The sequence below is a fragment of the Caloenas nicobarica genome, chromosome Z, assembly GCF_036013445.1.
Source record: "Caloenas nicobarica isolate bCalNic1 chromosome Z, bCalNic1.hap1, whole genome shotgun sequence".
In the NCBI taxonomy this organism is placed as follows: domain Eukaryota; kingdom Metazoa; phylum Chordata; class Aves; order Columbiformes; family Columbidae; genus Caloenas; species Caloenas nicobarica.
The window spans coordinates 60,811,696-60,917,837 of NC_088284.1; the positions used below are offsets into that span (position 1 = coordinate 60,811,696).

Consider the following 106,142-nt stretch of genomic DNA (forward strand, 5'->3'; position numbering starts at 1 on the left):
GAACTGGCAAGCTAAAGCTTGAGGCTGATGATCTTTAGCAACTCTTTACTCTGCAACTCTCCAACCTGAGGCAACACCCTTTCAAATGACTGTGGTGCTACAGTTGAATGGAACTGACATACACATTCATGGCTGAATAAAAAAGTAATTTTTATATAGATCAATTACTATAAAGCAGTGAAGTGCTTAGAGTTCAAAAAGCTTTACATGATCCCACACATTTTTCAGTAGTGTCAGTATTAAATACATCACTGGCCATTTCGAAAGCTCACAAGGAAGTTAACATTGACTTAGTAGAAACACTGATTTATTTCCAGGATTATGTAAAGCCAAATTGCTGGAACTGCTCAGCAGCTAGAGCTGGAACTATTGAAATTTGACACTAATTTATAGATACTTAAAGGAGAGATAAGCTGTCTTGGAAACCTATCCTTAGTTTTCAGAAAGTCCTCAAATTTTTCCTTCCTATTAAAGCAGTATTCTTTTTTTATAGACACAGACAGTGAGCTCAGATTTTAATTGGTGCACAAAAATAAAAGGAAGAAATAGAGGTTCATAGAGTACTATATTACAGAGGTAAAGCTTCATCATTAATGCTAGACACCTTCACAAATTCAGTTTTTCAAATCTGACTCTATAGCCAACAAGAGTACACTGGGGAGGCTGGCTGCTGATCCATTAAAAACTGCCAGGACAGGTCAGAACTTGAAAGCAAGACACCTGTAATCGCTAAACTTGCATGCTGCAAGAACTGGCTACGTTATCTACTTTTTGTATCACACTGAATCACACTGTGCTTGACCCAAGACAAGCTAACACCCTCTGGGATGACCGTCCCCTTAAAAAGAGAAATGCATAGAAACTTCACAATTACCACACCTGGAGGACGTCGTATAGAGTTTTCAGATTTCCAGGAAAGGCATTCATATTAGTCAGTCATATAGCCCAGAGTAAAAAATGGTCATAAAAATTTAGATTTATAATTTCTTTGTTATGGTCATGTACAAGGAGGGTGTAAAAGTCAAAGACCTCCTGCTCCTCTTTTTTTACCCTCTTTGCAATCAGATGCCTTGTACTGCAATTCTCAACAAATATGGCCTTTGCACTCTTACTTTCTCCTACCAAATGAGCAAATGAAGAAACTCATGGACAATCTGAGTTCTTCCCCAAGGATGCTGATGAAAAGAGGTGGCTGGTCATAGCTGGAGGATGAAGCTCTGCTTGCTACTGGTCTGCATTAAATTGCCTCCACCAGAGAAGGAGACACACCCTTATTAAAGCTTACAGGTACAAGAGGATCTCAGCTACATCTCTGTAGCTACGCATGCAATCCTTATCTAGATACAATTAACAACTTGAAAACCAGGCATTTCATTAACATAGTGTGGTTTGGTCAGATTGGTAAATTATAATGGTAGTAGCAGTTGCACTGTCTGTGTTTGGATTCCTGATATGATCCTGCTGGATCATCTACTTCCTAAGGAGGTTACAAGCCTCAGTGTAGCGTGAAAGCATTCCAGAATATCAGTCAGCCATCCCAGCCATTGCACAACGGTAAAATGCAGCAGGTCCTGACAAGTGCAATCTTCCTGGCATGCTCAACCATGAACCAAAACACCGGGCCAAAAGCCATAGGGTATATACTATATACATCAGAGAGCTATGACAAAAGACCAAGGACTTTCCACAGGAAGCACTTGGTTTCTTAAGAGTCTCACCAGTCCAGTAAAACAGGACTAGCACATGGAGCTAGTTGCCAGGACAAGCTGGTTCTGCTCACCTCAGCAATCTGTGTTGGCTTAATACCTGTAGCTGGGGACATAGATTATCTTAGCCTGAAGAACTCTATTAGCATTAACCATGTTGCTTGTAATTTTTCAGTTAAATAAAACATTGCCAGGATATTTCGATTCATGTTTATGTCTAATATTGGTAAAATTTCCATTATTTTGTTGGTATATGTCTGTATATTTATGTGACATAAGAGAACTCTTTCTTGCCTTTAAAAGCAAACTTGTTTTCACTTCTTATGTAAAGGATAAAGAGTATCTCTGTTCTTTGGAGAAGTAGCATTTATTCATTTGTACTTTTCTGTTGACTGCACATTAAACTATGCAACAAAACTGAACAACTGTCGTGTGTTCATGCCGTTTCATATTTGTTGCCCATTAGATCTGAGAAGTGCTTCAAAGCTTCCAGCGTTGTCTTTTGGCCACACATCTGCACTGAACTTTACATACAGTAATAAATGTTAGCTAGCAGCAGTACAAAGTTTAAAAAGCTATCTACAGCCAATGCCTACAAATCCTGTATGCACTGATGCCTGAAAACCAGCCCGTGTATACTTTTTGGAACTGACCCTTTGTATTCTGCACCCTGACACAATCCTCCAATTCTCGTTTTACTTCGTTTTTGCAGAAAATCCTTGGCTCAAAGGCAGCTTGGTTTCTAATAAATAGAAAAAGCTATTACTTCACTTGCTGCAAAGGTCTAGCTCTTCAAGACCTTTTGTCCACGTAGGTTCTACTCTTGGGCCAATGCAAAAGACCACATTTTGTGGGTGGCAGTGTTCCCAGATGCCTTTCGCTCACGAGAATATAAAGGACAGACCCTCAACTATCTCATCCTCTTCCATCCTGAACCATCTCTCAAATTTACTCGTCAAAAGAGAACCAGAGACTACTGGGACCTATTTTACCAGGAAAAAAAGGGCAGATTGTTGAATCCACCGTGACAACACTATTGACACCTAAGCCACTAGACACAGCTATTGCCTTCTCTAGTTCCCCCAGAAAGCTCTTGCCGTGTGCTAGTGGTGAACTCTACTCTTGCTGGACTCACGTGGGCCAAAACCTAAACAGTGCTTGAGCAGCGCACGTGCCTTCACTCTTCCAAACCATTTTAGTAGAGCCCAAATTGCATGTTCGGACCACATACTTTATTTGCTCCTTCCCTGAGAGGTACACTACATGAGTCAAGTATAAATCAGTATGAGACCAAGAGTGAGGGCCTAGTACAAATACTTCAGTCTTCCGATACTAATTTTCTAAGGTGTTTTCAACTCCACTGGCTTCCATTTCTGGGAAGAAACAGACTGCCCTGCTGCACATGCACTATGTACTCACTATTGTTGAAGAGTATTTTCTAAGGTAAAGGTCTAATCTTTCAACTTCTAGTAGTTTGTCATTTTCTCTTTACCCTGGAAGCAGTAACTGATTTCTGTTTCTGCATACCATCACTCATACTCCAAGTAACTGACTCTCAGGAGCAAAACAGCTGCCCCTTCCAGACACTGTTCAGCACTAGATTTGCTGTCTGCTGTTGTTTGCAGTAGGAACTTTAGGCTTGTTGTCTGGTAACCATATTCAGAAAAATCTAGGAACCGCTTCAGAATTTGCAGTGAAACCACAAAATCATACGGTATGTGTGAATATTCCCTTAACACTAATCTCCTATAGTAGCATCCTTGCAAGAATTAAAAGGTATCAGATGCCTACCTTGTCATAAATTATTCCTATTTCTGTATCTGCAGCCATCTCTTCCTGAACATTTTTGATGTCAACAGAGATTAAAGAAGCCTGTCTTTCTTACAGTTTTTATCCCCAGGATATGCAGTTCACATGCTCGACACCTCTTGGTTTTTGGCCTTGCCAACAGGAAAAGCAACGATATTTCACAGTCAGTTCCTTGTTCAAAACTTCTGCTTTTTAGCAGGTTTCCTACCACTTCTTAAACTGGAGAAGGAAATTTGTGCTTTTATGTCCATTGTTTTTTCTGCTCCGCTTCTCAGAATTACTGCTCGCTTTTTTCCTGTACCTGACTCTCTGGCTGCAAAATCTGTTTGTTCATGTCACAGACAAGTCCAGGCTGAGTTCACATAATTCTCCTGGAGCTACTGTTGAAGGCTGTGTATACATACCAAGAAAAACTAATTCGTACTTTATCTATTTCTTGTTATTTCCACTAAGCATTCTCTACTGGCCACTACAGTGAGATAAATGCACAGTCCAAGGTGTAGCTCACACCAGGACTGGACTGCTGTACCAGCTGTATCACTTGCATTCCATGTGCCAAAGTAAGAAACTCACTTTCGAACACGGACTGTTTTTTAACAAGAGGTTATGTTTTTGCATCAATTCCTTAGGCCATGGAAGGAAGGAAAACACTTTAGGACAGGACTCACCCAATATTTGTGTTTGTCTATGAAAGGTTCTTCCAAGATCACCTTGTAGAAAAGCACCCTACAGTCAAGAACAATATTTTGAAGGCATAACATATAGCTGAACTGTAGAATACTGGCCAGAAAAGCCTCAAACAAATAATTGTAATCTTAGTATTGGCATGTTACTAATATGAATTGACATGCTTTTTTATAAAAAGATGTAAGCAATTCCTCCTCCCCAGTAATTAAAATTGAATATAGTGCTAAAAATACCTGCTTTTTATTTGTGTAAAATGATTCCATTATAATTGCACTTTATTAAAATCAAGACACTGTGTGACCACATAGTAATATCCAATCACTAATCCCTCTTTGATATTCTATTTTACTGCTGCATGTGATTAAAAAAAAGGGAGTGAGAAATGATTCTACAAATAGCAGTATTTTATGTGGACAGGATCTCAATGTATATGCTGGAACTAGGTGAGCATGACCTACAGATAGCCAAAATAGTCTGTTGTTACACTTGTACATTTACTAGAAGGAATCAATATCAACAACTAGTTAAAGAAGCATATTGTCTTCTTTTTATGACATCACTATTGACAGTGGATACTAGAAGAGCATTCGGGCCTGTTACTACGCTCTTTTGGGCTGCTGATGTTGACTGCTCCAAGAGACATGATGCTAGGACAGACAGACCTTTAGTCTGATACTGCACTACTAATCTTATTTTCAGTCAGTAAACTCACTTCTGGTGCAGCTTGCAGAGAACAGGCTATATGATTTAAGCCTTTGTGAACACCTCCTGCTGTTCTTTTTAAAGGAAACAGCCTCATCATAACAAACGTTCACGCTTAAATAAAAATTAAAATCTATTTGGGCTACTAAAATTCTGCACTACCGCAAAAGACAAGCAAAACCAACTATTAAACACTCTGTGGGGAGGCTATGGACTCCCTTCAAATATCAGCTTTTAGTAATTTATGGACCTGCTTACATGAGACAAATAAGTTTCTCTTCACTTACATATCAGGATAATTTCTGCTTCACTTTTCACATTGTATTCTTTGCTATGTCACACAGTGAACTCAGAGTGGGTTTGGATGACTTGACAGTAACACGCTTGGCTTGAATAGGTACTTCTACGACTCCTAATACTTGCGAAGTTTAATTGCTTCTAGTATAGTAGAGGCAGAATCCCTAGAACAAAATGGCAGCACACAGACACACACGTTTGAACAGTGAGGCAAAATGAATATCACTTTCTACTCAAAGCAGAACAGAATTATTGTGCAGAATATGTCATTTTAGGTAGATATCAAAGATACCATCCAAAATATTTTAAATTATTAATAAAGTTTTGTGTATAAGATATTGTCTGAATATCTATATAGAATATCTGAAGGGGTCTAAAGGCTTTTTACCAGCTCTGAAAAGTTGAATTTGCTTTCTTCAAAGATTGATTTTTATATGTGTATGTTTATATGTGTAATTACATGTCTTTTTAAGTTCAGGTAAAGACGCAGGTACTTCTGCTTTTTCATGTGTCTATAGGTAGCGCTGTATATTGGGTACAGAGAATGAAAGATATGTAGCAAATTGTTGATGGCTATTTACCTTCATTTGAAAAAAAAGTCTTACTCTGACCAACATTTATATTATCAGAGAAGAGTGATAGGAAGAGGAATTTACCCATAAAAATTACTAACATTTGTTTTTACAAAATAATGAATCATGCAAACCCACTACATGGCAGTCTCAAGCCTTTTTCCAATAGGATTTGGAATCTGAACAAGTGTCCAGTAGAGAATAAGTCTGTGAAAATTCTAATCAAACTGAGTCAAACTTTGCATGTTGCAAAGTTTACACCTGCCAAATTATAAAATATTTTTTTGAAACAATTATAAAATACTATCATACTAATTCATAAAATTTCTAAGAAATCATTCCGGTAAAGAAATTGAGTTCTGAGTTCCCCAATTAAGCTTTTCTAACTTTGGTCTTTATTCGAATTAATTATAGCATAAGTCTTTCTATTACATTACCACACAGAAAAATGTCATGCAAAGATTTTCTTCTCCATCCAGGCTGCCTGCAATAGTAGAACCTAGTCTTAAGTTTTCCAAACAATGTAGATACTCACATTACAACAAACATAAATAAAAATTAAAAAGGAAAACCAGCCATTATAAAAGAAGAGAAAAATCCAAGGAAGTCCATCCCAAGGTTCCACCAGTGAAATGGAAATGAAGTGTGTTGCTGGTATATATGGTTTTAGAGTATGTAAACTGTCCGCGAATAAACTGTCATTATCCGCCATCTTCCTCTGTTGGAAAAGCCTCCTGCAGCATTCAACTGCAAAATGCAGTCAGATTTAAAAAGCCTTAATATTGTAAACTCTGGCAGGCAGACACCATATACTACTAGGTATTTTCAAAACTCATTACATAACACTTTTAATGAGAAGTAAGAAAAGTGCACCAGGTAGCTTTTTCTAAAACAAAACCAAACCTTCTCTCACCCCAAGACTCCGGCTTCCATCTTTCCCAGTCCTGAGTTAAGGTGGAGATTGCTGATCCAGAAAGAGGCCATTTCCCGTTTGAAATTTTAATTAGTGCAGAAAGGGAAGGCACCTGCGGAAGGCACAAGTCTTTCCTCCCCAACTTTCCCAGAGCCCTAGTTAAGAAGTTACGATTACTTTTCAAAACATGAAAGGCAGCCAACACAGACAGAGTAAGCTGCGGTTTTATTCTTCGACCCAAGATCCAAACTGCCAAACTGTGCGTAGCAAATGGGGAGGGGAAAGAGAAAACTTGACAAGATGAGGAGCAAAAGTTTAAGTCTCGTCTTAATGAAAATCAGTCCTAGAATGCTGCTAAATACAGATCTGCAAGCTTTTATCCCCCTTTGAAGTCATGGCTATTAAAAAGGCAACTAACATTCATGGGTTATTCTGAAATCTTCCCTTCTAGTGTCTATAAAAAACCCAAAACCAACCAAAAAAAAACAAACCAGAAAAATCACAAAAAACCCTGAAACAACTAAAAAATCCCACACGTACAAAGATGTTCAACCTAAGATTGAATCTTCTAAGCACGTAACAGAGACTATGACTTCAGATTTTAAAATAGCACTTCTAAAATATCATCTTCCATAAAATAAGAGCTGCTAGACAGGCATTCTTTCTGCACATGCTAAGTCTCAAAAGATAGCAAAACACTTCTCCATTTCTATGAACACTGCAGCAGGCACCCGTAAACTCAGGTGATCTGCAGAAAACAATTCAAGCATTTCATCATATCAAAAGCTGAAGCTAAGCCAACAAACAGTGAATATACTGCATAAAAAGGGAAGGTTTATGAAATATGTGCATTATTCCCACTCAAAGCATTCTTAAGGCCTCCTTTAGTACTGTGTGATGTTTTAGCACTATCCTTTCAGACAGATCACTGAAAGCTAAAGAAAAAAATACAGATCTAGAAAACATCACTGGTGAAAAAAACGGGTAGCTTGTTATGGCTAGACAGAAGCTTAAAGAGTGACCAAATACGTGGAAATTCACAGAAGGCTACAAAAAGAGAATAACGAACTGTTCAGCAGATCTATGAGCTTTATGACAAAACATGGTAGTCCTGAACAGCAACCAGTGTGACTTAGACTGGTGTCTGGAAAACCATTTTTAGCCTTACCACACCACTGGAGATTTTAGGCAATATAAGCAAACATTATTAAGAATGGATGAAGTATGGGTTATCTCACCATGAATTAGAAGACGAAGAAGATGGCCTTCCTTTCAACTCCTATCAAATCACATGAAACTTAAACCACAAGAAGAGATGAAATAATTTCATTCTACTATATTGCAAAAGCTGAGATGCATCTGCATTAAGTAGGAAGATGTATAGATATGTATTCTGCCATGGTGTAACAGATACACACATTTTTAAACTATTGCCGAGACAAAGCCGTACAGCAACTTGATTTATTATATGCAGATTCTTCTGCATTGTTGCTAAACAGTACACTGGTCCAAAGTTACTAAAATACTTAAAAAACTATACATTATGTAAACAAAACATAAATAAGACAGCATTGTTCTTTGTACATATAGTTTAGTACAGATTGTTAGGAAGTCATGAATATGTACAATTCCATACTGTAGCCTGCATTTTTACAATGCATTTTTTTTTTTACAGAAACAAATAAAAAATAAATTCGACAAAAAGGAGATATATACTGCCATAACCACACTGGCAAACAGTCCGTACTGTAAGATGGAACATGTGCAAAAGGCTAGATTTCTCCAAACTAAAACGTTTAATGAACTCATTGGTAATTTCTGACCTTTTTACTGAAGAATTCTCTGAATACATCACTCTGTCAAACTAAATATATTTTTCTTCTTTATAATCCCCATAGGTGAACCGGAAAGAACGGCAATCTTAAGTCATTTTGAGTAAAACAACTGTTTCAAACAACGTGAGAAATTATTCAACAGTTACAGAAGAATGTCAGAAGAAGTCAGAAGAATGCCCCAAAACTCCAAAGTTGCTCATTCACAGTAAATTCAAGATGCAGCTTCGTCAGGTTTATCAAGGCAAGCTGACTGAGATGCAGGGAAGACAGTGGTAGGATTTCTGCTTGTGGACACAACAACGGGAGGCAGTGATGAAGACAGGGAAGAAACCTTTGAGACTGGAGTGTTTATAGCATTCAAAATGGCTCCCTCTGGACTGACCAACAGTTTTTTGATAGAAGTGTCTAAGTGTGTCACTGAAGTGTTGTTTGGTAAATGAGAGTTCAGAGGATGAACAGCAGAAACAACAGAAGATGTAGCTACAACATTAACTGGAGATTTTATCACTGAAGACACAGATGGTGTCGCTGCACACAGTGGAGTAGATGAGCTAGCTGGAGTACTAAATGTCTGGGGTGTTGCATGTACGATGGGTAAACCATCTCCAGACCCAAAAGAGTTCACAATTTTTGTTGAGCTTTTCAAAGGATGTTTTGATATTTGCCAACTTAATGAATTACTTGGTGCTAGCATGATTTTTGAAGTTGTTGGATTAGGAATTGGTACACTTTGAGCCTCTTGACTACGGTTAATAGTTAAAGGAGGAGTTTGTTTTGTATTACAAGAGAGAAGAAGAACATGGCTGCCAGCTCCAAGGCCTTGTGGTGGAACAACAAAACGAGTACCATTAATCATTATCTGAGTTCCAGGTGCCAAGGGCACACAGGTGTTAATGACTATTTTCTGTTGAATGCAAGGTTCATTCAACTGACCTCCCGCCTTACTTGTTACAGTTGGTGAAGCTGCAGACATCTGAACAGTAGAAGCGCAAGTGTAAGTGTGACTCTTTTTGTCTGTACTGGGAGCCACCTGCTGGCATTGTAGGGAAGAAAAACCATGAAAATTGATGACTTTACCTGTATTTTGTGATGGAGGGGGCAACACACTCTGAGTTTTATGAATACCTGCATTACTTGGCATTGCAGCTGAACCTCCCGATGACTGAAACTGAAGTAGTGTCGGCAATTGGCTTTTTGGTACTGGAGGAGGAGCTGGAACTGCTGTCAACTGAGGAACTGTATGCAGCACTTGGTGGGAGGTGGCTACAGATCCATGCAAGCTAATGACTGGAAATTGCAAAGCAGAGGCCAAGTTTTGAGGAGATACTGTTGGCTGTGTTGTTGAAATCAGCACAGATGAAGCAAGATGCCCCGTTTTCACAGTTGATATGCCCACAGTACTTCCAATATTTGATGTACACAGTCGATTACCCAGAACTGGCCTTATTCTTGAGGGATCATTTCCACCAATCAAAACACTGGGGCGTGTCCCAGAAGAAGTCCCACTTGATGTTACTGAAACAGATTCTACACACGCATTTGCTGTTGTTACTGTAAAGGCGTTTTCAGCTTTTGCTGCAAGACATACAGATTCATTAACTGACACAACACTTTGACTCGCAAAACTTGGAACAGGAACCAAAGGACTAGAACTTGCCAAAGACAGCACCAAGCCAATGGTCTTCTTGTCTTCTCCCTTAGAAATGGCAGAGTGCAGCATATTAACTGGAGGAGCCTGTTGTGCACTGCCTTTAGTATTTACAATGGTTTGACCTATATTTAGTCCAATTTTCACATCTTTTACTTGAGCAATAGTTGATGATGAATTTATTCTTATTGGTGTTCCTACTGTAGATGGGATCAGAACCAACTGTGGCTGTTCTGTGGCACTAACAAAGGTTTTGTTTAGGGAAGAAGGAAGGTTATGTTGCAATGACTCTGCAACTAGATTGGTGGTTGATGGGCCATTGGCAATTTGTGTGTTAATGAAAACCAGCTTCTGAGCATTAACACCAGTCGATGCTGGAGGGGGTATAATACTGACTCCTGATGACCCACAGGGTGATAAAATAGGTGGATTCGTGACTAATGTAAATTTCTGAACTGGAGTACCACTGATAAAATCCCCATTTGTTGCTGAATTAGACTCAGATTGTATAATAAGATTTGGTTTAGTTTTAGTATCACCTTGTTGCTGCACCAAAGAAGTTTGAGTTACAACAGTATTTTGTCCAGTCCTAGTCACACTGACAGGATTGTTTGGAGTTGCTGACACCAAGTTGCTAGCTAATGAAATGGAGGATAAAGAAGGAGAGGACACATGGCAGGAATTCTCTATTACTTGACCCAAAGTGCCTCCAACAGCAGGCTGCTGTAATGCGAATTTTATATTTTTCTCCATTGCCTGGGTAAAATTAGCTGGGAAAGCTGGAATGTTAACAGAAGAAGCTGTTGAGGAGGCAAATCCAGAAAGAGACAATTGCCCAATATGTGGGAGACCAGATATGGCTGTTGCTACAGATGGAAGAGCAGAGCATGATAATGCTGTGGTTTTTGGCACAAGAAAGGCCTGAAGTTGAGGTGCATATGTGAAAACTGAGCTAGAAGATAAACTAGTAGGTGAAATCTGGTCTGCGTTTGTTTGCACTTTAACGATTCCTGTGTTTCCACCTCGTGTTGTGACCAGAATAGATTTTGATTCTCTTATACAGACTGTCTTCAGTTCTTGCCTGGTTTCAAAGGAGTCAGTTTTGTGCTGTGATGCCAGACCACGACAGGCAGAGGCAGTGTTCGTAGACCCACTTAATGCTGCTGCTGATACCAAAGACTGGCTAGCTGTGGAAGGAGTAGGTGAAGTCAAAGGCACAGGGAAGGTGGGAGTTGAAACTGTAGTCTTGATTTTTTCACTTTCAGCCTGGCTTGCCTTAACTGTTGAAGCTAGTAAGCTACCTGCTGAAGTTACAGCAGGCAATGGTTGTGTAGTGTTCATGGGACCAATTGCTTGTGAAAAGTTCTTGTTAAAAATTGTACTAGGTGACTGAGTAGTAGCATTTGCAGGGCCTGTTGCCAGAACAGGTGTTAAAGAAACACTGACATTTGATATTTCTGGTAAAGTTGTACAGTGCAGTTCAGATGATTTTTGCTGTAGTGACTGAATATCCTTGGACACAATTTTTCCTTCCTTCTGCTGAACAAGAAAATTCTTAGGTAAAATAAGAACTTGTTGCATGAATTTTTCTCCAGTTTTGGGGTCAATCACAGGTTGTGTTTGAATTTTCACAGAGCTGTTGTGAAGGTCTATTGGTATGCAGTGGCCATTTGTCATTTTGTATATCATCTGTAAAGGAGTCTTTGAATTGGTCTGGCAGGGCAATGTTGTTTTTACCAGTGATGATTCCAAAGGCGATAAAACTGGCTTTTCAGAAGTAGATACATTTATGCTTGAGGGAGATGACAGTTGATTTGTTAAGGTCACTTTGTTCCCAGCATTCTTGGCAAGCAAGGCCTGGATGGGTTTGGTCCCTTTCAGAAAGTTTGATACTGATGCTGCAGGATCTGTCACGGAAAATGATTCTAGAGTTGCCCCTTCAAATTGTTTCGGCTCAGTCAAACAACTTTCTGGTTGCAGGCTACTTTCTGAACTCTGTACAACAACCTCATTAGTGCTCAGCTTAGCTTTCTTCCTTGGTGAAAGCTCATTAGTGCTTTGATCCAGGCAACTATTTTGCTTGGACTGTCGTTTAATACATTTGGACAGTGTCTTCTGTGTGTCTTTAGAAGTTGATTCTTTTTTCAGAATTCTGTTTTTTCCTGCAGGTAAATTCATCTCTAATAGTTGTGCTTCATCTGCAAGAATATTAAAACAGAAACTGTGTTTTAGGAGTTTGCAACCAATACCTCTATATAACAATTTTGCAGTGTCTAGCTAAAGGCAAAACGATAGTTTGCAAGTGTAAGGATATGTGAAAGGAGAATGTCTGCCTCTTTCAGGACATCTGGTCAAGGACCTTTTCAATGCAAAAAGGAGACAAGGAAAGGAAGAAGTCATAAACAAGAATATACAGGGGCACAAACCTGACCAGCACGGGAGACAGTGAGGAAAACCAGACCTGGTGATTCACACTAATTGATGAGGACATGTAAGACTCTGAGAAAGTTTATTCCAGCAACGTTATCTCATCAAGAACCTGCTTAATTGGGAAACTGAGGGAAAAAGGGAGAAGCCAGGAAAAAAATATACAGACACAAATCTGACAAAACAAACACGGAGATAGTTACAAGAAACAACCTCACCAATCACATCAATTGATGTGCTATCAAGAAACTGCAGGTGCCTCTTCCAGGAAGATCAACTTGGCCTTTGCAACTAATATGATTATAAACCAGGGGAGGTCCTGGACACTGGGCTGGGAGGGGTGAGGGAAATCACTAAAGTTATATAAGTCCATGAAGGGATGTGCAGGGCAAGGGGGAGCTGCAAGGACAGAGCACGAGCTTGTAGTCTGTGTGCCTGGAGCTAGCTGCTGGGGGGTGAATGTCTATGTCTTCCCCAAACCCAATGAGCATGAGGGCAGTGCATTTGTATTCACTGCAAACTTCAAGACTAGTTGGTGACCAGGGGGGCCTGTGCTGATGTATCAGGCAGGCAGAGGGTCCATGCTGGTATCCAGGGTGACTTGTGAGTGTGGTGTGCCTATGGGATGAGGGTATGAGTGCCATATGTTTCACAGTGAGCATTAAGCTGGACTTGCCAGCAAGCAGTGGACACACGAAGTGGATAAGGAGGCCCAGGATACAGGCAGGGACGCCAGGTGGACAAAGCGGCATTGAGGTTCTGGCATCACAGGGCTGGAGGGGGCCCTCTGTGAGGAGACACTAGGAGCTGTCCTGTGCCAGACACAGATGGCTCCAAAAGAGACCCATTACAGGACAAGGCTGAGTCTGTCAGCCAAGCTGGTGATGCCTTATGGGAAATGGTGCTCCAAAGAGTTTGACAGAGAGGAGTAAGGAAAAAATGTAGGAGAAACACCCCTGTAGACACCAACGTCAGTGAAGAAGTAGGGGAAGGAGGTGCTCCAGGCACTGGAATGGATTTCCCTGCAATCTGTAAGGGGTCCATGACCATGGTGAAGCAGACTGACCCTGTCCCATGGAGGGCCATGCTGCAGCAGGTGTCTACACTGCAGCCTGAAGACCCCACGCCACAGCAGGTGAATATGCCCTGAAGGAAGCTGCAGCCATGGAGAGCCCACACTGGAGCAGGCTCCCGACAGGAACTGTGGCTTATGTAGGACCACTACGGGAGCAGTCTTATCCTGAAGGACTCGAGCCTGTGGAGAGGACTCATGCTGTAGCAGTTTGTGAAGGACTGTATCCCACGGGAAGGACCCCACACTGGAGCAGGGCAAAAGTGTGAGGAAGGAGCTGCAGAGAAGTCTTATGAACTGACCCAAGTCCCCAGTTCCTATCCCCCCTGTGCCACTTGACAAGGGAGGAGGTAGGAGAATTCGAAATGAAGTTGAGCCTGGGAAGAAGGTGGAGATGGAGGAGAACGTGTTTCAGTTTTTGTCTTTGTTTCTCACCATCCCACTCTATTTTTAATTGGCAATAAATCAAATTAGTTTTCCTCAAGTGAGTTTACTTTGCCTGTGACGGTAACCAGTAGTGGTCTCCCTGTCTGTATCTCTACCCATAAGCTTTCCCATCTTATTTTCTCTCCCTGTCCTGTTAAGGAAAGGGAATGACAGAGCGCCTGGGTGGGCATCCAGTAGCCAGCAAAGGTGAGCCCACCATAAACATAAATTCCGAGAAGGCCTACTATCTTAACACAGAAATAGTTAAGCATAAAAATGGTAAAAACTTGCATTAGTTAGAATTTTCATCTTGGTCATGTCTGGCCAATTCTAGACCACATCTATCAGGCATGCGTCAAAAGCTACTTCAGTTATCACAGTAGTATTAAGGTAAAAAATAGGACACAAGCTCACATGGAAAAATTCAGCTCCTGAATCAACTTGATTCAGCTGCTGAATTAAATTCACGCTATCAAATTCCACTAAATGCTTACCGTTGTCTGGGTGAACCTTTTTGGGAACTTCCACATGTTCTGCAGACTCCGAAGATTTACCACGAACTACTGCAAAAGAATCTTTGCCAGAATCAACTTCACTTTCATCATTACTCCACAACTCCCTGGTAAATTTATCATGGTCTGGATGTCTTTTAAAGTCATCATAGTCCTTCTTCAACCTAGACCTTGAAAAATAACAAAGCTAACTTTACTGAAGATTCACACTGTTTTTAACATTTTTAAAATTTGTATTTGATGCCACACAAAAAGTTGGTTTAGAATTAACTGCCTGTGCCCTTCAAAAAATTTCAGGGTAGCTCTGCAAGTCTCCAAAGCCCAGAAAGTCTGATGTCCCTTACCTCATCAAAACTGATTTCTAAGCCACTAAATCCTCTAACAACAGGCAAAAAGATGAGTCAAATATGCCCATCACTATTTTACTGCACCCATCTTCTGTTTCTTCCTTTGTCTTGCATTGTGACGAATGTACCTGTATGGACTTAAGTATTAACTGTAACAAGTCTACTCTTTCCTCTCAAGGTAAACCCAACTAGATAATTAAGTAAATCTTGTTTTTCTTAAATGCATCATGCTTTTGGCCCAGCTATGGACCATAATGTTAACTTTCTCCTTTAAGAAAACTTTCTAATCTCTGGGCCACTAAAACAGCTGCCACCATCATTTCTATAGATTCACACTCTACTAAAAAATGTGCATATGATGGAATGTATTTAAGCTGCCTTACTCATCTGAACATCCTTCAGAAACACATCCACTTTACAGCAGACTTATGATGATAGTCCTTAATTGCTACATGTTTCCATTGTCCCTTCTTCTACACCATTATTTAGATGAGATCTAGGGGGTATTTTAGTGTTCAAATACAGGGAACTACAGGATTCAGCTGGTGGTAGTCAACACAATATCCAGGAAGATTATTTATGAATGGGTAAGTAGATCATAGCAATCAACACCTGTGTGGAATAGAATCTAGGCTCTAGTCTGGATCTAACCCTTATGACAGTAAGAAAAAGACCTTAAATATACCTGTTCTTGTGCATTAAAATAACAGTTCTTTGCACTGAGTGCAGAAATGGCCAGCTGCTCCCTAGGATAGAAAGGCAGGAGACACGATGACACAGCTGGCAGGGCATGGGTCTCACCAGCCAGGACCTCATCCCCTCACCCTGAATGAAGGAGCAGGCCAGGCCTAGGGCTAGTAGCTAGGTTCAACCAAGAGCCCAGATCAACATGCAAACTCCTGAAGCTGAGGTAGGTCTGAGGTCAACCTGGGAAGTCAATTCACAGCTTCAGATCAGGATCAGGTCCAGTGATGGCTGCCAGGGTCAGAACCCAGTTAAGTGATTTCTGGGCAGGTCCACAGTGAGGATGTAGGTCCAAAGTCAGTCTGAGGGTCAGTCCAGAACAGCAGGACCCATGGCCAGGCAGGGTAACTGCTGTAGTTGAGCTGCAAATTGGTTATTTCTACAGCAGAGACTTAAAGCTGCAGAATGACCTGAAATGGGGAACCTGGGCCCATGGGAAGGTGATGTGGACGGAGATCCAGGTGAAGCTGATCTGGTTCAGTACAACAAAATAGTTTAATCACAACTTTGACACTCTCAGTGAGAGAAGACAAGCTTGTAGTCTGTATGATAATATGTGGATGACACTTCAACTCTGTCATTCAGCTTTTGAGCTTGACGTCTAGGTGTGGAAGAACTATAAAAAGGAGCTATGGAACCATAGAAGGACACTAGAGAACCACTACTTTACTAAAGCTTCTGGATGGGAATTTCTGTTTCTCTTTTGACGAACTTCTGCTGTGGGGTCAGTGAACAAATGTGATTACTAGGCGCAAGTAACCTTACCTTTTAAACCTTGCTGCTATTCAAACATCATTCAAAATTATACTCTGCCATAATTTTGAAAAGACTACAGGGGAGAAAAAAAGGGATTTTGATTATAACGAGTGCTCCCACTAATTAATGACAATAAAAAATGAAGGAAAACTCCAGACTCTTATTCCATACTGAGGTCTTGCACAGAAAGAAGGGGCTCTGCCCCATCCCTTGACAACCTGGAAGGCCAACACTGTCATGCAATTTGTAAACGTCAGTAGCTGGCTGAGATACACCATAGATGCTGCAACTGCAGCTAGACTTGTGATGGTGCTGCTGTTTACACCAGCACAAGCCATCTTTACTTAGTTGCTTTTTCCCTTTCACATGACACCTTTCTTCACCACTGTCATTGGTGCTTTACAGCTGCCTAGCTGCTGCATAACGAAACAGACCAATACAGTGATCTAGCTCACTCCTCTCCACGATTTGTACAGGTTGTTTTTCAGCTGGACCTGTTCCCCAGTTTACTATCAGTCTGTTCAAACAGTTATGTCATGAAAATAGCTAGGCTGGCATAGGTGAATAAACTAGGGTTTCAGCCTAAAACATACATCCTGAGAAATATGAGTTAAGTTAGTCTCAGAAATTATCCTCCACTCTAAGCGCATGCTTCAGTAGCTACTGGCATGTGTACATGCAAGACCTCAGCCACTTAATTCCAGGCTAAAATTTACTCATATTAGGCACCCCATATACTGGAAACTGAAAACCCTTCTGCCACATTTTCAAAAGGAGTCTGAATTGCTACAGATGGGAAGAAATGAACAGCTAAGGAAAATAAACAGAAACTTGACTAGAAAGGAAAAGAAAAAAAAAAAGCGAAACTTGTACTCTGGATCATTATTTAAAGCAAAATGTTCAACAACATCCTACACTTCAAAATAAGGATTTTAATTCATTTATGATATCCATAAAATGAGCTATTAGGTTGGTGCAAAAGTAATTGCAGTTTTGGATGGTGAATTTTACATCATTATAAACTAGGCTCCAACACATCTTTATTAATCAAAATAGGAACTACTACAATCAACATATTTTTGCCAACGAGAAATAAGTTTGTTTAGTCCTGTAGCATAAAAATCTGTGGTTTGGGATTCAGTGCTGGTTGTGGAAGCATCTTCCCTGCAAAAAGTTGTTGAGATGCTTGAAGAAGTGGTAGTCGGTTGGCAAGAGGTCAGGTGAATATGGCAGATGAGGCAAAACTCTATAGCCCTTTTGAAGTACTGGTTGCGCAACATGCAGTCAGGTGTTGTCATAGAGAACTGGGCCCTTTCTGTTGACCGATGCCCGCTGCAGGCATTGCAGATTTCAGTGCATCTCATGGATTTGCTGAGGATGCTTCTCAGATGGAATGGTTGTGCTGTGATTCAGAAAGCTGTAGTGGATCAGTCCAGCAGCAGCAGACCACCAAACAGGGACCATGACCTTTTTGGGGTGCAAGTTTGGCTTTGGGAAGTGCTTTGGAGATTCTTCTTGGTCCAGCCACTGAGCTGGTCATCGCCAATTGTCATACAAAATCCAGTTTTCATTGCATGTCACAATCCGATTGAGAAATGTTTCATTGTTGTTGCACAGAATAAGAGAAGATGACGCTTCAAAACAATGATTTTTTGGATTTTCGGTCAGCTCATGAGGCACCCACTTATTGAGCTTTTTCACCTTTCCAATTTGCTTCAAGTGCTGAACGACCATAGAATGGTTGACGTTGAGTTCTTTGGCAACTTCTTGTGTAGTTGTCAGAGGATCAGCTTTGATGATTGCTCTCAGTTGGTCATTGTCAACTTCTGGTGGCTGGCCACTACGCTTCTCTTCTTCAAGGCTCTCGTCTCCTTTGTGAAACTTCTTGAACCACCACCCCTCTGTACACTCATTAGCAGTTCCTGGGCCAAATGCATTGCTGATGTTAGAAGTTGTCTCTGTTGCTTTACAACCCATTTTGTACTCGAATGAGAAAATCACTCAAATTTGCTTTTTGTCTAACATCATTTCCATAGTCTAAAATAAATATAAAATAAACAGCAAGTAATAAGTCGGTAGCAAAAAACCCATGAAGCGAGAAAAGTGCATTAAAACGATGTATAATACAACCACATTTATGTAAGAATGTATTTCAATATCAAACAGCAAATTTCAACAATGCAAAACCCACAATTCTTTTTGCACCAACCTAATACTGGGGAACCAGCTCTTAGTAATTCTACCTGTGTACTGTCTTTGGCGCTATGGTGATTTTTTTTAAACATAATACATTTTGCACTTTTCAGAATTAGTTCTGCACTACATAACTGTGTAAGTTGCTTCCTTCACACTCAGCATTAAAACAGCTGCCTTTTTCTATCATTTGACAGAGAGTTCAAGCTTCTAATCATTACTTGCTTTTTAAATGTCTATGTGGCAAAACTAAGGTATGATTATAGCAACAGCTATATGGCTAACACAACAACGGCAAGCTTCAAGACACGATGATGATATCAAGTCAATATCCAGTCTCTCCAGGATTTATAGTCTGGGTACCATCTTCACTGATGCTAATGCTTGCTTTTACCAGATTTAAATCAGTCACAGCTTCACTGCTATTTCTCTGACACATTTAATTTCAGATGCATTTCAAATTTACAGGGTTACAAAGACCTCAAAACAATGTTTTAAGAATTGCTTTGTGGAGAATTCATGAACAACCAGTTTAGGTAACTTTATACAGTAAGTAGTCTGACAAAGTGTTCTAAGAAGCCCTGGTCTAGTTTTCTAGATAGAGGTTTTCAGCACTGTTTAACCAAATAAACATCAATACAAATCCCAGCTGGATTGTGATACAACTGTTGATAGGCATGCTTAAAGATTCTTGAGCATTTTAGAGGAAAAAAAACATTAGGGGATAAACTCAACTTTATTTAGATACAGTAAGTCTGGAACATAAAATAATTCTTTGAAATAAAGCACTTCCAGCACCTCACTTGTCTCTTCCAGGTATTCTCATTTCATTTATTTGAGAAGCCGATTTATTCATTTGTTATTAAAAGGTGAATTTTGTTGTGTCTTCCATACCTGTTTCTTTGAAATGCTTTCATTAGCTTTGGTTCCCATGGTAACAGTTCATTAAGCAGTCGTACCAACGTACCATGCAATTCCTTTACTGCTTGCTTCCGGTGGTACAATCTTCCCTGCAAACATAAATACTATTCATTTATCATTGCATTAGACCTGAATCCTGTTATACTGTATTAATACTACAATAATCCTGGTACACTAATACAGCACAGGAGGAAAATAACTGGAAGAAAATATTAGTAAGTTTCACAGTTATATATACCCTTACGCTACGTAAGACATTAGTATTTCTATTATTGTTTTATAATACAGAGAGATAATGTCCTAGTTAAAAAAGCAATACTACAAGGATGTTAACTTTTCCAGTCAAACTTAAAATTGAAGCAGAATCCTACAAACACGCCATGTATTTAAAATTACTTACATGGGTAACATAGGTAGTAATCCATTTGGGTCAGGGAAACCAAACATGTTTGTACACTTTTAATTGTTAGAGATAAAAATTCAACAGAAAATCTTACCATCATCTTAGTTTAATATAAGTGACATAATTTATATTATTTGCAAAAACAATTTCCTAAAATTTTCAGGGATAAACCCTACAGTTTTTGTATTACATTTTTGTATTTTATTCAAAGTTCTAGATAAAGTTTTTTTAAAATAAAAGTTTTGCAAATTAGTAATTTATGAAGTAATAAGACTATGCAGCAGAGAGCAGTTTTCCAACATAAAAGCTTTACGCTTTTAACTGAAACGTATAATTAAAAATAGTTTTCTTTTCCAAACTGATACATGTAATTAGATGAAATTCCATGAAGAATTCCTGGTTTAATAAATCTAGAAAGGCTAAATGAGGGTAAAAGATATTTGGAACATAAAATTAGCATGTATACATATATATAGAGCAAATTTTTTTTGTTACTCATTTAAAAAGGCAGCATGCAATACTGAAAAAAAACCCATGGTGGCCATAATGCTACAGAACATGTCTCTTAACACTCTTAGATACCCCGTATTTCTTCCCAAAACTTTATTCTCCAGTTTGTTACATAGAAGACTGAACAATGCATATATATGTAAACAGCTACAAAAAGAGGTGAGGTATACTCTAGTATTTCTGCTACTCTACTATTTCTGTGTGTTTTACATGAGGATTTTATGTCTCAACTTGTCAGAGAGGATGTAAGACAGTAAAGAGAATATTATTCTGCAAGAAAAATAAGCAAGACTTGGGTACTTATTTATTTCAGACACATCTTTAGCTTTTGATAGAGCTCATATCCTTCACAGTTTCCTGTGGTCTGGCGCACCTAGAAATGCAGGGCACGAAAAGCTGGATAAAGCTTGACAGAGATGCTTTTCAGCAGTCTAGAAAAATGGACTTTGGAATAATTCCTTTCTACACATTTCAGCAGATCTCTCCAATGTACAGCAAGATCAAACAAGCATTCAGCCTGACTGAAGATCAAGTATCTATTTTTTTATGGATAATCATTTACATGTTGTATAACGAAATGAATACCTACTCCTTCATTCTTCAACTAAAATTATGAAATTGAAGATTTTAAGTAGGATATTATGCCATGTTACTACATACTGGTTAGAGTTGAGCACACAGACAAGCTGTATTCTGATTTCATCCATTTGTGACCAGTCATATTTGCACATGTAATGCACCTCAGCATAAAATCTGCCCCGAGCACTGCAACAGAAAACAGTCCTTGGGTATACTGTAGTCTACCAAGGTATATTGTATAATCTTCTAATGTTAGCAGTCAACAGAATTAATTGCTAACATATGCAATAGTATTATGTGCACAGATTTATCTTGCCTGTAAGATATACAAAACATTTCACAGACAGTTTTAAAAGGATAAATTTATACACTACGTGGTATTAGTGGATTGTATCAAAATAAAAATCAAAATGGCAAAAATAAACAATGCCACTACTATCAGGATATAGAAATGCTGTACATGCATTTGAAATAGCTAAGTATGGGATGTGTAAAATAGCAGACACAAGTAGAAGAATTAGTCAAGAGCAGATTTCAAGACATCGCTGCCTTCATTAACACTTCAAAGGACAAATACAAGTCACTTTTCTCCTTGCTTACAAAAATGAACAAAAACCACAACCAACCCTGTCCTCCCTCAAATTCTAGAGCTGGTTTTTAACAAAAATAGTGTCCTCTGGATGTAATATCTGGAAAACTCCATGTTTGCTTCCAAATAATTTAAATGCAAATATTACAGAAACATAATTTTAAAAATTGTAATGTAATTATTTCCCTGTATCCAAAATACTAATTTTTCTTACTGGGCTTTATGAGTTGACAATAAACCTGCTAGTGGCAACAAACACAAATTTAAGCCATAAGAAGAATTTTCCTTCCTCAGAAACAATCAGGACACAGAGCAAATATGGGCCAAAAAAGACCAGAAAAAAAAAAATCCTTGTTTTAAATTATTGTGGTTAAGTTAGTTTGCTATGCAAACACATAAGGTTTCTGCAAAGCAGAATGTGACACAAATCATCTGTTATTATTCTTCAAATATTATAATATGAAAAAGGAAGAGATGTAAGAAAACCGTCTATAACCTTAAGACACATCACTACAAAATCTAGTATCACCTTTCCTATGCAATTTCATTCTCTAACATAGTCTTGTCTTTTTTCCAGGAAAACAAAAAAGCACAAAGCTGTAATTGATAAAGCTATGACTTAACTGCCCACTTCAGCATTACATAGCTGCCTACTAATTTCTACAGATCACAAACTTGCCTTTACAAAGGTCTGTGTTGCAAGCACTTCTCCATATTACCAAATAAAACAAAACAGGAGAATAGCTACAAACTGAAGCTTAGGAGGTTCAAGCTGGACCTTTGGAGGTATATTTTCATTAGAAGCATACAGCATTAGAACAGGTTGTGCAGAGAAGCTGTTGAATCTCTGTTCTTATTTTCAGAATTTGGCCAGTCAGGTCATGGATGACAATGCAGCACAGACAATAGTCCTGCTTGAAGGAGGGGTGACATTTCAAGGAATAACAGCAGGATTCCTTACAATGAACGATCAAGTTTCTGAGTATGACCTGATGTGTTACGGGATTAACAAATACATGGAATGCAACATCTAACTGCACAGAAGGAACTGACCAGAGCAGAATAGCCATGACTGTTCTAATGAACCAAAATATAGCTGTTTAGGCAATTCCACGAAGTGTGGTTTAGTAGAACAGCAGGGTTAGTACAAAGAAATAGCTATTACAGCCCCATAGTTCAGCCCTCTTGTCAACAAGGGGTCTGTAGAAATGGAGATCTGGATGCACTGCCTTCCGATGTTCATGAAATCCTGTAGGATTTTATCAGTAGATACCAACTAAAATTATCCAACTACATCAACCTGACATAATACTTTAGAGGTAAAACCAGCCCTTATCACTGAAGAGCTTGCTCTTAATAGATGTGTGAAGAAACTGTTCCACTTAACTTACTTGAGCTAATTCTAAGTTTGATAAGAGCCTGTATTCCTAAATAATTATTTCAATAGAGACATCCAGTAGCTAACTAGGGTGTGTACTGAGTTATGTTCTTACATGGTCTCTAATTCACATTCCCAGTACCACTGTTTCTATACCTTGGATCTGACTTCGAGTTTTCGTCTTGTTCGAGGTAGTGACAAAGAAAATGCTATTTTCTTCTGGAAATACAATGTAAGGTATTAGACGTAGAGAAAGAGAAGAGAAAAGAGGCCTAGACAGAGAATAAGTGTAAAATGTGACTTTCTGCTGTGTTAAGTTACAAGCAAATTTTAAAAATGCAAACACAATAAAACCAACATTTTAGAAATGTGCTGAATGTTTCTATATAAACACAGAGAGACATTCAACACATTCTCAGCTGAAAACTTACCTTTTAAAACAAGGTTTCTGACATCCAGAGCAGCCAGGAAATGCTGACTCCACTCTCCGTGATGCCCCAGCATACACTATTCTGGCATACTCCTCATGGAACCCCAAAGCAGACTGGAGCCAGGATATGGATATATGAGGTAAGGACTGAACGTTATAGGGAGGTTTTTTGTTGTGTTTTTGTTTTGTTTTGTTTTTTAATAAACACACACACACAACCACAATATTATGCAGTTTTATAAGATTTTCTTTAATCTTTACTTTATATCCCAGGGACATAAAATAAAGAAATTAGAAATTTTATAAAACCATGCAATATTGTTGAAAAGAGGTGGTGGTGGAGGAAGAAAACTTACCTTACCCTTAATAGGCCTGCTCCATTCTGCAGCGGGGTTCTGTGGTATGTGTGACATCACCAGTCTAGCGTTTTCTAGTGATGTCACACAGAGAGGGAGTTGGTGATCTGCAGCTGCTTTGGACATCAGATACCTAAAGAAGAGAGATCGATAACTTTTTCAATTCAGATATGGATTGATATTGAATGTTCTTATCAACTGATATATGGGCCAAATAGTAGAATTTCAGACACTTGAAGTCAATGGCGGTTTTGACTGAATAAGAATGCATGATGAGAGTATGTATTTGTACTATACAAACTCATCTATAATTGAAAGTGTTTACATTTTGAAAATGCTTAGAGTTACCTTCTACAATAGAAGTTCCTGAAAATCAGTATCTTATATTTTACCTTCAGCAATGTCATTCTGAATATTATAAATATCTACCAACAGCTAACCTCTGATGTTACTTAAAGACTGGGACTGAATATAGTCAGGAAGAATGACTTCTACTAAGTTATAAATCAAATGCACGCATTACATGTCTTAATTTTATCTTTGAGTATTTACCAGTAACTAATGAAGAGATTTTTAATTTTTTTAATTAAAAATACTTCAGCTTGCACTTCCATGACCTAGATATCTGATCACACCAAAATTCATCCTAAAATGTTATCTCATACTCTTACTAAATGTAGCAAAAAAAACGAAGTTGAAAAAAAAAGCAATAAATGTGTTGTCATCAAGAGTGTCTTTATCTCATTATTTACTTCATTACTATGATATGACTTTTGATTCATACATTTGTCCACAAGTTATAATTTTCTTTAGGCAAAATCACTACATGATCATCATCACACTGATTCATCTACCACAATTATTTTAAAGATGTAAACCACAAAAACACAGGAGGAGTGTTTATTATCAGCATGATCGCACTATCTTTCAGAACCTAACTCAGAGCAGTGAAGTTACGTAGCACTGAATTCTCACACTTTACTCTTCATTAGAAGAATTTCAAGACATTAAGTTATATTTCTGTAACTCATGAAGAACCCGGGTGTATGCATTATCTTGAACTGTTCACAAAAAAGGTATGTCTTTTAAGCTATTATGGATCTTTCTTAACTGAATTTTGCATCTTCTTAACGCCAGATATACAAGCATTTATCTATTCTTCAGCTGAACACCATTAAATCAGCTGGTTTTTTAGAAATGTGTGCTGGCAGGAATGCCTTGAATTATTTGTTTAAAATAATATACTAACTGACCAAAATCCAAAGCACTGTGAAATGTTCTGAATATGCAGTAATGTCTCTATAACAAAAATGTTTCAGATTAAGTGTCTGAGTACACATTCATATCTTTGACGCAGAATCCACACTTTCACACTTGGAACTGTAGAAAGGTACATGCTCAAAGTGGCTTAAGGAAAGCTTCTGAGCAAACTTGTATTGGGAGGCCTGGGCACACAAGCTAAGGCATGAAAAATAATGGGAAGCTAAGAGAAAATAGTTGTGAAAAAAACAGACAAAAAAAGATATAGTGGAGGAGCTAAGGAAGACTGAAGACTGGGACAAAAACATTGACAATTAGTAAGATAAGCAGAAGACAAATACCAGAGAAGAAAACGTAATTATTGTTGACAAGATTTCAAAATTTAGCGCCTAAAATTGGCTTTATTCATTCATAATATAGAAGTAAATAACTGGCTGACAACTAAATAGCTGGTTGGATTTCCAAAAGTTCCACAAGCTCAACCTCTCCACAGAAGTACAGAGAACTGCATGGATGTAAATGTGCAAATTTCAGACTCAAAATTTTACATTTTGTGTTCATATCGCTGTTTTTAAAAGCTGTAGGCAAGCCAGAGAAAAGCAATAGCAGAGTACTTGGAAGTGACTAAAGCACAAATCAAGTTTTTGGGACAAAGAATGGAAGCAGAGAATATGTTAGATACATTACAGACAAAGATGCATTAGCTGAAATAAAAATGAAATGTTTCAGCTGAAAGACTTCAAGCAGGTCTATTAAAATTCCATTTTCCTAAATATTTATTGGAATAAGGATCTCTTAATCTGCAGTTTAAACCTGCAAATGTGTGCGTGTGCAAACACAGATTTCTCAGGCTACAATATTATTTGTTTGCATGTACATTCATGTAAATAGAGTCATACAAATGAACACAAGTATAACTGAAAACTTCTTACATGCAAAAGTCTCAAGCATGGTACGTATTTCACTAGAGATGGAGGGAAAGAGGCCACGAGAAGAAGAGAGAGGAATGAGGAGAAGGAAGTCAACCTCCTGCTAAAACATGAAGATTTAATCCAGTAATAATTAAGCTTCCACAGGGCCCAAGTGAGAAGACACCAGAAGTTTTTCCATTTTATTGTTTGTAAAGTTGAAGTCTGATTCACTAAAATATTAGTAAGACGCCTAATCTGTTTTTGATGGTTACACAAATTTCTGCTGAGCATTCTTGGGAAGTCCCTGTACAGTCTTGTCTAAACACCATTTCACTACCAAACTTTTTCAACCATATGGCAATATTTCCCATTTCTTTACTGTACATAGAGGAAATATTTTTATGAACTTTTATTTAGTAAGGGAGCCATTTTGCATTATTTTTGCCATATATTAAAATTTATTTTTAAGCAAAGTGTAGCAAATCAATTAAAAAAAAAAAAAACACCAAAAAAACCCCAACAGAAAACACTCTCTTCTCTTAGATAATTTCACTTCCTATGAACAAATTTAACAGCAGCCTGTTTGGCAAGTTTCATAAAAAGCAGATTCAGAAAAATATTATGTTCCGTTCTGGCCCAACGTATTCCTTTGGATAGCCTCAGTATCCTACAAATGAATTTATGTCTGAAGTTCTAAATATTTCTGACCTGAACCTGTGAGTTTTTAACTCTGAATTTCCAAGTACACTCCAAAATACAGATTTCTGCAGGTGATACGTACTTAGAGTTGCAGAAAACCTCAGTCTGATTTCAGCCCTTCTGACTCACCTACTTAAAAGATAAATACACTCCTAAAGACAGAAAAAGATATTCACCTGTCTTGGGAAGTACAACTGTCTAATTAAAACCTTCAGGAACAACATTAGAAGATGTCAGAACCCAAAACCTTTATAAAGAAGGTTTTTACCTTTTTTACTACTAAGTCAAGAACATCAGCATGTCACAGACCTTCGCAAAACAATAAAATCTTCAATGCATTTTCTCCAAACCATAATTAGTCGTAAAATTGGCTGGTGTCATTGACTGAGTAATTCTCTTTCCCCTCACCTTTGTCTGACTTTTTCTGCCTGGAGGGACAGTTTGCTTTCCCTCTATAGGAAGGTACTGCCCTTTATCCATTTTAACCTTGTCAACTTCACTGTGGGAATCCAGGGATCCAAGCTTCCTTCTCACTGCCCAGACAGCCAATCACACTTGCAGGGAATATTCAAATCCAATGGCGCTACCAAAATGAACTCTTGCATTTCACTAAACAAGGAATCTTCCAATATTTATGTTCTCTCCAAGACGACCTATGCTTTAGCATAATCAGGACAAGGTCTAGAATTAACTGTCCTTGTCAAAAACCAGTTCATTTTACAACAAACATGCTTACTAAAAAATCAGCTTGAAAAAATGACATCTGCAAAAAGCCCAAAGTTCACTATTTGATAAAAGTATCTGCAGTCCTGTCAGTTTCATACTACACAATGGCAAGAAGGCACTTAAAAAAAAAATCAAGTTCTGCTGTGATATGCAACAGCTAAATACACACAACTGATCCACAGAATAGCTTCATAATTTCACACAAAACCCCAATGACTCTAAATCACATGAAAAGCTGATTACCTGAAAGGCGGCAAAGAGATTTCCATTCACTTTGCAACTCCCACTGATTTTACCTGACACAGAACACAACAGGGAAAAAGGGGATCCAAAATGTCAGAAATTGATAGTTGGTTATCTTGCATACTGATCAGGATAGAAGGTGCTACTTTACCATCTCTTCTCATAGAAGACATTTTATATATTAGACACAAGCCTTTATGTTATCCTAAATATACTGGCAAAACACTTCACTACCATGTTTGTCAAAATTGTTTTTTCACCAATACTTCTACAAGTAGATTTTCAACTGGAATCAGGCTACTTTGCATTTCTTGATCAATTTTCTAGTTACAGCAAATTTCTAAGAGCTCACACTCAACTGAACTGGCACACTTATATACAGCTTAAATATTCAGCAAACAGGAGGAAAAAATGCAATAAAATGCAAGAGAAATTTTAGCCAATACATTCTATTCAGATTTACAATTGTCTTCTTACTGCTAGTAACTCCCCACACATCTTCTCTATGTCAGTATTAACAACAAAACAGAATTGTTACTAGAATCTAATTCTTGTTCCTGTAAATTCTGTGGGGGTTTTCTATTAATTCCATGTTTACTTTTTAGACACACTGCTTTAAAGTGAAAGGATGTCACTTCACATGTCCTAAGGAACATACCAAAGCTACAACACACTCTAGCTTAGACATCCTGAAGGAGCCACCCTCCATCCTTTCACTATGCAATGCACAGAGCATTAGACTCAAGTCCTTCAAGTCCTCTTTCTGCACTGACTACTTCCTGATTTCCAGTCAGGCACCCAAATAAATAGTAAATATGACTAACTTATTCCCTCCTCTCCCTCTTGAAATGCAGTAGCTGGGCATTACTGCCAAGACTAGCCCTCAGGATTACCAGACCCTGGCGGTAAGAGAGGGAGTCTGGAGAAAAGACGACTTTCCCTTGGTCGAGAAGGATCAGATCAGATGACATTTAGGCAAACTGGACACCCACAAATCCATGGGCCACAATGGGATGCACCCCCGAGTGCTGAGAGAGTTGTCAGATGTTATTGCTAAGCTGTTCTCCCTCATCTTTGAAAGGTCTTGGAGAACAGGAGAGGTGTGTGAGGACACCAGGAAACTCAGTATCACTCCAGTCTTCAAAAAGGGCAAGAGGGAGGACCCAGGAAACTATAGGTCAGTCAGCCTTACCTCCATCCCTGGACAGGTGATGGAACGACTCAGTCTGGCTGTCACCTTTAAGTATGTGGAGGAGAGGAATGTTATCAGGAGTAGTTAACATAGATTCACCACGGGTAAATCATGTTTGACCAACCTGATAGCCTTCTGTGATGGTATGACTGGCTGGGCAGACAAAGGGAGAGAAGTGCGTGTTGTCTACCTTGACTTCAGCAGGGCTTTTGACAATGTGTCCCACAACATGCTCATACTTAAGCACAGCAAGTGTAGGCTGGATGAGTGGACAGTGAGATCGATTAAGAACTGGCTGGATGGCAGAGCTCAGAGGGTTGTGATCAATGGTGCAGAGTTTGGTTGGAGGCCTGTAGTTAGTGGGATTCTCCACGGGTCAGTACTGGGTCCACTCTTGTTCAACCTTTTCATCAATACACCCAAAGGATGTGCTGCCATTCAGTGAGACCTGGACTGGCTGGAGAGTTTGGCATAGAGGAACCTAATGAAGTTCAACAAAGGCAAGTGGATGCTCCTACACCTGGGGAGGAATAATCTCCAGCACCAGCACAGGTTGGGGGTTGACCTGCTGGAAAGCAGCATTGCGGAGAAGGACTTGGGAGTCCTGGGTGACAACAGGTTAACCGTGAGCCAGAAATGAGTGGGCCTTTGTGGCCAGGAAGGCAAATGGTATCCTGGGGTGCATTAAGAAGAGTGTGACCAGCGGGTTGAGGGCGGTTATCCTCCCCCTCTACTCTGCCCTGGTGAGGCCACATCTGGAGTACTGTGTCCAGTTCTGGGCTCCCCAGTTTAAGAACAACAAGGAATTACTGGAGGGAGTCCAGCAGAGAGCTACAAAGATGATTAGGGGTCTGGAGCATCTTTCTTATGAGGAAAGACTGAGAGAGCTGGGTCCATTCAGCCTGGAGAAGGCTAAGAAGAGACCTTATTTATGCTTATAAATAACTCAAGAGTGGGTGTCAAGAGGATGGGACCAGACTCTTCTCAGTGGTGCCCAATGACAGGATGAGGGGCCATGGGCACAGACTGAAGCACAGGAGGTTCCATCCGAATATGAGGAGAAACTTTTTTACTTTGAGAGTGACAGAGCACTGGAACAGGCTGCCCAGAGAGGTTGTGGAGTCTCCTTCTCTGGAGATATTCAGAAACATGTCCTGTGCAATCCACTCTGGGTGTATCTGTTTCAGCAGGGTTGTTGGACTAGATGACTTCCAGAGGTCCCTTCCAACGCTAACCATTCTGTGATTCTGTAAGGAGAGAACTGTGTAGTAGCTGAAGGGATAAATTTTTAGATCACCCTGATTACATCATCCTGTACTTCACCTGCCACAAAATGGCACTTTTTCTGTCAAAAGCAGTCCTACTTTCTTTCATCCCCAAATGCTCATTCCTGTCCTTACAATTACCCTGTGGCAGAATACAAGCACAAGTATTTGTGCAACTGCATGGTAAATTTCACTAGAAATTTGATTTGGGTTACAAACACCTCAGCAGCAGTGAAAAAGTAATTTGCTTGATCACAGTTTATCACAGTTAGGTTTATCTCACCATGCAGCTGAACAAAGAATTTTGCTAACCTCTCTCATAGCATGGTACTGAAAATACAAGCTGCCAGAGGCAGAGAGAGTAGGAACTATCTATTTGGTAGCAGTTTTGGCTTATGTCAGTTGAAAGCATATGTGAAATTACAGCCTTGCTTCAGAACAGTGGCTAGAGTTCAAGAGGAAGCAGTCTGGGAAGAGATAATACTGAGTTGAACTTCTGTCTAAAATTAAAGAACTGAGGTCAAATTTTCTTTTCCTCTCTGAACAGTTACGGGAAACTGGTACCAAGGCAAATCTCATCACTGCTACAACAAACTCACTAGTAATCAGGCAGAAGTGCAAGACTTTAGATGAAAAAATATTACTCATAGCTAATTCAAAAGACAATACAAATGTACAAAAGAGTACAGAACCAAACAGTTTTAATCAACCCCGCAGTGAAAATCAGGTTTATTTCACTGTTGTAGGAGGAACTGGTAGTAATGCCTACACTTAAAATTACCCATGGCTTTCCATTATATAACATGGGTCTAATTCGCTTTTAACTGGCCAAACAAAACTTGTTTGGGCTAAAAAGCTCTCATGTCATTTGCTGGCTTAAGCCGATTTTCTGAAAAGTGTCAGATACAACCAGTACAACTACCTAAAAAAAACTGCAGCCAAAGCTAAGTTTACTCATGTTAAAGCAGTCTCACAGCCTCCAGTACTTCCCAAGTTCTTTTTACGTACTCTAGAATGGTCTCCTAGGAAACAAAGTGCAGTTAGGACTAAGAAAAAGGTTATACTTTAAAGTCTTAATATAAATTAGACAACCCGTATTTCTAATACATCTTAGTATTTAACATAAGATTTAAAGCTTGCCTTGAGGTTTTCTCACAGTAACACGTGCTAACAGCTACTAAAACTGGAATTACAGAGCAGGTTAGCCATGAAGAAGAAAGATTCCTATGGTTTCACCTGGGTCACTGTTGCAAACAAAAATCATTAAAGCTACCAAGAAATAGCAAGAATACCACCATCTTTGGATCACAATAAGAAAGAAGTCCATGAACAGCATCACACTGAATTGATATCATCATATTAAAATAAGCTTTCACATTAGGTGGAATTTCCATCATGAAATTAGAACAATGTTAAGTTTACTTAATAGACTAGGCACTTCAGGAAAGCTGAAACTCTGTTCTGGATACTCCTGAAACTGCCACTGTCATTTGTGTTAGAGCTGAACAATGAAATCCAAATTTCCTGCAGTCTTTAAGATACCTAACCTAAATACACACGGTGTTAGACATCATAGATGAAATTCTAATGAGTTCCCTTGTGAAGTGAACCCTCATTTTAGCAAGTCAAGTTTATTGACTATTCATCTAATTTAACATGTTATTTGTATTTCTGAAAAGTGAATATGAAATTTGCCTGAATCAATACTTCACTTTACTGTTTCCTCATAATCACTTTTTCAGCAATTAATCCTAGCCTTTTTTCTTTGCATAAAATTTCTAACACCAGTGGCTAGTGACCCAGAATAATGATCTGATAGATCTATACATGCAAAAAGAAAGACTGTCCTTACCTCACAACTTCTCAATGCTGAATCAGTTGTACCTTAACTCCCCAGTATTTAACATGTTGGTTGGTTCGCTGTTTTTTTCAGACTGTGTGATTTGAACTAAACATAGTATTCCTCCTGAAGTCATGCAACTTACTTACATAATGACATTATCAGATTTCAGTTCAAAGAGCAATTATGACATATTTAGCATTTGTCTATCCTTGAAGAAGTCTTTTTGGTACAGTTTTAATAGTAGATGAAAAGTTTCACATATACTAAGATTATTGATATGCTTATGTGTACTCTCATTTTTGGCTTTTATTCTATTGTTGACATAGCCTTTCTGATAACCTCCTGACAATCTTATCAAAAACCAATTTTCAACTTCACAACTACAAAATAATTTCGAGTTAAATCTGTTTTTATTCCTTTGGATATTTTAACAACTATCATGCTAAGTGTCTGCACTGGAATTTGTCTTTCAGAGTCCTAATTTATATTGCCTCTCACCTACCATATCTCTCTCCCTTCTTTAAATAATTTAAGAATAAATTGTTTCTACATAAGACTAAAGACATTCACAGAAATTAGCAGCCTAATTTCTAAGGTATAGAAAAATTAAACAAAGCCAATTTTAATAACTTAGTGCAAAAAACCCACGGAGTTAGGAATCCTAATAAACAACATAAGAGTCAGCTCACAGGAAGACCTGATCAGCACTGCATAAGCAGATATGAGAACTCTATTCTGTAATTACTTGTTGGGTAGGAGTCTGTCGTCAAGGAAGAATGGTCACACGTTTAATAGAAATTAACTATTTATTCCAAGGTATTATGACTATCCACATTTTATTTTGGCAGTGAAAAGTGTTAACACAGTTATGGAATTTACTTATAATAAAAACATTGTGAACAGGGCAGAGGAAATCTTAAGATTACAGTCTCCATGTATTAACCTTACGAGGTTTCATGCAATTATTGAACAGGCATAAAATCTTCAGTTGACAGGCCTCTGCAAATAAATGCCACCATTTTATACCCATACAATATAAAGCTTTTAATGTCACATACCGATTTCTTTTTAATGTCCTCCAGATCTTTGAGTTCATTCTCAATCTTTGTGATTAATTCCCTGAGTTCATCAAGATTAGTGCAAATAAGCTAAAAAACAAATGAACACAAACACTTGGTAATGTGGGACTTGGAAAATGTACAATGAAGATAAATAAAATCTAAAAGCACTTTATTACTCTGTGCCATCATTTGACATTTATTTTCTTAAAGCATTTTAATGTAAAAATAGGGCTTTTTGAAAGGAAGGAAATCTAACAGGAAAATACTTCACTCCTCGGATATAAACCGTACCTCTGCTCGTGAGCTTCCATTTAAAAATGCAGGTATTTTCTTAAAAACCTTTGCGAATAACAACTACCAAGTCTGTTGCAAGTATAGTAATGAGCTGGAACAGATGTGAGTACCAAACAATGTGCCGGTGAATTAAAGTGTACTAGCTTTGGACTATCCTGTGGTTATAACATAACTACACTTGTTACAAGTTTTTCCTGAACATAACTTTATACATTTACACAGAGTATTCCTGAAAGATAACCTAGCAATGTCTATCAAAACTACTTACCTAGGCTTCTAGAAAGTGTTACATTCTTCTTATTCCCATCTATAGAAAGCAAGTTTTTACATTTTTCCTTTCAGAAAATGCATGTTATTTTCTTGGAAAAAATCATCAAATGAAAGTAATACCTATGTTTTAGCACAGCATCATTTATGGCATTAAAGAGTTAATAAACTTGAAATTATTAAGCTGTTAGATTCTTTCAGGTTATTGCATGTTAAGACTTGCTTCTTTCTGAACACCCTTAGGTGAAAATGATTTCATTACTACTGAAAACATGTTGAAATTATTTAATAAAACCAAATCTAAACAGGAAAAAAAAAAACTACACAAGAACACAAAAATGCTTTTATCATACAACTGCTCATCTTTAAATTTCTTTTCCCAACCATATATTTTTTACTTCAATTACACATGAAGTTTTACATTTGCAGCAAATTCATATTAAAACCCCCTTTGTTTCACTATTAAAACACAGAACTGACAGTTTTAGCAAAATACAAAAATTTCTGGAACCTCTAATGCATACATCCCGTTATTTTTTTAACACTTGTGTACATTTGAGAGTACTGGGAAATTGGACGACTCAGACTGAAGTTTAAAATGTTAACATTTATCAAGTTTAAAACAGCAAATGAATAAGGAAATTGGCACTGTCTTGCTGCAGGCAACATATGTAAAATTAACTCGCAAAGCATTTCTCTGAACTCGGAAAATAGTGTTGTTATGTGTAAGTCTACTAGGTTAAACACGCATGTCTGTCCTGCACTTAAAGAAGTTCCAAATACATAAAATGTAAACAGAAGGCCAAATATTGGCTCTTCTTTTCCCATCTGGCCTGCAAAGAAATCTATGATACTGTATTATTATACAAAAAGGTCCAAGTCTGTCACATCAAGCCCTTGACAAAAGTCAATAAAGGCATGGATAAAGGTTTTCCCTACACAATTATAAGCCCCTCTTTTGACTATATACTGGACAATTCAGTTTTAAAATTTTATCACTGCTGCTTGTTTTCTCCTATGAGACACATTTAATTCAGTGTATCATGGATCAAAGATAAAGCAGAACAATGAAACAAACAAAGATACTGTCTTTGTTTGCTAGAAGTGAGTGAATTTCTCTCTAGGAACTCTCTTCTGGAAATGCAAGAGTTTGCAAGGAGAAGAATCATTTCACCATTATGTTAGCTGAATGCTGTCCTGGACATAACCAACTCTATCTTTGACTCTACCATAAAAAGCTATTACATGTCATCAGACAATTAATGCAGTCAAACTTTTCATAGGTCCCAGTCCTGTTTCTCATTTTCAGAACGGCCACTTGAGACATAAGGATCTGATTTGCAAAATTGTTAGTGTGTACCAATCCAAACTACATCAATGGGAAAAAAAAAAAAAAAGAAAACATATAAAGTTCAGCTGTCTTGGGGCTGGGGGTGACAGGGAAGAGCAATCAAATCTCTGAGTCCCAGTTTTCATCAGAAGAGGTGTACATTTGAGGCTTTATATCTGTGTGTCAATTGTCCACTGACAAAATAAGAAAGGTAATAGCAGCTCAGCTTAGAGGATTTACTGCCAAAATGAGTTTAGTATTTGAAATACTCCAATACTGTACTGAAAACCACTATAAAAGGTTCAAGAATAAATTTATATTTCTTCTTTCACAGTAGGATTTGAGATGAGGTACTAAAGATGCACACTGACTGGGAAGAAGCTATTTCTGAAACTTGTCTCACTTGATTAACGTCTCCCATCTTACAGACTGAAGCCAGTTTTTTGAAGGAAAGATGAAAAGAGCAGTAATAAGAAAGTGTAGTGCATTTCCTACCATTTTGATATGGAATCTAGCTGCTATTTCCCATAATGAGATTCTAATGTATGTTTCAGTGTTCTTTCCTCATGGTTGTTATTTGGCTGAACTTAGGAATCCAATTTTCTGCAAACAACACTGTATTTCTAAAATGTTTTGTATGTTTTAACAGATAAGTTAACATGAAGGCAAAAATAAAGGTATTGTTGCAATCTAATAATTCTTTCACATTCTGATAGCTCACTGTGAATTTTACATACTGCTCTTGAAGAATATGCATTCTAATCATCTATCATGATAAAAAGAATCTAAAGGGAAAAAAAGTCCTTTACAACTTACCAAAGGCAGTGAAAGATTAGTCCCTATTCTCTAAAACATTACACGGTGGCTTAAAGATTCAGGTTGTCAATATTACCATTAATGTGCAAGGCATGTAATTAGTTATATTCATGCTAACTACAACACAGACGTTTTCAGATCAGACATAGTGCTTACTACATCCAGGCTTAATTTTCACAGGCAATAAGCATCCTGTTTTTCAACTGAATACAGTGGAAGATTCAAGTACTCAGTTTTCCAATAAATTTTCAAATTTGGTATTCAACTTCGGTGTTAGGACACAATCTCAGATCTCAGTAACCTCTCAAAGACTGTCATTGTCTCCTAGAACTTCAAGCAGGGAAGAGAGGAAATCTGCCCCCCTTTTTTTCTGAGCTCTTTTTTTTTTTTTTTTACTGAGCTCTATTCCAGCTCAGTACTCTCTTGTGATCTGTTTCTCAGAATTTAAAAGTGAACTATTTATCATTATGAAAACAAATCTAATCTGTGGATCTATTCATAAATACAAACCTAGCATTCTCCCACAGATCACTGATGCTCTCTCTTTTTCCCCCTTAACTTCAGCCAATCTTTCAGAATAATTTTTACTCACTTCAGTGGGGTCTAGAGCTTAACATTGCGTTATCTGTGTAATGACTGTTAAGTTATACTTTTCTGTCCTATAAACCTGATCTTATTGGTGCCATCTCCATGTGGAAAATGTCCAGACAGCCCCCTTTCAAGATCTGCATTTAACATAGGCCATCGCTAATACAACTGAAACTGTTAAAACACAGTTAAACAGAAAAGCTGAAGTTAGTCCAGTTCCTTAAAATGTCTGTATTTTTCTCTTAGTTGTAGTACACATAGGTCTATATAGCTACGTGTGAGGGGAAAGGAGGAAAGACTGAGACAAAGCACTTATTACCAAGCTTAAATATACCTTGTAACTGGAAAAGAAACCTGAAAAACACATTCGTGTCCCTTCTGTACAGCAATGTAATTACTGTCATTTCTTTAAAACATTAATGAGCAACAGTAATAAGAAGCTTGGAACCCAGAATTTCTTTTAAAAGAGGAAATATGCAACAGCCAATGAACTCATGATCTGTGAAGCTGTAAACTCACTTCTCAAATGATTTTCAAAATATTAAGAACAAGGCATGATTTTTGTGTGTTTTTATTTGGTAATGAGAATTTAATTTGCATCCGTCTTTGTTTTGGTTTTGTTGTTTGTGTAATTTTTTTTTTTAAGCAGCCTCACTCTCAGGAATTAACACACGTACAATTAAATGACATACAAGGAAGGAGTGATGTTCATTGACCTATGCTTTTACTGCTTTGTTCATGACATTCAAACTATGGTAGAGAGCAGAAAATCTGTGCAGTATGTTTCCTCAGAAGGTTGTTTAAAAATGGCATTATAAATGTTAGGATTAAGTAGTACAATTATCTCCTGGGGTTTTTTTGTTACTAATTGAATTTAATGTACAATTTGGGTCACTGCACATACTACAACATTTATTAATACTAATTTTCTCAGCTTTAATGTCAAGTTATGATTTTTCAGGTAAAGGATCTAGCCTTATGAAATAAAGTGCCTTAGGATTATTATTTATTTTTACATTTGCAGGCTGTAGGCACATAAAACATCTCACACATTTTCATTTATTTGCATTCTTTCCAAAAGACCTGATGTTTAGATATGAATAGCAATATTCTTATGGTTATACATAACCCTCCCTGGCACACTTCATGAGGCACGTGTACACTCAAGTTGTCTTACCTAGTATTTAAAAAACATATTCTCACCTTCAAATAGTTACACAATTTCATTAAGTTGGGCCATACACGTATGTGGAGCAGAGTATCTTGAAGTGTACTTTACTAAGCTCTAAAAATCTTACTAATAATCCAAATATAAATGTTTTGATACTTGCAAATGCTTCTAACAGTCATACGTACTGCCTGTACTCTTGAAAAAGGCAGGTTAAATTGTTAAGAAGTTCCCTAATACAATTAAACTGCTCATATGAATCGATCTCTGCTTCATCTGAAACAGATATAAATCTAGCTTTGATCGAAAGAGCCAGAATTATTTTGTTACATTTTAATTAACATTTTACATAGGTAAGTATAATAATGTTAATTTCACACTTAGATATGTAAATGTAGTTTACATTGGTTAGATAAAAAGCTGGGCTAAGTTTTAGGTAATGCTTTAGACAGACTACTTGATGCAGTAGTTTAATATTGTAAAAAATGATTTCTAACCTAACCATGTACATCCATGGCATGCAGGTAATGTTCTGGGAAAAATAAAACTTTTTAGACACTGTACCTATTTTTTGGAGCTGCTAGGAAACATTTTAGTCACTACCATTATATAAATAAAAATCAGTGAACACTTAAATATCAGTCTTTTCTCAATATTGACTGTTACTAACCGATTTTATCACCAGAAATTCTACTAACTCCACCTGAAACACATCATCATCATGGAATAAACTGAATTAGTGTGAGGTTTTTACAGAATGGTGATGATTTAATGTGAGTCTATTGCTCAGGATAGCACAGATTGCTTTCTGAAAAAAAAAAAATACAGCAGAAGGAGAACTTAAATCCAAGGGTACGTGCATATATAAATTGTGACTTAGAACTGAAGCACTGTAACACTTCCATAACAGTACCATAAAACAATATTATAATAATTAGCACTCTCTTCTCAGTGCTTTCTGGTCTAAAGCTCACATGCAGATAATGGGTAAAAGTTGCAAACATGAGGAGCACAGGAGTCTACAAATTTTTTGTAAGTACTTCTGTAAATCAAGCCAGATTTCAATTCAAGGACCACAGTGTCAGACCTCCTACAAAACCCAAGTAATGTTACCTTAAAAATGCCATGAACAACTCCGAGTTTTTACAGGTTTTGTCCTATAACAGATTATCTGGGACCTTAAACAACACTGTGAAACACTGTGTAAGCTACACATAATAAAACCACTAAAACATTCTCTACCAACAAAAGGCAAAATGCACTTTTAAAAGCACTATCAGATTATTTTGAACTAGAAGAAGGAAATTAATTTTTTATTATGATTTCCAAGGTCTCTATCAGAAACTGAAGTACTTATTTTATAGACATTCGGATTTCAAGTGCTTAAAACAAAAATTAAAATAATTTACCTGGAATTCCGGTATGGTAGACTTTGTGACACCTTTCCTCTTCTTTGTGATTGGTTTTTTAGATACAGATTTTTTTCCTTGTAAGATTAAAAGAGAAAAGCTTCATAATGCTGTTTGTTGTACTTCATTAATAAAACCAAATTACGTACAGACTTAAAAGTTAAACTATAACTAACAGAGGGCTGACAGTAAGTAAACATGACGAATCAGAATTAGACTCAGCAAAAGCAAACATCAAACTACAAGTACCTGTGTGGGAGAGACTGTCTTTTGGAAGGAGAGGGGAACCAAAAAAAAAAAAAAAGGAAAATAAATAACAAACCCACTACAATGCCCAATATATATCCCCTAAAAGTTTAAGTCATAAAAGAAACATTTTCACCACTGTTCCGAAAGGAGTGAAATCTACCACTTATGCCACAAACTTAAGAAATATAGCATCTTACCTGCAACGTTTGGTTTCTGACACTGTAAAGTGAACCGGACATCAGGGTCTGGGACCTTTACAGCAAAAAATACCCTCAAAACACATGCAATGACCAGAAATCCCCAAGTGTATATACTGGAGTTACCAACGAAATCAGATTACTGATTTGGTTTTTTCTGGCTGTGCAAAACGTAACATTTTAGGAGAAAGCAAACACTTTCCTATAATGCCCTTCACACCCAACTGTGCTATATAAGAACATGGATGTAACTAAAAACCTTCTTAAAGGTATGGCAAGTGGTTTACTGCCTATAGTATCAGGGTTCACAAGTCACATTTCTCAAATCAAGTAGGTATGTTGCCAAGCCATGTACGCAAGACAGTGAAGTTTCTTAAATGGTTACTTCTACATTCACATGGTAAGCTGAAAAAAGACCACTTTTGATCTGTTCATTCAGAACAAAACCATCACTTTAAGGTCACCAGTGTGCTCACATTCTGCAGTCCTAAACAAGAATTTAAAACCTTAAAAAATTAAAACCAGACAAACAAAAAATACAAAGTATGTGGAATTAATTGTCAAACAGAATCATTACAGGCACTTGGTAATAATACAAATACAGGCAGATTTGATACTTACATTAACGAAAATACTAGCAGGAATTGCATTTATTTTTTTCCTAATAAATGTTTGCTTGTGTGTGCAAATGCGTATGTACATATACATACACCTATAAATGGATGCCTAGGCATCTATATTTTCAGTTTATTACACTACCCTGTTTTCAGTTTATTACACTGAGTTTCCTGAACATCTTACCTGGATCTGAAATAAAAAGCACTTAAGAGACAGGGCACAGGACTTGAAGAATCGAGATTTGAAATTCTATATAAAATTAAACTATCTAAAAATCAGTAAATCAAACTAAATTTGAAACTCCACATACTGAACACATAACAAAATGTAAAGAGCCCTCAACTACCAAAAATAAATATTCACAGATTTCCCATTACAGAACAAGTGACAAAACAGAGAAGCATTTTTATTAAAACAATGACCCAAACATTTTGACAACGGACAAAAAAAGTTGACATTTTTATAACATTTTATGAATCCGGCTACACTGAAAACATAGTTGTTGGAATTAAGAAGAGTGCTGTCCATTAAATGAACTAAAGCAGACATTTAATATAAGCTTTCTTGACAAACTGACTAAAATAGAAGTCTGGTCACATGGTGGTTGCTTGCTACAGCCCTGTAAAAGAATGTTATCTGGTCAGAACATGAAGGGATAAAAACATGGTGCAGCAAGACTGTCTTGCTTCCTTACAAAAGAAAGATTTGAATATTATTTAAATGAAAATTTTCATTTTATTTGGATATTTTCAACACACTTTCCAGGAAATATTTACTGGAGTATTTTCAGCATTGGGTGCTGAATAATGCAATGCACTTAAAAAAATAACAGAGTTAACAGAAATATACTTCCTTTCCCCCAGTATTTCCTGCTGAAAAAGCAGAGAAAATTGTTAGGAAGAATTGTAACTAATTACAAAGAAAAAGACAAAGTAAATATTTCTTCTTTTACAGCAGCATCTGAAAAGCATGCAGTTGGGAAGATATGGGGTGACAGACAGAACAAGAATTAAAAAAATAACTAGAACCACAGAAAAGGTAAGTCTTACCTTCTGTGTAAACTGAATCAAGGAAAAAATGTCTTTGAAAATAGTATATGACATATGGGTTATCATAAAACTCGCCTACTATAATACATGTACCATAAGACACGATTCCCAGGCTGACATCTGCCACTGCACTAACAATCTATCTGTACAGTGCAGCAACACAGTCTCTTTCCCACTTCATGACTATACACACCAGATGTTCTACAACACAGGCACATATCACATACCAAAAAATACAAAAACACTACAGATATTTGCACAATGTGAGAGTATTAATATATATATATAGCAAAATAACTTTGGCAAACTCATCTTCTACCTTAGTAATATCCTTATAAAATACCAAATTGAAGTTCAAAAGAAGTTAGAGAAATATTACTGATAAACTCTTAAAAAAAAGTTCTCTGGTTTTCCAAAAATAATATTTCTCATTTGCCAAGTTTTAAAAAATTTTGTTTTAAAAAATTTTGCTTAATAGCTTTTCAAGGGAAAAACCCTAAAGATTATAACGGAAAACTTCTATTTAGTATTCTTGAGACAATGCAGCTGCACCTGTGTCCAGTTTCCAAATCAACTTTAGTACCTAAAACTATTCCAATTCACTTACCTCTAAGTGCAAAAATCTTTGGATATAATTAACCAGGGATCATATTTCCACAATAAAAATCTATCTAGGTCTGTTAGTTTAGATTCTCAGACCACAAGCTGACATGTTCAGCAAAACCAACAGCAATGGTAAAGGATGTCAGTCTGTACCAGCTACCTGCTGTTGGCCCTGTCACATGTAGTATGACCACACAAACGCTTCAGCCGTGCCACCACAGAGCAGTCACTTAGCTTCAACCGCCAGGCTGAGGTGGACATAAATTCTGTACGAAGGTAAAAATCACTTAGGGGTTCAACGGGCGTCTACTGTGAGTGGCAACTTCCCAAACCACTCCACTGAGGTCTGCTAGAGCTGTTTTGCCCATGAACCTAGGTAAAGAAACTATTTTAAGTGGCTTAAATTACTTACTTCAACAGACCAAGTAAGGTTAACGGTTGGACTACACGATCTTACAGGTCTTTTCCAACCAAAATGATTCAATGATTCTACGTTTCTGACAGCAGCTAGATGCATTTTGAATCACAGTACACTGTACGTTTCAGTGCATACTCGATGTACAATTATGCTTAATTGCTGACTGAATGCAATCAGAGTTATAAAAACACACCTAAGAAATAATGAAGAAAAAAATAAATATTTCTAATAAGGAAGCTGATATGCATTATCCCTTCACACACACCCTGCTTTCTTCCCACTGCTCTGTCTCCAGCTTCTACTAGCCATACTTTATAAACTACTTAACAAGAGTTCTACACATAGACAAAATGATAAAGTAATTCCAGTACAAGAATTCTCAGAAAGAGAAGGGAGAACAGAAGATTGATAAATAGATGTCCATCTTCAGAAGCCTTCAAGACATAGCTAGACAACATCACAGCTGACTTGATCTGGTATTTGTGACAGTCCTGCTTCAAACAAGGAATCACACAGAGTGATCTCCAGATGTTCCTTTCAAACAGCTTTTCTATGGTTCTGTGACCCTTTGAAAGACCACCCTGCAGATTACACATATACTAGTAACAAATACCTAAGAATCAATAACTCAGGACTGCACTAGACGGAAGGAAGATAAATCAGATAATGCTTCCGTCCAATATATGTCTTTACACTTCTCCCTAATCATGTAAGAATGAAATGAGAAAAACACTCTCCATCAAAACAAATTAAATTTCCCAAACTAAAATAAGAAGTCCAAAGAAAATAACGATCTTGAAATAGCTGAAGAGGTCTTCTTCAAGAGTTGCAGCTACATAAAAGTTGTTAGGCATACCATCTTGAAGCACTAACAATGTTGTCCTTATCCAGCAACAGCTACAAAACTAAATTATTTTTGCAGAGTAAAGAAATAATTGCTTTGACAAGTATTTAACAAATGTTTTATAAACACTGATAAGTAAATATAGACTTACTCTTATTCCTGTTTCCACTATAGGGCAATGCTTGTAATAAAGATTATAAGTTTTACTTCTTTTTGATACAAAGTTACATTTCAAATATAGTCAAAACTTCTTTGGGTGAAAAAAAATTAAAGCTTTCTTCCCCCTTGCCAGAATTATAAAATAGCACTACTGAATTTAAAAAAAAGTTTGTATTCAAATATATGCATATCAGAAGTCTATATATACACTCCAAGTGGAACTGTTCTGAAGCTAGGAAATGTCAGCCTGTGTAACCTTACATTCACCCATTAACACGATGTTACCGTGCCACAATTACTAATTATGTCTCCACGCTGCCTCTTCCAACAGGCTCCAGATCTCACGTGGGTTTCAGTTTAGAGGGGAGGAGACTACAAGACGTCTTACCCTGGATAGAGGGTATAACTTTCAACAAATAGAGTCCTTTTCATTCTCTACCAGGGAATAAAGGGAAAATACACAATGACTTTATTCTTCAAGCAAACTACAACAAATCTTATCCTAAATTTAACTATAATTTGGTTATCAGCAAATATAAAACAAAACTCTTTCTTGATTTGAGGTAATATTTCTCTCCAATAACATGCTACCAACCTGTAGCTAGAGCTGGTAGCATAGAACCCCAAAAGCTCAATTTGCACATTTCCTGACATTACCTGCTGCAACAAACCACTTGGCTATTAAACTGAAACAAGAACACTGTCAAAATGCATACAATTTGCACTAAAGGACAGTGCAGCCATGTAACATTTTAGCTATCATGCCATTGTTTTTTCTGAATGAAAACAAACTTCATCTTGTGGCAGCAATTATGTAAAATATGGGTTTTCCACAGGAAACTTAGTTGAGCAAGCCCTTACTCATCTGCCAAAAAAGCTGGAAACTGTATTAAGCAAGGAAAAAGTAACATTAACTTGGATACTGCCCTGTCCACCCTGACAGTGTTTGGTGCTTGATGGATGAGCACGGAAAGCTGTTTAGTGAGTATTAGTATAAGCCAGTAATAGAGGTTAGTGAAAGCACTAAAATGAATGTGAAACAAATGCAATTCTGAGAAAAGGTGATTTCAAAGTAAGTGAACATTGTATTGGAAAGTACCGAAATATTGGTACTGTTTGAAATGGTGTATTCCCAGTTTCATGCGTGACTCAGTTTCAGAATAAAGACTTTATATAACAAACCAAAACTAAACCAAAATTAATGACTAAAATAATTCAAAGGTGAACAATTTTTACATTACTGCTTTTTAATTTTAATGCTAAATTAATGGAGATCACAATAGGTGGATAGGAAGAAATACGACTTAGTTAATACTGTTTTGATTTATCGCCTGTTCTGATCTCAATTCCAAAAGATTGGATTATTTTGTATTTTTGACTGATAAGAGCTTTTTTTAAATTGATTTTCCTTCCACATAATTGTCATCAAGTGATTTGCTAGACAAACTTGTTGCTGAAAGTAAAAACCAAATCCAGATCTACAGATCTTTCATATTCATTCCTTTTAAATAACACCACTGCTGGAAAACCTCTGTTCTAAGATTCACTGGAAATCAACATTTTACTAACCAAGAGTCCCTTAGCCAGATCTGAGAAAATTCTTAGATATTACTTAAGTTCAGTATGTCCAGAAGATGTCTGCCTGACATAGTTTTTTCTTTCAAGTCAAAATAAATTCCACGGATGCTATCATTGAATAGATGTGCAGACAATTAGCAATGTAACATAAAAACTAGGGCCTGGACACTAGTTATGAGCATCCAAATACCTATTAGGGAGTTTAGATGCAACTAAAACAGAAGGCATCTCAAGTTGGTCTTGTCATCTGAGGGTGAAGAAGGGGGAAAAAAATAAATAAATGATACTTCAGATCTCTTCTAGTCCTATTTTAGTGTAGACAAATAAAACATCAAGCCACAGAAATGCTCTTGACATCTGTAAATTACCTCAACAAGGACAATACAACCCATGTGTAAGTTATCATAACATAAATCATCTTGACTTGTAAACAGGAACACTTTTACAGATCTAGTAAAACTTTTTGTTATAAACTATGATATTTGAGTCCTCATGGCTTCTGTTAGAAGAACAAAAGTAATATCAACCCATGCTTCAAATTATGAAGTGACAACATAGAGCAATTTTTATAAAAAGTTATTTTAATATGAGTTTTTAATAAAAATGCTATTTATACCACATATGCAATAGAGCCTCCTTCCCCCAGATGGGGAAACAGACGTTTTTGACATCAAACACTAACTCAGTAGTATTCGCCATGGTAAAATAAACTTGTTAGCCCCCTTCAACTGCAAGAATTCCTGTTTTCTCAACACATTTTATCAGCAACTCCACTGTTCTCAAACTGATAAACTGGCTTGAATTTTCCTGTTCACAAATTTGTAAGACTTATTCATGTCTTTCAAAGATTTCACAGCTACCGAGCATGTCCTGTTTGCACTTTTTTCTCCTAATCTTCTATCTTACTCCCAACAGCTCCTCTTTTAGAAAAGATAACATGTAATCATCTGGAAAATGAAGCATTACTATAGACTTTTGAAGCTTCCACAGTGACACAAGCACATGCTTTTATATAGTCAAAACAGCAAAGCAGGTCTGAACAAGTGCATTAATAATGCCAATTTACAGAACAATTTCAGTAAACCCAGTAAAACTTCAGTGGTACATGTTTCTGAAGATATTAACACTGTAGCTTAATGCATTGAGTACACTGTTACAACTTGGCAGAATACCTCATTTAATATTTTCAACACAGCTAACAGCCTGCTCCAGATGTAGAGGCTAGACTACTACAACCAAGTTGTTACAACTCTGAAGACAAAAATGACTATGAAACTCCTAAGGACAGTACACCAGACACCACAGAACTGCTGCTAGGCTGTTAGATTCATTTCTTCACATGTAAGCAATGCTTGATTTCATACACAAAACACAATGGCACTTTATGGAAACAAAATATACTGCGAAAGAGACCTCAAGCAGGTGGACTGCTACAAATCTTTCAGAGCACAAGTATAGGGTACATGAAGGCTCTTCAACTATGGCAACACTCATGACACAGCTATGGTCTCCAGTAAGGCTTGCTCACAACAGTTACGTGAATTTTTCAGCTCAAAAAAACCCACATGACCAGTCTACATTCATGAACAGTAACTTGTGTGTGCCGCTGCTACAGCGAGTCAGGTATGTGCAAATCATCTCAACAGAAACACGAACTGTGACTTAAACTTACATCTAGCTGCCTTAGAGAACCAATAAGGGAAAAAAAAATCACTTTGTTAAAAAATAAGGAAAGGTACACGCTTTTACTTTCCTGATGCTCCCTTCTACCTCCTGTACTTGTAAAGAACATTGTAAAGAGTGATTATCGCTATGATCAGATTTAAACCAAGTATTTTTGTGAATTCAGAATAAGTGAGCAAATCTTTTCCTCTGTTCTACATTGTAGGGTTATCTTTAAAAGAAGATAAAATTTCAGATGAGCTTTGAGAAATACTACTTAACCTTAAGCATTATGAAACATTACAAAACAATAAGGTACTAGCATGAATCCTATCCTATCCTATCCATTTCAGCCTAACAGTTACAGGACTAATAGGAAGAAAAGCTCTTTCTCCTAGTACTGTAATGTTTCAGGAAAATTTTCTCCAGTGAGGTCAATATTTGCAATGAAGAAGTATTCAGAACAAGAAGGGAAATGTCTCAAAATAGTGAGAGATAAAGGACAAGAGAGTACCAGAAGAAACAGGACCCTTCATATCATGCCCAGGACAATGCCTGTCACCTGCAGATGAAAAACATTTTATGTCCTCCACCTGAATGGAAACAAGCATGCCATCTAAGCGTAACTTAAGACTCTCTGATCCAGCCGATCAAGTAGTTATAGACATGGGAAAAGTAAAGGTGGAGAAGTGGAATTTCCATCATTTCTCATTGAATAGAAACATACAAGGTCTCTGTGCGAACAGAGTATGTTGCTTTTTTCTGGATTTCCACCTGCAGTGACACATCTCCTTCCCGTCTGAAACTGACAACAAAAGGGAGTAATACTATATTTGCAGCATTCCCTGATCAAAATATGTACCATTGAAAGCTAAGCTCAGATTATTAATGGCATCTGGTACTGGCCTACTGTTACAGATGCATATTTTTAACAAAACTATACAGTATTTTCTATATTAAATTACCTCTGACAACGTTAGGTTCCTTATGACAAAATATGGAATTGGAAAAAGCAGAGGTATACAGCATTCTACCGCTAAATTTACTATGTGGTTTAGCCTGGAGAAAAGAATGTTATGACATAAGACCACCTGGACATGTTCACGTGCAACCTGCTCTAGTACACCTGCTTTAGCAGGGGGGTGGACTATCATAGATGATCTCCAGAGGTCACTTCCATCCTCGACCATTCTGTGTGATTCTATGATAAAATGACTTCAAGCTACAAAGCTACACTCTCAGATGCTAACCAGTCAGTCAGATTCATTCTCCTAAATACTTTTTGTAACCAACAAACTCTCTTGCAATGAATCGTGATCTCTAAAGATAAATTCTGCAAATGAATCATGGTTTAATCAGCTGCTGAGCCTGCTTTATATGCTCATGCTACTGAATGAGAAACTTTCACACTAAAATTAACATCAGACAATAAAGCTGTCCTGTTTCACAAAATAAAATGTAGACTAACTTGCTAAGGAAAAAAAAAAAAAAAGAAAAATCAGTATCCTCCTAATTTTCACTACAGGTAAAAATGCCAGCTTACCAGACTTGTGCTTCTTGTGTTTTGCTTTCTTTGTAATTATAAACAACTTGTTCTGGATCTCAGATTTGTAAGATTTGAATGGATGAAGATGAATCTCACGCTTTCTTTGCAAGTCATCAAGTTTTCTCTGTAGATTTTCATTCAGAATATCCTTCAACTTCTTTTTTTTCTTTTTCTTCTTTTTTGCCCGTAACTTGTTTAGTTTCTTATTATTTTGCATCAAGTTCTCTAGCATTGTTTCTTTAGCAGATTCATGGTAATTTATGTCTTGGTTGGCATTATGAGTGCCATTGACATGCATTTGGCAAGTTTTCAGCATGTTCTCCTTGAATGGGCTGATTTCAGCTTTTACTCTGGCCATTTCAGCACGATCTTGTCCATTCTCCACAGCCTTTATGTCTCCTAAACTAGGGTGACTACCCATGCCAAGAATCTCTCCAGAACTAATCAAATTCCTCAAGTTCTCTTTATAGCAACCAGTTATTTTGATGTCATAGGCTGATGAAGTCTTGATTTCACAGTTAATCTCATCTGTAGTTACTCTAAAGGTATCTAAATGTGGGTTTTTTTCTGGACAGATAAAAATGGAGTCTACACTTTTCTCTGCTTCTGTCTTGGAATGATGTAACAGCTCTTCTCTGCCACCAGAACTCACACCCCCATTGCTTTTGCTTACATATTCATGTTTTACTTTCTCCAATTTAATACGTGACACTTTTTTAACTTTGATGGGAGGGGATGGGAATTCAGGAGCCTGAAAAGGTTTTTGTTTGTAAATCCGAACATCTGCACCACAGAACTGAGGAAAATGAACATAGGCATTCTCCAAGTAGTCATAACCAAGAATTACTTCTCTGCATTCATGGATAGGCTGACCTAGTACAGCATCCTGAACATCCTTTTGTGTTTCATACACAAAATCACAGAGACCTTTCAGCAGCCACACTTTTTGGTAGAATGGTAACTCATGAAATGGTTTTTTCTCCAAGGGATTAACTTCTCCAAGGACTTTGAAAAACTGAGGACACAATCCAAGTTTTTCTGCAGAACTGTTAGGATTGTCAGTCTGCCCTACAACAGTATACCAGTGTTGTACTTTCCGTCTGAGAGCTGCTTCCCAAGTCCTGTAAGAAAGTGTAGGCCTGCGATGTAATGTAGATCTGCGATGAGGAGGACTTAACAAAGAAGTCATTATTTTGGATAAAAAAGCGTTACACTGAGGCATCAGAAGGCAACGTTCCAATTCATAGAATACTATTTCAGGTAAATTTAAAATCTGTTGTGCTAAACAAAGAAAATGACCAATAGCTGGAATCTCCCACATTGTCTCCATCCTTGTAGGTGCTGCTTGAGCTAAAAGTGACTTTTCCCATTCTTCTATTTCTTTTTGACTAGCTTCTTCTGCTTCTTTTCTTTCTTGCTCTCTCTGCCTATTAAAAGAAAGTTCATGACAATTCAGATATCAAGTAAACAAAACAACTGGGGAGAAGAAAATCAGAACTACAGTATGACAAACATACTTATCTTGAAGTAATAAAGAACACAGTTCACTAACTTTTAATTCAGTTTGTCTTACTTTGAATTACACAACACATCATTCCAACAAAATGGGAAATTATAGTCTTTTATTTCTGTCACTACTAGTTTAATAAAAGGGGAAAAGGTAAGAAAAAGAACTGGCAGATATCAATAGCTTGGGTGATTTAGATTTTGTATTCAAATGTATTTCCTTCCCCAGTCCTTTTCGGCAGGATTAAGTATTTTCAACAAACTATCTATACAAAAAATATCAGAAAACAAATTCCAGATAAGTCATGCTTTCAAATGGTTGCCCTGTAGCTTCTGCCACCTACCTTTTAACTCTCTTCCTCGGTACTCAAGTATACATGCCTAACTGTTAAGTGCTTCACTCACATACAAAAGTCATTTTCACTCCCACCCCTAGGTGTGTTACTAGTTGTTTTGCAATAGTGGTCAAAAAGGAAATTAATATCAGGATGCATGGAGAAGTGTGACAGAAAATAACACCAGAAATAAAGTGTCATTACATTAAAAAATGGTTTGCCGTCACCTGAAAAGCTATATTCAGTTCTAGTTGCCCTATCTAAAAAAAGGATACTGCAGAAATAGAGGATACTCAGAGAAAAAGATTATCAGCAATCAAAGGCCAGTAAAAACTTCCGAAAAATCTGGGACTCTACACAAAACACTAGCAAGAGGAAACCTGACAGCAATATGCAAAACTAATATGATAGACTTGGAACTTCTATTCACTTTCACTTGCAAATTCATCATGAAATTTAAAGGGAACAAGTTTAAGAGAAAGAAATGCTTCTACTTCTGATAATCAATTGCCAGTAGCTTACCATCTAACTTAACAGAACACAGGATGTATTAATTTAGCTCCAAAGTGAAAAATATGACATCTGCATTTATCACAAGAGTATCAAGGGTTAGCAGAAACAGGAGGGATTTTACTTCAATGTTGCAACAGTAAACTAACATTTTTGCCTCAAGGCATGATCGGATTCTGAAAGACAGGATTAGGATACAGCTGTACTTACAGGAAAGTTTTTCTAGAGCTCATGCAAAGCTTCTAATGTATTTTTCTCTGAAGCTTCTATCACTGACCACTGCTAGAAACAATCACCTGCATATATCACTAATGTGACCTGCTACTGGAATTTACATGTCCTTATTTCCAGATTGCTAACCTCCAACTGTATTTCTCCATGAACAAGTAGCAAATAAATGCCATGTATCCATTCAAAGCATCACTGCTTTCCAAATTCAGCCAAAAAGTAATGGTATATTAAAATCTTGATTTTGACAATGTGAAGCTAGTAGTCGCTTCTAGCATGAAGAATGTGTGTTTAAAACATTAAGTATGATTACCTATCTCAATAATGTAAAAAAATGTGACAAACGTAACTTAGCCCACATTTTAGTATCAATGCAGGAGAAATATGCCATGACCACAAACTTGAAATTCACATCCTCTGTGTATGCAAAATGACATATAATTCAGTAAGATTCCACTGAACGTTTTATCTGATATAACTAAATTAAGTTTGAAGTGACTTGTTACCATAATTTGAACAGAAATTTTTAATACCACATACAAGCATCCTTGTTATTTATGTACCTATCAAATGTGGAAAGACAGATCCATGTGAAACACAAAATTAAAATGTAAATACAAACAAGACAGTAAATTCTCTGCTTTACTCTCTCGATGCAGCATTAATTTAACTGTAAAATGGACGTGATCTAAAGGCAAAATGCCACTTTGTGGCACTAATTTAAACAGATAACAGATGTTGTCTAACAAAAAAATCCCATTTGCCATTCTAGGCAAAGAAACCAGTAAATTCGACAGTACCACTTGCACAGGTAAAGTGCACATTTTCTTTATTCTGCTTTCAATTTATTTCCATGTGTTAATATTGCATTAATATAATACATAAAAATAACTAAAAAAACCAAAGCAAAACGAAACTTACAAGCGGGGCAGAGGAAGAAATGATAGTAAGTAAAAAGTGTTTTCAAAAATAAATTTCAAAGCACTCCTGAATCCCAGTCCCTCCTCCCTTCTAACTGTAAAACATACTTCCAAACAACCTGCTGCCTCCAGATAATGAGAACTCTATTAAAATAGTATGGAAATAAGCTTAAATATTAATAGACAGTGAGACAGAACATTTGTAGAAAGAATCATATTTCAGTATTGTTTAATAAAAATACAGGGTATAGATATTGTAAACTATCGTCTCGGCAAGCAGTTTCAACTTATCGTCAATTAATAATTTATATTAAGGTAGAATTCTCAAAATAAATACAATACCAGGGATTCACCTCTGTCTTACACTTCATAAAATAGCAATCATTAAACTATTTTAAAGATATTTTTAAAAATAAAAACATATGTTGTTTCACTTGCAAAAAGTTCAACTTTTTTTTAAAGCTATTATTTTATCACAATATCTGTAGTCAATCTATTCTCAGTAGACACCTATTATCAGTAGACATTCAGGAAAAAATGTAAATAATAGCACACTTTCATATATGCATTACTGGGGTCCTCCTACTAGCTGCCCATCTTTTGGGGGGCATAGCTTTTTCCTGGAGTGATTTTTGAGAGGAAGGAAGGGGATAAAAAGGGGAGAGGAGGTAGGGCAAGAGAGTGGAGGTGAAGAGTGAGAAAAACTTTTCATATTTGACAGGACAAATATCCTTACACTGAGAAATTCTCTGGACAAACGTACTTGGCTTTAATGCTCAGAGCAATTGTATTAAAAACAACAACAACAACAACCCACACATTGTTTCATACTTCTATTTACATTTATCAGGAATGTGTTTTCGGACATGTATTGTGTTTACAATAACAACACAAAACTATTGTAAGGTCAAGTTGACATTTCCAGACTAACAAAGGACAAACACATGCCTAGAACACATCTGCAGCAGATGTTCTGCAGCTCGAGTGGATAAAACTACTACCTTAAAACTCAGCGGACATGCTCCCCAAGGAGAGATACCACCTAAAACGGAGTCCACACATCACTCCCCACTTTTCTTATAATTTTCTCCTCTAAGACAGCAGACATCTCACCGGCTAATTCCTTCTCACTTGCAACAAGAGATTTCACTTGGAAGGGAAAAGACACAAAACTAGACTGTACTTTTTTCCTTCCAATTACTACTTCTAACTCACTTTAGTGTTGAGTAATTTTTCACAGGTAAAAGTAAGGCATCGGAACTCTAATAACAGGTACAGAGAACTGTTTTAATTCTACAATGATTCGTTTCTACAAACTTACTTTTAAAAAGTAAACTAGAAAGCTATGTACTAAATAGCAATATTACGCATTATTCTAAATCAAATCAAGATTTAATAGTCAGAAATAATTAAATTTGGAGATGCCCATGTGACCTTCATTCTGTATCTGTAATGTCTGACATCATATTGTGACATATTCTATATTTTTCCATAGGACCCAGTAAATTCATGCTCACAACATTCTCATAAAAGGCAAAATTGACTGTATAAGCATACCTCATTCTACAATTTGCTAATTTAAATGACTAACTCACAACCAGAAACAAATTCTTTAAATGTTTTAATGAATATGTCTGGAACTTATCCTAGGAGCATGTTTTCAGAAATGGTGAAAACACAGACTGCCTAGCGTGATTTTCAACACACCAAAGCCATACAGACACTTAATCGCCATTGAAAACAACCAGTTAATGACCTATCATTCACTGGTGGTTTTAAAAATTTCATTAGGTATCTATTACGCCTCTTTGCTTCAGTATCTAAATGCCTCTAAATTGGCAAGAATTTCAAATTACATAATAATTCCAAAAATATTTATTGTTAGCTAATATGCAGGTCAGTATTGATTTGTTACTTAATTAGTATGTAACTAAGCAGCTGAGTAGAACCTCATGGAAATGTAACTAATAATCCAAAGATGATATTAAACATTCTGATAATTACAACAATTGAACAAAAGGAAAGCTTATAAACAATACTGACAAGAAAAGTAAATCTGATGTTGTTATATATGTACTTAGGAGAGAAAAAGCGCTCTTGCTGCTGTACAGAAAATATTAGTTACAAAATGGTGAAATCAGCTTTGCAAAGACACCTTCTCATTTTTTACATGTTGAGTCCACCATGATGAATGTATCACTTGGGAGAAATTGTAGAACACTAAATAAAGAAAAAATGAAATAGATGATTGTACAAGAAAGAGATAAACTACAAGAAAGGGAAAAAAAGAACTCTCTACAAAGGATAATAAGGAAAAGAATTGGAATAGGATTTCCACAGAGTTAACTACAGAAAAGATGACAAAAACCACACTTCAGGATATTCTTCCAAAATATGTGGTTGAAAAGAAGCTCGTAAAATAAATTTCAAGGATTTTTGGAAAAAAAAAAATTGAAAACTATTTTAAAGATTTCATTTACTGCAGTTCTTTCTACACATCATAAGATGCCTGTGCCTAACAAGAGTATCTAAATAACTAAAGCAAAGGATTAGATATTAACTTGGACTTCAACAAGCAAGTTCTTTAGGTATGAGGCCAAGTTTTGCTGAAAGGCACTTGCATTTGCAAACTTACTTATCTGGGGCTGAAAATACATAACTCCTAGTGAGGCAGATAAACAGTGTAAACTAAGATATTACTAGCTAGAACATACATTCATACTGCGTGGTCAGTTGGAAGGCCAGAATGTGAGCACTTTTTTATGTTCCTGATAACTCATTTGCAAGTCAGGTGAACAGCAAGTGTTGCCTATCCAAACACAACTGCTTTACCAGCACGCAAGCAAGTTATACTGCCACACTACACACAATTTTACGACAAAAAACAGCAGCAGAGAAAGGCAAAGTTCAGTACAGCAGAAATTTAAATCCTAAATATTTTACCCACTCATTTGAGTTAACCATCACAGTCAGCAATAATTATACTCTGACACAAGGTAGCCTATGTTATAGCAACAGATTAGGACACTACTTTTTCTCCAACTGTGAAGAAAGACTTAGTGAAACAATCAATAATAATAATAATAATAACAACAATAATAATAATAACAACAATAATAGTAAAATCTGTATCCACTAAAGTAGTGCTTTAGTTCTAAAACTACAGTTCATACCATGAATTTTACTGGGATACATTAAAATAAATAGGAATTCTGCATTAAAATTTTGTGGCCTGAAAAATATGTGGATAATTGTTCACAATAACATATTTTTACCTGAATTCTCCTTGCAGATTTAGTATAAGCTTTAAACACATATAAGTACAATTTCAGTTCAGCAGACTTCATGTTTATTACTGCCATGGTTTAACCCCAGCCTGCAACTAGGACCACTGCAGCTGTTTGCTCACCCCTCCCCCTCCTTGATGATGGCACGAGGAAGAGAATTGAAAGGGAAGAGAGATACTAGCGGGTTGAGATAAGAACAGTTTAATAAGACAGCAAAATAATAATTACTAATTAATAATAATAGTATATCTAAAATAAGTGATACTCATGCAATTGCTCACAAACTTTGATCACACTGAACAGCCAGTCCCAGAAAGGAGAGATCCCTCGGTCCTGAACAGCAGATCCCAGCGAGAGGAAAAAAAGGGCAAAAGGCAGAAAGGCCAAAGGTCAAATGCAAAACAGCAGAATAGCAAAAGGGCGGAACTAACACCAAACTCCAAACAGAACTCCAAAACAGAAATAATGACCTGGAAAAGCCACCTCCAGTTATATATGGGTAATGACACTAATACTAAGGAGTACTTCACTGACCAACCTGAATGTCAATCTAGGTACTCTCCTGCTACCCTCCCTCCCTGCTGCTATTTTGCACGTGCAACTGGGAAGCTGAAAACTCCTTGGTCTCCTTGGCAACAGCCAAAATATCAGTAAGTCAGTCTTTTCATACCAACTTCAAAACATAGTCCAGCTACTATTAAGAAAACATTAACTCTGTCCCATGGAAAAAAAACGCCAGTGTTATCACTTTATTCTCATATTAAATCCAAACCAAAAATCATGCTAGCTACTAAGAAGAAAAGCATGAAGAAAATTAACTCAATTTCAACTAACCCAGCACAATTACAATAAATGAAGAGTGAGTGAAAGCAAAATTCAGTAATGAACATGCACATTTGACAATGGACCAAGATGGTAGCTCTACAGAATATTGCAATATTACCAAAAGGGCAGCACTGTGCACTCCAATTAAACTATCCAAATCTGCAATCTTGCATAATTTTTTAAAAAGTATTTATTCTGTGCCAACATTAGTGTGTCAGATTTCTAAAAAAAACAAGCTGAAGAACTATTTTCTCTTCTTAACAAATAGCAGTATATTCAACATAATCTATATTTTAGCAATAATCCAAAGTAAGTTTAGGAAGTCATAATGTATTTTTGAATTAAAATAGTGTCCCATCTTAGTGTTGCAACTATGTACATTTATATATAAAACACTTCAAAAATTGATATATGCTGTATCACGTGATCTTCACTGGTAACGTATTACTAATTTTATAGGCCTTCCTATTTCTGAGTCTTTTTCAAAAAATACCTCTACAATGTATTTTTGGAATATTTTCAGTTTGGCGAGTTGGGAAACAATTGGTATAGAGAGGCTCTTCTTCAGATATCTTATTTTCTTATTTCCTAATGGATCCACCATGTTTTCAAAGTAACTTGTGCCTCTCTATACCAATTGTTATACCAATAAAAATGTATCAGTAGATAGCTGGTTGAATATTTCTTTGACTCTATCATCTCCTACTGACACATTTTTATTGCTTCCTAATAAGTGACAGAGTTGAAAATTTTAGGACATGAAGCAGCAAGCTAGTTGCAAACTGCTTCTGTTGTTGTAGAACATTCTGTAGAATCAGTCACTGTGGAGTATCCTTTGCAGAGCATCTGGGACTTTTGAGTATATCCAGATGAAGGGATTTAACTGTTAATTACTACAGTTCTACAGGAACATGCTTAAAACAGTTGTATGAAAGCAAAATTTGTATTTTATGAGGTAATATGTTCTACTCAGTCTATGGATGAATTAAAACTCAATCATAATGTCCTTTTTTATAACAGTGTTACTAAGTTCAGAGATCTAGAACACAAAGTTGAACACAAACCAAGAAAATCTTTCCAGAGAAAAAATAACCCTAGAGATCCTTGCTGTTTTGCAAAGTATGAGGTGAATTAGAAGAAGAAAGATTCACTTTTTTCTAAGGAAAAAGTTCTGGCCAACACTTAAGTCAGTCAAAACTGTACAGCTTCAAATTTGTTGAAAATGAAGATTACCTGCAAAATGACAGTGAACTGGTTATATATGGGAAAAATCTCCAGAACGGTAAGCTTTGAAAAAGGCTGGAAATATTTTGCTCCCTAAAGCTAATACTGTCTTATTATCATGCTCTGTGTTCAGAAACAATCTCTCAAGTTACTGTTAAAGCATACAAGCTTAAAAATTTCATTTTCCTTCAAGTGAAACATATTACTATCAACATTAAACACTGCCTGGAATTATACACCTCTTAAACTCATGGAAACCACAAAATTCCCACGGAGTTAATTACACACACGTTCTCAGTCAGTTACCTAACAAACTGAAATGCCACATCGGTGAGATAACAGGAGTAGCACTGGCAGAAACAATTTGCTTCTGACTATCAGTGAGGGAAGCAGTGACAAGATCACTGCCTGTAGTTAAGCATAGTGGTAGTTTTTAATCTAATCGTTAGATGGAAATCAGTCCAAAGAGAGGTATGATAAAGTGTGACAGATGTAACAGGAAATTGCTGTGGATGCTTTCAGTTATGATTAAAAGTTTCACAATCCTAAAATAATGGTGGCCTTTATTCATTTTAAAGCTTATATGACGTTAGTAATTTTTAAAGAACGTGGTAAATCAAAAACTAATTTCTTGCTTTGTGGATGCACTGCCTTGAAGCACCAGGTTCATTCATGAACTTAAGACAAAAAGCACCACAATATTTATTTACCTAAAAAAGCCTTAAAGAGCTAGCCCGTGTAAAGAACTTGGAAGACATGATTATTTAAAACCAAAACAAAACAGTTTTTCCTATTACCTCTTTTCCTCTTTTGCTTTCAGCTGTTCCTCTTGTCTTAGAACCTGAACCATCACAGACTCAAACAGGCCTGTTGACAAGCCTATTAAATTGCGAGGCATGGAACGACGTCTTGTTGAAATGCAAGCTATTCCCTTCTCATCTTCCAGCCCATAGCAGCCTCTAGATGTTACAGCTATTGATGTTTTCTCTCTCAAATGCCTATAAGAAAAAAGCAAGCCAATTCACAATTACAATTTCCCTTAACAGCACTTTAATGCCTGCACTACCAACCATAGATCAAGCGAATCCACTCAGAAAAAAAGTAATTTTTCTTCACTTGCCATTTTTTCCACTTTGGAAGTTCCTTTACCAAATTTTAAACTTAAAATCAACATGCTAACATGACTTACGTTTTCACATCTGTTTAAAAAAGAGGATATTTAGCTCAAGTAACCAAATATTTTTTGGAGATTGAATTCCCTATATTAATCCATAAATATTTGGAAAGAAAATATTTCCACAAGATCTGAGATAAGAAACTATCATTTTTAAATGACACTTCAAATACTGAGAAAACAATGTGGACTCGTTGATCTGTGTTAGGGATGTCGGTGTTAAACAGCAGTTTAGTTTTGTTAAAAATAAAAATTTAAAAAAAATCCCAACCAAACAAATATTAAAAGCAAGCCCCTACAAATTTGGTTGTAAAGTTACATTTCATCTTACCCTGTTTCGAAGTATGCCAGCAAAACTTGTATGAGAAGTAACACTGTATCACACAACATCTCAAAACATTTGCAGGGGAGGTAGAAAAAAATCCAGCCTCCACTTAAAAGCAACCTCCATTCTAAGGTAATTTTCTGTGGTTTGTAATACCTGAGAATCATACAACCAACACTGACTGTTTCCCTTGAGTTACTTGATGGGGATCATTGAGCTAAATACTGCCCTGTAATGAAGCAAGAATGACTATTCCAAGAAGTAGTTCTTGAATTTAATTTTATTAATAAAATTAGTTCTGTTAAACACCTAAGACAAATCTGTCTGATCAAAAGTTGAAAAAGAACTTTGAGACTTCTAGATTCTGTAATTCTTTCTATATACAATTCTTAGAAACTTTTACCAAGCTAGTGAACACAGACATATTGAAAAAAATCTTTACAAATCTCCAAAGAGCTAACATAAGAGAAATCCACTATATACTGAGGTAAGTTAATGTTTAGCTAGTTTAATATTTATTTGAACAAAGACTGTGCATTTGTAAAAGAATGACAACAGCAACTTAATTTTTTAAGTAAATTTGTATATTGCTATTTGATGACACTACATAAATTAACTTCACTTCTTTTATTAGGAATTCCTAATAAAAAGGCACTGAGCATTCTCAGGTCCTAACGAATACAATGAGCAGCCATATAATTCAACACAGAGCCTTCAACAAAATGCCCTTCACTGCAACACAGCTAAGATGTTACAGTCACAAAACATACAGAAATGAACTTGGCACAAATCTTCCAAGCTGCAGATGGTTAACTATTTCTTTGTCAGCAACAAATCTTTTAAGCCAGAGATTCTGACTTTTTTTTTTTAATTAAAGTTTTACTCAAGCAAACTAGCAACATTCGTGTCCCATTAGGTTCAGCTCCTTCTCTTATACTTCCAACCTGTCCCGAAACTGTTGTTACACAAAAGCAGATTCAAATACAGTGCTGCTACAGCAACACATAATTCATTCGCTGTGGCTTATTCAGCTGAGTTCTGCACCATGCTCAAGTGTTCCCACTACACAAGCAAGGTTCTTCTTACCAGCTGGCAGCTAACGCTCTCAGCAGCAATTTCAAGGTTGATAGACATGCACAGCTTTATACATTTCCTAATACTGTTCCACCTTCACCCTTCGCAAAAAATCCTCTTGGTTTTTACAGGCAAAATACTATATCACTCAGAAGATCAGTGGGCCTTTCATTGTGAGAAGCCACCACAGTTTTACAAGTACGACTAAACTAACCCTACATCAAACTCACGAGAAAGCATATATATTTCAGTTGTGATTTAAGCAGGTCTTTCGGCTATGTAACTTGACAGGTTTCTATACTTCAGCTGCTTTGGCTAATAAGTTCCTGTCAGGGACTTATACTTAAACATATCACAACTTCCATTTTGCCATTTAAGACTATAATATGCCAAGCATTCTCTTTCATTTTGATTATAAAAAATATTCCGACATTAAATTAGCCATTTCGAAGCAACTACTTCGGCTCAAAATTTTATTCCTACTTATTTTAAAGACAGTAACAATCTCAGACCGTAAAAATGACAATTTTAAAGAGGCAGTTGTTCATACAGAGTTCGGGTAGTTTCACTTGCTTTTGACAACACAAAGAAAGGGGCATTCAACATCTTGTCTAAACAAATATGCCTCCAAGTTCATAAAAGGCTTCTTTCAGAAGAAAAATCTTACCCAGGAAATGCTGTACCCTATTTTGCATTTTGGTATTTTTTTGGTTTGGAATCTCCAAAGCATTTTGAATCGATATTTGAATAGTTCCCAGTAGGAAACATTCCTCTTTGTGGAAGTATAGAGAGTTCAAATGTTTCTGTATGCGGTTTTGTTTGTTAAAACACATTCAAAAGGTATTTTTTACATCAAGAAACACACCCTCCTCTTCTACTTCATGTAAACCGCACCTGACAGGGTCCCCAGAGAGTTTTCTACACCTACCGGGACAGCAGTGCCAGCTTCTGTTCCAGCATCATCTCCAGCTTCTGGGCCTGTTTGGATAGCCAGTGATCTACACCATGCAGCCGGTAACATGTCTCCAGCATTAGCCGGAAGTCACCCACGAAATCTTCTATTCCTGTGTACTGCCCACTGGAAAATTTCTCTTCCATTTTCAACAGCCACATTTCAGCTGGCAGCTGCTGAAAGGAGTGACTGCTGTTACGACCCGGGAGGGAGCCAGCTCCTTCCTCCGTTACGGATGCCTGATCCGCGAGGGGCTTCAAAAAAGGGCCTGTCAGCGGCCGGTACTTCTCCAGGAGAAACTCGCGCAAGATGCGGTATCCCTGCTGCAGCTCGGGGTTCAGGCTCTGCTCCCAGGAGCAGCCGCCGCTCTTCCCTACCGCATCCTCTCCCTCCTTGTCCGGCTCCTCCTCCCCGCACCGAAGACGGCTGGCCGCGGCCCGATCCGCCGAAAGGTCTCCACCCGCGGCGCCCGCGGGCTCTGCCGAGTCCATGTCTCCCACCCCGCGCACACACAGGGCCTCGCCGGCTCCGGGGGAACAGCTAAGGACCGCCGCGCTGCCCCTCGCCCAGCCGGGGAATCCACATCGGGCTCACCTATGCACAGAGACACGATTCAGTCCCTCGCCGCGCTCCCCCGACACGGCCTCAGCCCTGCCCCCAGCTCCGGGGGGCCGCGGCTGCTGGGGAGGAGGCAGCGGCCGGCCGCCGGCTTGGCCCGCCTCCCCCCGGCGCCAGCCTCCGCCGGCCTCCGGCTTGCGCGCCCGGGCCTGCGATCGGCCCCGCCCGCCCGGGGACCGCGCCCTCGCCCTCAGGGGCCGCCCCCGGCGGCGGGCTCGGGCGCATCCCTCCTCCCGCCCGCTGCAGGCCTCGCCGCCTGCGCTCCCCTCCCCGTGCACGGCCCGCAGCCGTGACGGGGCCTCCCTCCTCCGCTCGCCCGCGGCCCCCTCTGAAGGGAGGAGAGAGAGGGCGGGCGGGCGCCGGCCGCCGCGGCCAGCCCGTGTCTACTCGGCCAGCGCTTCCCCTCCTCGCCTCACAGCGCGGCGAGGCCGAGCGGGGGCGGGCAGCGGCGACAGTTAACGGCCGGCGCGCGCGGCAGCGGAGGGGGCGGGGGGCGGGGGGGGGGTGGGGGGGGCGAGGTGGGGGGAGGGGAGAAGGGGGCGCGGCCCCCCGGGAGAGGGGCGAGAGAAAGGGACGCGGCGCCTCACCTAGCGCGCATGCGCACGGCTGCCGGCGGCGGCGCGCTGGCGGTCCTGGACGCCAGGTGAGGTGGCGTCATTAGAGGGCGCCTGGCCTGGAACGGGGTGCGGGAGCGCGAGGGCGCCTGCGCCGCTCGGGGCGGTGGCCGGCGGTGCGCACGCGCAGGGGCGCGCGGTCTGGGCGGGTAGTGGCGGCGGCGCGCGCGGCGGGGCGGTTGGTGTCGCGGTCCCTCGCGCTGTGCTCCTCGCACCACGGTGACATCCGGCAGCCCCAGCGGCGCGTAAACGGGGCTTTGCTGCTGTGCTGTGGGCGAGAGGGCTCTCCTGAGGACGCCCAAACAGCGGTTTTCCGGAGCGTTCAAGGTGTTCCGTTAGAGGCCCTCGGCGGCTCAAGGGCGGGTGTTTGCAGGAGCGTTGAGCTCCACCCGCTGAGGTACCGGCCCGGGGGGTCTGCGTGCGAGCGGCAGCTGCGGGACAGCACGTCAGGTCTGCCCCTCAGCGCCCTCCAGCCCCGCTCAGCCCGCCATGACACAGAGCGCCAGGACATGCCACAGTAGCAGCATTGAGCACTTCGGAGTCAGTAATTTGTGGTTTTGAGATTATCCCCTCCAACATATAGAGCTGACTGGGAAGTTGAGGGTGCCTTGCTAAGAGAGAATGGTGGAGAAGGGAAACAGAGTTTTCTTTGACCAAGTCTCTACTTCTGTAGAGACATTCTCGTCCATTCTGCAAGGTAGCTTTCTGCAGAGAGAACTCCAGAGACACCTCGTGACACCACCTTGATGTGAATAAATCAGACTTCACAACAGAAACGTAGGACCTCTCCTCTGTCATTGTACTTTCTCATTCTGAGGACACCAGGACACGGCTGTACCCTTCACCCCGCTTTGGTCACAGGCAGCTTTCATAAAGGCTTCTGTCAAGCTGTTTTTGCAGAAGGGGCCTGAGCGAATAGAATAGTATAGAATCATTCCAGTTGGAAGAGACCCTCAGGATCATCGAGTCCAACCATAACCTAACTCTCGCACTAAATCGTGTCCCTAAGAACCTCGTCTAAACACCTCTTAAACACCTCCAGGGGTGGTGACTCCACCACTTCCTTGGGCAGCAAGTTCCAATGCCTGACAACCCTTTCCAGGAAGAATTTTTTCCTAATATCCAATCTGAACCTCCCCTGGTGCAACTTGAGGCCATTTCCTTTTGTTCTATCACTTGCTACTTGGGAGAAGAGACCAACACACTCCGTGCTACAACCTCCTTTCAAGTAGTTGTAGACAGTGATCAGGTCTCCCCTCAGCCTCCTTTTCTCCAGGCTAAACAGCCCCAGTTCCCTCAGCTGCACCTCATCAGACTTGTGCTCCAGGCCTCTCACCAGCTTCATCGCCTCCTCTGCACTCTCTCCTGCAGGCTGCTGCAGCCATGGTACCTCACTCGTGGTGCTATGCTTCCCCTGCAGATTGTATTGTGCCTACAGGGCAGAGGTTTGGGACCCACAAGGTTAAAAAGCTCCCCTCCAGCCTCACTTTCCAACCCCAGACTACAAAGCCCTGGTACAACCTATGCAAAAAGGGTGACCCCAGAGGTCCCACCATTTCTCCTGATCACTTACAACCGTTACAGCTGCCTGGTTTTATCCTCCAAAACTTCCTGCTGAACTGCAAACTCCAAAGGAATGAGGTCAGACACCTCAGTGTGCAGTGTGTGGTACTGGAGCAGAGGCTGCAGTGTGACTCCACATCAGAGGGAGCTGATCCTGCCTGCAGGACCATTGTGCACTGAGACCTTGGTGACCCATGCAGCAGTTAACCCAGTGTGACCTGCAGGCCTGTGCTGTGCCGTGCACATCCTGAGTCCACAGGAAAAATTCATCCTGCTCACTGTGAGAGGAGCCAGCAGGCAGCTCCCACGTCGTATGTGTGATTACAGCACCCCTGCAGCTTTGTTTCTATGTAAAAGTGCCGCAAGAAGTTCTTACATGAATATCCTTTCTGTGTGATAGTAGAAATGATGAATAGAGTTGTTTTCTTGTAAGAAAATCCTCTAATAGTTTGAATGACCACAATGAGATAGCCCTTCCACAGACAGGGTCTTCATGGTATGCCCTGATCAGAGGCCTATTTGATGCTGCATTACTCATGGTTTGCGGCATCTGAAGTGTTGTAAAATAGCTGTCTTCTATTTCTTTATGGTTTTAACTCTAATAACTTTTCTTTGAAACGATACTTTGCAGTGTCTGAATGCCCTTCTTACTGGGACCATGATGGACCAGCATGTCCTGGTGCAAAACAGAGGGAATGCTGTCTTGTGTTTTCTCTGATAACTTACCTCAGGGAGTGTTCAGGTCATCTAATTCCCATTCCAAGGGTCATCATCAGGGGGACACGGAAGTTGTAGAGAGCTTCCTGCAGCATATGTGGAGATTAAATCAACTGTAGAAAAAGTGTGATTGAAGATGATGGAAAGCAGCCAACCAAGTCACAGTGGGAATTTCTAGTACAAATTAAATAAAAGTAGGTAAGACTTACAGCTCTTTTAGCAGCTTTGTGGCTTTTGGATGTTTGGCTAGCAACACTGCCTTTCTAGTATCGTTTGGTCAATCAAATGGGAAAATTTGTCCAAGACTCTTGGGTCTCCTCTCACAGTATGCTCAAGCATTGTCTTCCCTCCTCCCTTCAGTCATTGGCCTAACAATGTATGAAGCCACAAGTCTTCACAAGTCTTGGGATCTGGCCTGCTCTAGATTAACAAGCTCTCCAGTAATCTTCAAATTCAGGCTTTTCTTTCTTCAGGACTGTGAACGTCCTTCTCTTGTGTTGCAGCTCCATTGAGATGTGTGTTGATTGCAGCCCTCCTGCTGTGGGACCTACTGGCAGCCAGACACTTTGCAAGAAATCTGTTAGCCATGGGAAATGGCAGAGCAAAAGAAAGCTTTGCGACACTGTAGAGAGTTTGGCTGTTATATTTCAGTTGGACCAAACATGCACCCTTGAAGCAGAGAGGGAACTGTAAATGCCGTTCTTCTTGCTTGGGTACTGTGGAACTGCAGCTCTTGTTAGTGAGGGCTCTGCCCTGCTGTGTCTGTCTGCTTCTGGGTAACCTTCTGCTCCCTGGCACTTAGATTATACCAATCTACACCTGCTTGTGGTTGCCCAAAATGTTGGAGATGCACTCCCAAAGGCTTCTTTTGCCTTGAAATACAACTTCACAAAGACTAAAAATGGCAAGAGTAAAGTCAATTTGACTTGCGTCAGCTAATCAGTTGGCTAATCTCTCCATCTGCCTAAAAGCTCTCACTATATAGCTCTCAGTCTATCATTATTTCTTTGAGGTGGCTGTCTTCTTAACGGAAGAAGAAGTTGTAGCCTCTGGAGTATGCAGCTTTGTGATGGGGAGAGAGACTGTAATGAGCTACAAAGCCAGTTTCTGTTTTCCACTTATTTTATATACAAAAAAGTTAGAATTTTATTTCAATGCTCATCCTTTGGAACGGTTTTGTAGATCTCCTCAGTGAGACAGGAGTGAGCTAACATAAATGGTTATATTATACGCTGCATATCTAAGTAAATAAGAGCAGTTGTTTTCAATGTATGTTTAGCTTTCAGCTCCACTTTTTTTTTTTTTTTCCCTGAAGAAGGATTTGTTTGCCTGGAAGCTTATTTATACTTTCTTCAACAATACCAGGTAGCTTAATAAAAGTTACTGTGACAAAACAAGATCATATCCTTTATTGGAGCTGTGACTTCTATGACCAAAATATTTGAAAGAGGACATATTTTCTAAGTATGCAATCGAAGTGGGACAAAATATTAATTATAAAAAGTACCTGAAATTAATTATGTTGGAGAACAGATCATTATGTCTATCTAAAACACCTTTTATGTGTTATTTTGTCTTTTGCAATGAAAAAATACATTGCATTTAACCAGTCTCGTAATAAACTATCTATGTACTTCCTAAGTCTTGCCACACGAGTGCACTGTTGAATAAAAACCATACCCCGTTCCTGCTTTAAGTTAGAGGTAGTGCTCCATTTCGATGTAACCAGGATATAACTGCTGGAGCAAAACAAAACAAACTTTATAAAATATGTAACAGTGATAAATTGGAGTAGTGTTTTACCACATTCAGTATTAATAGTAGGAGATATGAACCACATATCAGAAAAAGTATTGTTCAGAATAAATAGAACTGACAAATTTAACACTTCTGCCACCTGAAGTTCCCTTTTTATCAGCTGCACAAAAATTCTTGGGGAACAGGGTCTCTGGCATGTGAATAATCAGTCTTTGAAATGATCCAGGTGAGTTATTCTACTCATATGTGTCATCCTCTCACATGGCCCACCACTGTTACTTAGATCTTCCTTCCCTCATTCCCTCCCATACATTCCATTAACATGGAGGCAAGAGTGTCACAGCCCAGTGCTGTTACTGGTTTAGCTACGTATGTGCTCACTGGTGTCACAGATTAAAAAATAGCTTAGAATGTGAATGCTAAGAGGTGGCAGATAGCGGCTGCAAGTTGAGGTATTGATGAATGTATGGAATTGATTTTTGAAACTCTGAAGCACAAGCCTGCTACCTGCTTGCTGCTCAATGTAAATTTTGGTAGTATCTGGACAAAATAAAAGTGACATGTCCTGAACCCTCCAATAAATAGAGACAACATCCACCAGTTAGGAGGTAGATTGTGCATTGTTCTTCTGCACATAGACTATCTGGATTTAGAAAAACAAGGGCTTGGGGCCCTGCAAAGAAGAGCTGACTCGAAAAAGAAGTGTCCCTGAATAGAAGTGGTCTCAGAAAACAGGAAAGGACTCAGAAAGGGGATGGTGAAATCCTGGTTGGAGGAAAGATCCTGGAAGAGAGGGAAAATCCTGGAAAACAGAGAGCTGTGTGGAGGTGAATGCTGTGGGATTCCCAGAGACCTTGGCCAGTAATGCCCAAGACCAGGGCTGCAGGAGGCAGCACAACAGGAACAAACATGATTTTCTGCCTGACCATCCCAGACCAGCAGGGACCTTCCTGCAAAGGACGCAAGCTGAGACCTGAAACGCTAACATATGTGACGCATATGAGTGATTGTGCTGGATTATAAAGTAGGGTAAAAGCTTTCATCTCTTTTGTTCTGAAATAAACTCCAGTGTTCAGATCTGCTGTGGGTTGTCATTTACTCTTGCACCCAGGCAGCTGGACGGCCAGTACATACAGGTCTTTAGCAAAAGAGAAAGGATAAACTGTTCAGATCAGATTGCAGTTTTTCATTCAGCAATGTGTGCCAGTCTGTCTGCTATTCAGCTGCTGATGTTCACAAAACTTGAAAGAATGTGTATTTTTTTTCAGCTAAGCTTCCTCCTTCCATGCCCTCACCAAACTTTGTCGAAATCATCCAGCAGGTTCAAAAGTGATTGGAGAGGACCAACAGATGAACAGCACAACTGCATAAGCCTCAGTTCCTTGGAAAAATCATGGTAACCCAACACTGGACATTTTTATTCTTCTCTCTGTAATTGTGCAACACAAGAAAGGCAACAACAAAATTGCTTCATACAGACTTAACATTTAGTTATGTGGAAGGTTTTGCAATTATATTTTACTATGTGATTGCAGAGCTCAGACTTGTTTTCTATTGTCCTGGTATTACAGAAATGCCTGTTATTTCCCTTTCTCATTGCTGAAGAGTGAAGAAAAAATGCAAGGATACAATTTTAATAGCAAAAAGAGATTTTGAGAGAGGCTAGATATGGACGTTAAAAGTACACAGAAAGCCCATGTTTAGACAACTAAAACATTTGCTCCGTTCACTGCCCGTTCAGTTCCTTTATAATAATGAACTGTAAGGATCGTGTTCTACAGTATCTGAGAAGACATATCATGGTCCAGGGCTGAAACTGCAGTCATACAGATATCCATGTCTGCTTCTGACAGGAGAAAAGAGAACTCCTCCAAATATGTTCACTAAAGAAAAGGAGAAGAACTGATCTCTTCCTGAGACACAACATGGCCTCTGTTTGGTAATTTTTAGTATGAAAATATAAATTTCTGGAATGTCCCTTTATATAGTGTCACTCCCACTCTTTTTTGAAGTTAACCTTACTCTCCTTTGGAATAGAAGGGCTAAAGGCAAAGTTAATGTGACTCAGTTTTGCATGTAAGAAAGAGAAGCTGCTGTAGTCCAAGGAGATATCCTGACAGCCTTCAGGTTTTCCTCTTTATGCAATAAAAGCACGTGACTTACAACAACACTGGGCATTGCAGCATGTTACTGTGCTTTTGCTGAATCTCTTCTGTGGACCTATGTCCACGCCGGTGAGTGAAGAGAGCACAACTTTTGTGATCTCAAGGTCAAGAGACATCATCCTGCTGTTACTCTTGGAAGCGCCAAGGATGATGCAACCCATAATGAGTATAAAACAACTGCAGTAACATTGATTCAGTGTAAGAAATTTAGACTTCGAGAAATATAAAAAAAATAGTAAAATGGCATTGGAGCAGAAATATCTTCCATTATACAGTGCCATTTTTCACTTTTGTGTGTGTGTTTTTGAGAACAGAGGCTTCTCAAAAAATAGTAGACTTAGCATAGGCATTACTAAGTCATTAGTCTGTTGTACACAGAAATACATGGAGGATTAAATAAGTGCCCACTGTTTTGAGTAGTAGAAGGCTTCACTGTACAGTTGAACCAAATTATTTAATGACAGTTTGGAAGTACTGTGGGCAACAGATAGGCTACAGTAGACTCACTTTAGTCCTATGTATATCTTTGGCATACCATGTAAACAGGATATGGAGTAAGATAAAGCTGACTGTTACATACTCATGTTAAAATGTTCTTAGAATATTAAAAACCTCTACAGTTTCCAAGAAGAAAATGTATTGATAGATTGCCATGTCAGTTTGTTTCAGTAAGCTGCTAAATATATTCAGGGGAGAAAGACCTCAATGTGCAGAAAAAGGAACTCATCATACAAATAATAATGCATGTTTTGGTATAATGAAAATGTAATCTATATTGTTGAATAAGAAGTCACTGGATTTTAGACTGTAAACTGTGGATTCAAAACTAGCGTATTTTTGACCTGACATCTTCAAAATCTGATAATCCTATCTTTCACACCTGTTTTAATGTTTTCAATCGCTTTCACAGAAAATGTTTTGGATAGGCTTTCTTCAGAAGAGTACTGTTTGTGATCAAGCTTTTCCTCAGTGTAAGTCTGGCAATATGCTGGAGTCAGAATTGGAAATAAGTTTCTTTGTCTGATCTTTTTTCTTGTACGGTCCATTAGCTACATTTCAGTTTTGTTCAAGCTTGAGAGACTTTAGATTAGGTTTCCTGCAAATTGTTTGCAAATTAGCTGGCCGATTAAGTGTATTTGATGGTATTTGCTGTGTGCCCAGTACTATTCATGCCATAGCATGTCTTTTCAGGAAACTTTTTCCCTTTTCTTGTTGCCGTAAATGTTGACATTTTGCAGATCAATATCCTTTTACCTAAAAAAAAGTTTCGGCAGTTGTTTTTCTTGTTAATTTCCATGCCATCATCCTACATCTCCCCATATTTTATTAATGCAGATAATGCTTAAGCACTGTTTTCATCGCTCTCTTAGGCGACAGTAAAAAATGAAGCACTACTTGGCATAATAACATAAATTATAATGAAAAGTTTTAATAGGCTTTTACAAGAACTTTGGCTAAAAATCTTTACTATACAAATAATTTAGAAACTAATAATTATACTAAAATACTTTTATAGAAGTTTTGTTGACTTTTTTTTCAAAATGACTGTTTACTAAAGGCTGTTGCCTTCCAAGATAATTTAATATGAAATACTAATTTGAATAAGAAGAAAATTTTGAAGATATGTCCAGTGATGGACTGGACCTGGTATTGTAACTGTAGGGATACAGTTATTAGCAGGGTCCATAGCTGATGAAATACATCAACTCTGATGGTGATGCTAGGAAAATTGAAGAAAAAACCAACAAAAAAACAACCCAAGCCAAAACAAAAAAAGAAAGAGAGAGAATGACAGAAAGGGAAAGGGAGATGTAGGTGCCAAGAAGAAGAGAGAAAGAGAGATGGAAGGAGCAGGGTGGAGAGAGAGACAGAGAGAGAATGGAAAACTTTTCCCGCTGGTCAGCCAGAAAGAGAACTGTGCAGGGCTCCCTCAATGAGTGTCTTGCCCCGGTTCCCTCTCCAGTGGAGCAGATGGTCCCCCCTAATAGTAGTTTTCCCAAAATAACTTGATATTTTTCATCAAGACCTGCACGAATTTGCTGTTGGTTGTTCCTGCTTTTGATGATGTTATTTGCTGATGGGAGCACATGCTGGTCAGGGAAGGTGCTGCACAGCTGGTTCATTGCTGAGCTTTCTGCCAACACTAAACTTTGGGATACAATATACTCTGTTTCTGTGGAAGACCACTACTGATCTGGATTTAGAAAGACTCTTCAGATCCTGCGATGCTCAATGACATAATCAATTACAGTCTAAACAACAGTGAAGATTAAAATAAACTGTAAAGTCTAAGGTGGAAGGTTGGCTGTAATGTTGATACATCCTCAGTATTTACATGGCTTAATCCAGCCCGATTGTATCAATTACAATTAGTTTAAGATTGTTTATTTTTGTGGCTGCTGATGGCATATGTTATTATTTAACTATTCTACAGTAGTATTGGTGTAGCGCATTATAACGTTTATACAGTTGGTCATTTAAAATAAAAAAGTGTTCTGTGCTGTGTCTGTAGGGATAGCAAACACTTTGCTTAAACCTGGTATGTTACCGTATGGCCCAGGAACAGATACAGCCTGTAAGGATGGTTCACATGACATGCAGTCTACATCTTGCAACCTGGATCCATCTGCTCCTAAACAAAAAATACAGCTGCTGCAGTATCATCAGATCTTGAACAGTGAACCCTCTGAACAAGTGTGTTTAAAAAAATAATAATAATAAAAAGCTTTTGCTGCGTCATACATTTTTCATCGCATTTTTCTTGTACTAAAATGACAGTGTCCTGTTATGACATTTAGAATCTTTCCCACATTTTTCAATCTGCTTGAGTAATAACCAAAGAATTAAAATTATAGAATCAAAGAATCATAGAATCATTTCAGTTGGAAGACACCCTCAGGATCATCAAGTACACCTCAGTGTCTTTCTTGTAGTGAGAGGCCCAAAACTGAACACAGTATTCAAAGTGGGACCTCACCAGTGCCGAGTACAGTGGCACAGTCACTTCCCTAGTCCTGCTGGCCACACTATTCCAAGCCAGGATGCTGTTGGCCTTTTTGGCCACCTGGGCACACTGCTGGCTCATGTTCAGCCAGCTGTCAATCAACACCCCCAGGTCGTTTTCCTCCAGGCACTTTCCAGCCGCTCTGGAAAGTGAGCCTGATCCTGTAGAAAGTTTCCCTGAGCCTGTAGCGCTGCCTGGGGTTGTTGAGACCCAAGTGCAGGACCCAGCACTTGGCCTTGTTGAACCTCAGACTATTGGCCTCAGCCCAATGACCCAGCTGGTCCAGATCCCTCTGTATGGCCTTCCTACCCTCCAGCAGGTCAACACACCCACCCAATTTGGTGTCATCTGCAAACTTACTGAGGGTGCACTCAATCCCCTCATCCAGATCATTGATAAAGAGATTAAATAGAACTGGCCCAATACTGAGCCCTGGGGAACACCACTTGTGACTGGCTGCCAACTGGATTTGGCTCCATTCACCGCAACTCTTTGGGCCCGGCCATCCAGCCAGTTCTTTATCCATTGCAAAGTACACTCATCCAAGCCACGAGCTGCCAGCTTCTCCAGGAGAATGCCGTGGGATGTGGTGTCAAAGGCCTTCCTAAAGTCTAAGTACACAACATCCACAGCCTTTCCGTCATCTGCTGGATGGATCATCTGGTCGTAGAAGGAGATCAGGTTGGTCAAGAAGAACCTGCCTTTCATAAACCTGTGTTGGCTGGGCCTGATCACTTGGTTTTCTTGTATGTGCCGTATGATGTCATTCCGGATGATCTGCTCCAGGACCTTCCCAGGCACAAGGTTAGACTTGAGATTTAAACGTTTCACATTGCTTTGTCATTAAATACATATTTTAACAGTGTCTTTCTACTGTCCTGGACCAGTGTCCAGTGAGGGGTTAATGAACTAAAAGAGACTTTTCCTAAACCAAACACAGGTAAAATATAGAACTTTCTTTACAGAGTATACAGATTCTAGATTAAAGAAGTAGCTCTTTGATCTTAAGAAAATTCTGGTAAAACCAAAGTTGTCATTGTTTTCAGGTGATTTTTATTATTTCAGTGAGGTATATAAAAGTGTGATTCACTCCTTTAAAAATGCAAGGCTCGCTTGTTAATATAAATGTAGTGTATATGAATGGAGAGGACCAATAAGCGAGTGAACGGTTAAGAATGTACGTAAGTAGATAGATAAGCCAATTGAGTGTGCCAAATGCAATGATGAAAGGACTAGTTCTTGTGCGATAAAAACCTTTATCTGGGCTTTATGGGTGAAGAAATACCACTTCAAAAAAGTTCACTCATGTCACAAGTAGTTCAATTGCTGCCATTAGTGCAGCGACTGCAGAGACTGTTTAATAGCTAGGTAAATGTTTAAGCAGTGAACTTGTTTCAAGCTTCCTGTGACGGAGGCTACACTCCTACTTTTAATATGTCTGTATTACCATAAACCCAGCATATGCCCTTGAATTGGCCTTGGAAGGAATGACAGATAGCAAGGACTATATCAGTGACATAAAATATCAGAATAGTATTTCTTAATATATTCAGGCACTACACAGAACTACTGGCTAAAAATTTGTGTGCAGATCCAGGGAAGACAGCTTCTGTGGCATCTCAGGGAAAAAGACATTTAAAAGTTTGTTCTTAGTATTTCCAACACTCCTGGAATTCCTGCAGCACTTACAGCCATGAGAATATTTATATAAATGAGCGAATGTACAGATCTAACAGATTAGGTTCGTGTGAGACTTTTCCTTTATTTGGCTGTTGGGCTTCCTGCCATGTGTTCAGGCAATAAATGGGCTGTAAGAAAGCTGCTTCCAGCACTCTGGTGAGTAGAACTACCCCAGCAGAGAAAATAGCATTCAGAATAAGGTAAGCAAGAGTGGAAGATTACAGCAGGGATTTAAATAGGCTTCAATATAACATTACTTTATCAGATTGCTTGTTTAGATTTTAACAAATAGTGATTTTTTCTGTTGACTTTAAAGTTTTCTTCCGAAATCTCTTCCTTAGTCTAGTTTATGTCTATTTTTATATCTTTCTATATCTAGTTTAGAGTATAGATTTCATAAAGTCTGTCTGATTTGAAAGAGATGATAACCTTATTATTTATTAGCTATAGGATGCCAAAAGTTCTTTTTAAACCACTGTTAAATTGTTACAAACTTGGAGGAGTTGCTTATGTTGTTTGGAAGCAGGACAGTCAGCTGCAACCGAATACACTCCACAAAAATGGATCTGATCCTTTAATGATCTTAGAGATACCTTGTTATGAATGTACCAATATAATATGAAATATTATTTGGATCATACAACTGTGTGAATGAACTCCAACATTTTAAATTCTGTTTTAAAGTGCTGTATTTGATTTAATTTTATGATCAGATGTGTCTGGGAGTAAGTGGGAGAGAGAATGATGGCTATCATCAAAGGAGATCACTGAGAGGGCAGGAGAAGCTACGTAACAGATTTTCTTTGCTGCCTTCATATAAATGAATTGATACGATCTATGTAGCAGGAAAAACTTTCAAATTCCCTGTGATTTTAGGGTGATTTTGTTGCCATTGTCCACAAGTGTGCCCCAGCATATCTGATTTCAGCAGTTTAAAGAGCTATAGCTTGAGTTTTCTGCTTCACTTGTACTTAGCTTAGATGTGAAATGAAATAAAAGACTCGTTTCAAAACAAACCGGGGTTGACTAGGCCTGCAGCCAAGAACAATATACAGCTCTTCCTAGCCCTCTTCAAGCAGTGTATACCTTACAGAAGAGAGAAAATAACTGAAAAAATAGGCCTGAAAGACATTAAAACAAAGAAATAGACATAGAGAGAGAGACACAACATTTACAACTATGAGTAAGAATGAAAATAATGGGAATAGGTGACACCTATGTAAGAAGATGGCATGAGAGGAAAGGCTTATTGAAATGGGAGTATTTATATGTCACCCAGTCTTAAGGGACACGTGAGGAAATTTAAGCTATGGAAGCTTTTGTTATTTATTGTAGCTAGCTTTGTTTGTTCAGGAGAGCTAACAGAAGTGGAGTTCTACCATAAAATTTTCCATTTCCTACTTGTTCAACCAAGCCAAAACAATCAAACTTAAGTACAGTCCTTCAGAACTTCAAGATTACCTGTCTCTCTTTCTCAATAGAAATTTTTCTAAGAACTTATCCACTTCCTAAACATGCTTCTGAAAATTTTCGGAACTGTCCTGCCCTCTTCAGGAATTCTTTCAGGTCCTGGCTTGTAAACATCCTCGTTCTTTTCTTACAGTGTTGGGTATAAATAATGCAGATGCAAGACTCTGAATCTAGATGGTTTGCATGGCATCACCTTGGTTCTCAATTAAAAAAAAATAATTTCATTAAGCATTTAGGACTGACTCAACATAAATTGGCATTATTAAATACCGTACATGAGGGGCAAATCCAGCAGAAGACAATTCCCTGACTGCTTCACTGCGTGTAAAAATGAGGAATTGGGATCTTTACAGTTCTGATCAAACTAGAATTGCACTGTTTTCCATAGTAATATTCTGTAAGGGATTAAATGTCTGGTTTTGAGCATCCTAAATCTGTTGAAGTCTTGATGCTTTGTTAACGATGAATATCTAGCACATTAACATCTCTCAAGATCCACAAGCTGCCATTTCTGCCCACACACTCTGCAGAACCCAATTCAGTTAGATATTTGCAGAGGTCAGGTCCCAGTTAGAACTTAGTCAAAAACCACAAAGGGTCTTCACTTGTATTTAGCATGCTTAGTGATAAAACAATTTCAGCAAGGTGAAGGAGACTCAATCTTTACCTTCTACCCCTGACTGCAAGTTATCAGACATTAGAAAAATGAGACATCTTTACTAGGAAGAATAAGCTAATTCTTTCTAAAAAATGTTTCACTTTTCAGTTGTCTAACTGAATGTTTAGTTGTAACTAAAGAGCCAAAGAGAGTGAAAAAGAGCCTTAGTTAGCCTTCATAGCCTAGTAACAAGTGAATTTTCAGGGACAGAAGACTTTCATTTCTACCATTTCACATAAATATTTAATGCGAAATTCTGCATCAGTGAACTGAACCAAACCAGAAGATGGAACTCCTGTCCCCAGGGTGAATTCACAAATCATTACACTAGTGTCAGAGCCATGATCTCTCTGGTTTTATTGATACTTAGTTATTTTGTGCAAAGCTGCACAAAAAAAGCTGGGGCTAAAATTATATCCATCTTTTCTTGGTTCATTCACCACAGCACCAGACAAAATTGAAGCTCATTGTTTTCTTTGGTGTACACTTGCTGTGAACAGTTGTCATAAACTGTTGACTTCAGGAGAGTGTTTGGACTCGAGAATTCCAATTTCCCTTTCTTCAAATGAAAGTAAGGTTCTTAGCTTTTCTGAAATGCAATGATTTAAGCTATGTCCTCAGGATATCTTATTAGCTGCGTAGGTGTTTCCTCAGTCAATGTAGTTCCCATTCTTAGACACCAGCTTCTCCTTAGAATATCTAGCCTAGGTTATGCTTAAATCCTTTTAATCATCTAGCTGTCAAATTTGAACAGAATTATTTCTGGTAAACATAGCCACAAATACAACATCATTTGAAAAATGCAGAGCGCATTGAAGTCAAATTATTGAATTGCAAAGAACATGTTAATCATTTGAAAATGTAAATGGTTGCTAATGGTAGGAGATGGACTTTTTTTCTGGTGGCTGTGATATTAATAAGTAATTCTAATATACGCCTTAAATTTCCAAACTCCAGTCCTCATTCCTGAGGTAATGTTTCCTGAACCTTGTTTTAAGGTTGCCGTAAGGGTGAATTTCTTTACTAAACATTAGATTACGATGTGTTGAAATTAGCATAACTTTCAGTCACTTACGAATACTTTGAAAATTATCTTAAAGTGTATTCCGAAGGACAAAAAGATATGATTTTAAAATCCTCCTAGCAAAGTGTAGCTAGCTTCCTATGATTGGGAAGCATAAATTAATTACATTAAAGTCACATAAACTGCTTATATTTTATCTAGGAGGAAGTATTTTAAAATACATTCCTTCAACACAACTATATCCATGATAACATGCATCTCAGTGGAAGTGTAGATATATAACTTATTTACTGTCACAGGAAACACACTATTTTTGCCTTGCAAGGCACAAGCTTGGGTCACACAAGCAGTCAAACATTTGTTGAGTTTATCCTTGTGCTTCCTTTAACTGTCATTTATCAAAACGAAAGTCTTTGCAAACTCATCTCTCAACCGAAACATGAAGTGTTGTGACAAATTCTAACTCCTTCATTAGGACTGGATAACAGAGGCAAGCCACGTTATCAGGATTTCTCAAGTGCTTCCGCAATGCTGCTCCGCTCAGGCCTCAAAAAACCACATGCAGTATCTCTCCATAGAAGGCAGCCTGTTAAGCAGCAATCTCTGCTGAGAACTGTGAAAAGACATTCTGGAAAGCCAGGTAACTCTTTCCTGGGTAACAGGTATGTTTGTAATCTTGGAAAGATGATTTCAATCCAAAGCAGAATCCAACCAAATTAAGTATCTGGAACAGCTTGTCTGTAGTAGGTTCAAAACCAAAAACACCTGGAGGAACAAAAAAAAAAAAATGAAAGGTGCTTTCAAAACAACCAGCAGAGAAATACTCCTCAAAATAGCCATATTAGATTTTTCATACCACCAAATTCAGACCATTAATTCCTAAAGTACCTCTGTACCTCCCTAGAAAGGAGTGAATGACACAGCAGGCTTGCCAATGATTTTATTTTGGGCACTGTACTCATTGTAATTCTAGTTAAAAGTAGAATTCTTACACTGTAACTGTCATAATACAACAATTTTTTTTAAAGTTTGCTGTATTGATTATTGTAGTTGTTGTTCTGTTGCTTTTTAGAACAACCCGTTGCTGTTATTTTGTTTCGATTTTTGTTTTCTGGAAGCCTGGTATCCTTACTTGTCAGGCTCTTGAAGAGAAAGCCTTTGCCCACACAAAGATCAGTTGTGCATGTGCCGAAGGTCCAACACAGGATATGTCACAGCTGCCACTTCTCGAACCGTCAGGGTGTGCATCATCTGTCTCTTTTGTTGACAGTACATGCGGAGTTTCTGCTCAGCCTGGACAGGGTGGAAAGAGCTTCTCAGAAACAACTGAATTTAATACAGATGTTTCAGAGGAGGTACATCAATATAAAATGAGTATCAAAGCATTCCCAAAACGTTATGTCACTGCTTGTGTAGTTTGAGTATCCTGTTGTGCTACTTGCCTAATTGTTCTGGCAAAGAAAAGACTGTTTATCTTACAGCATACCCTGGAGGTCTGTGTGGTCTCAGAAATGTCTTGACTGAATTTGAAAGTAGCAAACCTATTCCAGTAAAACAATGTTCAGCCTAGCATAATCAAAATTGTACCTTACAGTGTTATTCTGTAAGTGTTTGACACCCAACTGCCTGGACCTACATCCTTCTGACATGCAGAGAAACACAGTTGTGTTCAGTAGAGATAGGGAAAATTTTTAAATGCTACTATTTTAGGTAGCCATATGCACTCTAATCTAAAACTCTCGTTTGTACACAGATCCAATTTTCAAAGTGTAAAAATGGGAAACAGGCAAGTACTTATCTACGAAATCTGCAGGTTGTCTGCAATCCCCCTTCTTACATTGTCCTCCAGGCTCTTGGGTTGGAAGACATTTTTTCATGCTCCAGTTTTTGCACCTTAACTCTCCAAAAGGTTCAGCATACATCTCTTCTTCTCACTGAGATAGCCTTCCAAGTGAAGAAATCTTTGCTTTCCTTCTTCACACCACTAGCAAGCCCCAAAGACAGCTGCTTAAGCCCACTGTGTATTTTCTATTATATGTTGACTATATCATTCATAGCTCAAATATACGTAGATTATCAAGCAAAGGTTGCTATAAAAATACACTTGTTCTTTTTATTAGAGAATTTTACCATCTTTCTGTTGCTAGTAAAATTAATTACAGTTCATTTTTTTATTAGGGTTTAGTCTGCGAGAAACAGTGAAATGCTATATACTGACCGAAGATTCAAAAACAGTGCATTTTGACATAGATGAAGATGGCCATCATGAAATATCAACCAAGGATTCACAATCCCATGAAGGTAGCATGCTTTTATACCAAAACTCACCAGCCATATGCATAGTACTATAGGACATTTTTGAAAATACTATTTTATGTACAGTGTTCAGTCTGATGAGGAGCGGCTGAGGGAACTGGGGCTGCTTGGCCTGGAGAAAAGGAGGCTGAGGGGAGACCTGATCGCTGTCTACAGCTACCTGAAAGGAGGTTGTAGCATGGAGGGTGTTGGTCTCTTCTCCCAAGTAGCAAGTGACAGGACAAAAGGAAATGTTCTCAAGTTGTGCCAGGGAAGGTTCAGATTGGATATTAGGAAAAAATTCTTCCTGGAAAGGGTTGTCAGGCACTGGAACATGCTGCCCAGGGAAGTGGTGGAGTCACCACCCCTGGAGGTGTTTAAAAGACACATAGACATGCTTAGGGACACGGTTTAGTGGTGGATTTGGCAGTGATAGGTTAGTGGTTGAACTTGATCATTCCAAACTAATGATTCTATGATTCTGTGTTTTCTGTAGATATAACTTTCTGTTGCATCTTTGTGAATACTGATAGTAATATATGAAAACTTTTATTTCAGTTTACAGTAGGCACCTAATATACCTAAATGAAAATAAGATTATTTTGCTGATTCCCATTTGAGTTAATGGCGAGTCCAGATGCTTGGCTGTTGAGAGAATAAAAGCACAGATAATCCTCAGAGACAAGGGCAAAATGGAGAAAAATAGAGATTTTGTAATTTGTGGGGTTATTTTATTTTTCATGGAACTCTTCTTTCATTTCAAATGGTGCTTCTCTAATTGACACCAAAAATTATATCACAACTAACATCACAGAAGTAGCTGTTAGAGGGTATTCTTTTGATAAGAGGCAAATAATAACAAATCAAATTATTCTAGAATTATGCATTTTCCAGAGATGTAAAAGTAGGGAGAAATAACAATAAACCATATTTCTAAACAAAATACAGAAAAAAGTTGAAATCTGTAAGATAACTACCAACTTACAGAAACTTTATTTCTTACAAAATCCCAGTTTTTAGAGGAATGAGAAGTCCATTATATATGCTTTAGATAAAGACATAGAAAGGCTTGTTTGATATATTTATAAACGAAATTAATGTTATTTTTATTCTGTTATATTGTGAATAATGATAGCTGAACTGGTAAGGTATTTAAGTGTGCTCTATATCTTTTGAAGTATCTTTTACTTGATAACACAATTTTGAAATAACTCATACAATTATTATTGCTAATTTATGAAGAGAACCAAAATCTGCATGGGTACACAATAGAAACAGTTTGCGAATAGATTGATAGTGTGACAATCCTGGTGTAGAAGATGCTGCTGTTCTTAGGAGAAAAAGAAAAAAAAAGAAAAAAAATTGCTATGTGATGTTTTTGTATATGTAAACACAAGAACCACAAACATATATTCATGATGATACAGGTAAGACAACATCCTCTTAAGAACCAGCTGTAACCTTGATGTTTGTGACTTCGACCTGAAGCGAGTGTTGTCATCCCCAGATCGCTGGCTACATGATTCAGGCTGATGTTAGAAAAGCCAGAAACACCCCACGCTGTTGCTACCTGTTACTTTCCAATCTTGTACATTTCATATTAGGGTCCTCACCTCTGCTGCCAAAGACTTTCAGGCTTCTCTTTGCTAGCATTTTAGGCCTTACATCTCATTACTGACCTCTATTTTCTCAAGTGCATTTTCTTTTGCAAAAGATAATTATCAATCAATACATTTATTAGACTGAGGATTCAGACTTTGGGGTACCTGTTCATAAGTCTAATGTACAATCATATGGGGTTATATGAATTCAGAGAACTATATGAAGTCTGCTGCCTATTGCTATTACTCATTATTTCTCAGATTATGTTTAAAAACAATTCTTTCAATTGTGATGTTTTTGAATTTGAAGAATGTGACTATCTCATTCCACGTATTTGTTAAATACCTTCTATTTTAGATATTGCATGGTTAAGCGTGTTCACAAGGGATGAATCAGCAGTACCTGGTAAGACTCCTGTGGCAATAAAAGGTATCATTCTCTCTGTTAGAATCTGGTTTTGAAGAGATGTTTGAGGGCAGGAAAATAAGTTAGTAATGTTTTATACCTAGAATTGACATTAGAATTAACATATTATACCAGATTTTCATTTATGTCAGGTTGCTGGACAATACTAAAAATGAAGGAGCCTTTCTATGTCACATAAGAAGAAACCTTTGAAGTCACAAAATTTGCCTTTGCAAGTTATGAGTAATGTCTTGGACTGAAGACAAATGTATATGAGGAAATAGAATGTATATGAGCTAGAAAAAACAATTTTTAAAAAGGTGTCTGTGCTCTATTGCTAGCAAAGAACTTTTGTAATAGGAGGGGAAAACCAAAAAGAAATGGCTATGAAGAAAGAGGAGACACATTTTTGGAACTTTCATATTATAAGGATAAGAAATATTTGGAAAAATAAAAGATATATTAGTTCCGGGTATCCAGTAGAAGAGATGTATTCCAATTTCAGCTGTAAAAGGCTGCTGTAATACATGAGAGAAAATATCCCTTTGGTGCAGGACTGCACCCTGAACAATGGCCAAATGAGGATTTCTAGATAACACTATAAAATATTGATACCCTCCCAAACTCCAACACTTTGCATTTCAGGGACACGCCAAGCGAGAAGTGGTTTCTTGTATTTAGTTCATTTCAAAGCATTTTCTTTGCATGAATGTGTAACATTGCCCCTTAGACTCTGGTAAGGTTTCAGTAACCAGAGAGGCTAGGTAATTCATCCAAAGACCATCAGAGAGTGGAAGTATCACGTATGAAATCATGGAAAGGTTCCTTACTTTCCTCGACATTCGCTGTCTGCCTGACAGACCACTTGTCACGTTTTTCAAAGGTGACAGGAAAAGTTAGGCTCCTTTGGATTTCCTGAGACTAAAAAATGTATAAGCAAGTCACAATAAACTCTATACATGGAGAAAACCAAGGATTGTTAGGACGTAACTCGTATTGACATCTGTCCCTGGTCACCTGGCTGGACTCCCGCATCCCTCTTTTGTTGCCACTCTAACCTCTAAGTCAGACCACTCTTGACTTGGATAGGAAATCTCACTTGCCTGCTCATGTGCCTCTTACATGCTGTGGCTGAAGCTGGACAATTGCAGCTGAGGCAATCTAAAGTGGTGTCACAAAAGGGAGTAGAAATGGCAGAATTTTACACCTTCTGCATTCTACTGCATTTATCTGAACACATTTGTAAACTGAGTAAAGTACACTAGGCTGGCGTGTATCTCAGTTTTTAACAAGGATTTTCATGCTATTTGCATGCTGTAGCTGACTCAGAGAGGATTCCTGCAGACGACTTCCACAAAAGCATTACAGTTAGGGTAAGTTAGGATAGCTAAAATCAGGGCCAGGATTGGAGCAGCTAAAATCAGTCTGATGGGATGAATATGCTCTGCTGATTCCAAATGTCCTTCAAAGGCTAAAAAATACCTTTGGTAACATGAAAAAAAATCTCCTTAACTGCAACTGTTAATGCATAATTGCCTAACCTCTGTAAAATTTATATTCAGCTGCTGCAGTGATGTCCATATAGGTCAACTGCTACTTTCTTTTATATTTTTTTGTTTTAAGCGGTATACCCGAGATGCTTTTATAAGCACAAGTGGTATTATTTGAAGTAAACCTGCAAGGCAGTTAGATGGGTATAGCATCACTGGTCAGCTGTCAGGGCTTTGTTAGGTAATGCTCTTGTATGCTTTATCAGTTGACAAAGGGTACCTTAATTTATTTAATTGTTGCTTACTTGGATCTGAAGTCTTGAAGCACCAAAAGGTATCAGGCTGAGGAGTATCCTTTATTATTGATATACTGTTAATTCCTGCAGAGGAAAAAAACCCAGTATTATCTAGAAAGGGAGTAAATCCAATGCACCCACAATTGTGACAGTGGAAAGATTTTGACCGAGGAAACATGCAGAAAATAAAAAGGAAAAAATCTTACATTTTCTATAGTGACACATACTAGTCAGGTATATTACATAATAATATATATTACATGTATATGTTAAGTACTAATATATATGCCTTTGTAGCTCATATTATATATGTTCATGTATAACAGATATTCCAACATTAACTGTAAATATAGACAAATAAAGTGTATATATATGGCAAATTTAAAGCATCATAAAGCCATAGACTTTAAATACTTTCCAGAAGAGAATAATATCAAGAGTAGATTATATTTGTTTCTATTCCTATGCCTATCAATGTAATGTGAACCTGAATGTTGTCTCTTTATGAAATATTTTTACCTATGCTTCATTTTACAGAGTGATACACATTTTATAACAACATTCTTCTCTTTGTAAAACAGATTCGAAAAATTTGGTGATCCTCACGCAGAGATCAAAGCTTAATGAATTTGTCCTGCTGTGCAAGGGTAAGAAGCAGCTCTCTCTGAAGGTGAGAAGTATTTCATTTCCTCTGTAACTTGTGGGTGCTCTTTCTGACTAGAGAACCATTTCTCCCACAGACCTTTTCAAATTTGTTATCCTTTGCTTGCCACCTCCCATATTTCACAGGTTCTGACTACCTCTGTTCCTTCTGGGGAAAAATTTCAAGTAGGTTATTGCAAAAGTCATTGGGTTAGGTAGTTGACTGCTATCACTAGAAGACAGCTGGTGGTGTTGGGTTCCAGCCTCTGTGGGGGGTGAAGGGGCTTCTTAACCAGAAAACATGCACAAAATAAAAGTGGAGGAAGAAGCAGGAATGTTGCCTTGGAAGAAAGATGAGTTTAAGAGGTGAATTATTTTCTCCTAATCAACCCAAATTACAACATAAGGAATGTGATGAAAAGAAAATACAGCTGAACTGTATTATCCGGTTTTAAACATTTACCATCTGTTGTCAGGGCATTCTCGTTTTCTCCAGTCTCGTGAATGTTTGTTTATAGTAGGAAGCGCAAGCAAGGATAGTTTTCCCTATTGGAGGGTTATAACCTTTACTAAAATCTGTCTGAGGAAAAACCTTATATTGGAATTTACCCTCTAAAACACGGCAAAGGTCTAAGAAGCTTGTTTACATAGTTTATGTTGCGATAAAGAATCACCCTTCATTTAGTGCTGGCCATGCACAGTGGTATAAATTGCCAAATGCTTCTTCAAATTAAGTCTCTGATGTTTTTAATTTGTTTTTAATTCACAGATGTCTTTCCATAAAATCTATTTCCTGAAATTATCTGGGGAAATTCGGTTGCATGATACATTAATTCTATTTATAGCCTATTATACCACTGGGATTTTCCTTTCTGTTCTTGAAAGAGTAACTATTTTAAAAGGATTTTTCTGGTTCAGAGATTACCTTTTCCTAAATTACTTGTCTGAAAGAAGTTCCACCAAATCAGGGAAAGAACTTGGTGTTGAGCCCTAATAGATTTTACTCCCTAATCTCCTATTTGAAAGTACTAGGTTATACCAGATTATGTTTCTTGACATGATTAAAAGCAGTTCTTATCTAAAAATGAGGTAAGACATCTTTAGTGTCTTCCAAATAATCTTCTTAATCTCAACAGGAATTATCATATGGAAGATGACAAGGCTCCTTATCTGTGATAAAGTTTTGGTATTCTGTTACAACATGGCTCAGTCTTGGCTGTATTGCAAAATAGAATCTGGGAATTAAACAGTTTAAAGGCCTGTCTTTGACCCAATTCATTTTGCATTGCAAATGGTAAAAAAATAATATATTAATTGAGGTGTTTTGAGAAGTCATCAACTTATTCATCTCGGATAATTTGAATGTAATCATTAATGGACTTCATAAAAAGGAGAGTTTTGGTTTTATTTGGGTGGATTAAAAGAGCAAAATATGAAGACAAAATTACCAATCTGGGTGGTTATAAACACAGGTCTTAAAAGCATCCTGTTCAGAGCCAGATCATCATTCAGTGGAAAGAAGCGACATGAAAACATGCAAGCGTGAAGACCCTGACTTCAAGCAGGTATATAATCATGATGAAACAAATAAAAGCATGTGTGTGAGAGAGTGTGTATGCAAACATAGGTATAAAATAGTGCAGCTAAATGCATCCTCCTGTTACTCATTAAGTGACTAATTTTTTACTTTCCTACTTCAGTTATTTTTAGTATTTTCCTCAGAAAAAGGAAAATAAGAACTCTTCCATACTTTTGACTTGACTTGTATGGATGACTATATCTTTCAATCTACAGGCAAAATATCTGACTTTCAATTAAAACACAAAAGGTGGAAATGCTTCTCGTATTATTATGCCTATGTAAAATGCATACAAAGTAGTTTTCACCTGGTATAAATCCTTAGACAGGATCTGAAAGATCTGGATGAGCGTATTAGCTGGTCTAGAATTGTCAGATTACAAGAGTAATGATATTTTTAAGAAATATTGAATCCATCAGTCAAAACCTTCTCTTTCTTCTCCCAGTCACACAATATCACTCCTGAGATCATCTTCCTGTGATGGCTTTCCATATCATTTTCCATCACTTCATGCAGCTACAGCAGCTATTTTAATTTTTTCATCTTGATCTGCTTTTGCAAGCACCTAATTTTGGCTTCACATTTAGGAGACCCCATTGGAGTGTCCCTTGCTCTAGAGGGAATATCAGCATTGTACACATTAATTCCTCTCCTTGCTTCTGCAGGTTTTCTTTCTTCTTTCTCTTCTGAAGTCACTAGACTTTCTTATTCCATTTTTATTTCCTTATAAGCTTTTTGAGTCCCTAGGAGGTCTTTCTTTCCTACAACCAAACTGTCTTTAACTTTCTTAACAGTGATTTTTAAAACAGGATATGTGGATTGAAGCTGCAGATACTCTGCAGTTACACTGGCTTGATCAGGACAGAACGTTTTAGCTGCTTCCCATTATAGCTTTGCTACTACAAGAGTGTATCCTCAAGTTTCTTTCATGTACTCTCCAATAACTACAGAACACTTTCTTTACATCCCCTGTTGTCATATGGGCTGAAAGGACATGTTCCACGGAAAGGTGGTTATTGCCAATGCTGTAGTATCCAGCATATCTGGGACTCTTTAATGTCCTCTGGCTTTTCCCCAAGCATTCGGTTTCATTTTAGAGGTCTCTTTAAGCATTGTGTACAATGATAATACACCAGACTGTTCAGATTTCTAGAACTGTTTTGTGGGTAGGATGAGAGTCTTCAAACAGATCACTCAAAAGGGAAGATGAAGTAATTCAATTATGATGCATCCATTTACCATCTCAGTCTTCCCTCAAAGATATTGTAAATTGCCTGCTCCCTGACAGAAGGTCAATTTGAGGGAAACACAAATCTCAGCCTTCTGTTAAATTCTTACTATTAGCAGCAGATAAGTCTTCACACGGTCTGCTCAGTTACCCCCTCACACAGTGCACACACAGGAGCAGGGGCTCGTACCCCCGCTCCAGGGGTTTCCAGGCAGCTGTGCACAAAGTATGTGTGGGTGACATGTCCCATCACGGGTGCCGGTGTGTGCTGGAGGCTTTGGGCATGTTCAGCTGCTCCTGGGTGCCCTGAGCTGGTACCAATTTGGGCGGGTTTAACAGGGCTACTGGTCTCCAAGGCTTGTGGCTTCAGAGGCTACCTCTCAGCACATACTCTCCCTCTCTCTGGTGTGGTGTTTTCTGGTAACTATTTCTCCATCAACACACAGAGGTGCCTGAAGAGCCAAACAGATCCACACACACAGATGGGCTGTTTTGACAATAGCTATTCCTCGAAAGATGGATCTCAAAGAAAGCATATTAGAAACTGAAGAAGTACAGAAAAATGATAGGTAATAGAACACTTGTTTAAGAGCAATTAGTACCATAACATTCTGATTTTAATCCAAAGGAAGCAAGAAAAACTGTGGATTGACATTTTATTGCTGGTGTCAGTTGACGGGGTAGATCTGTGGTAAGAAAATAACCAGATTAAAATCCTAAATTATCCCAATATCAGGTGTACTGCAGAGGAAAACAATGCTCATCTTTCTGTGAAGCACAGGAATGCAGCTATGGGTCTGGAAATACTCAGGCCTTTGAGGGAGACAGGTATTATTTTATTCAGAGTTATCACAGATTCTGTCCCAAAGTGATTAGGTTTTACCAAAGATTTATCAAAAAAATTGGTCAATATGTGTCACTTCAGAAAATAACTGAAAATATAGCGAGCCAGCAACATACAATAATTTCTGTCACATGAAACCCTACAGAAAGCCTTAAAAAATATAACATGTGTTTTACTTTGTGTGTTTTCATAGCTGAATGAAGATAATCACTTTTTCATTATGCATTACCAAGGAGATTCAGTGCAGTTCCAATGCTATGAAGATACCCGTTACTACCTGTACGTGAATGACGACTCACTTGATATTCGCAAGCCGGAAAACGAAGAACCCACCGAGGACAAAAATTTTTACTTCAGGGTCTCATATTTATAGGAAAAGTAAGTTGTATACCCTTCAGTGGCAGAGGTGTCCATACTACTCCTATAATAAATTAAGGGGAGAGAAGGAAGTTAACATCAACTAATTTCTGTTTTGGCTTAATTTTTGCTTTTTTGTAATGTCTTGACTCACCATTTTGCATGAGTAACATCCTTTATTTCTGTACTTTTAATAGGAAAAGAGAAAGACCAAGTTTGAAAAGCATACTACCTGATCAGTGTCTTTATATCTTATGTGCACAATTATGGTTTTAAGGAGCTGAATTCTTCTGGAAGGGGATATGTACACAGGGGATATTTCAAAGACAGGGGAAAAAGAAGGAAGCATACATGGATATGAAATACAAAGTACAATAAGTTCTCCATGTAGTGAACATTTTACTTTTTAAAAATTGTCTCTTATGAGCTCACTTGAACTTGAAAAGAAAACATTTAGAAGTTATTAAATGCATATGTGCATGTCCTGACCAACTGACTTTGGGAAAGGAGTAGAAAAGGTGTCTCAGGTCTAACTGAGAACAAAAGAAGAGGCTGAAGTTTTGACAGAAGGTGTCTCGCCCCATATATTCCATTATACAATTTCAGCATCCAACCAACATGGCAGATCTCTAAGAAAATACACACAGAGCATCAGACTTACAATGTGCAGGCAAGGGGAGGGAGGCACATTGAACTGATGGGGTGTAACAGATGCCTGTGAACACCTGCAGAAAATTGTTCAGACACACTGGCTTCCACCTCTGAGTCACACAGGAAAATGCAATCACGTGTTCAGCTGCAAAGCAGAGTGCAGAACCACACCTGAAAAATAATTAAATGTTCAGAATAACTGAATAAAATAAACACTAGGTGCTTATGTCAGGTATACTAGAGGAGCAGTAAGAGCACCTGCCTTTTAGCAACAGGGTCTGTCAGCATGAAATGGAAGATGCTGACACTTAAAAGTCCACAGGTCGTACTCTGCAAGGCATAAAACATTTGAAACACAAGAGGAGACCAAACGTGTACACAGGATCACTAGGTGTTAAAGATCTGATTTTCCACTGCTGTACACGGAGTACCACCGTGATTTAGCGGCAATTTGCTTTGATGCAAGTCATTTGGGAATAAATGTGTATAAATGATAGACTTCATGTACCTATGCCACGAGGTTGTCAGTTATTGCAGTGGAACAACGTACAAGTTACACACCACTTGCAGGAATTGTTCTGTGTAAATACAATAAACAATGCATACCTGAAATAGGAATCCTGTCAGCAAACCACACCAATGCACATTATGATAAGGCAGTTATCTATAGTAGGCCAAGCTTCAAAGACCTGTGAGACCTTAAAAGATTTTTCTTCCCCCTAATAGCAGTGTGGAGTTTCACTGCTGGGCTTGTTGTAGTCTTCAAATAATGAATATAACTTTTTTTGCTTCCAATGCTAACTGAACAGAAATGAGCTTTTGAGTATTCCCTAAATAATACTTACAACTTTTGGATCTGTTAAGTGTGAAGTCAGTGTGAAGAAAAAAAACTCGGACCCTAGATATTGACTTCAGCATACATTACACTAGAATGAAATAATTTTAGCACTATCTATCATATTGCACAAGAAATATATTCAATTATGTATCAGGTACAATAATTTCACTAACTGATATGCTAACACTTCATAGTCATACATTTATTATTTGTAATATGATCACCATACTAAGTTACAGGACATGCTCTACAGATAGTAAGTTGACAAAATGATGACTCATCATAAAGCTTGTACAAAGTATAATAATGAAATCAGCATTGCTGATGTCAGAAAAAAAAAAGTAACACTGACCTCGGTGAATTTTTAATCTACTTTATAGTTAAAACTTAAATTATGGTTATACACAGAATTTTGTACTTTTACCATCTACCTTAAAAATAAGATTTTTTAAACAATTTGAGGGACAAAAGCCCTTATGGAAAGCACCACTGGTAATTTTGTAAAGTTTCGGACTTGAGATATAAGATAAAAATGTTGTTTCATAATTTTTCTCAGAAAACATAATAAATTCAGCCAGCTTTGTAACTATAAAAGTACATAGAAAAACAAGTTAACAACTTCTGAATCCTAATCTTTCTTAGATTTTTATTTTGTGTGTACAAACACTTCAAACTGAAATTTTCAAATTCCCACTAATCTGAATGTCTCATGAATGGCAAGATGGAAAGCATCTAGAAGTTTTATTAAAAAACAGGAAATGAAAGCCAGTGGGTCTGTTAGAAAAAATATAGGCTCTAATACTTTATAATATAAAAAACATTTATCTAGTGTGTCTAACAGTTGAATGTGAAATATCATCACTATTTTGCAGTTTACTTTCAAAACAGTACTGATATTCTTTACCTTTACTTAGCAGATGTGATAAGTATTGAAACACTAAATATATATTTTGCTCTGATTTTTCTCCTCTTCGAAAGCTGTGCTTGAAAGAATATACTGAATTCTGTTTGCTGCAGAACAATTTAATGCGAGTATTCTTCATATTTGACTTATAGTACTTTGACCATATATGTGACTTGCTAGAATAAGATCTGTGAGAAAAATATCAATAAAGAATGTCATTATTATGCTGGTTAATCTGACAAAAGCTAATAAAAATAATGTATGTAAAAGAGAGGACCGTGTCTTCTTCAGATCTACGTGCTAATTTTTCAGAAAAGCAGAGTTTTTTCAATCATGGGGAAAGGAATGGTCTTTTACAGTAACAGAAAAAATAATTTACAGTAAAAACCACTGAAAACTGGTAAAAGAATGACTGCATTAAAGTGTGAGTTTAGGAACAATTGTCGTATGTTAAAGCAAGAGACTTGCAGCCAGCCTTGCTAGCCCTGAAATATGTGCCTACTATACACTGTATTATATGCCACCTTCAATATGGGTGGCCAAAATAACTAGAAATTAGAATGAGAAATTGTTAGTCTAATGAATGCTTTTACAGTCTTAAGAAAATACGACAATCTGGCATTAGTGCAATTGCAACAGTACTAAAACTTGCAAGTAATCCAAATCATGCAGGTTCTATTAAGGATCTTTAGTAACATAACACATCAGCAGATAAAGGCTCGTTTCTGCCTCTTCCCTGGTGTGAAATTCTCACCAGCCAATGGAGTCAAGGGCCCTTTTTTCTGACATAGGATGACATGATGATGCTGCCATTACAATAGATATAATAATATATATGTATCTTGTAATTCCCCCCGATTTAGACAGGAGAGTATTCTGTTGTGAGTGTTGCTGCTTGTAGATACACGTGGCATGAATTTTGAAGTAGAAAGTGTGTATAAAGAGAGGTTTTTAAAATATCATCTTGATTTTATTTCTATTTGTAATACGTCTAACCGAAGAAAGGATAGGCAGGATAAATTCTTCCAACATTTGTATGTTTTAGATGCAACCCCTCATATTCTCTGTATATGTGAATAACTGCAGAAGGGCAGATTCTCTACCAGTTACTTTCTTCATTACTTCTGGCAAATTACATGGCTAAACCATACCGAGGGCGAACAACAGCAGCTGGTAACGTACAGCTCCTATGTCAACATAAATTGCAGTTCACTGAAGCCATCCTTCTCTAGCACAATCTCGTGGACTTCAGGTGAACGGTAGTAAACATGTATCCAACCTTTATCACATCAACAAGCTACGAAAACGTATTCAGCAGACGGAAACACCTTTTTTTTTTTTTTTTTTCCCCAAACCCTGATATTTATTTCCAACTGATATAGGGCCTAGATCTCCAGTGTCTGGAATGACTGAACAGGGAAGCCCAGCAGGTCAAGGAAAGAAAGCTTCCTCCTCAGTCTGGCATTTGCAAGACTGTATCTGCAGTACCGTGTTTGGTTTTGGGCTTCCCAGCACATACCGGCGTGAGGCTGAGCAGAGGCATGGAGGTGGTTGGGAGGATGGAGTATTTGAGGAGGAGAGGCTTGGGCAGCTGAGTTTATTTAGCCTGGAGATGAGAAGGGTGAGTCTCCACCAAGCTGAAGGGGGATTGCAGGGAAAAGGGAATGAAACCTTCCTTAGAGGTGCACAGCAGAAGGAGAATAGGCAGTAGTCACAAATTGTAGCAAGGGAAATTTTGACTGCCTCTAAAGAAAACAAAAAATTGATACGTAGGAATCAGAACAGGTTTTGTGATTATGAAGTGTCCATCTTTGGAGTTTTTTCAAAATTCAACTCTATAAGGCCCTGTGCAACCTCATCTGATGCTGAAGGAAAGCCTGCTTTGAGCGTGTGGTTTGACAAAATTACCTCCAGAGCTTCTTCCAACGCAAATTATGTTGTGATTCCATGATTCAAAGGCAGCTTCATGTCTTAGAAATTACAGAATATTGAATCCAAAGAGCCAAAGTATTCAATACAACTTACAGAAACATACAGAAGGACAACATAAAAGCGAAAAAAATCATATTGATTTCATCCCAAAGCACAATGTTTTCATGACTACATGCAGGCATGAGCCTAAGGGAAAATACATTCAGTGTCAGAAAAAATGTCATAACAAGTGAAAGATTCCATCATGATCTCCAGAAAACTTGATTCAAAACAAAGGGGCTATTTCAAAGCAGAAGGGTGTATAAGTAGAACAAGGGTTCATTTGGAAAACAAAATGTAATTGAAATATGATTATCACGTGAATTTAAAAGCTACTACCATTTTACCGGGCTGTTTCTGGCGTAGTGTTTCTTGCAATAGCAGTCTCCTCAACATTTGAATGATCTCAGGAAATACAGTAAGAAGATTCCATTGTATTGAAGTCTGCTCAGTTCTGTGAGGATCCCCTTCCGCCACCCCCTGCAGCTATTAAAACTAATGAATAAGCCACAATTTTGTTAAAGAAATCAGAATGTACATTAGATATTCCAATAACGTTAAAAACTACAAGATCCAAATACCTAGCTAAAAGTGTTACCTAAATTCCCTGAGTTATGCCAGTTACTACCAGAATAATTAATTCCTGTAATAAAAATATTTTTCTCTCCTAGACATTGAAGTGGTGGCTGACAGGCATGATAGTTTCTGTAATATTAAGACTGTCCTGTTAAGCACTATACCAGCAAAACTGACATTTGTACTGCTTTCTCATTAAAATATTTACAAAGAGAAAGCAACTAGATTTCCAGTATTCTAGTCAAGTTGTTGGCATAGTGGGCTTCAAGCCTAACAGTTGTCAAGTAACTGAAGTGATTAGCAGACACCGATAAGAAAAATTAAAATGCTCTTTAATGTATCTTTGCTGACAAGTTTTTTTGGTAAAGAGTTTCTAAGGTGTTTTACGGGGACTGGATATGAGAGGTACCTAAAAAAAGGGTGAGAAAGTGTATAAAAGGGATTGAAATTGGAGGGGAAAAAATAAAGAGAACAGATGAGAACAGAAAGACACAGTATGGAGAGCAGAAAGATATACAAGAAAAATAAATAGCTAAAAGGTATGAAATGGAGGGAGATAAAGAAAATGTTTGAAAATGAGGCACAGAAAGAACAGCGTGATTCTATGTGCATTCCTTCCTCCCTCTAGAAAACTAACAAATGGAAGAGTTAACTACACTAACCCTGGATAAAAATCTGTGGTTCTCACATAGCTGAGCAGACAATGTCTTGAAATCTCTGTATTGGTCCCAAAGCCCTTTTTGCATAGTACAAGTAATTTCCCAAATGAGTGCAAACCACAGTTCAAAGAATTCATAAAGGTATGTTTAAACAAATTCCTTTACCCCTATGCTCGCCTCTGGTCCCAGGTTACTCTACAGTCGTACAGGGAGCTGCAAATATGATAGAGTAACTGAAACGGTGCCCTAGGGTATATTTGTAAGATAAGAAGCATGTGCTCATACACAACAGAACTTGAATCTATTGCCTGTTGTTTGAAACTTTAGCTCCTCAGTAGACATCATGTAACTGGGTGGCATATCGAATGACTTTTTTTTTTCATGTATGAGAAGAAATGCAGAAAAAAAAGAACAACTAAACGTAGATATCCATACATGTAGGGTACTTACATTTTGCCTATTTAGAAAGTCATATATTTTTCAGTATTTGCTGCACCGTTACCACAGAATTTGCAGGATCTCTCAATCCAGTTTCAACTCCATTTTGTTGGTAGTTTAGAAAGACAGAAAGTAGTTAGTTAGTAATTAATTATGAGTTTGCTATGTTTTCAGTCTGAACTTCTATATATAAAGCTGTTATTTAGAAACAGGGGGATATATAATTCAAAGTACAGTTTTAGAAGACCTGTACATAAGCAAATATGTTTCGTATTTACAAGTTAGGCAGCTTTACTGACCATTAAGCTTCACTCTTAAGATAAACCTTAAAACTATTTTACGGGTTTAACTCAAAAGGAGATAAATTAATATTTCGCCATGTCACACTGAGGTGTTTTTGCTATAACTTCTATTTTTCCAAAAGCATGTTATTGAGATGCTACCAACTAGCTATGCTTTTGAAGGCCACCTGACAAAGCATCTAGAGGCACTTCAATATCTGGACAGTACTCATTCTTCTCAATTATTTATCATTTAAATGAGTCTAATAATTAACAGGGATAATTGCTCGATGTTTTTTTTGAAACGGGAGTCTACAAAGTGTAATCTGTATGCAGCACAAAACGCAGTTCTTGCAGTAGATGAAAAGAAGAACTTTCAAGGTTTGTTCCTGATGATCAGATGGATCTCAAGGTCAGCCACGAATTAAACAAAAACTGATTATGTGTATCCCCAGTGATGAGTAAGATGTTTGTGTTCACCCTGCTTTGAGCAGCAGAGCTGACTACCTGGTTCCTAGAGGTCTCTTCCAACCTCATTTACTCTGTGATAACTGCTGGTGGTTCTATTCTGTGAGAGAAATTTATGCCAGGAAAAAGTGCTTCTGGGAGGAGCATCAGGAACATGGAAATGAGATAAAAATACCTTGAGTGAGAATAAAACATTTGTTTGAAATTTTCTGTTCAGGAGGACATCAAGCTAAATCCTCAAATATGAACCCTAAGCAATATCTTTATTAGTAGATTATATTACTGTAAGAGTTCTCCAATGTCTTCTTAATTCTTTGACCAGTGTTTTCAGTGTTGCATTATCTACTTTTTTAAGAGGTAACTGAAAAAATTGTTCTGACAATGGTATCTGTACCATCTGTACTAAAACTATAGGTTTAGCTCCCTAATTCTCACTGTACTTATGTATCTTCTCAAGGTATTACTGGATATGTATCATGCTTCAAATGTACTGATCGGGTGGAAACCCACTGTGTTTTTTCCACTTATTCCACACCTGAGAACTGTAAATAACCAAAATATTTGAATTTGTGGTATTGTAAACAGTGGCATAATCTGCATTGGCACAGCCTGCAATAACACTTTATAATCCCATAGTACTTTATGAGTAAAAATTTTGTAAAAAATTCACATGCAATAAAGGTGAATAAAAATTTTGCTGTGTATATTTTAAATAGGGGAAACTAGAGACAGAAAAATGACTTAGCCAAGACCAGCCAATAGCAAATGGCAAAGCCAGAATGCTAACACGTGATTCCCAGTCCTACACATTCCTCTGCAATTGTTCTAGTGCAGAACTGCAGCTTTGCGGTATGTCTGACATTCACACACATTCTCACAGCTAAATAATAAGCTGCTAACAGATTTTCCGTAACTATCAGAGTATGAATAGTTTCAAGTATGATCTTCAAAGCAAAGCAAAGTGTCTTGGAACTGTGTCAATCAGGATTGATTTTAACCTTTTAGTAATGAACTGCTTTTTTTCAAAACTGAAATGAAAGTAATTTCTTATGTTTTTTTTTTCTAATGAAACTCAATAAGTTACTGACAGGAAGCTAGAATGGACTTCAACCTGAATATTTTTTGGAACTTATTAAAAATTTTAACTGTGGACACAGACTTGCCTGCATTGTGTTATAAGCTTTCATATATGAATTTAATAGGCAGAAATTCCTTAAAAAGAGAAAAATTGTCTGCCATTATTTTAAAGCAGATATTAATATAAATAGAAGTTCAGACTTCAGAGAATTGGCAAGTTTACCAGAAGATTAATAAATGCTTTTTAGAAGGCAACTGAAATTTGCTATAAAATTAGTACTTTTCAGTGTTCTAATTATAATGCCTTTTGGAAAACTCTATTGGAGTAAACATGATCTCTCCTTCCAAGTGCAGCTTTTTTTTTTTTTTTTAAGAGAGATGGAGGAGGAAGAATAATTTATTGCAAACCTTTATCGCATGTCTTTATTAAGTTCTCACACTCAAAAGATTTTTATCAATTTATTTACATTAACATGACCGTGAGACCTACAAAATGATTTTCTTGGATTTGCATGTATTTTTATTGAAAAGTGGATATACAATTTTGAGACACCAATAACAGACATTTGGAAGAAGAAATGGCAGATAACCTGCCAGGGAGCAGCAAGGGTCAGCCTCTGCAAGGGAAAGTGAGTTGACCCTCAACAAAAGCAGTCAAACACTCAGCGAGAGCAAGAGATTACAGAGGGGGGTTACAGAGAAAGAGGGTCACAGAGTTTACTGATGTGTTGGAGGCCCTGCCACGATCTTCTTCACAGAGAAATTAAAAAATATTTGGTTTATTATAAAACAGTTAGTTAATTTAGTCAAAGTACATTTAATGTACACAGATTTCTTCAATATTTTTTGCTTTAATTTTAGCCATCAACTTTAACCTACGTATATTTGTATTATGTCTGCTACAGTGTACTTTTTAACAGATCACAAATATCGGGAAAAATGAGCTAACTTTACCCAGTTTTCCTCTTGATTACTCAAAATACACGCAAGGCTTTGATAGCTTTGAACTGTCAATTTAGAAATACAGACACATCATATCTTCATTATAAGCCTTCTGCAAACCCAAGTGCCAGTATATTTAGCTTGACGATGAATTTAATGTATCTTGGGCTTCAGTCCTGTAGTTTTCATGGCAGGACAGGGCCCAGTATTTTTAAGGGCAAACAGATAATATGACAGTGTTCTTTTTTGTCTTTCAGTCATCTGTTCCATTTCTGAAAGCACTACGTTAATTCATTATGATGAATTAATCTTTTTATTTGTAATTTAGGATTAATCTCAATATACTTGTCATAATTTTTCAGCTTCCATGTGGTAGTACCATAAACCTAGTAATATGACTTGAAGTTGATGTTGAAATTGAATTTCATAGCGCCAGGAAGTTGCCACGAATTGCTGAAAGTTATTAACTACCTGTGTAAATAGGTAACAACCATGGAAATGGAAGGGATCTGCTGAGTCATAAAGTTTGATTGTGAAATTAGAGGCATAATTTAGTTTCTAGTCATTTAGCCCAGGACTTCTACTCCCCATGCTTCCCCTTAAATAATAAAATGCATTAAAATCCATAAAAAGTATAATGCTCTAGAAAAGAGAGCATGACAGACACAGAAATATACTATAAACCTTTTCTTGCTATTCTATCATTTATTATACACTCTTATAAAGCCTTACGTTAAATAGAAATCTAAACAAACTGTGTCTGAATAAGATCTCAGCAAGGTCCCTGTTCTTACTGTGGACCATTAACCACTATATAAATACAATGAACACATTTACTCTTTTAACAACTCTAATAACATTTTTTTAACAGTAAGGATAAAGTATGCTCTTGATGAGCAATTCTCCTGCTCCCAGCATGGAGCTGCTTTGTGGACAATTCTATAGTATTAGAGCTAATGAGCAGAACAGCTACTGTTCATCTAATGAGTTGCTGATTGTCATGGTTTGATTGCAAGGTGACAATAAAACCATGACAGATGTATTGTTAACCCCCTCTCCACCTTTCTCCCCTGTTCGCCACTCCCTCTCCCCCCTTCCCACTAAGGACAGGCGATTGGGAGGGAAAGAAGGACAGAGAGAAGAGAGTTCGAAAAATTAAAAATGTTTTACTAATGCTACCAATAAAAATAGAGAAAATAATACAAAATATACAAAACCAATCTTGAAAGTCCCGGCAGCTGCTCTGGCAGATGTGGGGCTGGCACCCAAAGTCCTGGACTGGACTCTGCAGCCAACCGGAGCTGGATTCAGTCTGTCACTGGGCCTCAGTTCGCAGGGACAACTCGCAAGGTCCTCTCCCAATGTCGGCCATAAGGAAAAGGGACGAGATCCTCATGATCTCCCACTTTAATATGAAGTATAATGTGAATGGGATGGAATGCTTTAGTTGGTCATTTTTTTGGTCACCTGTTTCAGTTCACTGCTCTCGGCAGATGTGCATCCATCCTTATCAATGACCTCGCATTCCACTGCTATGTCTACCAAAACATGTATCTAGCTTTCAGGAAAACTGCAGTTGTTTAGAAGGCTTTAGCTGACAGGGAAATTCACTAAAAGAGAAACTTGTTTTTAACAAAACCAGGACACTCCACCCCTTATAACATGCCATTCGTGGCATACTTAGAGCTTATCAATTAAATCTAATTAAGTACTACTACTATATATTTATATACATATTTACATTTATACACAGGTGTAATTCATCATTCTCTTAGTCCGTGGACCATCCTTTGAAAAGGTTCATTAAGTTCATTTATCACAACAGTCTCCCAGGGCAGGAAAATGGTACATCTAGTGCATCTCATGACCACCGTTTGTGGGTTAAAGACATCAACTTCAAAGAAGTTGTCAGGCGCCACTCGAAGAGGCTAGCTCTGGTTTCATCACCACTGTCTTGATCTGAAAGACACATATTAAACACTGTTAGTATGGCAATTAACATAATGCAGTTCAGTATTGACTATTTTCACCTAAAATCAAATCCCCTTGAGGTACACATCAAACTTCTCCATCCTTAAGCATCACTCACCAGGTGCTACCAGGACCTTGGGCAAAAACAATCCCACGAATGGGCTTGCCTTTGCCTGAGGCAGGAGTGACCCACGCTGCCTTTCCTAACATATTTTTCATGTGTACCACAGGGACTTTATCTCCTTCTACAGTATGTAGAATATCTGACTGGGCAGGCCCGGCTCGATTGGTTGATCCCCAAGTGTTGACCAAGCAAGTGGCTTTTGCTAAATGTGAATCCCAGTTTTTGAAGGTTCCACCACCCAGTGCTTTTAGTGTAGTTTTTAACAAACCATTGTACCTTTCAATTTTCCCAGAAGCTGGTGCATGATATGGAATGTGATATACCCACTCAATACCATGTTCTTTGGCCCAATTGTCTATAAGACTATTTTTGAAATGTGTACCATTGTCGGATTCAACTCTTTCTGGTGTAACATGTGGCCAAAGTACTTGCTTTTCAGGGCCCAAGATAGTACTCTGGGCTGTAGCATGGGGTACGGCATATGTTTCCAACCATCTGGTGGTTGCTTCCACCACTGTAAATACATACCGCTTACCCTGACGAGTTTGTGGAAGTGTAACATAATCAATCTGCCAAGTCTCTCCATACTTTAACCATCGCCCCCCATACCATACAGGCTTTAACCTTTTAGCTTGTTGGACTTCGGCGTACGTTTCACATTCATGAATAACCTGTGAAATAGTGTACATAGTTAAGTCCACCCCTCGATCACAAGCCCATTTATATGTTGCATCCCTACCTTGATGCCCTGAAGCATCATGGGCCCACCAAGCTAGGAAAAGTTCACCTTTATGTTGCCAGTCCAAGTCCACTTCAGCTACTTGAATCTTAGCAGCCTGATCTGCTTGCTGGTTGTTTTGACGTTCCTCGGTGGCTCGACTTTTAGGCACATGAGCGTCTACATGATGAACTTTCACAGTCAGGCTCTCTAGCCAAGCAGCAATGTCTTGCCACAGTGTGGCAGCCCAAATGGTTTTACCTCTGCGTCGCCAGTTGGTTTTCTTCCATTGATGTAGCCACCCCCACAAGGCATTTGCCACCATCCACGAATCAGTGTAGAGATGTAGTACTGGCCACTTTTCTGTTCAGCGATGTCCAAAGCCAGCTGGATGACTTTCACTTCTGCAAATTGACTAGATTCACCTTGTCCTCCAGTGGCTTCTGCGACTCGCCATGTGGGACTCCACACAGCAGCTTTCCAGCTCCGATGTTTTCCTACAAGACGGCAGGATCCATCTGTGAACAGGGCATACAGCTTTTCAGTCTCTGAAAGGGTATTATACGGTGGTGCTTCTTCAGCACCTGTTACTTCCTCCTCGTCTGGCGACATCCCAAAGTCTTTACTTTCTGGCCAGTCTGTAATCACTTCTAAGATCCCTGGGTGATTGGGACTCCCTGTTCAAGCTCATTGTGTGATCAGTGCAAGCCACTTACTCCACAAAGCATCAGTTGCATGATGCGTAGAGGGAACCTTCCCTTTGAACATCCAGCTCAGCGCTGGCAATTGAGGTTCCAGGAGAAGCTCTGCATCAGTACCAATCACTTCTGAAGCAGCTCAGACCCCTTCATACGCTGCCAGTATCTCTTTTTCAGTTGGAGTATAGTCAGCCTTGGATCTTTTGTATCCTCGACTCCAAAAACCTAAGGGTCAACCTCAAGCTCCTCCTGATGCTTTCTGCCAGAGGCTCCAGGTAGGACCATTACCTCCAGCTGCAGTGTAGAGCACATTTTTAACATCTAGTTCAATCCGAACTGGTCCAAAGGCCGCTGCATGAGTTATCTCACATCTAATTTGTTCAAAGGCTTGGCATTGCTCAGGGACCCACTCGAAATGGTTCTTTTTATGAGTCACTCGATAGAGAGGGCTCACAATCTGGCTGTAGTCAGGAATATGCATTCTCCAAAAACCTACAACGTCCAAGAAAGTCGGTGTCTCCTTTTTATTAGTAGGTGGAGACATAGCCGCAATTTTGTTGGTCACTTCCACTGGGATCTGATGACGCCCAGCTTGCCATTTTATTCCTAAAAACTGGATCTCTCGTGCAGGTTCCTTGACCTTGCTTCATTTCATGGCAAAGCCAGCATCCAAAAGAATCTGAATTATTCTCTCACCTTTCTTGAAGGCTTCTTTTGCTGTGTCGCCCCATCAATATATTGAAAGTGTTCTGGAGCTTTACCTTCTTCCAGCGTGGTTTGGATCAGTCCATGGCAGATGGTAGGGCTGTGTTTCCACCCTTGGGGCAAGCGATTCCACGTGTACTGGATGCCCCTCCAGGTGAAAGCAAACTGCGGCCTGCATTCTGCTGCTAAAGCAATAGAGAAAAACACATTAGCAATGTCAGTTGTCACATACCACTGAGCTGCCTTTGACTCCTGTTCAAATTGCAGTTCTAGCATATCAGGCACAGCCGCACTTAGTGGTGGCGTAACTTCATTCAGGCCACGATAGTCTACTGTTAGTCTCTACTCATCACTAGACTTACACATTGGCCAAATTGGGCTGTTAAAAGGTGAGCGAGTCTTGCTGGTCACACCCTGGCTTTCTAGTTGACGAATCAACTTCTGAATAGGAATCAAAGAGTCTCGATTGGTGCGATATTGTCGGCGATGCACCATCATGGTAGCAATTGGCACCTGCTGATCATCAAGCATCAGCAGTCCTGCAACGGAAGGGTCGTCTGATAGACCAGGCAAATCAGACAGCTGTTCAGTATTCTCAGTGTCCACAGCTACTATACCAAATGCCCACCTATACCCTTTTGGGTCCTTAAAATACCCTCTCCTGAGGTACTCTATGCCAAGGATGCACGGAGCATCTGGGCCAGTCACAATGGGATGCTTTTGCCACTTTTTTCCAGTTAGGCTCATTTCAGCCTCTACAACAGTCAGCTCCTGGGATCGCCCAGTCACTCCAAAAATATTGATGGACTGTGTTCCTTGATAGTTTGAAGGAATTATCGTGCACTGAGCACCAGTGTCCACCAAAGCCTTGTACTCCTGGGGGTGCGTTGTACCAGGCCATTCTATCTGCACAGTCCAATAAACTCTGTTATCCCTTTCCTCCACCTGGCTGGAGGCAGGGCATCACTAATTTCTGTTTTGCACAGTCTCTGGGTGAGAATTAGAGGTTCCTTCAAGAGCATCAGAATCTCTTCTGTCCCTTCTGTAAACTGGAGCAGCCATTTTCCTAGGAGTTTTTCCTTTTAACTCACGTACTCATTCTTGAAGTTCCGAGGTAGGTCTTCCATGCTACCTCCTCATCTTTTCTCCCTGCTCACGTAGGAGGAACTACAGTGAACCTCTTTTTGTGGACTGCCTCCATCCTCTCTCTTGAGATTGGAAATGCCTTCTCCTAATAGCTGAAACATAGGTTTGTACAGGTCGTGAATGGTACGTGTCTTCTCTGAGCGCTTTGATTTCTTGCAACAGCTTTTCAAACCGGCCATCAGATTTTTCACACAGTCTCTCCACAGCAGAGACACAAGCCTGTAGAGAGCCAGCAAGGCTGTCCTCAAAGTCCCGGAGCTGCTCAATCATGTCAGAAATCCTTTGTCTACCACTAGCTGCCCAGATCATTGATGCCAATGACTTAGCATATGCAGGTGGTGCACGTTGTACAAATCTGCGCCACATAGGTCGTATAAAATCGATTCTGTCTGGGTCTGTTCCCTCTTGGCTGTTTGGCCCAAAATAGATGATCTCTTGCACAGCTAGCTCTCCCAAGAACTGGATACCTCTCTCCATAGTATTCCATTTCCCTGACGTGCATATACAATCTTCCTTGTAGGGAAATCTTACCTTCATAGCTGTCAGGAGCCGGGTCCAGAGGGTAGTGGGGTTGTGCTCTCTTGAAATTGCCCCATCAAGGGTGGAATCCTTTGACAGAGATCCCAGCTGCCTGGCTTCCCCGCCTTCCAGTTCCATTGTTTCAGCCCCATTATCCCAGCATCAGAGCAGCCAGGTTACAATATTCTCACCTTCATGATGACTAAAGTCTTTTTGCAGATCTCTCAGCTCACCTGGAGAAAAGGACTGAGTAGTGGTCACTTCCTCTCCTCCCTGCGCTGATGATGCATCTTGGGTTGATGTTGGCCCTGTGCCATCACCTGCTGGCCCTTTGCCATTAGCTGCAGCACGAGTAGTCTTTCTAGTGACTTTCTTACAACCGGCAACTGATGCAGATACGGGCTCACCATCCTTTGATTTATTTCCAGAGTCTGAACGACTGTCACTGGTATCGGCATAATCACGGTGGTTGTTATGGTTACAACAGCAACAGTGCCCAGTGTGTGAATTAGGAGGGGCCCTGTTAGCCTTTGAGGCTGGAGGAGTAACAGTATCTGCAGTCAGCGAGGCAGTAACTTTGGAGGACTGGCTCTCTGCAGAAGCTGTAGCCCCCTTATCCGTTTCTGAAGCTGTGCTATCAGAGTTTCATGGGGGGGCCGCTTTGACTGCTTTTCGTTTTGAGCGTCTCGGAGTGCTTTTTGCTAAAGCTTCGGCAGACGCAACACGAGTCTCAGGACTCAAAAGAGACACAAACCTCCTATTTAACCTGATTTCTCTTAACACTAGCACAAGCACGAGTACATTCAGCAAGCCAGACAGCACCATCATAGTTCTAGCAAAGCTCCAAGGATACTCTAAGCTCTCAAAAACATTTGTAAACTGTCCTAGCAAGAAAGCGAAAGTATTGTTAGTCAACCTTTCTAAAGATTCGCTCGACCAATTAGCAAACACATAGCTGTATTGTTCTTTTACCTCTCCTGGAGGTTTTTCAAGGTAAAGCAGAAACGAGTAGAAATTCATTATCGGCTGCAGTATAATGAAGTAAACCAGTGCCAAAACACACAGTATAATCATAACCTTCGTCCAGTTTCCTGTTGTTATATAATGTACACAACGATTCATAAAGAATGCCCAGCACAGGTAGGGGACCATAGAACACAATGTAGAAAATAGCTGATACAGCTTATGCCACAGCATCTTTAAACCAATGTAATCCACTCTGCCTTGATACCACTAGATAATGTCCAAACCACACAGACCCACGAGTCGCACAACTCTAGGAGTTGGCACCGTGCCAAGGTAATTGAAAGGTACATCAGAGCACTAGGAAAGCCAAAAATCTCCAAATTTACAGCTTTTTAGTGCCAAATTTTAACTCTTTCTCCGCCCCACATTGGACGCCAATTATCTGTCATGGTTTGATTGCAAGGTGACAATAGAACCGTGGCAGATGTATTGTTAACTTTCTCTCCCCACTCTTTCCCATTCAGCCCCTCCCTCTCCCCCCTTCCCACTAAGGACAGGCGATTGGGAGGGAAAGAAGGACAGAGAGAAGAGAGTTCGAAAAATTAAAAATGTTTTACTAATGCTACCAATAAAAATAGAGAAAATAATACAAAATATACAAAACCAATCTTGAAAGTCCCGGCAGCTGCTCTGGCAGATGTAGGACTGGCACCCGAAGTCCTGGACTGGACTCTGCAGCCAACTGGAGCTGGATTCAGTCTGTCACTGGGCCTCAGTTCGCAGGGACAACTCGCAAGGTCCTCTCCCAATGTTGGCCATAAGGAAAACAGACGAGATCCTCGTGATCTCCCACTTCTATATGAAGTATGACGTGAATGGGATGGAATGCTTTAGTTGGTCAGTTTTTTGGTCACCTGTTTCAGTTCACTGCTCTCGGCAGATGTGCATCCATCCGTATCAATGACCTCGCATTCCATTGCTATGTCTACCAAAACATGTATCTAGCTTTCAGGAAAACTGCAGTTATTTAGAAGGCTTTAGCTGACAGGGAAATTCACTAAAAGAGAAACTTGGTTTTAACAAAACCAGGACACTGATAAAGAGAATACACAGACATATTAGTGTAATTCTGTTGTTAAACAAAATTATACACCTTATCACGTTGGGATATGCATTTGGCAAACAAAGAGATTATTTGCTGTACACTGAAATGCTAATTTATAAATGGTTAATATTAAAATTATTTTATTACATCAGTCTATTCTGTGCTATTCTTAACTGTCAAAGAAGGCAGAAGGTACTCAGATGAAGGCATTTTTGGGGCAAAGACAGAGAGATTGCAATATGAGCTACCATCTGAGAGATAACAGTGGCACTTGTGATGCTTTTTAACCAGTGTCCACCTCCCTGGGGGCTACAGCATCATCCTCTTCTGTAGTTATGATGCCCACTGTGTTGCTGGCATTTGTACTGCTGCTGTCTGTGGTCATCACAAAGAAAATAAAGATACTACCAAGGTGATTTGTGGTAAAGATGTGTCGGTAATGAACTCCAGTGTCCATAATGGAAGAGATGCCCCTGAGTCCTCTATGCTCCACTGCTGAACAGTAAAGTTCAGTTACATTTAAAGATACTAAGTACAACTGTACTGCTAAATGCCGTGCTACTGCCACCATCAGTTTCCTTGGGTTTGAATGTGATACTTCAGCATGCTTTAGAAGACAAATGTTTTTCACACTGCTCTTACTTTGGCCTAAAATAGGCCAAATCACCAATCACACTTTTAAAACAGTGGTGCACACTGGTAACACACAAGTGCCTGAGGTAATTAAAAAAGCAGCATATCACTTTCTGGGCCAGATTAACCAGGATAGGGTGGCAGCGCTGAGGAGTTTGCACTAAGAAAACACTGGCTCTGAGTTTTTTCATTTGGAACCTGCTAGCATTGGCAGAGGCAGACTCTGGAAAGGCCTTAGGGCTACTGTGAATTGTGATTTCTCAGATCTCCTAGTAACTGTTATGTTTCTTGAACACTTGCTGGTTCAGCTGCACAATGAAGACTATATTTCAATCCTCTTCTGTTTGAATGAGTCTTTAACATAGCAACAAGAGAATAACTTTCTTTAAAACATGAAAATACGGTGCTAAAGCCTCACATTTGGCAGAAGAAGGTTGGAGGTAGATGCAAAACCTTAAAGGAATTTTAATGCACGTTTTGAAAACAATTTACTTTGAAAATAGATCTTTAACTGGAGTATGATTTCATGAGCTCAATATTTAATTTCAGAAATAAAGTGCCTCTTTCTCAGGGCCCACTATTAGAATGCTTTGTAGTCTCCCATAGCTGGTAAGTTCAACAAACAGATGAATCAAATACAGCTTAATGCTGCCCCATAATAAAAGTCTAGGAAAAGATCAGCTATTCTGCCTCATTCTTAGCAACCGTATGGGAAGATGATATAAAAACTGAATCCTTAGACAGAAAGATATGTCCCTTTTTGCTTTAGATGCTGAAAGAGATTATATGAAGCACTGTTTTACATTCTCATCTACCAGTTTAATTTCTATAAAGGAGTTACTCATATAGTAGCTATGAATCCTATAACATACTGATATATTTCTAATAGTAACACAAAAAAAAAAAAAAAAAAGCCAATAGATTCTATACCGGAAGAGTCATTCTAGTTTGAGTGGTTTATGTATCAGCTCCAGCATGGGAAATGATTATATGTTCTTAGATTACTGTTTTTAAAAAATTTCTTATTACATTGAGAAGTCATACTTCTTCACCACTCCCAGACCTTTACAAACAAATGCAAGAAGGATATGTTTTGCATTACTTCCTCTCAATTCTGCTGGAAATCAATACAGAAGGTCTATTTGTTGATATTCCATCCACCAACATACAAAAAAGCCCACTGCTGGCAAGAAACAATTTTCTTCTAGCTAATACTACCAAAAAATGATTAGCAACAGGAAAACAAGAAGCAAGGAGGCCAAGGAATAAAATTACCATTAGAAAAGAGAAAGCACCATTTTCTCTCTGGTTTGAGTTAGCAGGAAATGTGGCATCCAGTGTATACTGTATCAGGACTGAAAGCCTTGTGTCTCATAGCAGCACAAATTATTTTGCCAGCATTAACTGAATTATCAAATTTTTCCTCTTAACTAAGTGTCTGTTATTTACAATTCCTTAACGTTTGCTTTTGAAAGCAGTTATTTTGCAGAAAATATATTTTAAAACAGCCTAAACTGGACTTTGTTGGACTGATAGAACAGACAAAACAAAATGGCACCGTTTTATTCAAAATACAGAGCTATACTTCCTGTGAGATAAGTATGTGAAATGTGGTTCACATTTCAAGAGATTCTGGACTTACAGTAAAGTCAGATAACTACGGGAGACCATCCCTGCTGCAGAGGATCCTGATATACTATTTTCTACCTCACTTTGTTTAAATAGAGAGTTCAGCACAAGATTGCATTGTACACCTTTAAATCAACACATGTATGACTCTGTCCTAAAGCAACCCATGCCCATGGCAACAAACAACTATTATGAAGATATTGCTCTTCCTGATTAACAGAAGTGATGGGGACATGGGAAATGCTGAGGTACTAAATGCCTTCTTTATCTCAGTCTTTAATAGTAAGACCACTTGTGTTCTAGTTATCCAGCCCCCCTGAGCTGTAAGACAGGGACAGGCAGCAAAATTAAGCTTCAATAATCCAAGGGGAAATGGTTAGTGACTTGCTGCACCACTGAGACACACACAGGTCCGTGGGGCCAGATGGGATACACCCAAGGGTGCTGAGGGAGCTGGCGGAGCTGATCACCAAGCCACTTTCACTTATTTATCAGCAGTCCTGGCTAACTGGGGGGGTACCAGTCAACTGGAAGTTGGCAAATTTCACACCCATCTACAAGAAGGGCTGAAGGAGGATCTGGGTAAGTACAGACCTGTCAGTCTGACCTCAGTGCCAGGGAAAGTCGTGGAACAGATTATCCTGAGTGACATCACAGGGCACATGCAAGACACACAAGAAGTCAGATCCAGGCAGCACGGGTTTATGAAAGGTGGGTCCTGTTTGACCAGCTTGATCTCCTTCTATGACAAGCTGACCCACCTAGTAGACGAGGGAAAGGCTGTGGATGTTGTATACTTAGACTTCAGTAAAGCCTTTGACACTGTATTCCACAGCATTCTCCTGGAAAAGCTGGCAGCTCATGGCCTGGGTGGGTGTACCCTTCAATGGATAAAGAACTGGCTGGATGGCCGGGCCCAAAGAGTTGTGGTGGATGGAGTCAAATCC

General features: G+C 38.4%; 1 protein-coding gene across 1 annotated transcript; it reads right to left on the bottom strand.

Moving 5' to 3' along the window:
- Positions 1-8,094: 8,094 nt before the first annotated feature.
- Positions 8,095-60,882, bottom strand: BRD10 (bromodomain containing 10). Its single transcript, XM_065657266.1, has 8 exons — positions 60,144-60,882; positions 57,440-57,640; positions 47,805-49,234; positions 38,885-38,961; positions 33,010-33,099; positions 19,541-19,656; positions 14,589-14,776; positions 8,095-12,367 (listed from the first exon to the last, which is right to left on the bottom strand). Exons 1-8 carry the CDS (start codon positions 60,656-60,658, stop codon positions 8,733-8,735), a joined length of 6,252 nt encoding a protein of 2,083 aa, XP_065513338.1. The 5' UTR covers positions 60,659-60,882; the 3' UTR covers positions 8,095-8,732.
- Between the last annotated feature and the right edge of the window lie 45,260 nt (positions 60,883-106,142).

Excerpts from the sequence above, each read along its gene's own strand:
- BRD10 (XM_065657266.1), bottom strand. The coding sequence starts at position 60,658 with ATGGACTCGGCAGAGCCCGCGGGCGCCGCGGGTGGAGACCTTTCGGCG. Across the intron at positions 33,100-38,884 it reads CTACCATACCGGAATTCCAG|CTTATTTGCACTAATCTTGA; the intron begins GTAAATTATTTT and ends TTTGTTTTTTAG. Across the intron at positions 14,777-19,540 it reads AAAGCATTTCAAAGAAACAG|GTCTAGGTTGAAGAAGGACT; the intron begins GTATGGAAGACA and ends TTATTTTTCAAG.